We start from the raw sequence: 144,179 nt of genomic DNA, 5'->3' as shown, positions 1-144,179 counted from the left end.
TTGTCAACGTGTGGTACCATGTGTGTTGTAGTGGAGGGTTGTTAGCGCGGTGCAGGCTGATCATTATGATGGGCAGGTCGGTGTGGGGGTTCTTGAGATACAGTACTTGTTGATTACTAGTTTGGTTACCTAACTTTGCCCGGGTAGAGGGACAACAGATAGTACACAAGCAATTCCTTACCCACCCGCACCTCCCTACCAAATTTCAGCTCTTTAAAAACTCTACACTGACATTAAACATGGCTGCTCACTTAGTACCTGTCAAAACCTCCAAAGTGTGATCGAGCCTCTGTGTTCTGTCGTTACTGTGCCCCATCCATCCACGAGTGACCATTGGTTAGTAAAGTGCTCGTCTTTAGTCACACGATATATAGTTGGGTAAAGGCTTATATTATGTCATGGGTACTGTACTGTACTGTATGTGATTCAAAGGTTTGGGAGATGTTGGTTATGGATGTGATTTAACTTCATACTTTTATTAGTTGTATCGTTTTGTCTTATATTTTCCCCTTCTTTATTATTAGTTTTATTATTTACACCCAAGGCACGTATAAGGATTTCAAAATAAATCTCCATTATATCTTATCATCTTATCTTCGTAGAGTACTAAAGATATATTAAAGTGTCTCATTTTAGGCTGAAGATAGATGCCCACTGAGGTAAGGTGTTACATCTGTGGTATGACATGAATTTCTCTCTCTCTCTGTTGTTTACGTTACCAGCGGCCCGCACTCATTCATTACCTGTACATCACACAATACATCTTGGGATAGGTCCGGGTTTTCCTCAACACTCGCTGGTATACTCAGTAGTGTTCCCCGTAACTCACAGCTTCGTACTTCTAATATTACTCTGAAATATGCCGTGGAAATTACTACGGGAGTACGTGGATTATATGCAATCTCCTGTACTCGGGTTGGTGGGTGTGAGGGGAAAATTGAGGTGCGGGGTTTCTGAGAATCTTAGCCCGCTGGTCCAGGCGCCCGCCCGTCCACTACGCAACACCGCGGTGGGAAGTATCACATGAGGCCTTCAAGGACAAGCTTCCCGCTGGTATAAACGCTGCCAGTGTTCGGGATGGATAGAGGAGGAAGCAGTCATCATGTATAATGACACTGGTAATGACGCTGCGTGTCATCTTCACACACTAACAACATCCGGACAGTACCCAAAACACCTCCAGTCTGGCCAGTGTCCCCTATCTGGCCAGTGTCCCCTATCTGGCCAGTGTCCCCTATCTGGCCAGTGTCCCCTATCTGGCCAGTGTCCCCTATCTGGAAAGTGTCCTTTACCTGACCACTGTCCCCTACTTTTTGATATTGAAACAGTTTATTTAACCAGAAAAATACAGAGACAGAGTGGACAATAAGAGCACTATTGACATGACTGAGCCAAGTGGGAGCCTGAGCCCTCTTAGTGACACCTGGCCAGTGTCCCCTACCTGGCCAATGGGTGCTATACTAGTGTGAGGGAAGGGAGGGAGACAAGGGGTGCTCTACTAGTGTGAGGGAAGGGAGGGAGACAAGGGGTGCTATACTAGTGTGAGGGAAGGGAGGGAGACAAGGGGTGCTCTACTAGTGTGAGGGAAGGGAGGGAGACAAGGGTGCTATACTAGTGTGAGGGAAGGGAGGGAGACAAGGGGTGCTATACTACTAGTGTGAGGAAGGAGGGGAGATGAAAGGTGCACTGGTGTGAGAGGGAGGAACAGGGGTGCTATACTAGTGTGAGGAAGGAGGAGACAAGGGTGCTCTACTAGGGTGAGGAAGGAGGGAGACAAGGGTGCTCTACTGGGTGAGGAAGGAGAGAGACAAGGGGTGCTCTACTAGTGTGAGGAGGGGGAGGGAGACAAGGGGTGCTCTACTAGTGTGAGGAAGGGAGGAGGGAGGAGACAAGGGGTGTCTGCTGGTGTGAGGGAAGGGAGGGAGACAAGGGGTGCTCTCTGGTGTGGGGAAGGAGAGGCAAGGTGCTCTACTAGTGTGAGGGAAGGGAGAGACAAGGGGTGCTCTGGTGTGAGGAAGGGAGGGAGACAAGGGGTGCTCTACTAGTGTGAGGGAAGGGAGGGAGACAAGGGGTGCTATACTAGTGTGAGGAAGGGAGGGAGACAAGGGGTGCTCTACTAGGGTGAGAAAGGGAGGAGGGAGGGAGCGGACAAGGGGATATCACTCGTCTTCGTTCCGGCCACAACATACGGCACGGAAAATTGTCTCCCTGAGTATCCTCGTCTCGTAATAATTAAACTGGTCCACATCTCATCGTCCTCAATGGCGAAAATTTAACCAACCACTCTCATCTCTCCTCTCCTTTAGTTTATTCTGCTCACTCATTTGTTTATTCGTATTCACTAGAGTTACGTTATTGGTGTGTGTGTCTGTGTGTTCGTGCGTAAGATGTCGGCGGGGAAGACGATGGTTGTGGAAATGCCGCGACACGAAAGGAATTGAAATATGATGAATGTTTCTGAGACGCTGGGGGAAGCTCAAGACGTTCTGTGCCTTAGGCGGTTCCGGACCTGCTAGTCACGTTGTTCTTGTTCTTGTTCTTCTCTTCCTCTCCCCTGCACGCCGCTGTTCTTGCTCTGGGTGCACACCACGCTGTTCATCCTCAGTTCATTCACTTGTTCTGAGTGTATCATTTTGTTCTTGTTATTCTTGTTATGTGGTTCCTCGCTTTATTCTTGTTTAACTTCATTTACTTGTTTTGTGTTTGAGGATATTTACTAATTACTTTAAGGGCATTTGATACCAGTCATATGTGATTCAAGGAGTATCGCCTCGCTTGCTGTCTTAGAGATATGGGTTCGAATCCTGCTGGGTATACGAGTGTTGGTGCATTCATGTCATTGTTGGTTTTCAGCGTTATTATTATTATTATTATTATTATTATTAATATTATTATTATTATTATTATTATTATTATTATTATTGTTGTTGTTATTATTATTATTATTATTATTATTATTATTATTATTATTATTATTATTATTATTATTATTATTATTATTATTATTATTATTATTATTATTATACTACACCTTTGATTCAGTCCTCTAAGTTGGCTTCTTATATTCCAATGTCCTTGAGACTATAATCATCTCAGTTTACCAACGTCCTGCACCATTGTTTTACACACACACACACACACACACACACACACACACAATGCTCTCAGTACCGGACTTAATCGGACTTTCTTACCCCGTGAGTGTCCAAGGTGAGGCCAGGTTGATTAAGATAGTTATTTGTGGGGGCACACCTTCTAATTACGTCATTAGTGTGATACCTGTGTGCTCTATCACCAGCATTGGGGGTGAGGACCTCGCTGGCTCATTCAGGAAAAATTTTTGACGTTTGCTACACACACGCTCACACACACACACACACACACACACACACACACACACACACACACACACACACACACACACACACACCTTCCTCCTCCCTTCTATCTTTTTCTGTTCTTTATTATGCTCATTATATCTTCTTCCTTCGTTTGTCGCCTTCTACTCCTCTTCCTCAAACTCCTCTTTTTTTCTCATCATATTTTGTAAGTTCTTTTGTTCTTAATTTCTTTCTTTTTCGTGAATTTTTACTTTTGTTTCTTTCTTTTCTTCCCCTCCTTCTTCCTCTTCTTCCCATATCCATCATGACTGTGTGTTTTGTGCCCCCCCCTCCCTCCCCCCTCCTCCTTCCTCCCCCTCCCTCCCTCCCCCTCCCCCTCCCCTCCCTCCCTCTCCCTCCTCCTCCTCCTCCTCCTCCCCCCTCCCCCTCCTCCCTCCCTCCCCCTCCCTCCCTCCCTCCCTCCCCCCTCCTCCTCTCTCCCTCTCCCTCCTCCCATGCTGTCCCCGTTATCATTCATAATTGCTTTACGCTTTGTTCCTCTTTTTTCTCCTATCATCTTTTTTTCATATTTTCTCTTTCTCATCCTTTATCCCTCTCTTTTTTATCCCTCTTTGTTCCCCTTGGTTACGTTGCTTATCGTGATTATCGTCTAATTCCTCCTTTTGTTATTGTATTTTGTCTGTTGTTCTTTTATTCCTTGTCTTTCTTCCCTTTATTCGTGTTCGTGGCTGTTGTTTATCTTTTATTTTTATTTTGTTTTCTTATTATCTTTTATTTTCTTCGACGTAAAAAAGAAAGTTTAAGATCTGATCAATGTTCTTCAGTTGTTGTTATTGTTGTCGTTGCTTTTTATTGTTTTTGTTCTTGTTTATGTTTTTTGTTCTTGTTTTTGTTCTTGTTTTTGTTCTTGTTTTTTGTTATTGTTGTTTTTGTTATTATTGTTGTTGTTGGGGTTCCATCTCTTCCACATTTCTTCTAACTTTCTCTCTCTCTTGTCTCGTCTGTATCTCACCATTATTCTCTTCCTCTTCCTCTCCCACATTAAGTTGTCCCTTTTATTATCGTCTTGTCTCTCCTCCTCCTCCTCCTCCTTCCCGCTGCGTTTCCGTTCTTAATATCCGTTCAATTACTTCTTCTTGTTCTTCTTCTTCTCGTTTTAATATTCCTCTTTTCTCCTCCTCCTCCTCCTCCTCCTCCTCCTCCTCCTCCTTCTCCTTCTCCTCTCCACTTCCTCCCCTTTCCTGTTTCCTCCTTTCTTCTCCCACATTCTTGTTCCTCTCTTCCCTCTCTTTTTCTCTCTCTCCTCTCCTTGCCCTCTCTCACCACCACCACCAGCCTCTCACCACCACCACCAGCAGGAGGGACAGGTGCTCCAAGACGTTCAGTGCCTGGGGCTGCGCTAACACTCACCTGTGCTTCTTATTACATACCTGTTCTCTCCTACTACTTCCTAAAGAGTGTATTGTGTATGTTTACCTGTGTGTGTATGTGTGTGTGTGTGTGTGTGTGTGTGTGTGTGTGTGTGTGTTTACTTCTTTACATCATTAATATTAACGCCGAAGACAGATGTAAGCTGTCACACAACGACTGAATTTACTCCACCTGACAGCAGTTTCTTCTTTACCACCGCTGTTTATCTGCACCTGTCCCTCCGTCCGTCTGTCCGTCTGATGGTTGGTACGCCTCTCCGTCCATCCGTCTGTCCGTCTGTACGTTCTTCCCTCCCCTCATCTTTTTATTAACAAGATTAAGCAGCAAAATGTATCCAACGAAGAACAATGAAATTTTTTGGTGTTCTTCAGCTGAATCGTCATATTACCTGAGGATATTTTTCAAGGTGTTTCGTCGATTTTTAAAGCCACCGCGTGTGAACTAAGGGAACACGAGCCAAGTCTGATCACTCCTTTCTGAAACACGATCTTATTAGTAATTATTAGATAAATTGAGGTTATTTTTTGATGATTTTTTATCGAGACTAAAATTGTTTCTGAAATTTGCGACTTTGTTATGAGAAATTATTATTATTATCAGTGTGAGTTTCCTCTTGAGTTTTAGGGATATTTCCGACAGCTATAATTTTAACGCGTTTTTTTTTCTCCAAAGTTGTGAAATGTATTTTGATATAGAGGCGATCATGTAAGAAAATATATTAAAAATTAACAAAACCTAACCTAAGCTAACCTAATCTAACGTAATTGAAGTAAATTTTGGTTATGTGTAGAATCCGAAGAATAGACGGACAGACGGACGAAAAGGACAGGACTGACAGGCCAAAGATACAATGTCCTGGAAACACTGACGAGGACATAAATATTCTACAGGAACAACTGAGAGAGAGAGAGAGAGAGAGAGAGAGAGGACGTGACACTGCACCTCTCACATTAGTTTAACTTACCCATAATTCCTGCTTGTTACTCAAATGTACATTAATAAGACGTAATGACCGGAGGAACTATATTGACCTTCTGGTTAATATATCGAGTCCATTATATTGTTCCACTAAGATATACTGTATGGTTCCTATAATGATTATTTTATACTGTCCCATTTTATATATGTTGGTGTTCAGGTCTGGCCCGGTATAGCACAGTGTGGTGTGGTGAGGCCCCGGGGGCGTCTTACTACCGCCGGAGGACACTGGGACTGACACACCCCAAGACGTTCTTACCCTGAGGCAGTTCCGCGCCTCCGGGAGGTGGCCGCCTGGGATCCCACACTATCTCACTGCTCTGTAGGGGGTGAAGGAGGGGACGGGACGGAGAGAACTCGTGAGTTTGTATGGAAGGAGCCCATGAGTTTCTTGGGGGTGAGGGAAGGAGTCCATGGGTTTCTAGGGGGTGAGGGACGGAGCCTGTGGGGTTCTATGGGGGAGAAGTCTGGGGGTGGTGGAGGGAACACATGTATCCTCAGGAGCGACGAAGGTGCCTATAATTCTCTGGGGTTGACGGAATATAACGTTGGTTTCTGGGGGTGAGGAGTGAGACGCTAGGGGAGGTTCCATAAGCGTGTGTCACTTCTCTGGGGGATATGGGGAGATGTTCACAGTATCCTTTGCTGCTATAAAGGAACTGGCGGAGGCGGGCAGGGGGTGACGGAAGGGGTCCCACAGTATCCTTCGATTATCTAGGGCCTAGGATAGGGTCCCACAGTAAGCCAGCGTTCCCTTAGGGGTTTGGGGGGAGGGGGGACTCAAGGCATTCCTCTGTTCTCTAGGAGTGAAGGCGGGAATCCTTCAATATCTCTTCGTTATCAGGAGGCAAGAGAGGTATCCTATAACGAGCCTTCATTATCCAAGTCTGCTTATTCCTTCACACACACACATTATTTTCTCTCTCTCTCTCTCTCTCTCTCTCTCTCTCTCTCTCTCTCTCTCTCTCTCCCTCTCTACTCGCCTCCCTCTCTACTCGCCTCCCTCTCTACTCGCCTCCCTCTCTACTCGCCTCCCTCTCTACTCGCCTCCCTCTCTACTCGCCTCCCTCGCCCATTTCCTCCCCTCGCCGCCTTTCTCAGCGGGCCGTTGTAGGGTACACCCGAGCTCGGCGTAATCAGAGGCGTCTTAATCACAGGTTGGGTGGGTAATGGCCCTCGCCCGGCTAATTACGTATGTCACCTGCCCGCTGGACCAGATGCATCACTTCCCCTCTCCTCCACCTCCTTCTCCTTCTTCTTCTTCTTCTTCTTCTCCCCTTCTTCCTCCCCCTCCTCTTCTTTCTTCTCCATTTCTCTTAGTCCTCCTCCACCCTCTTCCTCTCACTAGTGGTGGTGAGTGTGTGTGTGTGTGTGTGTGTGTGTGTGTGTGTGTGTGTGTGTGTGTGTGTGTGTGTGTGTGTGTGTGTGTGTGTGTGTGTGTGTGTGTGTGTTGCTGGGTACGGATGGAAGTGGGAGAGTAAGGACACGCTATACTATGATTAACACACACACACACACACACACACACACACACACACACACACAACCTTAATAATACTCTTTTTCCCACAGCTAGTCTTTTCCTCCCTCTTAGCTGTGTTTACAGGTGAATAATGTGAGTAGCAACATATACAACTACTGTATGTATAAGCGGAAGAGGGAGTTGCTTCTCACATGACGTAATGTGAATAATGTACTGCGTTTTGCGGGAGTCTCATGCCTAGGTAGATGAGGTGTAGTGATATTTTGTGGTTAATTACCGCCGCCACGCTCACGCTAATCACAGCTCCCTCAGGGCAGAGCCAAGGTCATTACTCATCATCTTGGAGGAACAGTTATGAGTTAATTACTACCTTCAGGGGTCCTTAAGATGGTGGTTTAGGAGTATAATGTACTGTGTTGGACCCCCCTGGACCCCCTCTCTCTCTCTCTCTCTCTCTCTCTCTCTCTCTCTCTCTCTCTCTCAATATAAACTTCAAGACATTATTCGTAACTATGTGAAGCTTCGTCTCGTCTCGGGTGCTGTAGAGTGATTCACTTGTTCCTATAATACATTGTGTACTAAACCTTCCGTAGACCGGCACTGTACTAGACTGTCTTCAGTATCTCAACTGTAAGGTCAGGCACTCATTTACATCTTTGTGGATTAGTAGTGCCCCGGGATCGAACCAACAACTCTTAGGACAGTAGGAGAGCGTTGTGACCACTCGGCTTCCCCACTTCCTAGGTTGTAAATAGATTTTTTTTCTACGGATGGCATGGATTATGGTGGTGCTGTATATGTCTGTCATCTATGGTAAAAAAAGGGTAGTATTTTGTTTTGTTTTGGTTTAGGTTTAATGTTAGGTTAGGTTTACCTTGTTAGATGATCTGTATACACTTGTGGTTGATCCGAGACACAGGTTATGCCACGAATGAATCATTAGGTGGCACGAATGATTGTGTTGATTCACGGTTCCTCGGTTACAGTGAGAGGTCTCATCACTCAACTAATGAAGTGAGCTGTCCCGACTAATAGTTGGGATGATAGAGTGAGTTGTGTCACCTCATAAGTCATGTTACGAAATTTGCTTTACCGACTCCGGGTAGGTAGCACCCCGGGTAGGTAGCACTCCGGGTAGGTAGCACCCCGGGTAGGTAGCACCCCGGGTAGGTAGCACTCCGGGTAGGTAGCATTCCGGGTAGGTAGCACCCCGGGTAGGTAGCACTCCGCAGGTAGCACCTGCAGGTAGCATTCTGGTAGGTAGCACTCGGGCAGGTAGCACCCGGTAGCACTCGCAGGTAGCACTCCGCAGGCACTCCGGGTAGGGTAGCACTGGCAGGTAGCACTCCCGGTAGGTAGCACTCCGGGCAGTAGCACCCGGTAGGTAGCACTCCGGGTAGGTAGCACCCGGCAGGTAGCACCTGCAGGAGTAGCACCTCCGGCATGGGTAGCATTCTGAGGTAGTACCCTGCAGCACTCGGGTAGGTAGCACTCCGTAGGTAGCACTCCGGCAGGTAGCACTCCGGGTAGGTAGCACCTGGCAGGTAGCACTCCGGCAGGTAGCACTCCGGGTAGCACCCGGGTGCAGTAAGTAGCACTGCAGGCAGCAACCCCGGGCAGGCAGCACCCGGCAGGGTAGCACCTCGGGCAGCACCTCGTGGTAGCACTCCGGCAGGTAGCACTGGGTAGGTAGCACCTTGGCAGGTAGCATTCTGCAGCACCCGGGTGGCAGCACTCCCGGTAGGTAGCACTCCGCAGGCAGCACCCGGTAGGTAGCACCCGCAGGTAGCACTCGGGTGCAGCACTCCGGGCAGGTAGCACCCCGTAGGTAGCACCTGCAGGGGTAGCACCCCGGCAGGTAGCACCTGGGTAGGTAGTACTCTGTAGTAGCACTCTGCAGGTAGCACCGGGTAGGTAGCACTCCGCAGGTAGCACCTGCAGGTAGCACCTGCAGGTAGCACCTGTGGTAGCACCTGCAGGTAGCACCTGCAGGTAGCACCCCGGTAGGTAGCATTCCGCAGGTAGCACCCCGCAGGTAGCACTCCGGTAGCACCTCGGGTAGTAGCACTCCGGCAGGTAGCATTCCGGTAGGTAGCACTCCGGGTAGGTAGCACCCCGGGTAGGTAGCATCCCGGGTAAGTCGCTCATTATTAGCAGCAGAACCACACGACGGATGGTCAGCAGTGGGTTGACGAAGGAGGAGTGCCGACACGAGAGCCCTCGAGATTAATGTGGTGTAAATGATCGTCCTCCTCCCCCTGACATGTTGAAGCAGCTCCCTATATCCTCTGAGTCTTATTCTAACTCCATAAGAGAAGGAGTTGGTTGTGTAGGGACAGATATTAGTGCTTATAGAGCTCGTTGAACCATTTCTTGCTCGAGCAGGTGTTTCAGGTCACATCCTCCCGGTGTGTGGCTGGCCTCTGCTGCAGTGTAAGGACCAGGTGACCGGCCAGTCTTAAAGCTGCGCCTTCTTTCTCTGGGGTGAGGAAGACTGTAGCTATATTGTACTGATGAAACACAGTCAAGTGGCAATATATACTGATGTTTATTATCTTATTTCCTGAGTATGTATAATGTACCTAACTGTTTGACTTGAGATAAAACACAAATGTAACGTTGAGAAATAACATCAGAATTATACTGAGACTGTCGTAACGCCAAGCTCATTTACCAGCTGTTAGGAGACAACATGAAGGTAGAAAATCATTTGAAAATAATCTCTTTACTTTTCCTCCAAATATATACTAAGTGAAATTATGTTGTTGGTTTTGACCATCATTTTGGGTATTTTAAGCCAACAGTTGCCTTGTGGTTTATTAAATGAACTGCCATCGCAAGAACTCTAGTGTTTGTATGTCTGTTAAATCTAGGTCAAATATTTGTGTTTGTTTAGTGTCAGAGATTACAGCATATGTTGGACCCTTCAGCAGTGTTCTTGCTTTGTTTTTGTTTTTATATGTGTATTAGTGTGGTGATTTGTGGTGACCGTGAACACTCCCGCCCCCTGTAGACTGGCTGGCCCTTACGTCAGGAGGATCATGAGGTGACTTATAGGTAAAGTTTAGTATATTTGTAAGTCGGATTGTTATTGTGTATAATTATCGGCGTTGAAACATCCTCAACTGAATGAGGAATGATCGAAACATCAACAGTTATAACGGAAAGCCTCGATACATCTTCAACTAACACAAGAACCGAAATATCCTAAAAGCGCAGGTGACCCACGCGCCCTACATTGGTGTCAGGACACGAACGGCGTTTCTCCTGCCGTTGGCGGGGGACTGCTCCAGAAACCATGCACCCGCGATGCCCCTCAGGACTACTCCTTGACCGGAGAGAAAGCCGTTCAAGGGCCCTCACGCCACTGCAGGACACATCAACTAGTCGTCTGCGTTATCATGTGTGGTGACGTGATGGTTGATAGACGATAAGCGGTGACGTAAGTGGTCGCGTCACCTGTGTCAGAATCTTGAGGTGTGCAAGAGTGACTGGGAAAATGTAAAGACAAATCTTGTATTGTCTTTTCTGGGCTGTCATCGACTGTATGCACAGACTGGTTCCCATTGCATGTATACCTGCATATTGTTCAGTACAAACATAACTAATGTGAACTTGTTTGGTGATTAAACTGAATATTATTTATTTATATATCTGCGTTGAATGATGAAAGCAGCGAACATCATGTAAGTCAGCTCTTTCAATCCGATTATAATATAGTGATTAAACACACAAACACACACACACAAACACACACGCTGCCAGTTAATTATTATTTATTATTACATATACTACACGCACACGCACGCGGTACAGATAGTCCTTCTCCTCACTCACTTTTCACGCTGATTGCATTATGTATTTATTGGTCCCATGGTGTAATGGTTAGCACTTTGGACTCTGAATCCAACAATCCGAGTTCGAGTCTCGGTGGGACCTTGTAACAGTTTTGGATCCAGAGTCCATCATGTTTTTAAAGCACACAACAGCTCGGCCCAACAGATCGATAATGGACTTCATCGACTTGTGAAGTGTAGTGAGAGAAAGTAGGAAGGGAGTGAGTAGAGGACCGCGTGTTGTGAGGGAGTGAAACATAAGGCGTGCCAACCCTGCCAAATTTTGCTTCTGCTGTGTCTCGCCCCCACCTCAGCAACACACACACACACACACACACACACTCCGTACCCTACTCCTTCGCCCGGGGTTGTGAAGCTTGGTTATAGGGAGGTTGTTGATAGTGGGAAGGTCCGGGGTGTGTGCGTATGTGTGTGTGCGAGTGTATGTATGTATGTTTGTCATCTACACTCCAGTATACTGTGGCTATGTATGCTGCCACTGATGATACTGTGTCGTCCGGAATTAACCTTAAGCATCTCGGCGACCCTCTGTCTGGTTCCTCGCCACCCGCAGCTTCATGCACGGTCACCCATACAAGTCATCCCCTCGTCGGCGTTACTTCCTACAGCTGTGTTTTAGTGGCCATCCAGCCGTCCATTACGTCGGTGTGTATGATGCATGAGACGGATGGTGGTCCCTGGTCGAGCTAGTGGTCCAGGGACAGATTAGGCGATGGTGTTCTTCTTCGTCTGGGTGAAGGTCCTCCACTAGTCTGGCTGGCGGTCCAATGGTTGACGGGCCATGGCTATAGGCGGGTTGATGGTCCGTGGCCAGGTTGATGGTCCGTGGCCAGATTGATGGTCCATGGCCCAGGTTAATGTTCCGTGCTACCCACTTTCCATCATCCCCGCCTGCCACACACACACTCGCCAGGATAAGACACATGACAGTGATCGTCAAGGGAGGAATATTTCTCGCGTTTCAGTTGAGTGATTCCTCGTTATGCGTATGTAATGCCACTGGGTGTGTAATTACCAGTTGATACTGCTATTAAGGGGGTAATGAAACGCACTGGAGACAAGAGAAAATCCAACTTTGACTGAAGAGAGACAGTGGAGAGTAATGTCGAATCTAACTAGTTAAGAATACGATGGATTGTATATGTCTACTGTGTTGCTAGGTTAGGTGAGGTTAGGTTATGTTTAGGTTAGGTTAGGTTAGGTAGAAGTCTTGAGGAATGTGATGGAAGAGGAGGAAACTGTAAATAACACAGGTGGTCATGGCCTGCTCTCACACCCCATAATCCTGTCAGCCAACCACACACACACACACACACACACACACACACACACACATACACACACACACACACACACATATATACACACACACACATATACACACACACACACACACACACACCGTTCCCTCAGTTGACTTCATCTATGTTTGATTAATTTCCATAAAGGTTTGAGATTTCTAGCCCCCTCAAATTTCTACACTACTAAGAGTATTATGATTTCGTACTCAAGGGCTTAAGATATCGTACTCAAGGTGTTATTTTTATCGTATTCACGGGGTTTCGATATTGTACTCGAGGGGTTAAGACATCGTACTCAAGGGGTTAATGGAGAGTACGATGGGGAGAAACCAGGCAAGCGAGACGTAACCACACCTCTCAACTCCTACATGATCCACCCGGGTCTTTGGGGAACAGCAGCTGCCGCCTATACCTCGAGGGGCGGCTGTGAGGCCAGGTAGAGTCAGGTGGAGGGCCAGGTAAAGTCCTTAAGGGCCAGGTAGGGAAAGTAGGGAAATAATTAAGGAGGAAATAGACAGGAATGTGAGGATTTGTAGGGCAGTGACCGAGGGTATGTGGGCAGGTGCTGTGCTGGTCAGGATGAAACAGACATCAGAGGAGGTTATTATCCCTTAGTGTTAGTTTGTGATGGATTAAGTGGAGGTGTGCACTGTGACGTCTTATGCTAGACCTTTGCCTCATATATAGTGGATATCACAAGTTAGTCCAGGGGCTTGTGTGATGTGGGTCTGACATTACATATTACAGACAGATTAAGTTAGGTTAGGTTAGGGTTGGTTTGGTTAAATTAGGTTTGGTTTGGTTAGGTTTGGTAAAGGTAGGTTAGGTTAGGTTAGGTTAAGTTTGGTATATGCCCACCCCCCCCCTCCTATGGTTTGGCTATCGGTAAGCCACTTGGTTTTGACATGCCGGTGGCGTAAACTTACACCTAACCTAACCTAACCTAACCTCATCCCACCCAAATAACATCGAGACGGTATCTGAAAATGAACGGAGGACGCGGCGCCTTTCTGCTACACCATTAATTAATGAAGGCCATATATACAGGTTGTGTTGGTACAATAAACAAGGCAATTATCAGATTAGTAGAGAGGGAGTGGAAGACCAGGAGGGGGAGAGGGGGAAGGGGAAACAGTACGTGGGGGGAGGAGAACCACTTTATTATGGGTGGGTCTCATGATGGTAGTGTTTAGGGGGGAGGGGAGGAGCAGAGTGACCATTCCTATTGGAGTTAGAAAACGTTTAGAATATAAGAGTCTCTCTCTCTCTCTCTCTCTCTCTCTCTCTCTCTCTCTCTCTCTCTCTCTACCTCTCTCTCTCTCTCTCTCTCTCTCTCTCTCTCTCTCTCTCTCTCTCTCTCTCTCTGCTGTTTACTTACCATGACGTCTGATAGCTGTTGTTGTTGTTGTTGTCTTAGTGTTATTTACAGGTGTAATTATGAATCACCTTAAGATTAACCTAACCTAATCTAACCTAACCTAACCTAACCACCTAAGCTCTTTTATCCCTGCTCCACTTCACCCCCTACTCCTATCCCAGGCCCCTCTTCCCTCACTAGTCCCCTCCCAATCTCCTCCCCTCACCTTCCTTCACCTCCCAGGTCTTGTTTCCTTATCATTACCCTCACCTTCCTCCCTCCCCCTTCTCTCCCCTAAGCTACATCCCCCTTCTTCCTCTTCTTCCCCTCTTCCTCTTCTCCCCCTCTTCCTCTTCTCCCCCCTCTTCCCTCTTCTCCCCCTCTCTTCCCTCTTCTCCCCCCCCTCTTCCTCCTTCTCCCCCTCTTCCTCTTCCTCACCTCTCCTTCCTCTTCTCCCCCTCTCTTCCTCTTCTCCCCCCCTCTTCCTCTTCTCCCCTCTTCCTCTTCTCCCCTCTCTTCCTCTTCTCCCCCCCTCTTCCTCTTCTCCCCCTCTCTTCCTCTTCTCCCCCTCTCTTCCCTCTTCTCCCCCTCTTCCCCTCTTCTCTCCCCCTCTTCTCTTCTCCCCTCTCTTCCTCTTTTCCCCCTCTTCCTCTTTCTCCCCCCTCTTCCTCTTCTCCCCTCTCTTCCCTCTTCTCCCCCCTCTTCCCTCTTCTCCCCTCTTCCTCTTCTCCCCCTCTCTTCCTCTTCTCCCCCTCTTCCTCTTCTCCCCTCTCTTCTCTTCCCCTCTCCTCTTCTCCCCCCTCTTCCCTCTTCTCCCCCCTCTTCCTCTTCTCCCCCTCTCTTCCCTCTTCTCCCCTCTTCCTCCTTCCTCCCCCCTCTTCCTCTTCTCCCCCCTCTTCCTCTTCTCCCTCTCTTCCTCTTCTCCCCCCTTCTTCCTCTTCACCCAGTCCTTCCTTCCCACCTCCCTTCACTCCTCCTCCCCCCCCTCACGAGCCCCTGCCTCCCTCCCAAATCACACACACACAACGGAACAATATTACATACAAAATAAAAGAAATTGTATTGTATCTTCCCTCTGTGTGTGTGTGTGTGTATGTGTGTGTGTGTATGTATGTGTGTGTGTGTGATGTGTGTGTGTGTGTGTCTGTGTAATTTTTCTCTATTTTCCTTGTTACTCATAGTGGGTAAAATCTCACAGATGCCTGTTTACATTGTGTTATTATTATTATTATTATTATTATTATTATTATTATTATTATTATTATTATTATTATCATTATCATTATTATTATTATTATTATTATTATTATTATTATTATTATTATTATTATTATTATTATTATAGACGAAGAGAGGGGGAGAGAAAATCAGTGAACGGAGGAGAAAATATGTAGTAACTAATGAGATTGAAGATATGGGAGAGGGAGGAAGTCGATAACGAATTGACTACCTTGCTACTGATAAGCTAAAGGCTGAGCATGTACCTAACCTAACCCGTGGACTGATTATGTTTAAGGGTTAGTTGTGTTAATTTTTTCTCCTTATGCTTAGATTAACTGGTCAGCTTTATGGTTCTGCCCTCCTCGCTGGCTGGCTGGGTCGCTACTTAGTCTACTTCCTTGTTTGAGTCAGTCTGAGGCCTTAGTGTTGTATTAGTATGCGCGCCTCTTACCACTGTGCCCTTGGGATCGATTTCCGGTTGGTGATGGGTGTGACCTGAATGCACCTACAGTAGTTCTTGGGAATGATGATGATGATGATGATGATGACCATTACAAGTACGGTATTACTCTTAACTTCATAATTATCCTAAAATTGTGTTGATAAAAATTACGTCAGGAATATTTGTCAAGAAAGTCATATTAACTTTCAAGTGGTTAAAATGTCGCTTAAGAATGTGAATGCGAGATAAGGTTAGGTTAGGTTAGGTTAGGTTAGGTTAGGTTAGGTTAGGTTAGGTTAGGTTAGGTTAGGCTAGGTTAGGTTAGGTAAGAAATGATTCATAAGTGGTTGACAGAGGCAGCTACTGTGTGACGTGCCGGGGGGGGGGTTGTAGGGCCGTGGTAGGTGAGATTTCTATAACAATTATATGGGCGAGTAAAAGTGTGGTATGTCGGGGTGGTCCTGTTGACGGTGGCTGTTCCCAGGCGCCGCCCTCACTCACACACACCTGGCCATGGGGGGGAGGGCCACCGCACGTTCAGGGACAATAGTGACTCCCCCCCCTTATAATCTCTCTCTCTCTCTCTCTCTCTCTCTCTCTCTCTCTCTCTCTCTCTCTCTCTCTCTCTCTCTCTCTCTCTCTCTCTCTCTCTCTCTCTCTCTCTCTCTCTCTCTCTCTCTCTCTCTCTCTCTCGGGGTCTGTCTCTCTGTTGATCTCTTTTCCTTATGTATATTTTACTTAGTGTGATTTTGAATGAGTGAAAGAAGTAGTAGGAAAGAAGTGGGAAGGAAGGGGATAAATGAGGACTGAAGGAATGGGGAGTGAGGAGTGAAAGAAGATGGAAGATAAATGAAGGAAGAGGGAAAATAAAATATAAAGGAAGTAATAAGATAAACAGTGAAGGAAGATGAAAGAAAACTGGAGAAAGAAACTGAAAGAATAATCGGATTACTTCAATTGAGATACTGTACATTGTGTGAGGTTTTTAGCGAGTCGAACCGCAGACCGAGTGAGTGAAACTTGACAATACATCGACCAATTTTTCTTAAAGGATCAGCTGAACGAAACGTGTGACTTTATCTGCGAAAATCTTTAGAGAATTGTTGAACGAAATATGTGACTTTGAGTTTTTGATAAGAACATTTTTCCCTTTATAAAGTACATAATTTATACCATGTAATTACTGCCAAGTGTATAATTAAGTTGAGGTGGATTTACGCATAGTTGTTCAGTCCTTCAGTTGGTAGTAGAAGGGATTAGTTAAGTTAGTTTATTTGTTATGTATCCTAATGTAAACTAATCTGGCCTGACAGAACCGTAACTTAACCTAACAGTAACCAAACTTAATCTGACCTGACATAACCTAACTTAACTTAACCTAACTTGGCTGTAACTTAAATTAACCAGATGTATCCTAACCTCACCTTATAAAGACTGAGCATGACATTAAGTAAACCTGGCCTCCTCCCCCTCATCACAATCTCCATCCCCCCCCCTCTTCCCTCCCCAACAGGGACAAGAACCTGTTCCTCCTCAGAATAATAAGGTGTGTGGAGGATGAGGGGGAAACAAAACTATAGGAGGACAGAAGAAAGGTGATAAGAGGAGAGTGGAAGGAAAGTGAAGGGAGAGGGAAGGCCTATTGGGGAGGGGGGTGAAGAAGTTGGGAAAGGGAGGGTGTGGGAAAGGTTTGAGAGAGAGAGAGAGAGATGCAATAATTGTGTGAGAGGAGACGAGGGAATGGGAAAAGAAAAAGGAGTGGGGAAGAAGCTGGCAATAGGAGAGTAAGAGGGTATAATAAAACAGTCGTGGGAGAAGTAAGAGGGAGGGAGGGAGAAAGAGGAAGGAGGAAGATAAGGGGAGAGGGGAGAAAAAGAGGGAGGGAGGTAGATGAGGGAGGGAGTGGGGTGGGTAGAAAAGAGGGAGGGAGAGAGAGAATGAAGGAGGACACACGTCTACTCTCCCCCAGGTGAACCCCAGCAGTACAATGGGGTGGTCGGTGGGGGAGGTGTTACCACGCTGGGGGATTATATACATCACCCCCAGGGCCTCTACCCACCAGCCTCCAGGGTGAAGCTGAGCGAGCACCGGCGACTGTCATGATGGCTGATATAGATGGTAACTGAAATAGAGGGTGAGAGTGAAGAAGACTGAACGAAAGCGGAGAGTAAAGACGGCTGACAGTAAGGAAGACTGACAATAAGAAAGTCTGAAAGTAGGTAAAGACTAGAGTCGGTGCAGCGAAGAATGACAAAAATGACTCCGGGACTTAGAAACCTTCCATATCAGGATAGGTTAAAGAAACTTAACTTGCATTCCCGAGAAAGACGAAGAGTGCGGGGAGATATGATAGAAGTATTCAAGTGGGTGAAAGGAATCAATAAAGGGGATATCGATAAAGTTCTTATAATATCCGAGCAGGATAGGACTCGGAGCAACTGATTCAAGTTGGATAAGTTTAGGTTTAGGAGGGAGATAGGAAGAAACTGGTTCACAAATAGGGTGGTGGACGAGTGGAACAAGCTTAGCAACTTTGTAGTTAGTGTGGGAACTATGGAAAGTTTCAAAAGGAGGCTAGATAGATTCATGTGTGATAGAGAGTGGTAGTAACTCTCGACAGGAGCTGCCATGCACAGGCCAACCGGCCTATTACAGACTCCTTATTTTCTTATGTTCTTATGTATTTGGGGGTTCTGTTTTCGGGCTGCAACTGAAGTCAATTATTCAGATGCAGTCTTAAATATCTAGGTCTTAGTGTAGTTGGATTAGAATTCTCCATAAAATGTTCTTAAAATATGTTGAGTTAACTTAAGCCGGAATATCAGAAGCTCAAACGTCCAGACTGTAAATATCTCTTAGGTCGACACGTCCCCAGCTGAAAATGTTTGTGGTCTAAACCTGCCACAACCCTGGAGGTGGTGGTCAGGTTGGCGTCCCTCCTCCTCCTCCCACGGTAAGTAAGTCAGTGTGACGCCCGCGCATCTGCCTCTGCTATTCACCACCACCTGATTTGCATATCAACACCTGAACACCTCCATGGACTCCTTCACACCACCTAACCTGGAGGTGGTCCCGCTGTATGGTGTGGAAACAGAACACTGAAGTCTAAACCTTTCATAGTATACATATGTACTGTACACTGTAGAGGTCGCTACACCAGATCGCCTTCACTTCCCCAGTCTTCCTTAGTCTTATCTATACTCTGATCTAACCTTAGCTAGTTACTGTCAACTGCCCTTACTGTCAGCCGGTTTTGCTATTGGTCAAACTCTCTCCACTCCTCCTGTGTCGAGGCTTCATTTCAACATTATAGTTTTTTTATTTAAATACAAGATAATATAATTTTTAACACTATTAAATTAAACATAAATTTGCCTAAAACTCTTCTAAGAAACATTGCTGTATAATGTCTCAAACAATACTATAGTTATAGGAACAAATGCACTAATGTATAAGAGAAATACTATTATACAACTTATATATAGGAAAAAATTATCCACTTTACATAAGAACATAAGATCATAAGAAAATAAGGAGTCTGCAATAAGCCGGTTGGCCTGTGCATGGCAGCTCCTGTCGAGAGTTACTACCACTCTCTATCATCCATGAATCTATCCAGCCTCCTTTTAAAACTTTCCAGCGTTCCAGCACTTACTACAAAGTTGCTAAGCTTGTTCCACTCGTCCACCACCCTATTTGTGAGCCAGTTTCTTCCTATCTCCCTCCTAAACCTAAACTTATCCAACTTAAATCCGTTGCTACGAGTCCTAGCCTGCTCGGATATTATAAGAACTTTATCTATATCCCCTTTATTGATTCCTTTTACCTTTAAATAATGTATGAAAGAAGGAAAGGAACACTAAATATAATAATATATAATAATAATTAACGGTTTATTGAAAAAAAATACTATGATTATACAACTAATATATAGGAAAAATTTATCCACTTTACATATATTAAATAATGTATGAAAGAAGAAAGAAAAAAAGCTGCACTTTGGTAGACCGGAAACGCCCGAGACTCACACGGGTGATAAGGAGCCTCGACGTGATGGTGGGAGGGTGTCGGGTTCCCTTCGTGTCGTCTCGTGGTGTGAAGCTTCTGGTGTTCACTTACTGACTCATACTAACGATGAGGTCACAGGGAGAACAAACAGCAGCGGGGTCAAGTTTATTGGGATTCAGGTTTCAGTTTATTTTTTAGCACCAGAAAGTTTTATTTTGGTTTCAGAAAGTTTATTTTAGGTCCAGGATTGTTTTTTGTTTTAGAAAGTTTAGTTATGTTCAGATTCAGAAAGTTCAGGTAGGTTCAGGTTCAGAAGATTCAGACAGAGAAAGTTTACTCAGGTCAGGTATTTTATAGTTCGCTCTTAATTTAATAGAGTTTATGATCATCTAAAAACATTACAGCACCTTATGGCAGGAGTGACCTGACCTAACCTAACCCAAATTTCTGTCGGTCTGATGATGGCGCTACCCCCTTTCTTCTTTTGACCTCATTTGACACGCGTAGACTTGACTTGACCTGACCTGACCCCCTCCCCTCCTAGTGATCGCTTAGTGAGACGGTCGACCAGAACTGACCATGACTGTCTTGAGCAAAATGGCAGCCACCACCACTACCACCACCAACACCACTACCAACAACACCACCACCACCACCATCACCACCACCACTACCAACAACAACAACACCACCACCAACAACATCACCACCACCACCACCACCACTAACAACACCACCACCACCACCAACAACAACAACAACAACAACACCACCACCACCAACCACCACCACCACACTACCACCACCAACAACAACACCACCACCACCACCAACAACACCACCAACAACACCACCACCACCACCACTACCACCACCAACACCACTACCAACAACACCACCACCACCACCATCACCACCACCACTACCAACAACAACAACACCACCACCAACAACATCACCACCACCACCACCACCACTAACAACACCACCACCACCACCAACAACAACAACAACAACAATACTTCGGTCAACTGCATAGACTGTATACTATTTTGAGAAGTGAACTGTGTGTGCGTGTGCGTGTGCGTGAAGGGACACTCACACGACAGTCATTACCCTATCCGTCACTCTAGCTCCCAGGGTGTATCGTGTGACCAGGGCGAGTCAGCTGACGGAACAGCTGATTTTAGCCAGTGAGACATACAATCCAGGACATGTTTATCTCTCTCTCTCTCTCTCTCTCTCTCTCTTCATTATCTCCTCCATGTTATCTTTATCTCAACTCTGTCAATCTCTAATTAACTTCATGTTTTTATCAATATCCATTATATCCAATTCTCTGGTTATCCTTCGTTCTCTGATTCTTATATTTTTATCTTTTATTCTATTTATTTTCCTCTTTTTCAGGTACCCGATCCCTTCTCTGCCTTTCACTTTATGTTGTATCATTCATTCTCTCTCTCTCTCTCTCTCTCTCTCTCTCTCTCTCTCTCTCTCTCTCTCTCTCTCTCTCTCTCTCTCTCTCTCTCTCTCTCTCCTCACCCGTGACCTCCAGACAGTAGCCGCGTGTGTCACTTTCCACCTCTTGTCCCTGTCTATTTCGTTACTTCCTTCCTGATGTTTACGTCAGAGTTGTCATGTTATGATTTGTGAATACGTAAAAGTTGTCGTTCGCTGATTGGTGGGCATGTGGCAGAGACATCACTTGATGATTGGTGGATATGTTATTGTTGACACTTGCTGATTGGTAGGTGTGTTAGAGATATCACTTGCTGATTGGTGGATACGTCAGAGTTGTCATTCTTGGTCGGTGAATAAACACGTGTATATCTCTTCCTTATTGCTCGTCCGTCCGTCAGTCCGCCCGTCCGTCAGTCCGCCCGTCCGTCAGTCTGTCTGTTCGCTCGGTAGTTGTGATGACGATGACTTGAACAAATGGCCAGGTATTGTGATCAAAGTCCGGGTGTAAATATATCATAACAAGATCTCGGACCGGTTCAATAATGATCATTTTGTGTCATCACCAACCAGAGTTATGGCTTCTTGAGTCTTAGTTGTGGCGCTACGGGAGACTTGACCATTATCGGCACCTAGAGTACGATGATTACACCCAGAGTACGATGATAACACCCAAAGTACGATAATAACACTCTGAGTACGATGATAACACTCTGAGTAAGATAATAACACCCAGAGTACGATTATAACACCCTGAGTACGATGATAACACTCTGTGTACGATAATAACACCCTGAGTACGTTAATAACACCCTGATTACGATGATAGCACCTTGAGTACGATGACGTAAGCTCGAGACTGTCTTAATCCTTAATCGTACTCAAGGGGATAAGTTATTCTCAGGGCTAAGTCATAGTTCTCAGGGGGTAAGTCATCGTACTCTGGATGTTATCATCGTACTTTGGGTGTTATCATCGTACTCTAGGTGTTATCATCGTACTCAGGGTGTTATCAAAGTACTCAGGGTGTTATCATCGTACTTGGGGTGTTATCAACGTACTCAGGGTGTTATCGTACTCTGGGTGTTATCATCGTACTCTGGGAGTAATCATCGTACTCAAGAGGTTAAAAGTAAAAGTTATATTAGTAAGCCGATGGTCGTCGATAAGGATGTGTAACGAAGGGTCATACATAACACTACTGGGTGGGGGAACACGTGCACTGCCCTGCCCTGCCTGACACTGAGGGACACCTTGACCTACTGACCCACCGCTTCAACCTTCAACCCTCTCCCTAACATTCATGGATGACTAGGCACCTTGGCCCCCCCCTCCCCCTTCCTTCTCCACTCTTACCTCGTGGACTACCCATTCTCCTAAGTCTTTATAGAGATGTTTTGGTTCCAGATTTTTTAAGTTTGTATAGTTTGACTCGTTTTTTTATATATCTAAGATTCCTTGCCCCGGGAAATGTTTATCAAAGAGTTAAGATTTTAGAGGAGGACCTATCGCCATGCTACATATTTAACGTGTCGTCTCTATGGATGTTTTAGAATTATGGTTTATTGGGTTCGTAGTGTTTATTAAATTCCCAGCGGCCTGAGAGTTAAACCCTCCTCCCACCACCCCCCCCACACCCAAGAGGTAAAAAGAAGGAAGTAATCAAGAATTCCTTACCTCGTGAATCGCTGTCTCATGTCCTCATATCCAAGACTTTAAGGTGTTCAGAAATCTTAGTGTGGAGTGTTCAAGGTCAAGACGTCCAAACATTTCTGTGTGTACCTTCCTCCCTCACGGACTGTAAACTGACTCAAGGTTACTTTCACAATTACTGGCTGAAGCAGGAATCATTCATTTATTTACTCAACTACAAACAACACTATGACCTAACCTTGTTCTGTCATATACTAACCTAACCAAACCTAACCTAACCTAACCTAACCTAATCTAAACCTAACTAGCATCTTCTCTAACGAAACTATATTTTAACAACCCTACTCTTATTAACAAGTAAATTATTCCAACACACTAATTGAACGAGCAAACTTAACGAGCCTACTCAACTGTCTTAACAAGCAGCCCGTTAATCTTACTTGCCACAGCTGCCAGTTAGTTGACTCTAGTAATCCTTCCGTCCATCATTCCAACACGTCACCTGTTATTAAGGCAACATTACACTGCACGATTGGAAAACAGAGAAGCAATCCTCGTTAATTAGAGTGGCAGTGATTATGGTCTACTGGAACTGAGTTGTGGTTGTCTGTACACTTGGGTTAAGTAGGTTACAGGGTTAGTAGGACTTAATCTAACCTAACCTAACCTAACATAAGCTAACTTTACCTAACCTAACTTCGATTAAGATATGGTAGACTAACCTAACCTAACCTATGTAAAGCTCGGTACAGATAGCAACATCCCTCACGTAAAAGATCATCCAACAGACAGGTCAGGAAACATTGAGCCAACACAACACCACCTCACTTGATCGTATCCACCCGTGTCTCGTCTTTTGGTCAGTGAGATAAACTTTTTTTGGGTTCAGTTAAAGGAAAGTTATTAGCGGATTGGTAGTGATGATGTTTGAGTTCATTGTGGGAACGAGTGATGTTGTAGAGGAGAAAGCTGAGGAAAATTAAGTAGTCGGTGGAGAAAGATTTTTCTGGCTTTTTGGTAACTGAGAGACGTGTGGTGTGGTGGTGTGGTCAGCAGGGAGACACTGATTGAAGACTGTGGTAGATATGTGGTATGGTCAACAGTCACTGAACACTGTGGTAGAGGTGAAGTGTGGTGTGGTGTAGTCAACAAATTGTCGAAAGGAATCAACCACAAATCAGTGACGGGAATGTCTGTTTACACTATCGTAGAGTAAATGTTTACAAATGTTCACAGCCACGAGAATCCTGTGAAACATTTCTCACACACACTCGCCCGGTGGTGTTAACAAGTGACTCATTTGTTGTTATAAGATGCTCTCTGGTCTTGTCCGCTCAGTGCCTACACATAACACTGATAAGGGGGACTTAATTTTAATCGAATTTAAAGGGACTATCTGAAGTAACGCTGAAGGATTGTCTCAGTTCTCGGCCCACTCTTATAATGGTTTATATCTCTGGTCATGGTGTCATTGTCTTTCATTGTATCATATCTCTCGTGCCATGACACTTCATGATCGACCACCCAGTTTCCTGTGCCATATCTACCTTATACAAATCTCAATATGTACACAAGACTCTTATGAAATATTGTATTTTCCCCCGACTGTGAGAATGTGATTGAAAAATATATTGGATGTGTGTGAGAGAGAGAGAGAGAGCGTGTCTTTCGTGCCACCGTGAACACCGTACCAGGCAGCACTTGGCCATATGATGAGTGGACCCCAACTCATGTGAAAGTTATTTGTTGTTTTGGTCTTAATTCACCATCAACCGGTCCCAAGATCTGAAGTTTGACATATTGTGTTGTCATATTGCCCCCCCCCCTTGTGTATATGTCAGTGTTTGTGTTAAGGAACTTATAGGAGTTAATGATTTTGATGGTTTTTGTCAAATTATTGAAATAAGATGAAGTTTATGCCAAGGTTATTTAAGCTAGCCTAACCTAACCCATCCCCCAAGGTAGAGTTAGGTTGCTTAATCATCAGGTGAAATAATCTTGGGGAGGTGGTGGTTAATTTTCATGTGATCCATTTATTTTTTCATTTAGTATAGTGGTAAAGGTTTTAAATTAACTACTGTATGGTGAAGAGATTTGGGAGTTATAGACGTAAGAGTGAGTTAAGAGATCCAGACCTTGTGTGAGATGCGTGGTCACATGTAGTGTTGAGATGTGCTTCGTGAAAATACTAATATCTGTGAAGGATGTGAGCCCTCGTGTGTGTGCTGTAGTAGTAGTAGTAGTGTGGATTGACGTAGCTATTAATGATTATGCAAGGTTTACCGTTAAAGAGCTCTCACCGTTCTATATCCTGCTCAGCTTAGGGCAATACTTGACACGCCGACGACCGGATGTACTCACACACACACACACCCTCAAGATACACCAGGGAAATTACTGAAAGGAATCCACGAGAAGCATTTTTTTTTTAATCTTCAAAATATATTCATGTGTAGATAGTGTGTGTATAAGCGATTTAACTCATCTTGATTATGAGGTTCCTTGAAAAAAATATATGCTGTGACGTTATATGATGTGACGTCAGTACATTATTATGGTCTGTAAATAATATTCTTTTAAGCAGCTCATTGGCCAAGCGTAACGAAGTACTTCCCATGAAGAAAAAAAAACTCTTATATAACGAACTTGTTGGCTATAACGAGACATTCGGATTTCTCTTTAATGAATGAAACTATAAAATAATAATAAGTGGAATACCGAGCTTTACGACTGTTAGAGCTAAGGTTATTACCGGATACTTGTGACGTTTAGACATCCTCTGAAGTTAACGCGTAACCGCTGATTGACTCCTTTTTTTCGTCCGGTTTTTGGCAGGTGTGATCAGGTTCGGTTGTGGAGTCAGTATCCGCTTAATCATACAAGATGAATTCCTGAAAACCTGTGCGTTAAGCGGATGTACAGTAACCGGATGTGTGTGTGTGTGTGTGTGTGTGTGAGTGTGTGCGTGTACGTTAAGCGAACACTATGTTGTATATTCTTCTTTTGCACTGAACATAAGAATATAAGGAGTCTACAATAGGCCGGTTGGCCTGTGCATGGCAGCTCCTGTCGAGAGTTACTACCACTCTCCATCATCTATGAATCTATCCAGCCTCCTTTTAAAACTTTCCAGCGTCCCAGCACTTACTACAAAGTTGCTAAGCTTGTTCCACTCGTCCACCATCCTATTTGTGAACCAGTTCCTTCCTATCTCCCTCCTAAACCTAAACTTATCCAACTTAAATCCGTTGCTAGAGTCCTATCCTGCTCGGATATTATAAGAACTTTATCTATATCTCCTTTATTGATTCCTTTCACCCACTTAAATACTTCTATCTTATCTCCCCGCACTCTTCGTCTTTCCAGGGAATGCAATTTTAGTTTCTTTAATCTATCCTGATATGGAAGGTTTCTAAGTCCCGGAATCATTTTCGTCATTCTTCGCTGCACCGACTCCAGTGAATTGATATCCATTCTATAATAAGGGCACCGGAACTGAACAGCATGATCTAGGTGCGGCCTGCCTAGCGCAAGAAACAATTGCAATATGACCTCTGCACTCTTATTACTTACACTTCTAGACATAAAACCTAATACTTTGTTTGCTTTATTTCGGACATGAACGCACTATTTTCTAGGCCGATGGTCCGGGCTTAAAAGTACCCCTGATAAGCACACGAGGATGTATCAAGTGTTCTCCATTCATTCAGGTTGGTTGGGTTAGGTTAGGTTGGGTTGAACAGGATCAATATCACGTGATCCTCATGAAACAATATTGACAGGTTGGTTATTGAGTACAAAGTGTGTTATAAGGCAGAGACAAAGACCCAGCCGGAAGATTATGACATTCGTTGTCGTTCACATGTCTGTCCAGCAGCTCAGGTCCTCTTTGTTATCATGATTCTGAATCTCTCAAGCTTTTTTTATCATGACTATATCACTCAAGCTGACTCATGACTATCACTCAAGCTTACTTATGATTCTATATATCACTCAAGCTGACTCATGACTATATCACTCAAGCTGACATGTTTCTACAGTTTATCTATCATATTAACTTATGACACTATTTCTCAGGCTGATTGTTAATCCTGATTATTTCATACTTGTGTGTGTGTGTGTGTCATTGACTTTCTCTGGGGGCTAACTGCCGGCCCGCATCAATAACAATCTCGGAACCGGATGTGGCTCAGTGTTTGATTAGTTAATTGCTGGTTAAGGTGTAATTTGAATTAAGCGAACGTAAGCCGAGATGATGAAACAACCACAAGAGCGTCTGTTTTCCCCCTTGTGTTATCTGGAGGCCCCATACCGCTTGATGGACGGCGAGCAGCGTGTTGTGACCCCCCCCCCCTCCAGGTGGTGAGAACGGTGGTCTCTCTCTTTATCTCTCTCTCTCTGTCTTTCTTTATCTCTATTTTTCTTGTTCTTTGTTTCTCTCTCTGTCTGTCTCTATCTCTCTCTCTCTCTCTCTCTTAACCACCCCGGCCACAGTAAAGAAAATTGACGTATCTGAACCCTGCATCTTAAACACACACACTACTAGAAGGAACATGTTAAGGCGACATTCTATTGGTTGGTAAATACAATAAGTCTATCATGATTCAACTCATATCTTCCACGGTAGAGAAACAAAGCTGATATTTCTCGTGTTAACCTCAAGCTTATGTACTCGGGAGTGCTTGAGGCTTAAACTTGTTACATTAACTTGCACTCTGTCATCTGAACTCCAGTAATTAAGGTTTTAACTGTTCCGAGTAAGTGGTGTTTGGAACGGATCAATTTGAATGTAATTACCGACTCGAGTAAACCTGGAGTGGAGGGAATGAAGGTGTTGGTGGTTCTCTCTGTAATGGAAGGTGGGGGGTAGGTGGTGAAACTGGTGGGAGGAGCAGCAGATTGGTGAGAAACGATTGGGGAGCAGCAGCAGGTTGGTGAAACTATTGGGAGGAGCAGCAGATTGGCGAACTATTGGGGAGCAGCAGCAGATTGGTGACTGGTGGGGAGGAGCAGCAGATTGGTGAAACTGGTGGGGAGGAGCAGCAGATTAAGCTATTGGGGGAGCAGCAGCAGGTGGTGAAACTGGTGGGGAGGAGCAGCAGATTGGCAAACATTGGGAGAGCAGAGATTGGTGAAACTGGTGGGAGGAGCAGCAGCAGATTGAAACTATTGGGAGCAACAGATTGGTAGAAACTATTGGAAACTATTGGGGAGCAGCAGCAGGTTGGTAAAACTGGAGCAGCAGCAGATCTAAGTGCAGGTTGGTGAAACTGGTGGGGAGGAGCAGCAGCAGGCTGGTGAAACTGGTGGAGGGAGCAGCAGCAGGTTGGTGAAACTGTTGGGGGGGAGCAGCAGCAGGTCGGTGAAACTGTTGGGGAGGAACAGCAAGTTTGGTGAATAAAAAACACTTCAGTTTATGCTCTAAGTTATTCGTTTTCTCTGGAGGGTTGTCTTACTGTAGTTTATGGCTGACTATCTTATTCCAAAACACACACCACCTCTACAATGTCACTGGCGTAGATAGAGATTCATTATGGAACAAGTGTATGCCAACAGTGCGTAACAGACGTGATTGACTGCCCAAGTGACGAAGAGGATAATTATAAAGCATACCCATCATGAGACTGATAAACTTTTGTAGCTCCTACGTCAATAGTGAACCCCTCCGTCACCTTACAATATACCATCATAATTCTGTTCTCTTCTGTATAGTGTTGGATTACTATATCTACTTTTTATTGCCATGTGACTCCCCCCCCCCTTATTATCCACAAACAACACTTACTTGATAGGGATATAATTAAACTGCACAAACACCAGAAATTATTTTTTGGTTTATTTTTATTTTACACGAGACATGCACATTACTTGTTAGTTTATTCTTATGCTTAAATGACATAATGAACTATATTATAAAGCAAAATGCAAAGAAAAATATAACAATAAAGAGATAAATTATCTCTCTCCTTATATAATAATTCACATCAGGTAACAATGAATTCAACATTGTTGACGAGTCCGTGTATAGTTATGGGTAAAACTTAAATTATTAATATTGACGATGCTTCTGGACGGTCTCTCTGAACAGTGTCGGGAAATGAGGAGCACGGAGGCTGCACCACGATGGGCCTTTAATACCAGTATAAAATGCAATTAAAAATTTAGAATTTAAATACTACAGAGACCTGAAGAAAAATGACTGTGGCCTGACCAACCGCCTCACTGGCCAGTTAAATGACAGACAAATGGTGGTGAAAAGAAATAGCTGATAGTGGTTGGATCTCGACCTGTCCTAATAAGTTATATTCACTGAATCACCTACAGATTTATCCTCCACCCCAGCTTATTTCACCTCAAGATAACCTTCATAGCACTGACCTAGCCCCCCCCCCCCCGATCTCATGTAGCGATATGGGGGTTAATCGTCAGGCGAAATTAGTTTGGGAGACAATCTTCAGGTGATCTGATTACTAACTGGATTTCTAGATTTTGGGTCATCTTGATTCTGTTGTTCAGTTTTCGAAGACTTGAACTGGCATGATGCTGTTGGGAGGAGTTCAGTAAAAGTCTCTGAAGTGAAGTAGGAGGTAGTGTCGAGACCTGGCCACCACGCTGCCGTCGGAAGGCACGTGGGCTCTGGCGTGCTCCAGCAGGGACGACACCTCCTCCTGGTTTCTACGCTCCTGCCGCCGTTGCCACCTGTTAATTAAGGCAGATAAAGATATGAACATCAGTTGCTTTACAGGAATGAATAACAAAAAGACTGGGAGTTTAGACGTGGAGATAGCGAGGGAGAGAAAACATTTGTAAGGACATAATAACGGTGAAGGAAGAGAGGAGTACTGTACAGGGATGGTGAAAAGAACGAGAGACGTACCAGCAGCAGCAACAGGAAATTATGATAAGACAGCAGACAAAGCCGAGTATGGGGAACACAGTCTCTGCCACAAGGTTAAACTCCCGTGAGCTGTTGTCGTCTGCCTGCGTCTGGTTGTCCTTATCCCTGGTCACTCGTGGCGTTGTGGGTATCATCTCCCATGTGCGTTTGCCATCATTTGCATCGTTCTCGGCACTAATATCAAACACTATAATCACCACATGGTCTTTTATCACTCAAAATTACAGCCAGTTCACTTAATAACACACACTTTACTATGTATTTTTTTCTTCACTCGTTAACGAGAGGGTGGTCGACTATCTACGGGCAATGGCTGGTGTTGTCATACTGGGGTACAGGGACCTCACTCAACCCATGTACTGTCCTTAATATTTACAGATTTCCTCCAGCTTTCAATTGTATCATTATTCACCACCTTCATGAATACCTATTGCTAGTAATAAGGCAGGTGATGTATTGTAACTAGTCTGTGAACATTGTGTAGGCGAGTGTGGTCAGCGTCGCCACCCTCTTCATTGTCTGAACGAGTTAATAACAGCTTGTTGCCTCCTACGGGACATCTCTTTTTTTTGGGGTTAAGTTTTACTCATTCTTACGAGTAAAAAAAATATATTACTTGAGGTTTTGATGGCTGTGAGATTATTGTTAGGAATGGGTTTAATTAACATACAGAGTACAACATATTCAGATTAATGTAAACAGTGATGTCTGTGTATCTGAGCGTTCAGTCTTGCTACTCCGTTAATGTTAGCCGACTTTTGGAACAGCTTAACTTAATTACCCTTCATAATTCAAGGCATATCCTGCTGCCGAAGAGCCAATTGTTATTATGGATTTGGTGTGAAAAATGTTTTTGTGGTGACGAGTATTGGCTGTGCAGATATAATGGACGTATTTTTAACAAACTAACATAAAACTAACCATACCGTAGCCGGCAATGTAAAGATCCTTACCTTGTGTCACATACTATATTCTGAGCCGAGCCAAATCTTCCCTCTGTTAACCTTACCGTAATATATCGCTATTAACTTAACCTTGGCACATTAATCTCTACAATATTTAATCAAGACATTTTTATACTAAGCATCAGCACCAAAGACATACATGCGTTCTTACTCGCACGAATGACAAGGAGTAAAGTTGGTGAGGAGGGAAGGTCGAATTAAAGTGGAGTGACAAATATTCATTTATTGTGAATATGCAAAATCAATATGATTTATTAAGATTTAAACAAGAGGAATAATTAAAATTTTCGACTTGAAAACTCACTAATGTCAACATGCCAACTGGCCTAAATACTACAGTACACTATACCAAAACGACATGACAAACAAATACACAGGGCCGCATCACTGTCGGCACTGAGCCAAAGTTACTTGGCGAGTGTGTACAAACATTTTTTCCCTCTTTACTACCCCTCAGACGGTTGCTTCCCCGTGAACATATTACAGCTAGGTACTGTACATTTACTCTTGCGCGCACGCGCACACGCCGACATATTTCATCTTTCAGAATCACACTTTCCCCCCAAGCGATAAAATCAGTCTTACTCTTAGGCGAGTCAATTTTAGTGCATTATTTGCCTACCCAACCTCATAAAATGTAGAGGAAGGTGACGCAGATATCCTTTGGCTTGAGTGTTGGTCGAGTTAGAGAGCCGCCATTACCAGAGTGACTTGAGTAAATTAATAAAAGTCTTTGAAGTCGTGGACGAAGAAATGTGTCTCGCTTTCAGTAAGAGGCTCGTAGGGCTGGACACGTCGGGGACGTCCACGGATCTCCTCCAGCAGCTGAGATATGGCTACCATTTGTCGCCGCGTTCCCTCCAGATTCTGGTACCTGAAAGAAAGGGGTCCAGTTACGAGGCTTTATTTTTAGTTTAACCGTTCAACTACAGGTACCTGTAGGATGCCAAACCATACCATACTTGTACAGTATAAGGGGAACTCCCTTCAATGGGAGATCCCGTATGCCAACAAACGTTCCCCGTCTTCGTTTGTTTTAAAATCAACGTAATAACATAGGAATGAAGGAAACTGCAGCGGGCCTATTGGCCCATATTGGACAGTTCCATTTACACCCAACCCCTATCGCTCATATATCCATCCAACCTATGTTTGAAGCTATCCAGCGTATTTGAGTTAATGGTGATGTTTGGTAACTTGTTCTAATCATCGCTACTCTTGTTGCCAAACCAATGTTTACCTATCCCGCTCCTAATCATTAAATACTAATTATTCAATACCCGATTCCTAATACTTAGGACGTAATACAAAATCTTCTAAAATTCCCAATACATTACTTACAGCGTAATTTTCAAGACAGAACTTTCCACAGATAATATGTCTTGTGTAATCTGTATGTTGTTGTTACATGCAACTCAACCACGGCAAATATCTAAGTGAAGGTCTGGCACTTCATTCCTTAATATTATTTTCATTACAGTTTCTTCGCGGATACGTTTACTTTAATGTGTGGATTGTAAATGTGGCGAGGAAAAACGTGTCCAGAAACTACTGATGACGCACGCACGAGAATCAACAACACCCAACCAGAACTGCCTTAGGGTCGTTTGTTATGTTTGATTTGGGTGGACTTTCTTGTTCCTTTACCCAATTTACGTTTCTTAAGTTAACTATACCAGAGAAGACATTTATCCTAGCCTTAGCTCGCTATAATATCAAACAGGGTTATCACAGCGTGTACTCACCCTGATCGAGGTCGCCGTATCCTTTTCACCACGTAAACGAGGAGGAGGAAGAGGAGGAGGACAGAGAGGGCCACCGCTCCCCACGTTACCCAGGAGTTGTTGGCAGGTGGTCCTCCGCCCCCCGGCAGTTGGTCTTCACTGTAACTTGCACTGTCACCAAATGATTGAATGTTCGCTTCACCGATGAAGGAAACATTAACGTACCTGCTGACCATCGCGAGCACACTGAGGTACACTTGAGGTCAGGAGTCCACCGTCAAGTGCGGAGAAACTTTATTGTTGCTAGATACTTTAATCTTGTTTGAATTTACCAATACCCACTATCACCTCCTGACTTCAGTGAAATGTTTTGGCATTACTTCAAGGATTTATCTCGAGAGTTATGAAAAAAAGGAAAGCACAGCATAGTTAAAACCCCGGAGAGCTTGACTTGTCGTGCCGCATGCGGTGGGCAGACTGAATTGTCAAACTTGACGCGTCGACCCTAGTCCAAGGAAACATAAGAAACAAACCAGTTTCGAATCTTTAGAATGCCAGTTTATTGAAGCTTAGAATACTATAGTACTAGGATGAAGCTTCAAGAAGAAAGTTACCGTCATTTATTTCGGACAATTGATGTTTGAACTTATCAACACAGTAAAGATTATTTAAGAAGCAGTTTCACATTATATGTAAAATAGAACCGGTTATCGTGCTTCAACACTCTTGCCAATATGACCAGGTAACCGGTATAATGGAATAGGAATTTTAAGGTAGATGGTTTATGATGATTCTATAACGATTAAAGAGTCCGAGAAAATATCAATGTAATGAGAGGAACCGAGGTTGGTCTGAGTGATGATCTTCAACAAGGTTTCGTTCAAATATGGCTGACGGTGAAGTTTTAGTGTCTTGTTGTATCATGAAAACTGCAGTACATACTCGGACGATGATTAGAGAACGGTGTGTCTGTGTGTGTCGCTTTATTTCCATGATGATTCATTTTAGGTGTTCCCTAGATGACGTTTTGACGAGTCATTATTGGCCAAACTTGTTCTGTCCACTATAGTTTGTAGTCACACTTGATAAGACTTAAAAACTTTGCTGACTACGTGAGGAACTTCTTGTATACATGAACGATAAGGTAACTCCTCCCAGAGCTCCAGGAGTAAGTCACACGCTGCCTCCCACCAAGGTCACCCGCTTTATTACGAAGCAGATTCAGTCAGGTCACGTAGTACATCTCTCAACTACCTTCCACGTGAGTAGAGAAGCTTGTTCCGAGTGCAGATGAAAATCAAATCGTATGACAAAAAAACATTATAAATATAAACAAAGGTGAGAAACACATGAGAAGTTTGGCAGTTTTCATCGACAAAATATGTAAACATGAAGACCAGCACGCACCGTACTGTTAGTCGCCTGCATCCAGAACCTGCTTGACAACTTCCCAGTATTTGCCCAAACAATTCCAGAGGACCTTGGGTATATGGCTCACATGACATTCTAAACTGAGCTAGGCGTTGCTTCTTAAAGTGGTTCTTAACTTTCTTGTTAGGCTTGACTCATGATGTGTATCTAATTTATACGATAATATTACGCTTTATCCCACAAGTTGAACGGAGGAAGTGGTAGGAGCAGCAACAACTGGAGTACAGCCAGTTTCGAATATGAATTTCACTTCAATATAAATAAAGACGACATATAATCGCTTACAAGCTGCGTTAGTGCGGGCCAAGGTTGCAGAAAGGAGCAGCAGCCATTGAAGAAAGTAGATGGTCAGCGAGTACATCCATTGAGTTGCCCGATGCGAATAAAAAAATAAAGCTTTACACAATGGGGCTTTCCATCCTCGCTTGTGTTAGTGCAAATGCACAGTTTTTCCCACGTGTCCAGCATCATGCGCAAATTTCAGTGGGAAAGGGCGAATCCATTTATCATACTCCTGTAAATTCGATCGAGAGATGAATACTGCATTCCCTGACTTACAGGCGTCTCATCCGCGGCCAACAACATTTGACGAGTCTTACCAGAGAGCCTTGCACGAGTAGACACCTAGAACGAAAGTCTTCCACCTCCAAAATACGAATAACAACGTGGAACCTTTGACACAGGATATTCGAGTCAATATGGGCAGATTTTAAGCTGTTAAAACCAAGACATCGTAAACCTCTACAGTACAGATGCTATCTTTAGTATTCAGTAAATGGTAATGAAGAATGAAATCCTCCGATTGTATAAGTAGAGGTTTTTCATTATGCATCAATAGAAAAACCTTACATTTACGCGAGCCAAGTTTCGAGGCACCTGCGGACTTTGTCTACCTGTGCAGTACTGCCGGTTTACGGTTCGCCTTCTCGTTTTCAGCTCTTTGCTCTAGAGTCTTAGTATTACAGAAGGCTTTACTCGAATTTGTAGTCGAGTACTCTAAAAATTCATTCCAAAGGGTTTTAATTAAAGTAGTTAATTCTTGATAACGGGTACTTACTTCCCTATATCCCGGGAGGTATAAGAGGTTTGTTCTTCGGTGGTATTCGTCAATCTAATTTGCCTACCAAAGTTTAAGGTTAGGAGTTTCGCTTTACTAACTGTTCAGGGAATACTGTACGTCTAGCAGCCTTTGTAGCAGACCGTGTTGTACGAGCGTGTTCTAGGAAATGGGGTCAGTGTTGTGTCAGGTGTGCTTATAGACATGGACGAAGGTTACCCAGTCCCGTATATGTGAAGACCCATCAGCTTGTGCAGGTCTTGAGGAAGAATATCACGGAAGGAAAATAATCACTTTATTTCTCGCGTTACTACATAGTGTATACTTTCAAACAAATTAAGTAAATTTAAAACTTTCTTACACCAAAACTGATATAATTTTTAAAAACTTCTGTAGGAATATACTATCTAAAAGACCACATTTAATTGCCTTGTTAGTAGTTTGTTAGGGCATTTCGTCTGTCGTCAGCAGGACCATTAGTGCTGGACAAGATCACCAGATTCCTTCTGGTTCCTGTCACCGGCGGTTCCTGCGTTACGTCACAGAAATGGTGAGCAATAGTAAGTACCAACAGTAATCTGGTATTGTGCCATCGATCAATTCTGGTATCTAGTTAACAAGTCTCACCAACGATGAGCCTATACATGTTGACTAGTACACCAACGATGAGCCTGTTGATGTAAACTAGCTCACCAACGATGAGCCTGTTGATGTAAACTAGTACATCTATGATAAGCTTACACTGGAGCCATGTCGTTGACCGTCTTCGTCGTTGAGATCGATATTATCCATTTCTTTTTCACTAATGGTCGTTAACGAAGTCTCTCTAACACCGTTCGTGAGCGGCGACTCCGTAGACACATGATCTGTCTCAGGAGTCTTCAATGGCTTCTCCGTGTGTTCAGCGGGTGCCAGAACGTCGGGTTTGTGCTGTGGGTTGTCGGGTTTCCCCATCAGCCGCTGCTCACGCCACTTCTGCCACACCACACGCATCCACAGCCAGCTTTTATCTGGAAAACACGTGTCCGTACATTACAATGGGAACATGGGCGTTAATACACACAAACCATATAGTACAGGAGAACTCTGAAGAACTTTCATATTTTTAAAATATACGAGTTAATGCGTTATACAATGAAAACAAACTAGTTTTAACTTTCAACCTTCACCCAACATTTGAAGTAACTAATACAAGTGATAATTAAAAAAAATTCTGTAGATACAAGTTTTTCTAGTGAACACTTGTGAAGAATACATTACGGAAAACACTACTTTGCCATGTTAAAATTATGAATTTATTATATTGTCCACAACATATTCAGTGTTAATTATTGCAGAGGTAAACCGTTCAAACACCAACTATCCGTTTCCCGACACAGAGATTCGTAATGGAGTGGGAACTAAAGAAATTCTTAGAAAAACTAAAACACCGTAATTTAGAAACCATGAAAATACAAACACTTTATACAGGAGAAATTCAGCAAAGGATAAGGAAGTAAATGTCTGGGTTATAGCACAAATTTTACCCCCGTCCTGAAGTACACCTTATTCTGTGAACGACGTAACGTCCTGCATAGCTTTATTTTTCCTAAAGTGGAAAACCAAGTTGAGTCTTACGTTTACGGGCTTGATAGATGTAGAAGAGGACACCAGCAACGACCAGGAACCCGCCGAGGATCATCAACGCTAATGCAGTGTCAACATGTACATCCCATTCTTGATTTTGATCGCCAGGCAGTAAGCTGGCGTCGGTGGTGGTCGGGTTTCCTTCCGTCTGGGTCAGATTGGAGGGGCAGAGAATATAGTTGCCCTCAAACCCATTAACGGTTTGGTTGTAGTTTTCGTCAAGACTGGTGATGCAGTCTATGCCTACCTCAGGGGCCCCGTTCACAGTCACGTTGTCGTCCATAGTTGTGAGATCAGTAAAGTCCTCCATAGTAGAGCCCTCCATAGTAGAGCCCTCCATAGTAGAGTCCTCCATAGTAAAGTCCTCCAGGAGGAGACCCTCGCCAAGATACACTTCTTCCTCAAAAACACCAGGGATCATGTCGTTGGAGAGGCTTTGATAAGTCAGGGTAAAGAGTCACAAAAGTCTATCAGTACCAAGTTTCAAGTACAGTAGTTGTTCGAGGATACAATGTTCTATAATGAAAGACCAACGTTACTAGCTGTAGCTGCCTGACCTGCTGACGAGTGACTGGGTTTGAGTTTGGTTTCTTGGCTGTTGTCGACTTCTCCCACAATGCACCACCAAAACAACGTACGTCGTCTGCTGGTGACCATTGTTTGCCACGTCACTGCTTCATCAATCGAGTATTTATTTTTGCGTGTTTAATTCCAGTAAGCAGTGTAAAACCGTATAGAAAACGTGAATAAAAATTTGACAATGTAAGTTAAATGTGACTGCAGACTGGGGAATTCGTTTAAACAATACGAAGGAAAAGTTTTGTGAGGAACTGCCGTCCAAACTAGACCCCAAACCTTTGTTGTGTCTCGACTTGACCTAACTTTGAACTGCTCTTTTTGTTTCATATAACGATAACCCAATGTGCTGTTGGCCTATATGTAAATAAAATCCATTATTTGTTATGTTGTGTTGTACAGTTCGTGGTTACATTTCGCAAAACGCAACATCATATTCATTACGTTTCTTATAGTAGTTAGTGGTGGTGCTAAGTAACTGTAAAGGACGTTACTGTCTACGCTTGGTACAGGACATCTGAATTTGGACTTGTTTTTACAGCAACATCAATATGACAATTTTGTTTTTTTCTGAATAAATAAAATGAGCTTCGCATGACCTTTACGCCTATCTCGATGAGCCCATTAGACAGCAGCTCCTCACATTGGTATTTTGTTCAGGTGAGAGAAACCCCTGCCTTAAAGGGTTAATGAAGGTCAATTATCTTAAGACTTATGGCATTGTGAGGAACTTACTGCTCCAATATTTTGTCTACAAACGCTCTTAATCTCTGGTAAAAAAAAAATCCTGCGTTCTTGTAACTGGTTATATAGGGGCTCAATATTTTGGTTAGGTAGTTATGTAATATCCTCTACAGTATATGTGTATCATTTGTTATATGCTGTAGTGTTTCTCGTCTCTACGTAATTACTTGATGAAAATAACAAGCTTAGATTTCTTCTCCAGTTAATTACGAATCCACACAACGGGCTACAGGCACCTTCAGGTGACCGGGTTAACAAGTGAAGATAACGTATATATAAAAAACTGTCACTCACTTGTTACTTCAGCAGCTGCATAAGTTTTGATTTTAATCTTGAATTTATATTTAATTTTTTATTCCAACATTAATTATATAATCAAATGTGGACTAATGGACAGGGAGACACCGGCGAGTTCTTAACCTAACCTAACCTGTGACCCTGCTGCCATATGGCATCACGAAAATTGTGACCAAGTCCCAGGTTGCTGATCTGAGTTTCTGCCTCATCTACACACAATTGCAGGGTCTCAATTATTTCTCTTACTTTGACAACACAACATACATATATTGTTTCTCTCTATTGATCTTTTTCTTTCTTTATTATTAGTGTTATTATTATTATTATCATTTTATTGTTATTTTTAGTTGTGTATTTTCCATTAAAATTTTTATTTGCTATGAATTATTAATATTATTACATTTTCGCCCCCCAGGCCCCGAAGTGGGTCAGTGACCTGTGCCCGGGTGGGCTAATGCCCCCCCCAAAAAAAATCAATAAAACCGTAACACGAGTAGATAGCTAAGGTGTCTTACCCACTGTTATGGGAGAGTAAAAAAAAAACAGACTCCAATGGTTAAGACATTTCGACCAGGGAGTTTTTGTTTACTAGCAAAAGCGTGAACGAGACTCGTGGGAGCCACAGTGCTCTCTTCAATATTTAGTGTGGCTCAGTTTAATTTAGTACAGTATTCTTCATTTAGCGAATAGTGTAAAAAGACGTGGTTTAGGACTAGAAAACCTGCCCCATTGCCCCGAGCTCACCTCAAGTGTCTGTACCACGTGTCATAGTGTATCCTGCGAGACGAGTGCCAGTGGACTTGGTCGATATTCAATATAAAAATTACCAAGTACTTTTGGAATTTATTTTTTCAATTATTGACCGAGTTATAATGGCCACAGACAGGACGATGAAACAGTGTTCACCTTCCAGTAACGATGATATACAAGAGGCTTATATTCCAGCTGCTTATGCAGGTAGCAGGTAGCTACCAAACAGGGAGGTACTACCGCCTGGGAAGATATTGGAAGCATAATGTGTTGTCTAATGGTAGACGCTGCTGCCATATGGCATCACGGAAAGTGTGACCAAATCCCAGGTTGCCGATCTGTCTTTCTGCCTCATTTACACACAATTGCAGGGTCTCAATTGTTTCTCTTACTATTGACAAGACAACATACTGTACATATATTGTTTCTCACTTTTTCTGGTCCTTTATCATTATTATAATTATTATTATTAGTGTTATTATTATTATTATTGTTATTATTTTGTTTTTAATTTTGTATTACAAATTTTATTTACTATAAATTATTGTTTAATTTGTTTTTATTTTTATTTTTAATTTTATTTAATATGAATAATTATTATTATTACATTTTCGCCTCCCAGGCCCTGACGTGGGTCAGTGACCTGTGCCCGGGTGGGCTAATCCCCGTAAAAAAAAAAAAAAAAAAATTCCTTACAGTTGACGCTGCAATACTGACAATTTGAGAAACTTACTTTGTTTAAGAGGTCAAGCAGCCTTCTTTATCCAGTCCTTTTCGTATACACGAAGAGTTACGGTGTCCAAGAATCTAGATTTAAAGTAAAAAGAGCTGCAGGTATAACAAAAATGTTTGTTTACTTTGCATAGGGTCTCCGTCATCACTTAATACTCTTGGGAATTGCTGCAATTTCCTGTCATTAGTAGATTTAATTTTCTACCACCGCCTCGTTTCCACTAATTACCATAATTTCAAAATCATGTTATGGAGGGTATGGAGAGGGGAGGGGGCTCTGTTCTATTGAAACTTTTTCACCTCCTTAAACTGTTGGTCAAGTGAGAAACATGCTCTTCAAATATAAAATTAGTCTTGTGACGTCGAATTGGGTCTAATTCGACGTATGTTTGGCACCTGGTCAAGATATATTACGGCCTTTATTAAAGAAGTAAATGGAAGCATAATACACTTCAGGTGGGCGACAAGACACGTTAAAGGAAATTAAAATTTTAAAGTGTACCTTCTTTTTATTTCGCATTCCGAAGTACTCAATCAACACTTTAAAACAATTAAAACTTCAGGTTATCAATGAACAATCATCCATTAATGTGGAGTTCACAGAAGGAACTCCACTATTATCTCTGTCCAAGGTAGACAGAACTTTAAAACAAACCACGTAGTGAAAATTTAAAATCAATGTAAAAATATAATATCCTTGTATATGGAGAACACTTACCAAAGTCACTTTTTTCAATTACGTTAACATCAAAACAATGTACTAGACTATTGTATATAAACCACCATAAACCGTGTTAGTCAAGATGATCTGGGAGCTGATGAACCCAAGGGGACGGAGTATGTGGTCCAGGTTCTGTTGAAACACGTCTTAGGGGAGCTTATCTTCCGAGTTTTGGAGCAGGTTTTCATCATCTTCTGGAGTAGCACCTCCGGGTTCTAGAGTATTGCTTCCGGGTTCTGGAGTAGTTTCAAGTGGTTCTCTTCCGGGTCCTGGAGACTATGACGGTGGTTCTCCTCAGGTCCTGTTGACTAGGACGGTGGTTTTCCCCCGGGTCTTGAAGACTGTGACGTCGGTTGTCCTCCCGGCCCTGAAGGCCAAGACGGTGACTCTCCTCGGGTCCTGGACACTAAAGCGGCGGTTCTCCTCCGGGTCCTGGGGAGGTTCACGGTCATTATCTTGTGGGTTTTTCTCATGGCCGTGAAGGTTCTCCACCTCGAGATCTTCCAGACCGTATTGTGGGTTGAACACCGGGTTATCGTGGGGGTTATTAACGTGGATAAATTCCACCACGGGTTCTGGCGCCTCGACAAACCAACTGGGAAACCAACGCCTCAGACGCCGCCTCAACGGGCTGTACGGCCACGTCCTTCGGCATTCTGGAAAAGAATCACCTAGTTACCAAGACTGATCATCTGAAGACTAAGACGCCTTGGAGCAAGATTCACCGAAGGAAAGACCGATTACCTTAAGATCACAGGTTATTTTTCATCTGATTAACCACCGTTTTCCCACCCATGGAGCATTAGGGTTTGTTTAATTCGGGTGAAAAACTCGAATCAAGAACTCCCGTAAATGATCGCTGACAATGATCTTTTGTCCCTTGCTCTCAAGTTGTATATTGAGCACTACACAAGAGGTAAAGATTAGATAAATAATCGGTTTAGAAAGAGGGGATTAGTCTATATACATAAGACAACTCTAGAAATGTTTTAAATCTCCTTTATTTACAACGATATATGAATAGGCATTACACTTTCGAGGTAAAGCTGTTTTTAATAGATGAACTATATTTGCCATGATATGTATATTTTTATCCCTTTCTCCACAAAAAGTTGGAAAATATTGCTAAGTATTCTCAACAAGGTTCAAGGAAATTTCTTATGGATGAGGTGGAGCGAGTTCATTACAATTATGTCCTCTATATAGTAATGATCACTGCAGGACTTTAATGGGCGCCAAGTCACAATTTAACTTTATTTAATACATGATCTTCCAATTTATTGTCTACAGCTAGTTGGATTTCTGAAAAGTCAACAGTAGTGCGAATAAAGTAAAGTTTTAACTAATAATTCATGTGTAGTGAGGCAAAATGCTGCCAATTTGTACCAGGAGTACTTTAAAGACTAACTTTGCGTACTTTGTTACGAGGTGTGAAGAAGTTAATCCAGATGTTCTATGGGTCAATTTAGCCATCTTCCAACACTATGGTTTGGCTTACCTTTGTAGAGGCTTCGGGCAGAACACAAGGTGAAGACCGTGGCCACCATGATCAGGATACACACACCGATCCAGTTCCTGATCTGGTCATTCACTGGCTCAAAATACACAGGAGTTAGTGTGGGGAACGGCGCCACCGGGTGCGGTTTTACATCGGGTATCCAGTCATCAAAAACGAATTGTGTGGTAATATTGACGCTAGTGGCCTCTACACTTAGGGTTTCCACATGTAAGCTCTTGGTATTCCAGTTACTGTTAGGAGGGACTGTAGAAATTGGGAGAGGCGCGTCTTCATCAAACTGTAGGGACGTTGAAGACATTAGGGAAATCATCACACGTTCAGTGGATATCTCGCTGTACTTAAAATGGCTCATGGTGGAGGACTTGACGCCGTGCAACAGTGAAACCAGGATTAAGGCCACAGATTTTTTTCAGGTTTCAACAAGTAGAAGTTTTGTTCTATGACATTGGGTCCACTAATTCACAGTCGTTAATAGATCGAACCTTCCTTGGATAATTAAAATTTGGTCAAGTAATAGAACATTGTATCAGTTTTGTACCTGCTTATGAAAACCGAAGTTTCCGAAAACTATTTATAAAAAGTCAGCTTGCGAGCGATCAACCAACTGTGAGGGTGGACGTGTTGTTAATGAGCCATGTCCCACCTCGTCGGTCGCTGAAGAAACCTCGGGTCTGTAACAGTGTGAAACAACCCATAGTGGTAATTCAACCAATCAGAAAGGCAGGTCAGTGGTCGGGGAAAGGGCGGATGGTTCATAAGAATTTGAAACTTTCCTTATTGATATACTGTATTATATATTTTATAATTTCCTACTTCAGTAGTGTTGTTTCAAGTAGAATATTGTATCACTAACAACAGCAAGTTGTTATCATTGCTAGTTGGTTCACTAGATAACACCGCAAAGGAAGATTAATCTACAGCAAAAAAGAGAAAAAAAAAACTAATTTAATTTTATACCATTTTTAAGCAGCCAGCATTCTCACTTTTCCAGAACTGACATGCACTGCTTAGGTTCCTTCACTAATTTCCATACATGCAGGACATCACTAAGAAACAAGATCACAGGGGTACCACCAGGTTCCCAGTACTTGTGTGTATCCAGCTGGTCTAAATGATCAACTCGAGGCCATATCATTGGCCCCCCCAACATCGTCGTCATTAGCATTAACCTCTTCTGTCCCTGTAGTCCTAGTCAGGGAATCTCTTGTATACAATCCATTTTATATATGAAATAGCGGACAGCAGGCGTGCCACGGTGTTATCACTTGGTTAATTTTACACACCCTGGCATATTTCACGCACTGCTCCCTAAAAAAAAAAAAAAATGGTCCAGCTCATGAAAAAAAAAATCACTAGAAATTTCACAACTTTTGAAAATTTTCGGTGTAACTAAAACATGAAAAGTCCAAATTGTTATATAAATTACGTTAAACATATATTTCAAGATCCGTTAATCCATATAAATTATACAAGGACAAGATACGGTAAACCCACTAATCTGATGGAAACACTGCACTGTGCACCACATGTTTATGACTCAGGAAGGAACTGCACTGTGCACCACATTTTTATGACTCAGGAAGGAACTGCACTGTGCACCACATTTTTATGACCCAATAAGGACTTGCACTGTGCACCACATGTTTATGACCCGATAAGGAACTGCACTGTGCACCACATGTTTATGACTCAGGAAGGAACTGCACTGTGCACCACATTTTTATGACCCAATAAGGACTTGCACTGTGCACCACATGTTTATGACCCAATAAGGAACTGCACTGTGCACCACATGTTTATGATTCAGGAAGGAACTGCTTTGTGCACCACATGTTTATGACCCAATAAGGAACTGCACTGTGCACCACATGTTTATGATTCAGGAAGGAACTGCACTTTGCACCACATTTTTATGACCCAATAAGGACTTGCACTGTGCACCACATGTTTATGACCCAATAAGGACTTGCACTGTGCACCACATGTTTATGATTCAGGAAGGAACTGCACTGTGCACCACATTTTTATGACCCAATAAGGACTTGCACTGTGCACCACATGTTTATGACCCAATAAGGAACTGCACTGTGCACCACATGATTATGATTCAGGAAGGAACTGCATTGTGCATCACATGTTAATCTCGTCCTGAAGCAGTATCTAACGCGGTCAAGGTTGTAAGATACTGCCTACAGAGTACCTCAACAGTACAACTCTCGCCGTAACTCCTATCACTTGCGAATCAGTTGTCCTTCGAGGTCAAGTTTATATTGCCATTAGTTTATTTTATTTTAGTTCAGTGTTTTTGAGCTTTCACGCAGAATAATCCTCTCGTCCAAGTTTCGCAGTTCTATTTTAGTTACCCTGAGGTACACAGCCAAACACGTGTGGTTAGAAAGAGGAGAGGGTATCATGTATTGCTCGTCAGCAGTCAGATTCCTAACTAGTTACCGCCGTGACCGACAAATAAATGATCTTAGGATTCGAGCTCCTGTAGTAGTTTTTACCCGTTCATAAATATTAAGGAAACTCGCCACATTTCCAGACCTTCAGGGGGTCCCATAGACCAGTAAAGAACCTATTGCACGATCAAAGACAAAAGTCGTGTCGCGATTTTGTCAGAAGATTAAATAGAACTCTTGAAACATTATGAGAGCCCCCTACCACAAGGAAGAACGCACCAACAGTATAGACCTTCGGCATATATTTTCAAAGTTCGACACGACTTTTCTTTCAATGTACTTAAGGTGCGAGGCTCTTGTTGCCAGTGTATTAAACGTCTTTTCCAAGCATTTCCATTTATAGTAAACGGTGTGGTATAGAAAACAGTTTGTGCTCGGTTTTTATTCGTTCTGCTTAAATGACAGCCGTCTAAAACTTTATGGTAACTTCTTAAAAAAGGGGTTGCAATTTGAACATTAGTTTAGTCTTGCTTGCTTTTCAGTGTGTAGCAAGTTTTTTTTTTTTGGTTAGTTGTGATTCAGATTTCAGAATTGCCCCCGAGGGGGCTAGTTTATTGGGCACCCCCTTACATCCTGTGCAAGGTGAAGCGCAGAAGCGTTTACAGCGCCCAACAGAAGTATGAAAAGTTCATACTTGCCTTTATGACTCGTACATTAAGGGCGTAAAAGCCTGAAGGGTCATAAGTTCTGTCAAGTTACATAAAGTGAGAGAATGATGAGTGTGTGGGGGGAAGTTCCCGGTACATTTTATCTGTTTATGGCAAAGAGTGGCAGGTCCCTAATAATGTCAAATGCCAGGCCTGTGACTAGGAGGGATATCTGGTCTGGGAGGGAAGAGGTGTTGGTAACGGCTGGGGACCTATAGGAGGAGGTCATAGGGCAAGTGAGGATGTAGTGAGGGGGTTAGTTGTGACGAAACGTTTCTTTCAATATTCGTCTCTACACGTGTAGACGTACAGTCTCGTTCAAGATTCTTCGAACACTACTAGAAACAGCTGGTAACTCAAGGCCGTTTTATTATAGTGCGTAGTATAATGTAGAGCGAAACAAAGCCCAACCATTAGTTAAGCACCTTGGTTGCCATTCATCGTTTACTTTTACATTCATTACTTTAACTACGTACTATAGTAAACAAACTGCCTTAAGTTGCCAGCTGTCTCCAGCAGTGTTCTTAGAATCTTGAACGAGAATACGTTTATATACCGAATAGTGATACTCTATAGTTCAGTTGTGTTCCTGAACTAAAAGTTTAGGAAATAGTTTAACTTAACCTTTATTTCGAAGACCAGTGCAGTGGAATGCCCAGCTCTTATATAGGAGTTTTAATTATTAAAAGCCATCCAAAGGACATTAATATACCAAGCAATTATTCCGTCGACAGGTTCATAAACAACGGATTTAGTTAAAGAAACTTTGTTAAAGTCATCAATATGATGCGAAGTCACTTCAGTAGAGCTACTGTAAGGGGTGACACAAGAGAAATCCGTCCGTGTATTAGATCACTCGAGAGGTATGATACAAGACATAACATTGCACTTTTATTTAGGTTACAGTACCAGCAGTTCTTCAATACAGGTTACATCGATATAATATATTCAGGTTATAATGATTTGTTCCAATATATACGAGCACTAGCAGCCTCGGGCACATTTTGAAATACAGACAATCAATGATGGAGTGCACCAGCAGTCTAAATAGTGTAAAAAAATGTTTCACGACAATGGTTTTTAATCAAGAAAACTTCGTGCACTAATAAAAAATATAACTTCATTATTATAAACCTGTAAATAGAGAGTCAAATTTCATTAAGCAACCCGTCTGGGTTTGCTAAAATGGCATTTAACATCAGAGGATTTCTGCCCAGCCTTAAAAATTCTATTAGTGCTACTTATGAGGTTATTCCGTAACAAAGGTATACAGTAAAAAATATTTAAAAACCAAGATTCATAAAACAAAGGGAAATAGTTAACACAAAATGGTAATGTGGTCTCTCGACTCTACCTGATCTAAGGCTACAAGTCATCTGTTCTATTGCGAACTACACCGCTTACACGATACAGTTGATTACGAGTTCGTTAAAGCAAAATAATGACTGGTATATTTGTGAAGTAAAATTACCAGTAATGAAGCAACAAGATTATGTAGTTTTAAATAACCATTATTTATGCAACTAAAAACAGAATAGCAAATAAACGAAGCGCAAATCTGAAATTTATCAATGGAACAGTCTAACGCAAGTGTTAAAAGTTATACTCAAGCATAGTCAAATCTTTAAATACAGCAGGTCATCTAGTAACAGTCTATTGCAAGTGTTAATTACTTTTAAGAAGTCAAGCATTAAATACAGCAGTTTAACATTTAAGAATGTCTATCCAGTCATATCCCAGGAGTCCATATTGAACCAAATTTGCACTTCATTCTGGATGCCCTTTAAAAAAAATAAAGCTAACCACTTTAAAAATTTGAATTAACAATATAGGTTTAAATTTAAAATACGATCAAGGGAACTAGTGAAGGAAGAATCTTGGCTCTTTAACAGCACAAGACCGTATTTGAAGTAACTTTAAAATTTCTAATGAAATACTACCGAAGACAAATTTTTATACTATTCAGTTTGTCAAGCGTTTAATCTTCACCAAGTGGTCAAACTATTTAAATAAGAAATTAAAGTCCACGAAATTTTCTAATTCATCAATTTTGTCAGATTGAATAAAAGACCAAACCTAAGTGTTACCCAAGATTAAAAACGAACATTAAAAAACTGAAAAATAATGTGCAATGTTTAAAACAGTCTTAGAGGTCTTCAATTTTGGTTCGTCCACAACAGGGACGACATCTGAGGGTCACAGCTCATGGCCTCCACAACATCCTCGGCTCCCGGTGGTGTTGCTGCGACCACTGCTGGCACTATGGGGCAGGCAGGAGTCTACACTACATTGCTGCCGATGCTGGTGTACCTGTAATAAAGTTATTTACGCTTCTAGAGCTTCAACGAAAAGAAAGCGATTATGTAGGCTAATCAATCAGATTCCCTTTTAAAATCAAACGTCTGTCTTCCCGAAACGAGTGCACAGAAGTATTTTGGTTATAATCTAAATTTTACCCACAATTGTCTTTTGTAAATATTTATATTACCGAGGAACAAGTTAGGCTAGAAAGCCACAATGGCAGCGAGGAAGGCTTAAAAAATTAAAATTATAGAAATAAATTATTCAGCGAACTATAATTTATATTTACAAGTGTTGGCGGGAGTTAATTTGAAAGATAAACGAGAAAACTCAATCATCTTTTAGTTAATCCAAGCGATACGTAACTGGTGATTAAGTTATATTCTTAATTTCTGCTTTAGGATACGGTTAATATTGATATTTAACCAAGTTAGTTAAGAGAAAGAATAAACTTATGACATAACACTTAAGCAAACTAAACGAGTAGCTTAAAACTCACTTCCTGCGACGGAGGAACTGGCAGAAGTAGACGAAATGCACGATGAACACAAACACAATCATCATGACCAACAGGAGAATGAGGAAAGCACAAAACATCTCCTCGTCAGCTGCAGGATCCAATGTGGTCTGGATATAGGGAACTTCCCAAATCACGGTCTGCAGCCCTTCCTCAGTTTCCACGTCTAAATTAACAACCATTGTCGTAACTTCGTCAGATACTATCTCAACAGAGAGTCGTCAGAAATTTATCCACAGTCACAAGGAGAACTGTTGGTTATGTCAGCTGGTGGTACACTGACTTACCGATGACGGGCAGGCACGAAGAAGACTTGCTCCGTGACGTAATGCAGCAGCTGAGGGTCGAACACTACTGAAACACTGAACCATTTGTTTCATGAGACACCTCGAGGATCTTCACTGAACTTTAGAACGTCATGTTGCTCTCTTGGCGGTCACTTGTGATGTACGGTATTTGGAGAATATATTACATGTGGATAACAACTGTAAGTGGTGTAACGTAACTCTCAGGAAAGCATATTTTTGAAGTTTGTCCTTATTGATAGAAAATACTGTACGTTCTTTGTGACCGGGAGGTACTTTATCCTCGTTAACAAAGCGACCACGAAAATAAAAAGGACTTACTTATGAATATGTGATGGTAATGTATCAACAGGAGAGGCGAGAGCAGCAGTAACAGGAGAAACGGAAGAAAAGCAACAGCAGCAGAACAATTGTGGCTGTATAATAGCTAGAAACTTTAACCAGGATTCTAGATAATTTGATAGAAAAATACTTATAGATAGATAGATAGATTAGGATAGTGTTTGTTCTACCCTCCCAACAAGTAGTCAGGTTAAAGCCGGACAGTTTTGTGGACATATTTACACATCCTTTACTTAGGGTCTTAATATATGCCACTGTGGGTCTGTACTTGGTAGATACAATGACATTTTTTTTTAATGAAATTGAATTGAAATATTTTAGTTTATATTAATGAAAACTTATTAATGTGGGAGAATAAAATGTTAAGAATAAAATATTAAGGTAACGCGAGAGTAAATGCTCAGAGTCGACACCATGTTTGTCACTGGCGAGTCTTAATCCACAACTCGAACTGTGACGTCACGCTTGCTAAACTACTGTTGCTGGTGGCCAACAAGCACAACACTTGGTCCAACAGCTGTTAAGGCCTTTAAATGTTAAAACTGAATCAAGAAAGATCTCACTCATGAATTCGTAATGTTAGAGTTAAATGAAAAGGTATAGATAATAATAAGCGATGCTATATCATAACCTAAGCTAACCTAACGGTATCGAGGGGAAATTTTAAATTAGATAAGACCATGGCTCACCGATAGAGGGTCAGCCTAGATGATTTTTAGATTTTTTTTTAGATAGCCCCCGAGGGGGCTAGTTTATTGGGCACCCCCTTACATCCTGTGCAAAGTGAAACGCAGTAGCGTTTACCGCGCCCATCTGGGAAGCATGCTAAGTTCATGCTTGCCATTATGAATCATGCATTAAGGGCGTAGAAGCCTGAAGGGTCATAGGGTTTGTCAGCAAGTTACATAGAGTGACAGAATGACCTGTCCTCACTGTTTGTAAACTTTGTGGCCAACCCGACTCTCTCTCTCTTTTTTTTTATTTTTTTTTTTTATTGGTCACTCCCCTACATCCTTGTGTAAGGTGAAGCGCAGAAGCGTTTACAGCGCCCAACAGGGAAGCATGCTAAGTTCATGCTTGCCTTTATGTCTCATGAGTTAAGGGCGTAGAAGCCTGAAGAGTCAAGGGCGTGGAAGCCTGAAGAGTTAGTGGTTTATGTCATCAAGTCATTGGAAGCTCCAACAACTCCCTGATTACGAATTCGCAAATTTCGACTTACAACAGGTACCTACTTTACTGCTAGGTGAACAGGGACTAATGGAGGCTAGGAACAACCCGACTCTCACACCCTCTCACTCCATCCTCACTTGTCCTATGACCTCCTCCTACAGGTCCCCAGCCGTTACCAACACCTCTTCCCTCCCTGCCCTGATATCCCTCCCCCTAGTGACAGGCCTGGCACTTGACATTATTATGGACCTGCCACACTTTGCCATAAACAGATAAATTGTACCGGGAAGTTTCCCCCCACACACTCATCATTCTGTCACTTTATGTAACCTGCTGACAAAACCTATGACCCTTCAGGCTTTTACGCCGTTAATGCATGAGTCATAAAGACAAGTATGAACTCCGCATTCTTCCCCGATGGGCACTGTAAACGCTTCTGCACTTCACCTTGCACAGGATGTAAGGGGGTGCCCAATAAACTAGCCCCCTCGTGGGCAATCTAAATCTATATGAGGAGTGTGTGGGGGGAAAGTGTGTTGGGCGGCAGGGGAGGAGGAGGAGGGTAATTTGAGCCTCGCTAGCGCAGTGCTGTCACTGATTATAAGGAGGTTCCGGCGTTCAGTGCGAGCACAGGTCGCCCCCTCATGAATGCCCGTGAGGATGGTTATGCTTTCAGTGTCAGTGGAGGAGGCCCATTCGTGGACCCTGATTTTCCTGTAGGCCTGGCGCTCAGGAATCCACACAGCTGCCCCAGCACTGCCCAGCGTGGTAACAGACCCATCACAGTAGACGAGGATAGGAGGGTGGGAGGTCTTTAGAGAGGAGGCGACATCATTAATCTGTTCAAGGCAGTTAAGTTTGAGCATATACCGCAGTTGGGTGGATTTACGACCAGGGAAGGTGTGGACGACAACATCAACACTCGGGGAGGTCCACGGCGGTAGAGGCGGATGAGTCAGCGTAGATGGTGTTAAATAATGGCGAAAATGATTCCTGGACTTAGAAACCTTCCATATTAAGATAGGTTAAAGAAACTAAAATTGCATTCCCTAGAAAGACGAAGAGTGCGGGGAGATATGATAAAAATATTTTAGTGGGTGAAAGGAATCAATAAAGGAGATATAGATAAAGTTCTTATAATATCCGAGCAGGATAGGACTCGTAGCAACGGATTTAAGTTGGATAAGTTTAGGTTTAGGAGGGAGATAGGAAGGAACTGGTTCACAAATAGGGTGGTGGACTAGTGGAACAAGCTTAGCAACTATGCAGTAAGTGCTGGAACGCTGGAAAGTTTCAGCAGGAGGCTAGATAGATTCATGGATGATAGAGAGTGGTAGTAACTCTCGACAGGAGCTGCCATGCACAGGCCAACCGGCCTATTGCAGACTCCTTATTTTCTTATGTTCTTATGTAACCACATTACCCTAACGCTACCTGGTTGGTTAGGGTACGCTAGGTTAAAGAAGGTTAGGTTAGGTTAGTTTAAGGGTGATTTATCTTCATGTGAAATAAGCTGGGGTGTATAATCATCAGGTGAAATAAGTTGGGGTGTATAATCATCAGGTGAAATAAGCTGGGGTGTATAATCATCAGGTGAAATAAGCTGGGGTGCATAATCATCAGGTGAAATAAGCTGGGTGTATAATCTTCATATGAAATAAGCTTGGGTGTATAATGTTCTGGTGACATAAGCTGGGGTGCATAATCATCAGGTGAAATAAGCTGGGGTGCATAATCATCAGGTGAAATAAGCTGGGGTGCATAATCATCAGGTGACATAAGCTGGGGTGCATAATCATCATGTGAAATAAGCTGGGGTGCATAATCATCAGATGAAATAAGCTTGGGTATCTAATTTTAAGGTGAAATAAGCTTGGGTGTCTAATCTTCAGGTGAAATAAGCTTGGGTGTCTAATCTTCAGGTGAAATAAGCTTGGGTGTCTAATCTTCAGGTAAATAAGCTTGGGTATCTAATCTTCAGGTAAATAAGCTTGGGTGTCTAATCTTCAGGTAAATAAGCTTGGGTGTCTAATCTTCAGGTAAATAAGCTTGGGTATCTAATCTTCAGGTAAATAAGCTTGGGTGTCTAATCTTCAGGTAAATAAGCTTGGGTGTCTAATCTTCAGGTAAATAAGCTTGGGTGTCTAATGTTCAGGTGATCCAAATAAATTGATATTATAAATGTATAGAGAAAAGTTAATATTGATTGTTTGTTTGTATGTCTGGTAGTCTGTTCTCTTGATGTCTTAACACAAGGAGGTAAAACTCTCTCAGGGGTTAAACACATCTTCCTGTGTTTTAACCTTTTAATAAACGTTTATCGAATCGAGATCCAGGAATATCCAATGAGACGAAGAGTTGTAGGAAAACTTTATTTTTTATCTCCAAGAAATAATGATCTTGGATTCATAAACATGACATGTAAATAAAACTTAGGAGAAAATTCACAAGATTATAAATTTTACAACTTGTGATTATTTATATTTTAATACATTGTAACTAATGAGGAAATCCACAAAATTATACACAATTTACTGTGAAAATCTGAAAATCGATATAAATGTTACAACTAATGATAAAAAACACAAATATCAACATTCATATTGCAGTTATTATCGTCTTTGTTGACATGGATGCGAGTCATGGTGAGGACCTCATGATACCAACGGACTATACACTGGTTTCCTTACACGGGTGCACCATGTAAGTGACTCCTGGATGAACTGTACTACGAGGCGTCCTTGAATACTTGTCATGAAACACAAATACACACTTTGTTCAGTACACCAGTTCATAGTAAACATCCTTTGTTCAGTTGAAAGAGCGAGTTAACACTTTGTTCAGGTGATCAGCTCATTGAATTAACACACTTTGTACAGGTGATCATCCCCAAGAGAACACACAGTTTGTTCAGATGATCAAGCCCATTGAACATACACATTGTTCAGGTGACCAGTTGACAACACACACACACACACACACTATTTTAGATAACCAGCCAGTCGTCATATTCGTAGATATTGACCCCTATTTCAGAGTCATGATCCACCACGTTCAGATCCTTGGTCGAGGTAACTGATGGTGAGTCATGTGCGTGTGCTTGGCTCATGTTGTCGTTCAGATCTACAGACGCGAACTCGGGGTAGTGTTCGGTGGTGGTAGCTGTGGTGTGGGATGGGTGTGTGGTGGTGGGGGTGTGGGATGGGTGGGTGGTGTTGATGGGCGTGGTTATCTGGTCTGAGTCAGTGGACGTGGACGGGTGAGCGGTGTTGATGGGCGTGATCATCTGGTCGGAGTAGTTGGGCGTGGTGGTACAATGGGAGGGGTATGTGGGTGTGGTAGTGATGTGGAAGGGGTTGCTGGGCGTGGTTATCCAGGCGGAGTCGGTGGACATCAAAGGGTGGGCGGTGTTGATGGGCGTGGCTATCCAGGTGGAATCTGTGGACGTGGAAGGGTGGGCGGCGTTGACAGGCATGGTTATCCTGGCGGCGTCGGTTTGCGTGGTGGCGTGAGAAGCGTTGATGGGCGTGGTTATCTGAAGGGAGTCGGTGGATGTGGTGGCGTGGGCGTTACTGATGGGCGTGGGGATCTGAGCGGCAGGGTTACTGGGTGTGGCTTTGACCTGGATGGCCGCTTGGGTGGGCGTGGCGTGGTGGGAGGAGGAGTCAGACACCCTCACCACCAGAGACACGTGTAGAGGCGGCGGAGGGTCGTCGTGGTGGCGGGTGCTGGAGAGAGAGAGACGAGGGATTAGTGACTATCACAGGGATATAAACTTATTGTACACTCGATCCTGCTGGAGGGCTATACTGTGCGGGTGATTTATAACTATGCATATAACATAAACCAAGATTTATAACTATATATACAACATAAACCAAAGACAACTGACTTAACCCCAAGATAAACCGTAGTCGTTAGGTCTGGTTGGTTCGTGTGATGTGCAGTGAAAAGTTTTAGTAATACTGGACGAGAGTGGTCCGGCCTTCGTACCGACTTGAGGAAATTTCTCGTCAAGTATTGCCAATATTATTTATTTCCTGGGTTGTCTCTTGACGATTCCGTCGATTGTTGCACACTACACGACACTACACTACACGACACTTGTTTATATCAGAATTTGTTCCTACAACTAAAGTTTATAGAAAGTGATCGTAACATTTAACTGTTTTCGAATTCAATTGTGATTTTAGAGCAATTATGACACATCTAATGGTGCTTTTTTACAGTGAGAAAATAATGCGTCATAGGACATCAAATGCCCTCCTTGACGCTTCAAACTGATAAGAATGTAAGAAAATGAAATTGCAGTAGGCCGAGTGGTCCCGTGCGAGGTAGCTCCTGTTTACACCCATCCATTATCACTTAGGCTTTTGTCCAACTTATATATAATGTATTCGAAACTTGCCAATGTAATGTACTTGCGCTATATATTTTCTGGTACTGTTAATACTGAAAAAAAGTCTTCTTACACACTTAAACATAAACAGTGCAAAAAAATAAATAAATAAACACTCACTTGGGTTCGGGAGATGTTTAAAGCCGTGTGAAACCTTTAGCTCGACACCGAGTCCTTAGTCTTCCCTTAACTTAGTGGTGTAAGTAATAATACGGTAATGTGTATGTTTATTTATGTCTTGTATATGTTTATTTTGTATCTGAATAATGAAAAGTAGTAGTTGTATAAGACAGGTCTTCTGAAGATATATATTTTTTTGTCAATAAAGCGCTGAACTGAACCGAACCCTTGAATCTTCTCAGTGAGTCTTTGTAAGGTGAAAACTTTTCTCGCCTCCCTTGTTTTAAGTTTATTTCTGTGACAATATATTCATTACTTACATTCACGATATAGCAATCAAGAGTATCAGTGTAGTGGATGGGTGACGGATGCTGTTGTTTTGACAAGTAAATAGAGTAGCGGATTGCATCATTGTATAGTTTCCACCACAAACAAAGGCCGTCACTGTTTGGCCTCCCAGACACAATGAATTTGGGGAACATACAGATGAACAACGTCACTTACTATCCCATGATCGAACAGCAAAGCTTCTGTTTCTTGATAAGGACCCACACCAAGACGAGGACAGCCAGACACAAGCCGACAATAGCCACAACGGAGAGCATGATCCACTGACTCACACGCACCCACACGGCCAACACCACGACTGATGCGACAGCGACACTCTGAACCCTTGCACGTCGTTTCAGATTCTGTGGGCAGTTTACGTAAATCTATAGGAGGATTACACACATCGTTTCAGGTGTTGTGCCACTCCATGTTCAAAGGGATTACTCACTCCCTATAGCACCAAAGTTTAGGAAAATAGCCCACGTTTTCTCCCGTGCAAGAGCGAATACCTTCTCCTTGTCGTAGTGGTGGAGGGCTAGTGAGTGAGGACACCAGTTGGAGAAGGTACGAAGCTAGACCAGCTAATATTTTGCGCGCCATCACCCTCGAGAGGTAGGTGCTGAGACACGTCCCGAGCACACACGCACCTTCAGTCAGTGGATCAACAGGGAGATTGTGATATTATTCGTGTATCTATATGGTTCCAGTGAGTGATGTATGTTGCCATAAGACTAAGCCCCACTTCTGTCATATTGTGTTACTCTTATTCCTCCGTACTTAAAAATACATTATAATAGAGGAAGAAAGATCCACAATATATATATATATATATATATATATATATATATATATATATATATATATATATATATATATATATATATATATATATATATATATATATATATATATATATATATATATATATATATATAAGTGAACTTTAATACAATCCTCAAGTTCTTATACAGTAGCTGTTATTTAGTACATACGTTTATTTTGCTCTTGGAAGAAGGACAAGTGCCGAACGAAATTGCTGATTAGAAACAATCAGACAAGTACTTGGGGATGAGACCCACTACACCAACACATCCTCAGTCTACCCCGAGAGTGACAGGTAAACGTGTGTTGTTATTGTGAAGGACATTTCTTATAAGGTATAGTGTATGTGAATATAACAGGAGCTTCACCTATCACACCATATGTTAAAAATGAATCCGTAAATAAATAAACAAATAATTGACTATGTGAGTGCACTCCACATAGTGAATGACTTCTTGCTGCCCGTCACACGGATCATTATTTTGACAAAAATTAACAACGTACAACAAAGAAAACGAATATCGGACTCTGTTATAATAGAATAACTTCTTGTTTTAACCTCACCAAACTCGTCATAAAACCCGACTAAGGTTAGCTCTGTCTTAGAAGTTTGTTGTACATCAGTGTTATGTGTCGAACGAACCAACATATTCAGGCCATAACTCGGCTCGCGGGTCAGCTGCTGTAGGAAGAGTTTTGGTCACGTCTCCTCAGATCACCTAACCTAACCTAACCTACTGTTCACCTTACACACAGTGAATGATGGAAGGTGGTGACAAGGGCGACAGTGATGTGATAATTGTCAGTACGTACTCTATTATTGTGGGCGACAGATACAAGTCAGGATTGAAGACACGAACTTGGCCCGGCACTCCACACCTCTCTTGTCGACGAGTCCCATGGTTGTGTTCTTTGGTAACTAGTAGCGTAGAAGTTAACAGTGACGAGAGACAACTGCCAGTCCTAACCTTATTCCTTTGAACTATATGTAATACTTCCTACTTGCGACATATAAACAAATTTATGGTGCTTAACATACGACTCCTGGGCCTGCTGATAATAGATTTTAGATTATAAACTTATCTGTTATTAGTCATTTGAAGAGGCTTCTGGCGTACGCTTGTGATTAACGTAAGTCAATAGTAAGGTTCTGTAACATTGACTTGAAGCTCTGATATACGTTCTCTGATAACGTGTATGATCTTGTTGAGTGAGGTGTTGGCGAGGAAGTATCCGGCAACACCGCCTTATACAACACACTGCCTCACACCACTCTGCTTCACATCATACACACAGCTTCACACCACGCACTGCCTCACACCACCTCACACCACCACACACTGCCTCACACCACACACCTGCCTCACACCACACACACACTGCCTCACACCACACACTGCCTCACACCACTCTGCTTTACATCATACACACAGCTTCACTCCACGCACTGCCTCACACCACCTCACACCACCACACACTGCCTCACACCACACACTGCTCACACACCACACACCACCACACACCACGCACTGCCTCACACCACTCTGCTTCACATCATACACACAGCTTCACACCACGCACTGCCTCACACCACACACTGCCTCACACCACACACCACCACACACCACGCACTGCTCTCACACCACTTGCTTCACATCATAATAGCTTTCACAACACCACGCACTGCTCTCACACACCACCCTCACACCCTGCCTCACACCACACACCACCCACACCACGCACTGCCTCACACCACTCTGCTTCACATCATACACACAGCTTCACTCCAGCACACTGCCTCACACCACCACACACTACCACACCACACACTGCCTCACACCGCCCTCACACCACTTGCTTCACATCATACACACAGCTTCACTCCATGCACTGCCTCACACCACCACCACACACTGCCTCACACCACACACACTGCCTCACACCACACTGGCTCTCAAACCACTCTGCTTCACACCATATACACCAAGCCACACACCACGCACTGCCTCACACCAGACTTCACCACACCACCACCACACTGCCTCACACCACACACCGCCTCACACCACACTGCCTCAAACCACTCTGCTTCACACCATATACACCGCTTCACACCACGCACCGCCCTCACACCCTCACACACACCACGCACCGCCTCACACCACACACACACCGCCTCACACCACACACACACTGCCTCACACCACAGACTGCCTCAAACCACTCTTGCTTCACATCATACACACAGCTTCACTCCACGCACTGCCCTCACACCACCACACACCGCCTCACACCACACACTGCCCTCACACCACGCACCGCCTCACACTGCCTCACACCACACACCGCCTCACACCTCACACACTGCCTCACACCACACACCGCCTCACACCACACACACCGCCTCACACCATACACACAGCTTCACTCCACGCACTGCCTCACACCACCACACACTGCCTCACACCACACACCGCCTCACACCTCACACACTGCCTCACACCACAGACTGCCTCACACCACGCACCGCCTCACACTGCCTCACACACCACACACCGCCTCACACCTCACACACACACTGCCTCACACCACAGACCGCCTCACACCACACACTGCCTCACACACCTCACACACACACCGCCTCCTCACACCTCACACACACACTGCCTCACACCACAGACTGCCTCTCACACCACAGACTGCCTCAAACCACTCTGCTTCACACCATACACACAGCTTCGCCACACCACACCTTGCCTCACACCACTCTGCTCACACCACACACAGCTTCACACCATATACAATCCGCCTCACACCACACACCGCCTCACACACCACACAACTCACCACCACACACCGCCTCACACCACACACACCGCCTCACACCAAGTTCTCACACCACACACCGCCTCACACTGCCTCACACCACACACCGCCTCACACTGCCTCACACCACACACCGCCTCACACTGCCTCACACCGCCTCACACCACCTCACACCACACTGCCTCACACCTCACACCGCCTCACACTGCCTCACACCACACACCGCCTCACACTGCCTCACACCACACACCGTCGCCGTGTAGATCATGTAACTATCACCTGTACACACAACCAAAAACGTATCTGTACACATTAAGTCCGATAATTTCCTCAATGATCACTACACCTATGGCCACCACGTAGCCACCACCATGAACCACACTACACAGTTCACAAGATTAATCTATTCTCTTACAATACTCACTATGGATAAAACAGGAAATGTTGCTTGTAAGTTTGGCCATTTTGCAATCTCTATCGTCTGTGGTGTCAGTTTGTTTCACGGGAATGTGCTCAGATATATTTATGATGGTGGGAGGAAGGCTTTAATTAATAAAAGACAGATATATAGTTTGTTTTATTACAGGGTACAATATACCTACAGTTTGTTAGTCTTGGAGCAGTTGGGAATATGTATTGATTAGTACGTAACATCTAGTGAATAAATATGAAGGTGAAATACTTTCTTTAGTGAGTGAGACTACAATCTAAAATACATCGAGGCAAAACCATATAGAGGACACGGGAGCGAAGCTGCCCTGGGCGTGTGTCTGCACATGGTCCCAGCAGCTGCCCGGGAACAAGGGCTGTGATTCTACTAGGTCGTTGCCTGGTCAGTCTAACCGCCCTTGCAGCAGTGACTCAGGGTGCAGGCGGCTATATCCCGCAGGGATAAGTTCTCCCAGTCATCATCGTCCTGCTCCTCCCGCAGGAGAGGAGTGGAGGGTGTGGCAGGCCGTGAGACACTCCTGCAACATAGCCCGTATTAACCATCTCTTGAGACTATTATACTTATTCGGTACAGATTGCAATGTACGCTGCTATCCCATAAAACTTAAGTTTTGAAGAACAACTATTGACATGCACTGAAAATAAAAATGGCAGCCAATTAACTGCAAAGGTTAATGAACCACATCTTAGATTACTTACCTTGAGATCTTATTCAGGGAAGCAACCACCAGGACCAGCAGCAGAAGGATGAGAGCTCCCGGCAGCAGGGAGGCCCACAGCGGCCATACTTGAATGTCTGAGTTATTACCGTTCACAGGCGGGGAGATGCTCGTCGTCACGTTGGACCCGGTGCTGTTAGGGAAGAGTGTCATCTCCGACATGTTTACTCATCACTGTTGGCTCTGAGGCGATGCGCGGTTTGAGGGCGGGAATTAACAAGAGAGGAGCGGGAAGTGGCTGAGGCGGGCGGTGAGTGAGGTACTGTGAGAAGTGAGGTACTGACTACTGATATATGCTCGGCCGTCCCTCACTTCCATACATCCTGGGCGTGTGGGGGCCGACACTGCCTCCCCAATGTATACATGAATAATGATAAATATCCCACATCGAGTCATAATCTTATCTTAAATCTTCAACATTATTATAAATAACGTGACGGAGGAAATGAAATAACCTTAAAATAAACTGTCCAAAACACGGAATTTCACACGAGTTTATTAGTCGTTTAAATGAACACATGGTTACTGTCCGCGTCCCATACTTAATCTTTCCCTAGGATGACCAGTATGCAGTCCTACACGTGTGATAACACTAAACCTTCATCACTATTATGACTCTCAAATGTTCGTTGATTGTTTGTTTGTTTTCCAGTAACGGTGTGAGGGAACGTGGTGTCTGGTTGGAGTAGTCGAGGCTCCTACACAAGTCCTGCCTCCCTTGTAGTGTCGTAGTTCAAATGAGTCAGGTGGTCGAGGTCTCACATTTCTCAGTCCTGAATCTTTATATTTATCTCATGACATTTATCTTTGTGTAAGATTACATTGTCTGTTCTTTAATGTATTACTGTACAGTGTTCATGTCAAAATGAACTATTTCATTGCTGTAAAATAATACTTGTATTGTTATAACATTTATAACTTTTTGTAAACCCCAGAAGGGGATGACAAAGGTGAGGGTGGGAGCAGTGCACTGCCCTGTCCTTTTGATGTAATAGTTTTATGGTTGATAAAGTATTTCAATTTATACTTATCTCCGCATCTCTTTGTTTTCGTAATTTTTTAATAAGTAACTCTTATATAATTTACATTTAGTTAAAACATGCTTTAAAATCAGCTTAACTCAAACAAGAATAAACAATAACTTTTTTCATTCTGATTCAAGCTATGTGGGGGTGTTAGGTTAGGTTAGTCTTAAGTGGAAATAAACTGGGTTGTCTAATCATCAGTTGACCCTAAATTTTCCTTCCACTAACGCAAGAGATCCCATAGTAATTCATGACTAATTAGTTGAATACAGGACACAATTCTTTGTTAAATCTCAGAATTCTGTTGTGTGAAATATTGAATTATAAAAAAAAAAAATATCCTGTCTTGCTATTTATTAAAGTTGAGATTAACAATTGTGTGGTCGCTGTCACCTGTTTATTACTCTCGTTTCCACATAACATTAAGGACAGGGCAGGTATAATAAATCTGCCACCTTGGACGCCACTGTTTGTCTGAGGTACACGAAGAATAAAGTCTGTTTACATTTTTCATAATACCAGGAAGTGTTTCTCTCTCTTATGAGTCAACTGCTTGAGAAATAAGGTAATTATGATGAGATTTAGGGCCTCTTTTCACTGTCTTGTCGTAGTTGAGCCTCGTATGGAACACATCTCAAACAATGGTAAAAAATCAGGGTCAGATCATGTGACAAATGTATTTAATTAAACTCAGTAGAGGACGCTACTTGTATAAATATATTTCAAGTCGTTAAAACTATATTAAAACTAATTAAAAAAGAATCATCGTAAAAACAGTATGTAGATAAAAACTCATTGTGTTGGTTTGGTAGTGAGGACACAGCTCGCACTACACTGGTGCTCCGTCGGGGTGTATTATGGTAAAGCTTATGGGGCCGAGCTGACACTGAGATGTTGCCAGACATTAACACCAGAGCTTCCCTTCCTCTTCCTCCTGAATCTCCTGCCAAATCGTCGGGTCACGCGGAGTCTCCTGTGGAAGAGACCACCAGCCTCTTGGGACGTCTCTTGCCATCTTCTTCCACACGTACACCAGCTGCTGTAACCAATAACCATGACTAATAACCTTGTGTATGGCACTTTCCTCTCATAATTACAACACATCACTGTATTAAAACAACTTATGTGTGGAAATTCAGTTACAAAATTAGGAACTAGAAGATGGCGGAGTTATTGTAAAGGTTAATTATACTGTACGTGAATGATATTTTGTGATACTTGTTTTTTGTTTAAATTTTTTTTTTATTGCAGAAGCAGGGACAAGGCCTAAGAAAAACTGTATTAAAATTTAACGTTAAATGTGTACCTTATGTCAATAGCAACGTCGAGTTATTGACTATATAGCAGAGATTAATTCACTAGAGATGACATGAACAGGTAATAGTTTACAACAGCGTGTGTTACTAGGGGTCACTTTAGGAAACTCTACAGAAGAAAACTTATTTCTCACCTTTCGAATATCAATATAAGTTTGGAGGAATTGTAACTTTCCTTTTTTTTCTCTTCCGAATTTTTCGTCTTGGGAGACAACCTTGCTGTACCCGTCGCCTCGGTACACCGCCATTAAGCGGGCGCTAATACACAGACGTCTCCTACACATTATAACGCTTCCGTTCAGCACACGAGAAGAACCGGCAGCAGCAACTTTTGAAATTTTTTATACAGTATTAATAAATACCAAGAAATAAATGCGCTTTTACGGCGATTTTCGTATTGTTAGTTTGGCGACTTGTTCGGGACAGCGCCTGAAGAGCGTCCTCCTACTCGGGAACTCACGCCAGCGACCACACCTTAGGTTAGGTTAGGTAAGAAGTTTAGAGACTTGCTATCCTCCAAATATAGGTAATTGTATAGAATGACTCCATAGACTTAATAAAGGGTTTGTTTTGTACGGAATTTCCACTCGAATGTTTGTTTTATTACACAGACTGCAAACCTGGCGGCGGAACAAGGAAAAAACTACTTTCATTTTACTTTGGAAACAACAGTGACCTCTCACCTTTGTCAATTGCACAAATTGACAAAAAAAAATACGACATTACTCAAGTGTTTCGTTCCTAGTGACATCAGAACGAGTCATTATGATAAATCAGTAAACTACTACTCGTAAAACGATGAATGATTCTAACTTTCCTATTGGAAGTTATATTAAACGGAATGATATCTAGAAGGGAGTACAGGAAGAACAAGAGCATTACCGTGGACCTGGCAGTGGATCAGTCCTGGCAAAGCTCCACACTAGGAGGGCTGAAACCAGTGCCAGAGTGGCTAGGGTGCTGTGGAGTACCACTGCAGGCCACCGCATCCTAGAGCTCACCGTCTGCATATCGTGTAAGGCGTCCAGCGGGTCCTTAGAATTCATGCTATGAGTCTCCAACAAAGGATTGCTGTTCAGGGAGTATTGTGGTCCCATGGTGGTTGTGGTTATGGGAGTATCCGAGTACATTTGCAACACATGTTTGGTCATGGCCCACACCAGCACCATCATGGACACCATCAGGGTCACCACACATACAGTAGGCGCCAACAAAGACCTCGGAGGTGGTTGTATATTTGTTGTAGACAAGTTGCGTGAGGTGAACTGGTCCCTGTCTTTTAGACTTCTCTCTGATGATCCTTCGTACATCATCCTACTTTTTGTTAAAGAATTTGCTCTAAGTGGGGAGGATAAACACTCAGCCGTGCATGAGCTCTGGCTCCAGGGATGACGGACTGGGGTGAACCCTGGTCTCGAAGCTTCAAATACTGCACAATATTGATTTGGACAGTTGCTCGAAGCATCTGAATCCTTTTTCCATTCTGTGTTTTCGACTGCAGAGTTCAGTACCATAATGAAGGTGACGACTTAACTGTTGTTGTTATTATGTCATAAGGGTGAAGATCGTGTGGTGCTGACTCAATTAAAGTAGAGTACAGGCGAGCTACACGGAATCTTGAAGTAATGTTCAGATAACAACAACAAGACACCAGATTACCACTACTACGAGGTTCCAGGTAGTCATTTGTGATGTATACATTACTCATCAGCGCCATCTGTCGTAAGTAAATATCCTCACCTTATCAACACCTTGGAAAAACTCCAACATTCTGACTCAAATAATCATCTTAACAGGAAAAAGAATAACTAGAATTTATATGACATTATATACTCTGTACCACACAATGTTAAGTTTCTTCTGGTTAATACGAACTTTTCTTTTCAGTAAAGCGACCAGGACGGAGGCAGTTTCCAACACCATCTACAAGTTTCAGAGTGCGGGTGAGTTTCTCTTGTACTGTCTTCTTGCCTATGACTATTACGTCCACCGAGAGGATAATAATTCTTCCTCTGTTGTATGTTTATTGGCGCAAAGAACACCCTGAGACCTGTGCTAATGTATGTATGTATGTATGTATGTACTGTATGTATGTATGTTCTCACCTGTTATATGGATGCCACTTCGTCTCTCGCGCCACAAGAGTTCTCCTGTATATTATTTTCTATCTGGGTTCACAGCACAGTACCCAGAGACGAGGTGACGTATTACAGGTAGGTTAGGTTAGGTTAGGTTAGGTGTTACAGGTTGGGTGGCAGTGTACAGTACAGTATAGTGTGAGGAAATAACCTACTGCAAATTGAAGGTCTTGGCTCCATAGTGTATAGTGATTCGTTCTTGTTATATAGTTTGATGGGTCGTAGATCAAGTCGAAATGTGAGTTGTGAGTTATGAGTTATTGTGAGTTATCTGGTTTGAATGTCTGTTTGTAGTTTATTTTTGGCTATATAAAGTTGGTGGGATTAGATCGTGGTATAAGGGAACTATTACCATCTTTTACTTCTTTCTGGATAACATACCTATCACCGTGTCCACACTCCTTGTTGTAGTAGCTCAGGTGTGTGGTTTAATTAGTAGGTCAGGTGTGTGGCTTAATTAGTAGTTCAGGTGTGTGGGTTAATTAGTAGCTCAGGTGTGTGGCTTAATTAGTAGCTCAGGTGTGTGGGTTAATTAGTAGCTCAGGTGTGTGGGTTAATTAGTAGCTCAGGTGTGTGGCTTAATTAGTAGCTCAGGTGTGTGGGTTAATTAGTAGCTCAGGTGTGTGGCTTAATTAGTAGGTCAGGTGTGTAGCTTAATTACTAGGTCAGGTACGTGGCTTAATAAAAGAACAGATCCTACAAATAATATGTTTACTAAAATATTCACATACTTTTATTTTAAACTTATCAGAGTTCCCACACTTACACCCAACCTTATCCATCCATTGCTATAATAGTTCTCTCAGTTTACCCCCACTAAGTCATCATATAGCTCAGTATAACAAGTAAGTTATCATTATATATCCGGCTTGGAGAGTAGCGGCCGGTGGTTGAGGGAGGTATAGGTAGGGGGAGTAAGTGGCAGCAGCATTAACAGATAGGGAGGCACTGGACACCAACGGGAGTACAGCGACACTCTTTACACTTGGCTGACAACTCGGGGATCCTATCCTTCACCACGTACATCCGGCCGTAGATGTTGCAGCCCGATAGTTTCAGAAGACCTGTAGAGAAGGTATAGTTTAGTTTTATTTTGGCAGATATCACGAGTTTTAAGCTGGATGATAATTCCAAAGGTATTTGTAATTGAGATTTTAAAGTATCCTTTCTGTATTTACTGCTATCTTTAGTAAACAAAAAAACGAATCACGAGAAAATTAGGTTAGGTTAGGTTAGTGTGTTTAATCGTAAAGTAAAATAGACTGAGGACATATTTTTCATGTGATCGAAAAAACTATGAATGTACTTTACTATAGCAACCTGCCATAGTGACATCAATAATATTTAAACAATAATTGAATCTATTATTGATTATATTTCTTACCTGATGCCAAGACGGGGTCAGTGGCCAGCGGTAGTTGGTCCCTGACAGCTGGTGGTATCTCGGGCAGAGTTGAGGCGACCTTCACTGGCACGATGGGCTTGGGTGTTCCTTGGCTGGATGTGAACCTGACGGGGGGAGTGTTTTGTCCTTCAGGAAGTTCAAATACATCCTGCAGTAGGAGGTTGGAGATGTCATTTGAGACTATTGGTCGCGAGGTTTGGGTAGGGTTGATAGTTGTGGACTTAGGTCGAGAAAGAAAGGCGAAGGGGTGGATAGGTGTGGTTTTGGGTCGGGGAGGAGAAGCGGTGGGGAAGATAGTTGTGATTTTGAGCCTGGGAGGAAGAGCGGGCGGGAGTCTTGCTGGTTGTTGGGTGGTGTCTGCTGGTGGTGAGGTTGTAAGTTCTGTTGTTGTTGTTGTTTTGGGTGTTGGACGATGGGGTGGGATGAAGGGCGGGCGGGTTGATGGGCGTTCGGTTTGAATAAAGGGAACATTTGTTGATACTTCGGGCTGGTTGTCAGAGTCCTCAGACGCTGTTATGGTCGTGACAGCTCCGGGTACTGACAGGAAGGTTGGACGCTTCGGTCGCTCTCCAGGACGACGGAAGGGTAAGAATGGACGCCGTAGTGGGGAATCTTCGTTGGCTGTAGGTCGATTGATTTGTCGACGAGGTGGGAGGATGGGTGGGCGGCGATCACCAATTGGGAGACCAGCGAAAGGATGACGTGTGGTGGCGGTGGGCGTGGTGGTTGTGGAAGGGTCCTCGGTAGTCTCTCCTGGGTTAAGGTTAGCAGTGCTGTCATCGTCACCGTTTGCTGGCTCATCATCTGAAACATTATGAGATCATACAGTCACTGCCACAACCACAGTCACTTGTGCGCTTATCCTGCAATACTTGGCACCATTTACAATGCCATTTGTTGAATCTCGACAGGTTTACCCGAGGCTTTGGCGGGTTACTGTACTGTATATATGAGAGAGGGAGAGGGAGGAACATAAGGACCTCCCCAGCAAGTCATGTGAAGGACTGTAGGAGAGGAAGGGACCCGGTGAACACCAGTAGAAGGAACTCTGGAGGATTGTAGACGAGGGTGTGATACACATAGGAGCCACCTTAGTACTTACCAGGGTCGGGTACGAGGATGGGCACCAGAGGGAGTGGACTTGAGCTACTGAAGCCAAGTTCTGGCTCTGTGAGGGCGTCCGCTGCCACGAAGGGGATGATTCTGTAATTACATAACGTTATTAACAACAATAATCATTATACGGTTATGATATGTCGTGAAATATTTATCTTGGAAATAAAACCAACACACCTCAGCTCAAGACAGCTGTCGTGCCAGAAGACTGTATCATTGGTTTGCTTTATTTTCATAGTTAAGTGAGTGTTGAATTAAAAAATTGTCTGTCAATGAGTGAGTGGATGACTGATTGAGTCAACTAAACAGCAACAAACATAGAGATGAATAAAAATGATTAAAACATAATGTAATATTCTTTAACCCTTCCGAGAGTAAAGTCGCCCTTAGGTAATTTATTCTGGCTAATGCTAAACGATCTTATTCAGGTGAGAGAAACACCCTCGCCTCTAAAGGGTTACTCTAGTTTGCATGACTATAATGGTAAACACCGATCCTTAATGATGGAATAATTAAATTGAAACAGTTTTTGAATTATGTAAACGAAGATGATTAGTTGGTGTCGTGAACAGTGATAAGATAAATATGTTTATACTTGAGACCCCTCAGCTGTCACGGGCTCCTGGGTACTGCACCGGGTGTTGGGCAAAATTTACTCTCGATACTTTTAGCACTCGATATATTAAAGGAAAGTTGCCACGTGTTGTAGAGTACAGGAGGAGAGCTGCCAAGGTGAGACGTGTTTGTTTAATTTTGTTATTTATCAAAAGTAAAATAACATGAGTCGGTTTATTAAGAAGTACTAAGAAATCTGTGGATGATCTGTTTCTCCTAAAATAACTGATACATTTCACGGCTCATCCAAAGATTAATTTTCCCAGTTTATTTTACATGAAGACTAACCACCTTAATGCTACCTGGTGGGATTACACTAATTAGGTTAGGTTAATGTTAGGGTGGTTAATCTTCAGGTGAAATAAGCTGTGGGGGGGCTAATCTTCAGGTGATCCCATTTCGCTGTCATTCTGATATCTTACTTTAAGTTTGGGAGTGAAGGAGGTAGGGTTGGGTCCCCGATGTTGTCGTAGTCATCAGCGAAGTCGAAGGTGGGTTGGATGCCTTCCCCTTCACCTCGGATACCCTGGAATCCACCTTCAATGATGGGGTCAGAGGGCAGGTCATGAGGGATCCCTGGTTGTTGAGGGGCTAGTGCAGGCTGGATGTTGGTGGGACCTGGCCGACGGAAAGGCGTACTGGGCCTGGTGTGTATCGGGTCGGGTAGGTTGATGAACGAGAGGGGTGGGATACGAATGGGACTGGGTTGGTCTTGTATTGGAGATGGTTGGATAAATGCTGGGATGATAGGGTGGGGAGGCGGGTTAGTTCGGCTGGGTGGAGGTGCGAATTGTAATGCGTCGACTGTAGGGATGATTAGTTCCTGTGGCTCTGGTGTGGAGGTAGTGGTGGAGGTCGTGGTGGAGGTCGTGGTCGTGGAGGCCGGGATTGTGTCCTCCTGGCTTGTTGGTGAGGGAGATGTAAAGCGGAATCGCGGAGGAATGAACTCAGGTCTGGAGTTAGGTCTTGGTCGTGGTCTGAAAGGTGCGCGAGGGGGTGGTGGTCTGAACGGTCTCTCTGGTCTGGATGGCCTTTCAGGTCTGATCGGTCTGTCTGGCCTTTCTGGTATGAGTGTCTCCGGTGTTTTGGGTGTAGGTCTCTCTGGTAGTTCTGGTCTGGGTCTGTCTGGTCTGGGTCTCTCTGGTCCTTCTGTGGTGGGCCGGTCTGGTCGTGTGAACATGTTAAAGAGAGCGCCAAGTATAGCTGGTCCGGATAGTACAGTTCCTTCGTCAGTCTCCGGCGTCTTGTGCTCTGGCTCCAGCTGCACGGGGATCACCTCGCCGACGCCCACAGCAGCGGGTTGAGCCTGGCTAGAGGTCAGTACCGAGGTGCCCACAGTGATGTCATAAGTAGTAAAGTCAGTTTCAGGGTCAGTAACCTCAGTGTCGACAGCATCCTCAACTAGTGACGTGTCCTCTACAGAAGGCGCCGTAGGTGAAGGTTCTTCCTCGTCAGGCGTTGCTGAGGTAGTGATGGGTGTCTGAGTTGTGGTGGACGCCTGGGTTGTGGTGGACGCCTGGGTTGTGGTGGACGCCTGGGTTGTGGTGGACGCCTGGGTTGTGGTGGACGCCTGGGTTGTGGTGGACGCCTGGGCTGTGGTGGACGCCTGGGTTGTGGTGGACGCCTGGGTTGTGGTGGACGCCTGGGTTGTGGTGGAAGGGCTTTCCTCTGGTTTAATGGTAGTGTCTGGCAAAACAATTGAAGAAAGTAATGTTGTTATTTCCTCCAGTGTTAGTTCCGACTCGTTGAGGGCGTCGTTGCTTGTTAAAGCCTCGTCGTTGACTTCCTCTCTCTCAGGTGGGAGATCCTTCACCAAGATCGTTGTCTCCTCTTGAGGGATCTCCGTTACAGCAGTGCCCTCCTCCTCCACCTCTGCTGTAGTCTCAACAATATTTTCTGTCACGTTGTTATCCTTGTGTTTACGATCAGTTCTAACGCTGTTGCCGAAGATTAGTATTGGACCAAAGGCCACAGCGTCGTCCAGGTTGCCCTTCACGTTAACTCCAGCACCGACCTCCACCGGTTTCTGCCAGTTGAGGATTGGAGGATTGCGTCGGGAGGGCAGAGTAGTGAGTCTCCTCCTGTCCTGTATCAGGAAAGCTTCGCCAACGTGACCCACTCCAGTCACCTGGAATTAAATTGTGACGTGAGAAAATATTATGTGCATGATGCCTGACACTTGAATCACTGCAGTTATCGTTGAACATAATGAATATCCGAAGAAATTTTTTACCCAAATCCTGATTTCGTTATGATATATGAGTTTTTATTTTTACTCCTAAGAGTTTTTTTAATGAAGCTGATACACAAATAGTGTCTGTGATGATACTTTAGACAAACAAATATTGTAATGTATAAAAAATATAGTGGGTCCCATAGGCCTAATGATCCTTAGGGGCAGTGTGGATATAGCACACTGAAGATTGTACCATCGGTACACAAGCAGGCTGGCACTGATCTCTACCGCCTCTCACATCTCCAGCTGTAAAGTTGGGTGCCCATTCTGCAGCTGAGTCGACTGGGGACGCCTCACTGACCGGTGTCAGGAGGTGAGTGCTATATCCACTCTACCCCGCGCCCTTGTATACATCGTTGACATGAGGTATTCCATGCATTAGTGTAAGCAAACTGACAAGAGCGAAAAAGCGGTTTTTTTTATTCATGTATGTTAGGAAGCTCGGAGTAATGACAGAAAAACAGTTTTGGGTGAATAATAATAAATACTGTTTAAGGAATTACTTTATAATAGCAACTTAAGTCTTGTCTCGTTGTTGTACAAACTTGTGTTACTCATTTCCATTGTTGAACACTTCTGTAGAGCGTGTTGTGCTGTAGTAACACATGTCCGTCACTGTTTAAGAGTCAGAGTAAAGCTGTTGTCTTAGATGGCGTCTTGTATACTTTGTAGTCATTCAGTTAGATGTTGTAGATGCAGATGGTCACTTAGCTGCCACCACATGACCCGTCACTTAGTCCAAGCTTTGTTACTGAAGCTCCTGAGGGAAGTGACCTTGTCTTTCTGTGAGTCCAGTATCCCCAGAGTCACTATAAGTTCCTTTTGTCAGGCCTCAGTATGTAGATAATAACTGGAACACTTGTGGACATGATCTGTGGTCCTGGGCGTAATTAGAACCCGTGTCACGAAGCTTCAGAACCTACTGTCTTGACCTCTGCACCATCATCAGCTTCACGTCATCCTCAGTTATTGGTGAGATACTTGGTGATGTGTACCAGGTTCTTACTCTTTGAAAGTCTTATGTAAATTTGTAGTCTTTTTGTCTTTATTTAGGTTTAATATGAGTGATAGAGAAACCGACCTTCTATAATCTATGACTAATGCTTAGGACACACAAGGGATTAGTAGGACTGTATCTATACAATAAATTAGAAACATAGATTTATAAAACGTCTTCATAAAGTCATATCATCAGTGGAGTGTTATGTTACCTTGTGCAGCGTGGTGGTGAAATGTTCCTAGTTATCATCAGAAGTTGGGTTATTTACAATTGTGTTTTTGTTTACCAGAGGTTGTTGAGTATGTTTGGAACACACAGACAGACAGACACTCACAACAAACCATTAGGAACAACATTAAGAAAAATAACTATTTGTCTTTTAATAATGATAAGTTAACACAGGTTCACTCTATAAGGACGTAAGTGATCTACTCCATAGCTCTCTTACATATTATTTGATGTTTGGTTAAGAGTTTTATTGTATATAGTGTTATGTTTGTTAAGGCACTGGGCACCGTGGGCAGAAACACACACACAATAATAATAATAATTTGTAATATAAAAATTTCGGTCCACACCATCAGCTGCACCGGCCGTATTGTTATATACATTTAACATCTGCATTACTGTCATAGTCATGATGTTTGTCCGTCCTTAAGTATTGGTAAATAAGAAATCTGAGACATGTGTTTAACTTGAGAAATAAGAAAAGCTTAATATTCATGCTAAGAACCAGTAGATCATCACGAGGGGTCCTCCCGACATGCGGTGGTGTACTGAAGAGGTACTGGCAGAACCATGGACTAAACATTCCGCCTGGCTTATTGGCTATCTGTTAGTTTGAAAACTCTACCCACTGGTGCCACAGCTCTCCACGACAGTGTCTAAAGCCAGCTGTCTTTGCTTAGGTATAGATTAGTAAGCTTTATTGACTGTCGCCAATCGAGTACAAGTTTCCAATCCAACTGTGTTAGCTAATCCATGGTTGAACCGTCGGCAATCAGATGTAACCTTCTATCTTAGCCGAAACTGTTTGATGTGGAAGGTAATTTTTTTTAGAATGATCTCTTATCGTTAAGTCTTAAGTGAGTGAAACTTCATTGTATTATTACAAAGTGGATGTTCATTTGGATATGGTTTGTTACGTCTGACTGTCGCCTTGTTATCTAATTTAGCTATTTAGAACTATTTTTTGTTTATTTATATATTTAAAGACTACCTCAAAGAGTGATTCAAGTTGCGGTCCCAAGGTGGTAATAACAGGGTCAGCACTCGATGTTGTGGTGGTCGATGGTCTAGGTGGTGTTGCAGTGGTGGTGATAGTGGTGGTAGGCTTGGTGGCTCTGGATTGGGTGGCGTACCTATATCTTGAAAATTTGGATGGAACGACAGCAGAGACTGTTCGGGACTGGATGGTGTCCGAGAGCACCAAGTCATCCAGAGTAGTGGTGATGGGTTCCTGTGTCGTGGTGACTGGAGGTGTGATGGGTCGGCTGGGTTGTGGGGCTTCATCGTCTACAATCTGAAGCGTGTCCGTGAGCTCGGAAGTTGTGGGTGTTGCTGAGGTGGTTGTAGTAGGTGTAGGTATTGTGGTAGGTGTGGGTGTTGTGGTAGGTGTGGGTGTTGTAGAAGGTGTAGGGGTTGTGGTTGCTGTGGTCGTTGTGGATGAGGTTGTAGTAGGTGTTGTTGGTGGGGTTGTGGTGGACGGTATCTTACTCTTGGATGCGTATTTGCTGCTCTGTCTATTCCTGAGGCGGAAACTGAGACTCTGTGCCTCAGGTCGGGGTCGGGGCCTGTCTGGTCGGGCAGGCCTCTCAGGTCGAGTAGGCCTCTCAACTTCAGGTCTTTCAGGTCGAGTAGGCCTCTCAACTTCAGATCTTTCAGGTTGAGTAGGCCTCTCAACTTCAGGTCTTTCAGGTTGAGTAGGCCTCTCAACTTCAGGTCTTTCAGGTTGAGTAGGCCTCTCAACTTCAGGTCTTTCAGGTCTCTCTGGTGAGGTAGGCATCTCTATTTCAGATCTCTCCGGTCGGGGAGGCCTCTCAACTTCAGGTCTCTCCGGTCTGGTAAACCTCCTAACTTCAGGTCTTTCAGGTCTCTCCGGTCGGGGAGGCCTCTCAACTTCAGGACTTTCAGGTCTCTCTGGTGGGGTAGGCCTTTCTACTTCAGGTCTCTCCGGTCGGGGAGGCCTCTCAACTTCAGGTCTCTCCGGTCTGGTAAACCTCCTAACTTCAGGTCTTTCAGGTCTCTCCGGTCGGGGAGGCCTCTCAACTTCAGGTCTTTCAGGTCTCTCCGGTCTGGTAGGCCTCTCAACTTCAGGTCTTTCAGGTCTCTCCGGTCGGGTAGGCCTCTGGATTCGAGGTCTTTCAATTCGAGGTTTAGTTCGACTCAGGAGACTTGTCTCTCTCGGTCGAGATATTCTGGTGGAGTTTCGTCGCCGGAAACTGTAACGGGACTGTTGGCGGCGTTTGGCAATATCTGCATTAGTTGCTCGGGTCATCGGGGGTAGTCTTGGAGGGGGGTTCCTCAGGGGCGGGGGCATCTCTGGAGTCTCCGTCACCTCCTCCTCCTCTCCTGGAACTTCCTCTCCTACCTCCCACTCCGTTGTCTCTCCCTGACTGAGAGCTGCTTCCTCAGTGAGAGCTGCTTCCTCAGTGAGAGCTGCTTCATCGGTGAGAGCTGCTTCATCGGTGAGTGCTGCTTCATCGGTGAGAGCTGCTTCATGGGTGAGAGCTGCTTCATGGGCGAGAGCTGCTTCATGGGCGAGAGCTGCTTCATGGGTGAGAGCTGCTTCATGGGCGAGAGCTGCTTCATCGGTGGGAGCTGCTTCAGTTACTGGAGCTTCTGTTGTGCTTGTTTCGTTTCCGTCGGGATGTGGAAGGTCAGCGTCTAGAGAAGCTATAAGAGGCTGGACAACACCAAATGGAAACAATTACTGACTCTGTTTAATACACCGCTACACCAAGTTAAATATATGCCGTCTGAACTAAAACATGTTGAATAATATATGTAATTAGTATCCCATAAACTAAGACGACTGTCACTCTTCTCGGTAACATTATACACATACAGTAAGTCCTTGGTTGTTCCCTGCCTATGGGATGTTCTTCAAAGATCACCGTGTTCGTGTCTGATTTTATTAACTCCCTATAAAAGTTGATTTTAAGTTCTCGAGGGTTCTTTTCTTTTGTTCTCGCTCGCCTCACACTAACTTAGATACACCTCATTCTCCTCACACACACTGAGACACACCTCATCCTCCTCACACTAACTTAGATACACCTCATTCTCCTCACACACACTGAGACACACCATCCTCCCTCAAGACTAACTTAGATATTAATTCCCCATTCTCCCTCACACACACCCCATTCTCTCACACACAATTGAGACACCCCATTCTCCCCCACATCCCTAGAGACACCCCATTCTCCCTCACACACAATTGGAGACACACCCTCATTCTCTCACACACACTGAGACACACCCCATTCCTCCCCACACACTGAGACACACCCTCATTCCTCCCCACACACTGAGACACACCCCATTCTCCCCACACACACACTGAGACACACCATTCCCTCCCTCACACACACTGGAGACACACCTCATTCTCCCCAGCACACACACTGGGAGACACACCCCATTCCTCCCCACACACTTGAGACACACCTCATTCTCCCACACACACTGAGACACACCTCATTCTCCTCACACTAACTTAGATACACCTCATTCTCCTCACACACACTGAGACACACCTCATTCTCCTCACACTAACTTAGAGACACCTCATTCTCCTCACACACACTGAGACACACCTCATTCTCCTCACACACACTGAGACACACCTCATTCTCCTCACACACACTGAGACACACCTCATTCTCCTCACACACACTGAGACACACCTCATTCTCCTCACACACACTGAGACACACCTCATTCTCCTCACACACACTGAGACACACCATTCTCTATATATGGGTGAAAGATATACAATTCTCGATAGAATTAACATGAGTAGGGCCCCCAGCCATTAATATAGGTTAGCCCAATCTTACACAGAACTCACCTAGGCATTACCTAACCTAACCATATCATAGCTAATTAAACCAAATCTTAGCTAACATACCTAAACCATATCTAATAACCTATCGTTCCTAGGGTTGGTTTAGTTAGGTTTAATTTAATTTTCCTCGTGTCATATTGTTAAGAGAAACACCACAAAATTAATGGATGGTTTTAACAGTCCCGCTAACGACACTTTCCAACAGAGAGGATGGTATCATGGGCGGTATACACTAGTTTGTCCTGCTTACCTCCGCGTTTTCTGTGTCAGTGATGGTCGCTTCCCCCCCTGGACTGATTCTTGCCATACTCCACCAGTCTTGAAGTTCATCTTGATGGTTCAGTTCTTTGGCCTGTAGTAGAGACAACAGTTGGTTAATATGATAACACTATGGCTGACTTTAGTATTGTTAAAGTCTTTATTTTGTACAGAAGTGAAGAATTTAAGTCCCTGGTAGGTGATCTATTTTGCTCGAGAGAATTAAGAATGTTGTTTGAATATACTCGTATTTTCATGATAAATTTAGAATTAAGAGGTCTGGGATATAGAAATATTTATGTAGAATTATACTTGTGGGTATTGTTTGATTAACTCTATGTTTATGTTGGATTATAGAGCTGTGGTTATACTGTATGTTGTATAGCGCTATAGTCAATCATATATTTTTATTGATTTTATTGTTATTAGTTTAGTTTCTTCTTTAATGGAGGTCGAGTGTTTGGTGTTAATTGTTTATGGTGTCAGGAGCACATAGGTGATAATTAATGTTTTGTTTCTGGAGTGAGAACTTTACCTTTAAGAGTAGAGCAAGTTGGTCCCTCGTCACCTCGCCACCTGCAAGGGGAAAGTGGTATTGTATTAGTTATTGTTCCACCCAGAGTTACTGAAACACATTGACATTATCTTTGACGGATCTCAAGGACTGCCCAACCCCCCACCCCGCACCCCCCTCCACTACAGTCATACCTAATGTTGTTTCGATAGTGCCACAGATCCAATGACCGATCTATGATGACTCTAAATCTTACTGACTGGTTCATACAATACTTCCATGACTGTAAGGTAAGAAAAAGTGACTGGGGCCACATTAATCGTAAATCTCACTCACTGGACATCAAACTCATTAAGGTGATCTTATCTACACCAATCATAAGCCATACTGACTAGATAGGACCATTCTCATAACAGTTCCAGCCTTGACAGTCACTCACCACAGTCGTACATGACGGGGCAGCAGTGTCCGTCCTTCATGATGGGTTCACAGCCGTCTATGGGTTGGGCGCACGTGAGATTGGTGCAGCTGAGGGACCCGCCCAGACAGAAGCACGACTCGCAGGGCCTCCCGTCAATCTCCACCTCGGTCCCGTCTGGGTACCTTCTGCCGTTTACCACACACTCTGTCTCCCAGTGGTGATTCGTTATTTATTTGGGGTGATAAAAATCCAACCAAATCATAAAATTGAATTATTTTACCTTCACAACAACCAAAAAGTTGATTAGTTGTTAAATCTGAAGTCTATCGGAAGCTGAAATACATAGGTTGTACAGTATGTGTATTTTGTTAACGTGTAGGGGAAACAAACACTTCTCGTTGTGTATGAGAGTGTGGGGAAACAATTATAGGTGGACACGGCATGAGTCCTCGTGTGTCTGGGAAAGATTCTTCACACACACACACACACACACACACACACACACACACACACACACACACACACGGAAACCAAAACAATCCATGATAGAAAATAAATATGTGTGAATGACAGGTAAGTCGTGACCTACAGCAGGCTGGTTCACCTCCACAACCCGGAACTAATATAACAACAAGACAACATCAGGACAGAAGACAAAACGAGTGGAGAGAAGGCGTTGGTTATGGTCCCTACCACAACCCTGTATTAAGACACACTGTAAACTGAATATAATATGTGGGTGTTGATGCTACGTGACCTGGATATAGAACGTATAGACGAGCCATTATTGTGAAGGACTTGTACATTTCATTTATTTATTTATTTATTTTTAGATGTAAGATTATCACATGTTTTTGATACGATGGAAATATTACGTTTTTAATCTTTTATCTTTTCTTTATTATACTGAATTGATTCGTTGATTGAGATAGTTTAAGTACAGTAACTTAATCCCACGAGTACAATGGCATAATTCACCGAGTACAATGATTAAAATCGCTTGAGTACGATGTCTTGAGCATTTTGAATTACGATAGCCTATTTACTTGAGTACGATTATATTGTACTCAAGGGTGAATTCATCGTACTCAGAGAGGGGGTTAACTCTAAACCACATATACTGCTGTCTTGGTCACAACAACAACAGCAACTACAACAACAACAACAACAACAACAACAACAACAACAACAACGCCACCACCACCACCACCACCACCACCACCACCACCACCAACAACAACAACAAACACAACAACAACAACGCCACCACCAACACCAACAACAACAACAACATCCAAGACCGACGTCACTTAGCCAACATTTGAGGTTTCCAAGGTGAAGCTATTAGGAAATTTACGGGGTTCTGGTTGGCACACAGCTTTCAACAACTCGACACCGCTCCCACACAAGCGGCCCCTCATAGGTGGAGGTAAACCGTAGGGAATAAGCCACGGCGTACAGGGGTCACATTGGCTCCCTGGTGATGTATAGACTTCCCGTTGGTGGCACGGCGGTTACCCCCACCCTTATACCTCCTGGCCGGTGAGGTGTAGGGCGTGGTGGTCCTCCTTACTGTTTTACCTTGACACACACACACACACACACACACCATAAACGTACACACACATATACACACACACACACACACACACACACACACCATAAACATACACACACACGCACACACACACACACACACACACACACACACACACACACACACACACACATTCCATTAGACACATTCATTTATCTACGCACCCACACACAGACGTTCACATACACACACCCCCCTTAAAATACACGCATATAGACGTTCACACACACACACACACATGTATTGTTTACCATCATCAGGTGGGTGAACGGGGCAGATGGAAAGCGGAACCTGACGATGTTTAAATCAGTGGAGAACATCAGCCTCGCCTCGCTGGTTTAACTTGAGGTTTCAACCACACTGTTTTATTGATATTTTTGGTGGGTAATGTGAAGATTAGTAACCCAAGCTTATTTCATTGGAAGATTAACTACCCTAATGCTAATCTATCTTAATCTATTCCCCACGTAGCGTTAAGGTGAAATAATCTGGGGTGTCTAACCTTCAGGTGATTTTTTCTTCTGTTTTATTTCCTGTAAGTTGTCTCCTCTATCGCCGTGACGTATAACACCTTCCGTTATACAGGGTAAACTATATTGCACACTACTTTCATTCCTTTAGTTTATAATACACTGTCAGCTATTCGTTCACTCTATCACTTCCCATTCTCAACTTTTCCATATATGTCATCCACTCCAGGCGACAACTTGCTACATTTCGCCTCATTTCTCATAACTTTTCCCTATTATAACGTGACCATTTACATTCCTCCACGTTATAAGTGAGATACAGTATATTTTAGAAATCGACGCAGCTCTTTCTGTTGTTAGTCATATACGTGATAACTCGCCGCTGTGGGTAACAAAAACAAAGACACGCGAGAAAGTGTAGACGCAGTGTGATGATGATTCACATCTCGTAGTGAACTGGTCATAACAGGTCATGGTGTGTTGAGGGTAGTGCCCGGCTCACCTGCGGTAGATGGGAGGGATTCCACAGTGAAGTATGAGAAGCTGTGTGTGTTTGTTTATGTTTTGTGAGAGATGGTAATGGTATGTGTTGTGTGATGTGTGTGTGTGTGTGTTGTGTGCTGTGTGATGACGTGCATGTGTGTGTGTGTGTGCTGGGTAAAGCCCTCCGGGACACCGTACACACACGTTACCGCCGCCAGTCAAGGCTTCTTCATGGGTCACGTAGTAGACTCCACCTGCAGGGGGAGTGTGGAGGCCACTCCTTTTATGTACTAATTTTTTCCCCTTACTTAAGAATTATGGAAACGTGGCATTTCCTTCTTTTTTTCCCGCTGCAGAAGGCGAACGTCGAGGCATGTGTGTTGCCTGAGGGAGGGAGGAGCCCTGACATACAGGGTGAGATTGGTGCTTACACAGGCTAGTTTATGGCTGGGCGCCGCCGCCTGCCTCAGGGTCTGGACAGTTTCACCCGGGAGAATAAGACGACGTGGACCATATTCGCTGCTCTGACAAAAACGACGCGGTTTTTTTTTTTTTTAACTTGTCAGGAGATGGAAATAAAAAGGTTGAGAAATAAGTGTCAGTGTTAGTTCTATTTTCCCGCATATTATTAAAACTATTGATATTTTATGAGGAGTTGAAATTTTGTTGGTGTTTTTATTATACTATTTTGGTCATGATTTACGGCTAACAGAAGATAATATCACTAGCTCACTCGGGAGTCTTAACCCTTTCGCTGTGTTTCCCGCACTTGCCATTTTTATTCTGGCTACTGCCAGACGACTTTATTCAGCTTAGGGTAACCTCCCGCAGCCAAAGAGTTAAGGCACGACGGTAACCGGGAAGAAGTCAGGGCCAGCAGAGTGCACATGACCCAAGGAGAGGTGTGCCATGCAGGTACTGGTAGGGCGCCTCCCTCCTGCACTGTGACACCTGCTGAGGGAGGGTCGAGGTGAACTACACTCTACACTTTGTTTGTGACGCTGAGGTGATAACTTTTGCCTTTGGTCTAGTTTTATGTGTGTCAGTATTTGTGTGTATGTGTGACCAACTATTGCGAGGCTAAAATGAATAATATAATATTTAGCTCTGCTTACGAATCTCTCTCTCCTTTCTCAAATAATAATAGTTTTACACATTATAGAAGAGCTAAACTATATTTTATTTTACCTTTACTAACCAATTAAATCTTAAATATCACATTTTATTTACATGATCCCATTGAAATATATTAGATCTGATTTACAGTAATTGGAATGTATGGATATTTTTTTTCCCATTGTATCTGAGTTAAAAGATGATAATATGCTTCGCCTCACCTGTTGGGGCTCTGACGGTGGTGGTGGTGGTTTTGTAGGCATCGTCTGGAAAGAAAAGACAACAATTATTAATAGTGACGACAGAGTTACTATTGATCTTGGAATGGTGAGAGTAGAGACTTGTTAGATCGGCCAGTCGTGATGCTGACGTTTACCTGATCGTAAAATTTTGCTGGGTAGGTGGTAGGTAATGGGCCTATTCAACCTCACCCATCCCATCCCATCCCATCCCACACATAAACATTCATTGACAAGAAAGTGGATGTAGGATAAGATAAGACTGAGATAGGTGTGAGGGGGGCGAGGGTAGGTATGAGGGGAAGGAGGGTAGGTGGGGAGGGCGAGGTAGGTGATGGGGGAGGAGTGGGTAGGTGTGAGGGACAGGTAGGTATGGGGGGAGGAGGTGGGGAGGGGGCAGTGGGTGGGGGAGGGGGTGGGTGTGGGGGCAGGTGGGTATGAGGGGGAGGAGTGGGTGTGAGGGAGGGGGGTAGGTATGAGGGGGAGGTGGGTGTGAGAGGGACAGGAGGTGGGCTTATGGGGGAGGAGGTGGGTGGGGGGCGAGGTGGGTGTGGGGAGGAGGTAGGTGGGGGGCAGGTGGGTGTGGGGGGAGTGGGTGTGGGGGGGGGGGAGGGTGGGTGTGGGGGGGCGGGGTGGGTATGGGGGGGGGTGGGTAGGGGGAGGAGGTGGGTGTGAGGGACAGGGGTGGGTATGGGGGGGGGAGGAGTGGGGTGGGGAGGGGCGGGGTATGGGGGGAGGAGGGGGGGAGGTAGGGTAGGTATGAGGAGGTAGGTGGAAGGGGGAGGAGGTAGGTGTGGGGGGCAGGGTGGGGGAGGAGGGAGGAGGTGCAGGTGTGGGGGGGCAGGAGTGGGTATGGGGGGGGAGGAGGTGGGTGTGAGGAGGGACAGGGGTAGGTATGGGGGGAGGAGGTGGGTGTGAGGGGGGGGGGTGGGTGTGGGGGGGAGGAGGTGGGTATGAAGGGGGGGAGGGGAGGTGGGTGTGAGGGGAGGACAGGATGGGTGTATGGGGGGAGGAGGTGGGTGAGGAGGGGCCGGGTGGGTATGAGGGGGGAGGAACCAGGGGGCAGTGGGGGGGGGCGGGGGGTGGGTATGGGGGGGAGGAGTGGGGTGGGGGGCGGGGGTGTGGGTGGGGGAGGTGGGGAGTGTGGGGGGCCGAGGTGGGTGTGGGGAGGCTCAGGTAGGTGGGGTAGGTGTGAGGGGGAGGGTAGGTGTGTGGGGGGAGGAGGTGGGTGTGGGGGAGGTGGGTGTGAGGAGGGACCGGGGTGGGTATGGGGGGGAGGGTGGGTGTGAGGGGCGGAGGGTGGGTATGGGGGGAGGAGGGTGGGTGTGAGAGGGCGGGAGGTGGGTGTGGGGGGCCGGGGGTGGGTGGGGGGTAGGTGTGGGGGTGGAGTGGGTGTGGGTGAGGGAGAGGGGCAGGGGTGGGTGTGGGGGGGGCAGGTGGGGTATGAGGGGGCAGGAGGTGGGTATGAGGGGAGGAGGTGGGTGTGGGGGGCGGGGTGGGTGTGGGGGGAGGTGGGTGAGGAGAGGGGCGGGGTGGGTGTGGGGGGGAGGAGGTGGGTGAGGGGGCAGGGGTGGGTGTGGGGGAGGAGGTGGGTGTGGGGGGCGGGGTGGGTGTGGGGGGCAGGTGGGTGTGGGTATGGGGGGAGGGGGGTGGGTGTGAGGGTGAGGGGGGAGGAGGTGGGTATGAGGGGGCAGGGGGGAGGAGGTAGGTGTGAGGAGGGACGGAGTAGGTATGTGAGGAGGTGGGTGAGGAGGGGGCGAGGTATGGGGACATGATCAGGGTGGGTGTGGGGGGAGGTGGGTATGGGGGAGGAGGTGGGTATGAGGGAGGAGGTGGGTATGAGGGGGCGGGGTGGGTGTTATGGGGGTGGGAGTGGGTGTGAGGGGCATGGGGTATGTGGGGGGGGTGGGTGGGGGGGAGGAGGTGGGGGCCCAAAGTGGGTATGGGGGGCGAAGGGTGGGGTATGAGGGGGAGGAGGTAGGTATGAGGGAGGAGGTAGGTATGAGGGGGGCAGGTTGGTATGAGGGGGAGGAGGTTGGTATGAGGGACAAATATCAGAACTTATTAGCCATCCAAAAACATGATATTATTACAGGGGCGAGGTTGGTATGAGGGGGAGGAGGTTGGTATGAGGGGACAAATATCAGAACTTATTAGCCATCCCAAAAACATGATATTATTACAGGTTATTATTGGTTAACGTTAACCTGTTATGTTTGGTGCCAGTGTTCCTAAACCTAGTTACCAAGGTATAAATGGAACCATTTCCTTAAGATGCACTCACTAGGGTATACAATAGGAATGAAACATGATTTAGGGTACAGTTATCAAGGTATACATGGAAGAATATTCACAAGATAACAGTTACCAAGGTATAAATGGAAGAATATTAACAAGATAACAGTTACCAAGGTATAAATGGAAGAATATTAACAAGATAACAGTTACCAAGGTATAAATGGAAGAATATTAACAAGATAACAGTTACCAAGGTACAAATGGGAGAATATTAACACGATAACAGTTACCAAGGTATAAATGGAAGAATATTAACAAGATAACAGTTACCAAGGTATAAATGGAAGAATATTAACAAGATAACAGTTACCAAGGTATAAATGGAAGAATATTAACAAGATAACAGTTACCAAGGTATAAATGGAAGAATATTAACAAGATAACAGTTACCAAGGTACAAATGGGAGAATATTAACACGATAACAGTTACCAAGGTATAAATGGAAGAATATTAACAAGATAACAGTTACCAAGGTATAAATGGAAGAATATTAACAAGATAACAGTTACCAAGGTATAAATGGAAGAATATTAACAAGATAACAGTTACCAAGGTACAAATGGAAGAATATTAACAAGATAACAGTTACCAAGGTACAAATGGAAGAATATTAACACGATAACAGTTACCAAGGTATAAATGGAAGAATATTAACAAGATAACAGTTACCAAGGTATAAATGGAAGAATATTAACAAGATAACAGTTACCAAGGTATAAATGGAAGAATAAACCACAATATAACATTTATTTTAACACATACAAAGCCCCAATCACCAATACAGTCAACAAAGAACATATTGGCACACGAGCCACATAATGTTAACCAGAGGGAGAGAGAGTACAGTACTTACCACTGTACCTGAAATACAGAACGTGTTGTAATCCATCACCACTAAATTACTTGTGTGTTATAACTTACTGTATAGGCTGAGGACATAGAGAGATTATCATAAGTAATTTGAGTTTATTGTGATGAAGGTATACGGATCAGTTCTATGACCACATGAACTTTAAACACCCCCAACTGATTTCACCTGATGATTAAAGAACCTAACCTAACCTAACCTAACCTAACCTTACCTAACCTAACCTAACCTAACCAAACCTAACCTAACCTAACCTAACCAAACCAAACCTAACCTAACCTAACCTAACCTAACCTAACCTAACCGAGAATTTTTAAACAACAAAAAGATGTAAAAAAGACTTTAAAGGTTGCATGATCGTACTGAATTGCCATGGGCTGATTAGGCAGATGTAAAGACAAACTGAAATAAATAATAATGCAGTAGAACGTCTCTCGGTCTCTGGCATATATAAATACAGTATAACAAGTGAAAGTGTAGAAATAATGTTTTTTCTCCGTCAGTGAATGAGTGAGTCAGTCAGTGAACGATATAATCTGATGTGAAGCTGCCAGGTCATCCAATTATACCAGCCATTGAAACATCATTTAATTATACCAGGTATTGAAACACTACGGTTATAAGACCAACCAGTGAGACAGTCTTATTATTTATATTCCCAGTCAACAACAGAGTTTTGTTAATAAGAAAAACTGGAGAATATTGCCACGAATTGTTTCAGTACTAGCTGGATTAATTAACTAACATCTGGATTAGTTAGCTCTCACCTGAATATATTATATATCACCTGGAGTAATTAGCTATTATCTGGAATGATTATGTATCACCTGGAGTAATTAGCTATTATCTGGAATGAATTGCTTCCGTCTGGATTAATTAGCTATGACCTGGATTAAATACGCTCGTATAACACCTGGAGTAATTAGCTAACACCTGGAGTAATTAGCTATGACCTGGATTAAATATGCTCGTATATCACCTGGTGTAATTAGCTATCACCTGGAGTAATTAGCTAACACCTGAAGTAAATAGCTATCACTTAGGTTAATTACCTCCCACCTGGATTAATTACCTCCCACCTGGACTAATTACCTCCCACCTGCATTAATTATCTCCCACCTGTATCAGTCAGAAAGTCAACACATCAAGGTATGGTTCTCCTCTATAGCCCATCAACCACTGTGTCCTCCAGCCAACACAATGAACCAGTCATCTCCTTCTCTCTCACTACACAAACTCGAGTGAAAGTTTCCCGTCCAATACGTTAGGTAATGGACTCATGATCGTCAACACTGCTGGCCTGTCTCGTGTGTGTGTGTGTGTGTGTGTGTGAGCTTCGCCTTAAACACAGGAGCTTGGGACGTAAACATGACAAGCGCTTGGCAACTCCTGCTATTGTCTCGTTCTGTCTACGTGATTTACCAACGTGTCTCCAGAAATGTTTTAATCAATTTCAGTGAAACTTAACATTCGGATGAAAAACCTTGGATAATATTGGACAATTTATTAATGCATCTCCAGATTTAATAGTCAATTTCAGTGGATAATTTGGATAATTTATTGAATATCAGACTAGAGGGAATCTAATTAATTTTGGGTACAATTATAGAGTATTTAAAGTCTTAATTATGTCATTGGTGTTGTTGTTGTTTACTTTGTATCTGTAAAATTCTGTCTAAATAAACTGTTTCATAATTTCTTCACAGGGGAAATTATGGCAAAGTATTATTTGTAGTTAACTGAAGGTGTGTGTGTGTGTGTACTTGTGTATATATTTTAGTGCATTTATGTGTGCGTTTTTACATGCTTGCATGTATCTGCGTACGCCTGTGTATGTATGTATGTATGTATGTATGTATGTATGTATGTATGTATGTATGAGGGAAAAAAAGGAAAAGCCCCGGTGTCTTTGCCCACAACACCCACACTACAAGAGGTAAAGGACCCCCACACGTCCCACACACACTCGGACACGGCTATGTTACGGTACACCTCGCCCACACCATCGCCGCTCCCCCTCCCCTCCCGCCACGCCCGCATCAACCAGGTTCCGGTATTTGGCCACAAGAACGTCATCCTGAGCCGTTATCTGCACTATCTTCCTCTCTGATTATTACACTTTGGGTGACTTAGCGGTTCCTTGTATCAGTGTGGGGGAGGGGGGGGGGACCCTTGGCTAGACCGGGAGTTTGATAGGAAATTCCGGTCACGATTAGATAAGGGATGGAGTGAACAACAACAACAACAATAATAATAATAATAATAATAATAATAATGATAATAATAATAATAATAATAATTCAAGTGCACACAGTGGTGACTCGGTAATAGTAATGTTAATACTATGGATGTGAATAAAATAATAAGACGCAATAGGAGTAAGAGAGAGAGAGAGAGAGAGAGAGAGAGAGAGAGAGAGAGAGAGAGAGAGAGCACACCGTCACATCTCCCCGCTGCTGGTTGGCTCGATACAAGGAACCCAGGTTAATTGGTTTTCACGGGGCGTTTCCAGTGGTCGACCAACCTTACACCATGACCTCTGGGGTGATGACCGTGACCCTGGGGTGATGCCGTGACCCCAGGGTGACAACCGTGACCCTGGGGTGATGACCGTGACCCTAGAGTGATAACCGTGAGCCCAGGGTGATAACCGTGACCTCGGGTGATGACCGTGACCCCTGGTTAATGACCGTGACCCCAAGGAGGTAACCCTGACCCAAAGGTCTACTTTTTTACCTCTGTTACTCTCCACATTTTTACCTGTCTACTTTGGTATCTGTCCATCATTCTACCTATCCACCTCGGTATCTGTCCACAATTCTACCTATCCACCTCGGTATCTGTCCACCATTCTACCTATCCACCTCGGTATCTGTCCACCATTCTACCTATCCACCTCGGTATGTGTCTACCTGTGGGCCAGTTTCTCAATCACTCACATCCTGTCGCTATATTGATCATAAGAAACACATACCGGATATATTCTGAATCAAAGAACTTGTTGACTTTGAAGTATATAGAGCTTAAGGGAAAGTTAATATAGTGTCAGGGAGTGGTAGCCGCAACATTATAAATATACTTTAAATGTATTGTTTTATTGGTATATTGGATTTGTTTATTTCCTGAAGTCCTGTCTCCTTCCGTCCTTCCTCTTTCCTTTCCTTTCCTTTCCTTTCCTTTCCTTTCCTTTCCTTTCCTTCCTCTTTCCTTTCCTTTCCTTTCCTTTCCTTTCCTTCCTCTTTCCTTTCCTTTCCTTTCCTTTCCTTTCCTTTCCTTTCCTTTCCTTTCCTTTCCTTTCATTTCCTTGCCTTTCCTTTCATTTCCTTGCCTTTCCTTTCTCCTCTTTTAGCAGTTTTAGTTGTGCCATAAATATGCTGAAGTTATATTTTGGCACACACACATACACACACACACACACACACACACACACACACACACACACACACACACACACACCCACACACACTAACGGAAGGCTATCATCGATGTGCACATACTTAAACACACAAACACAGTGACCACAAACAGAGTAAAAGTGGAGTGGTACAAATGTCAGTTTAAAGCATTAGGTCGGTCGACTATTGTGACACTGACTGATTATTACGCTATTGACCAACCCTTGACCACTGGACGGGGAGAGAGAGAGAGAGAGAGAGAGAGAGAGAGAGAGAGAGAGAGAGAGAGAGAGAGAGAGAGAGAGAGAGAGAGAGAGAGCAGTGGTGTATCGTATCCTGGGCTGAGAGGACTGGCACACTACCTGCACCTTCCATTATAAAGAGGTCCTCCACACACCATCACATACCAGGTCCTCCCACACACCATCACACATACCAGGTCCTCCACACACACCATCACATACCAGGTCCTCCACACACCCATCACATACCAGGTCCTCCACACACCATCACATACCAGGTCCTCCACACACCATCACATACCAGGTCCTCCACACACCATCACATACCAGGTCCTCCACACACCATCACATACCAGGTCTGATTAATACGGAGAGTATCAGAGCACGTCGACCATACGTGTCTGGGAGCGTTATAAAGGTTGAGGGGGCCGTTTGTGTGTGACATTCTCTTATCGAAAGACATGAACAGACGCACACTCGCCGCGGCTCGCCATCACTCGCCACGCCTCGCCCTTCGTGCCAGGATGAATGTGAGGCTTTTGACCCAAGATGAAAATTTATTATATTTTCCTCAACTTAGAAAGAGAGAGAGAGAGAGAGAGAGAGAGAGAGACTGCTCCATGATAAGTAAATTGTGTGTGTGTGTGTAGGGGCGAGCGAGGCTGTGACATCGCTGACAGTTGTTTAAGAGCGCTCACCCTTGGCACACCACACCTTCACTACTGATACAGTATACACGTGTGCGGTATAAAGTGTTTGTGTTTCGTTCTGGGTGTTAAGAGACAAAGGGGTACTGGAGAATGTGTGGCTGTTAGTCTCTGAACCTCGGGGAATGGTCCATGATATTATTATTATTATTATTATTATTGTTATTATTATTATTATTATTATTATTATTATTATTATTATTATTATTATTATTATTATTATTATTGTTGTTGTTGTTGTTGTTATTATTATTATTATTATTATTATTATTATTATTATTATTATTATTATTATTATTGTTATTATTATTATTATTATTATTATTATTATTATTATTATTATTATTATTGTTGTTGTTGTTGTTGTTGCTGTTGGTAATAGTAATAGTAATAGTATTAGTATTTTAAACATATGGAAGGAATCAGACAATAATAATTTGTAACTGCTTTCAGAAAACACATTGATTGACACCCACTTTTCCTTTATTCTTGCTTGGTTTTCTCCGTAAGGTTTTGGCCAGAATGTAGAGGAAATGGAAAGCAGAATGCGTCTACTATGGGAATAAGAGTGAGTGAAGGGAGAGAACCTGTGTTTGATCTTGAAGTCGGACACTATGTTATAAACGTATATAGTGTGAGATAATGGAGGAATATTTCGTGACAGTGAGACATTATCTTGGTATCTTCTGACGCCTGGGTGAGAGAGGAGGCGAGGACGTGTTTTGTGGGCATCAGATACAATATCCCTGGAGGGCTGAGCTCTTGTAGTAGGTGTGTCGTGTAGGTGAGTGTTGGATGTAGTGAGGTGCGACCATACTTACCGCAGGTGTGTCGTGTAGGTGGGTGTTGGATGTTGTGAGGTGCGACCATACTTACCGCAGGTGTGTCGTGTTGGTGGGTAGGTAGACCATCATACTCACGACAATCGTAGAAAGTCGGGGAGGTAGATAGTCATACTCACGACAGTCGTAGAATGTGGGGCAGCAGGAGAAGGTGCGGTAGCGGGGCCGGCAGCCCTCTACGGGCAGGAGGCACTTGGGCGCCACACACTGCCTCTTTCCCCGGATACAGAAGCAGTAGGAACACTCGTCCGGCGACGCCATGGCCGAACCCTCGGCGAACACGGCGCCCTCAGCCACACACCCTGACGGAGCCGCCAGGGGAGGAGGAAGCCGCTTAGTAGGGCGTGATAATGCTGTCATGCAGATCACTGTTTACGTGCTGGTGAGGTCATGCAATACCGTGTTGGGAGGTACGGGTGATGTGAAGCAGAATGACAGAGGATGTGTGGCGGTGAGGTCATCCCAGGTCATATAAGTGACACATGATGGTAGGGTCATGCAACATCAGTGTGAACATGCAGGAGGAAGTCATTGTTCGGTCACTGTAGGCGTCTGGTCGAGTCATGCAGGGTCAGTGGTAGGTTCATGCAGGTTCACTGAGGGGGAGGGTGGTCATGCACGGCCACGATGCAAGGAACAAGTCGTTAGGTCTCCCGAGGTAATTTCTGGACGTGTTGGTGAGCCACAGTCAGACGTGCTGCTCGGTAATGGTCTTATGAATGGTCCGGTGAGTCATGGGGCTCATGTAAAGGTTGTTTACTACAGGCTGTTTGGTACGTGACCCACGCATTTACACTCCTGGTTAAATATAACGTACTCAAGGCTAAAACATTCTTAATTAACCTTACCAAGAAGATCTCGCGTAGAACAAAGTTTCTTGGATCGGCGGATTAACCCGTTAGAGAGCGTTAACCAGACTAAAATACCTACGTGTAGGGCCGCCCTCAAAACGGATAAGGAATTAACTTTTTACATTATGATGTCGAGGTCGAGATTACGAGTTTACTTACAAAAAGAAACAATAACGCGGGAATAAGTAAAGAACAAATATTATATAAATGTGAAATATATTGATAAAAAAGACCGACTTGTGTAACCACCAGCTGAGTTTATTATCTGTTAGGCCCATCGTAGGTTAACGCTGACGATCAGAAAAAAAATTTATGATGAAAAGAAATACAAAGGTGAAAGTTACAGTAAGGTGTTTACAAATAACCGAGCGGCCTCTCTTAACTTTAGTTTGGTTATGTCGAAATTGCTGAAACTTGAGGAAGTATTTGTAGTGAAAGTATAGTGACATTTTCACACGATAAAGGTGTAAGGGACTCTGAGGTATCCATTTTCCCGAGTTTACTGGGATCTATTGACACGGAATTAGGTGATAATATGACACATGCCGGAAATAGTGAAATAATATTAATACTCTTACTACTACTAATAAAAATAAACTTTAAAATTGCCAAAACGGATCCATAATTAATAGGTGATGAATTTATTCCTTAAAACTGGGATTAAAAGTTCTCTAAAAGGTTCAATTTGCACTAAGAAGTTTTTACTCTAACAATATATCCGGGTTAAGATTATTTTAAATGATGGAGTGATGGTTTACACACCTCACAGCTCCACAAGGTCAAGCTGGGTGAACACGTCTCTCTCATTATAACTTAGTTTAAAAAAATGTTCTTTATGTGATGGCATGGCGGGTGTTGACGTCGTGAAGGCCAACACGAGACAAGAATTGTAACACATTATTTGGTATTTCCTGATGATAACAGTAGACGACGTGAGGTGGAGTGTTGTACTTCGTTGTGTGAGCTTGAAGGTAACCAAACACACTGACAGTCATCACTAGAAATACCCAAGTTGTTTTGAGTGCCTTGATGATGATGATGATGATGATGATGATGATGATGATGATGATTAAGTCTGTGTAGTTATGGAGTTGCGTTAAAATTCCTGGATAGTTTGCGTCGTGTTTCGTCTTCCAAGTGGTGTTTGTTGTCACGCGTCTGTCACTAAACTGTTTTTATCTGTTTGGTCTCAGAGTCTTATGGAGTTGTCAGTTTTGTTCATAGCGTCAATAAGGTTCTTATTCCTTTACGCTGGTCAATAGTTTGTGTGAGGTGTCGTGTTACAGCAGCAGTCGTGGCGTGGTGTTCGTCGTTGTGACCTGAAGCAGGGCTGGTGTGACATGCTCGTCAAACGGACACAATCCTTACCCGTGAAATTATTATTAATGTGGTCCTGGCAGGTTAGATACGCTGGTGTGTTAAGTTAGGGTAGGTTTAAGAAGGTTGGGTTACCTCAGGTTTAGCACGGTTGACCTTTCTTATTAAGGGATTGGTTAGGTTAAAAGCCCAGAGGATTTATTTTCTTTGTTAGTTTTTTTTTGTCATTGTGTCCGTCGACGTGAGGGGTGGCAGGCCAAGGTGGTGGCGGGGAGCAGCTTGGTTATGGGGGAGTATTACCAGTATTGCCAGTATTACCAGTATTACCAGTATTGCCAGTATTACCAGTATTACTAGTATTACCAGTATTACTAGTATTGCTAGTATTACCAGTATTACCAGTATTGCCAGTAGTATTACCAGTATTACCAGTATTGCTAGTATTACCAGTATTACTAGTATTACGTTATTATTATCAGTATCACCAGTATTACTAGTATTACTAGTATTGCCAGTATTACCAGTATTACCTTATTATTATCAGTATTAAGTTATTATTACCAGTATCACCAGTATTACCTTATTATTACCAGTATTACGTTATTATTACCAGTATTACCAGTATTACGTTGTTATTATTACCAGTATTGCCAGTATTACGTTATAACACGTATTACGTTATTATTACCAGTATTACCAGTATTACGTTATTATTACCAGTATTACCAGTATTACGTTATAACAAGTATTACGTTATTATTACCAGTATTACTTGTTATTATTACCAGTATTACCAGTATTACGTTATTATTACCAGTATTACTTGTTATTATTACCAGTATTACCAGTATTACGTTATTATTACCGTGCTTTTTTATTTGCAACATTTTTCTGCTATATATCAATTCATGTATTATAAGGTGGCGTTATTCTGTATCTATAATGTATACTATTACAGAACCAAACATGGGCATGGCGCTGTGCATCACATGAGCGGAAACTGTGGTTGGATAAGACCCATAACAAGATAAGAATAAGCTGCCTGGCGGGAGATATAGATGTGCGATGTTGAATATGTGAATAACTACTTTCTTATACTAAACTCAGGTATATTAGATTTTAACTAATTGTACAGGTGAGAATAGAAGGTCGGCAGATGACATCACTTAGTCTGACTCTCATATATTTCTATTATCACCTGAACAGTTATCACACTGAGGACATTATTTCCGGTTTATCTTTTAGTATGACACAGTTGGAACAGTAGCTTGTGTTAGTGATGGAGTGGTTGACGGGTGATTATTGGATTTAGAATTTATTATGTAAAAAGACCGACAAATTATTTATGGTTTTATAGAGACGAGAATTTAAGAAGTTTATTACATGTTAGTGATGTAGGTTATGAACAGGTGTAAGAGAGGTAAACAGGTGACTCTTGAATTAATGAATCACAGTAGTTATGTGACGCCCGTGTTAGTTCAGGTATAGATGTGAGGGTCTTGTGACTCGAGAAGGGTGAGGTCATGGGTGTGTGGGTGTGGGCGGCTCACCCCTCATGGTAGTGTCGCGGACTCCTGAACCTCCTCTCCGGCGAGTGCCCGCCACCGCCGCCTCCGCTGCCGCCGCTGTCGCATCCTTCTGCCTCACCTCTGTTAACTCGTGCTGTTGCTGTTCCTCATGAGGCACAGCTTCCGTCTCTGTTCTATATAGACGGTTGGTCTCTAACTCACCGTCTGTAATATAGATAAAAAAATCTTATTATTAACACGATTAAATGAGATACGAGATTATTACTGGACTTAAAATATTAAATAATCCTGAATCATTTATAAACAAACTTAACAAAACGTTTTGATGTTACTTGACAAAACAAAAATACATGATTGAACACATTTACACTGATGATGGTGACAAGTGTACAGTGTACAGTACAGCTGGAACGCTGGAAAGTTTCAAAAGGAGGCTAGATAGATTCATGGATGATAGAGAGTGGTAGTAACTCTCGACAGGAGCTGCCATGCACAGGCCAACCGGCCTACTGCAGACTCTTTATTTTCTTATGTTCTTGTCTCACACAGCTGACGTGAGCTTCACCACCAGAGGATGACAGTCGTGGTCATAGAGGGACGGACCCAAGTAAAATAAAACACATTTAATATAAACAGAGACGATGATTATACATGATACTATAATGGATGAGGAACTCGTTTACCACCAGCCATCAGGTCAGTGGTTCTCTACCTTTATAACTCCACGGAGCAGCGGAGAGTAAAAAAAATCGACAGACGTGTAAATGTTAGGCCAGGCCACCCGCACCTCCCTACCAAACTTAAGATGTCTTCAAAAAAAATTATATTTATGTATATATATATATATATATATATATATATATATATATATATATATATATATATATATATATATATATATATATATATATACTGTATATAAGCATCATTATCATTATTATTTATTGTTATTTCTACTACTAATAATTAGTAGTAATAATATCCACTTACACCAAGACCTTGAACCCTTCCCTCCCCGGGCCAACCCTACGGAAAGGTTGACCTTGAAAGATTCTTCATGCCATTGTTGTAAAGAAAGGGAGAGTTGCCTCAGTCTGACCCAGGGATTTATTGTACTCCGTCCCACCACAAGACCCCGTGGAATGTGCACCCCCGCCCACTCATCCACCCACTCATCCACCCATTCACCCACCCACTCATCCACCCACCCGCCCACACGAACTTTATTCATGATATGATAACCAACTCATTTCTTATTTTCATTTAGTAATTCTTTAAGACACCTCAGCGTAAATAATATCTTAAAAGGTGTTAAGTAACCATGTCAGGTTAATTGGAGTTGTGGCTTTCAGGTGTTGGTTACCTGCAGTGTCATACTAACCTTTCCACTCTGTTTACCTCAAAACTCATTGTGTTAACGCTGACAACACTCGTACCTTTATTAGTCTGTGTCTATGACTTTCTAACCAGGAGTAACGTGAACTGTAAGTGATGGTCTCAAGCCACATTAAAGGTTAAATATATTTCTTCCTGTTATTGGCAACGTTTAGGTTAGGTTAGGTTAGGTTGGGTTAGGTTAGGTTAGGTTAGGTTAGAATGGAATGTGAAGCCGAATTAAATCAGTTATTTTGAGCCTCAGGTGTGTAGTGGTTTTGATACCATCGTCTGTTGTAGCTCCGTCAGGTAGGATCTGTCTGGGTCCTCTCCCCACCACAGCAGCCCCTCATTTATGCATACCACAGTCTGGCATCTGCCGCCTCACCCAGCCATGGTGACCGCCTGACCCACCAGACCTTCCCTCCACAACCTCTAACCTTTCCACTGCCCATCCCATTCAACCATTACTGTCTCACTCTCTGCGTATATAAAAGATCGGAATATTATTTTTTGTCCAGAGTTTTTGACCGCGAATATTTCCAGCCAAGAATATTTCTGGCTTGACTTTCCTAACCTAACCCAATCAGGTAACATCGGGGCGAAAATATTTGAGGCCAGAAAGTTCAGGTAACGTTTCGTCCCAGTAGTGTGATTACGTTAAGGTGAGGTTCAATGTATGTTTTGTATGGGTGAACTACAGCTTGTTCCCTATAAACTACTTGACTGTGTTGTGATATATACGAACTTGTGTGAGATTGGTCGTTATATCCAGGTGTTAGTACGGATAAGTCTGGTCTGTCCCCTGCGGTCACCTTAACTCTGATGATATAAAGGGATAGGGGAGACCCTTTTCTCCTGGAGGCTGTGAGGCGACGAGATATTAGTCGATGCATATTTCTGTTGTTTTTCTTGACGTTGTGTGTTGAGGTGGAGGAACAAAGACAGGTCTGGATGTCGATATTTAGGGTCGTGAAGAGACAATGGCTGGGAGGTGGTGGAGGGTGGGGGACGACTCAGGAGACCCGAGGTCAAGTCCAATACAAGTGGGACTCAAGGTTACTCTCCAATAGGGGTGTAATTTCACACCCATTTGGGACATAGTTGTTAAGAAATTCAAGACCTTCCACTAGACAGCTGTTAGGTTCGGCTGGTAAATGCTGCGGGAGACTGAAGTTCTAATATTTATCTCATCACTAAACATTTTCTCAAACACTGAAGTAAACATCACAAGATTATGGGATGAATCTTAAATATTTTGGGTTGAATTGTAAACATCACTATAGTTCAAGTGTGACCTTAAGTGTGATCTTTTGAGAAACAGAAGATGATATGTTTGAGGTTTAGTTGTCAGCAAAGTGAAGCTCAGGAAGAGGGAGAAGCTGCGGTGCGGTGAGTTACCCTGCAGGCGGCTACTGACGGTGGCACCACAGTGATGAGCCAGCAGATATTCCCGAAGGCAATGACTCCAAGCATCTGCCGTTATCAGCACAGTCCCAAAACCCTCGTCCCCCCCCCCCACCCCACCTCCTCCTCTTCTTCCTCCTCCTCCTCCTCCTCCTCCTCCTCCTCCTCCTCCCCTCCCTCCCCTCCTCCTCCTCCTCCTCCTCCTCCTCCTCCTCCTCATCATCATCATCATCATCATCATCTTTCGGTATATTATGGTTCCTCTTCTCCCTTTCAGAGTCACTGAACGCGGACTCAAACACACACACACACACAGAAGGTAATTCACATCACGATTCTTTGGGGTACAGTAATCTATTGTATACACGAGGCTGTATTACCCAGTACCCTCAAGACCTGCCTGCTGGTGGTGACGTCTCCTTCACCCCTACCATCCACCCTCTTCCCCCACCCCTGCACCTACTTCACCTCTTCTTACACTCCCACCCGCCCACCACCTCCCCACCCTGCACCTACTTCACCTCTTCTTGCCCACCACCACCCACCTGCCCACCTACTTCACCCCCCTCCTCCCTTCATGCGCCCTTCTAACCTCCAGGGAATTATGATGACCCTGTTCTTCTGGGGCGCCCCTCAGGCCGTTCTCCCGTTACTCTCACATTAGTTTCGTGACATGTGATTTTAACCTTGTGACATGAACCGTTACTCCCGCTGCGTTAAACCCGTGTTGTGTACCTCACTCCCACGCCCACGTTAACCCCGTGTTGTGTACCTCACTCCCACGCCCACGTTAACCCCGTGTTGTGTACCTCACTCCCACGCTCACGTTAACCCCGTGAAATATAGCGTTACTGCCATGTTAAGTCCGATTCCTCTACCGTCTCTCCACGATAACTCTTTAACATGTTCTTTAACCCCGGTGACATGTACTGTTGCTCCCGTGTTAACTGTGTTATCTTTATACCCACATTAACGTTACTTGTTGAGGGAGACTGGTACGTCCAGATCCGTCAACGATGTGTCTTGGTGTGCAATTTCGACGCCATTTAGTGGGCCTTCATAATGTGGGAAGGTTGGGGCACAGGGCTGACGCTGGTTGACAAGGTACAGAGATTCGGTCCTGCAATCGTGTCCTTTTAACTGTAGATGTGAGGAAGTATCGTCCTCTCTCACGCCAGCTGAGTCACTGAGGTGAATGGGAGAGAAATTGCCCCAAGACTCTACCGTTGCAGGATGACAATTCTTATCCTTAACACGGGAACAAAAAAATAACATGGGAATCTTTAAAACTCTAGAGCCAGGAACGTGACCCCTTCCTCCGCCTCCTCAGCATCATACCAACTCTATCCTGGCATTATCCTGAGTGATCCTCCTAACCCACTGGCACCCCGGATGTTCCTCACAATACCTGACCTTCTCCCGTGTCATTATTAACTTGTGATAACTACTTACTACGGTGTTGAGGTCATCATGCTTTGCCCCCTGCTGTCACCTCTGTCCTGATGCAGCCAGATGTGTGGGGAAAAAACAGTCACTAAAAAGGACACAGTTTGTAATATCCTCTTCCTGTGTTCGTCTTCTGTTTACATGAATTAATTAATGAAAATATAGATGCGTATAGTTACATGTGTGTGGTTATTGAGTCCTTACAACTTGAGTCCTTTTAACACCTTGAGTACGATCCCAACCATCTGAGTACATTACACTTCATCATCTATACACCTTATACACCTTATACACCTTATACACCTTATTCACCTGACTTAATACCCTCCTTACACCCCATCTCCTACACATCATCTACACACCCAACTGTACATCTACCTCGAGAACCTTGCATCAGGAGACACACCCACCACCTACTGTACACTTCCCTATCTACTGTACACCCATTACCCACCATGGACACGGAGTACAAAGAAGTCGTCCTTATCACCTATATACAGCTTTCCACGTACGCTGAACCTTCTCTACCTCTCCACGTACATCTCCACCCCACGTACAGTATTATTTACGTTCATTTAGCCCCACTACACCTCCCCCACGTACACATCTCCCACTGTACCTCCCCCACGTACACATCCCCCATTGCACCTCCCCCACGTACACGACCCCACGTACACCACCCCACGTACAGCCAGCACAAGGAAGAACACCCTCACCACAGACCACCTCAGGACAGCACTGGCCGGCCTTCTTGAGCTTGTAGCAACCCTCGGGCACGGAGTTAGGCACGGCGGGACAGACCCTCAGATGGCAGACGAGGGAGGCGTCCTTGCAGGAACAGATGAGGCACGGCTCTTGGGTGGGTACGGCCTCCCCTGCCCCGTACCACTTACCGCCGTACTCACACTCTGGTTGACTCTGGTTACTAGCTGTTGTCGAGGGATGCAGAATGGGTTAACTCGGTGGTGTGAGGGAGAGACAACAGGCAGGTAGACTATGTGGTTTATTTACATTTTTTTAATTATCAAGATATTCTACTGGGAGTATTTACAGTTTTATTTACAAGTTTATTTATCTATTTCTACTGGTTTATTTACACGTTTATTTATTCTATTTACGGTTTATTGTCATTATATACAACAGATTTATTTACAGTTCTTAATTATTACTGTATCTATAATTCTACTGGTTTTATTTACAAGATTTATCAATTAATTTATGATTGTTAGGGATTAATTTACAATGACTACTTAGTTGTTAATATTTTTAAAGGTTTTAGAAATTATTAGGATATAGTTTTAGTAAATATAAAGTATATATAGCTTGCATTCTACTTATAGTTATGTAAATCTAGATAATATTAGTTATTATTTATCCTTTATGAGAGAGAGAGAGAGAGAGAGAGAGAGAGAGAGAGAGAGAGAGAGAGAGATCTTTCATATATTTGTTTGTCTCATTATTGTCAGGTGTAAAGACTAATTAACACCTGAGTATCATGTGTCCTGGGTTACGCATGAGGAGTTGTTGTCTCGAGATGTTACAAGATGGGGTTAGGTTAGGTTAGGTGAGTCCTGACGTCTTGGGAGGAAATAATGACAGGTTGTAATTCCCCACACAAGTATATACCTATCTACTACAGCCCGCCTGAAGCATTGTGATCAGTCCAGCATCAGTAAGTGGTCAACTGAGGGTTTCCCCATCGTTCACTCGGCCTTGAAGATCCACTACATGAAAGTTGTAACGTGTTTCTGCTTTCCTTTTCTAACCTAACCTAACCTAACCTAACCTAACCTAACCTAACCTAACCATTAAGAGAAGCCATAGAATCAAAGGGAAAAATTTATCAGGTGAGTTGATTGGGTAATTGTATGGAGTTTTCAATGTTAGTTTAGTTAGTGATTAAAAATGGATTCTATGTCACTTCTATGTTATTATCGTCAGGGTTTAGTGCGTTGCTTTTTTAGTATTATTTTTTTAAGGTCTCGTTGTGGTGGCTATAAGGATATTGAGTTAATTTGTACTTTGTTTTTAATATATTTTTTTTTATGTGTTTAGTATCTTGCTTATATGATACTTATTTTGAGAGAGGTTTGTGTACGTCATTTTAACGTTATTAGAATGGGAGGTAATGACGTGAGGACGGTATAGGAGTAGGAGGAAGGGGCAGTTTGTGAACAATGGAGACTGAAGAGGAAGAGGAGGCAGTGTGTGGGCGAGGAAGACTACAGGATGAGGCAGTGTGTGGGCGAGGAAGACAGTGTGTGGGCGAGGAAGACTACAGGATGAGGCAGTGTGTGGGCGAGGAAGACTACAGGATGAGGAGGAGGATGAGACAGTGTGTGGGCGAGGAAGACTACAGGATGAGGAGGAGGATGAGACAGTGTGTGGGCGAGGAAGACTACAGGATGAGGCAGTGTGTGGGCGAGGAAGACCTGGGACAAGGAGGAGACGGTGTGTGGGCGAGACTACAGGACAGGGGAGGGAGGATGAGGCGGTGTGTGGGCGAGGAAAGCTTCAAAAGGGTACAGTTTCCTGGAAGTCCAGATCTGAGGCGCGTCCATCTGAGGTGTGTCTGGTTGCAGTTACCCAGCAGGAAATGCCCAGAGAGAGAGAGAGAGAGAGAGAGAGAGAGAGAGAGAGAGAGAGAGAGAGAGAGAGAGAGAGAGAGAGAGAGAGAGAGAGAGAGAGAGAGAGTCCTGTCTGTCTTTTAATGTGTATGTGTATTTTTATCTGTGTGTGTGATTATGTATGTCTCTGTATATGTTCGTAGTATAACTCAAGGACGAGAAGCAGCTGTAGTGTTCATACTTGGCATAAATACACGTACACGTCCAATAGATGAGTGTTTGCTTTTGAGTTAGGGCGAGCTGAAGAGTGTACACAGTGAGTTGGATATTAACACAGACCAAACGGACAGGACTAAACGAATACTCTGGTCCTGGTTATCGGCCATCACCTAACAAGTGGTGGTTAATGTGAAGTTATCGCCCCAACCTGTACTTTTATGTTAGCTGTTGTCCAGTAACCAGTGCCCGAGTCTACTAATGGACGGAAAGCTGTTCAGTGTATTTCATTGTATTAGTTTCTCCTGTTGCTGTTCCTCTTATCGGTACAGTTGTGAGAACGAATCCATTTACGTCTTTTTTCGTCTCTATGTCTCACTTAACCTATTTCGTCCCAGCTCCCCTTATCAGTACCCCCCTGAGGAACACGCCCAGGTACACTTCCCAAGGGACAATCCCAAGTGTCAGAGACAGTGTGCTCGAGGTCATAGGAGACGGCAGTCGGTTCCTCGTGGCTCTGCCTTTGATAGCGTGTTAAAAAAAAATGCAGCGTTGAAGGTGTCGTCACAGAGCTAATTCTCGAGGCGTTGGAACCAGTTGTGTGTGAGTAATGCTCGTGAAGACAGCGTGGAGGTGTGGAGGTGTTGGGACTCATTAGGACTGAACGTAAGGCCACAGTTTGGTGATTTCGAGTACTCAGAGTTTGGTGATTTTACAGTTTATGTCAATAATCGAATAAAAAAATGATGATTTCACAGGTAAATAACGAAGGTCAAAGTTTCGTTCGTGATTTCATGGGTACAAAACAACCAGTCAATATCTGGTGATTACATAAGACCTTCAGAACAGACCGAGACTAGTTAGTACACAGGGAACCTAACTGCTCTACTCTAGTTATAACTAATTCATGGATCGTCTCGTTGTTAATTCCTTCTTCGTAGTTTGACCCTTGACCTTTTTCCTCATTAGCTGGGAACCTCAAGGATCTTCCCCCACCTGTCGTTATGAGGGGAGGGGAGGATAACGGTAACAGAGAATGGTGTTATGAGGGGAGGGGAGGATAACGGTAACAGAGAATGGTGTTATGAGGGGAGGGGAGGATAACGGTAACAGAGAATGGTGTTATGAGGGAGGGGAGGATAACGGTAACAGAGAATGGGAAGAGGGAGGGGAGGACACCAAAATAGAGAATTTTGGGTGTTAAGGAGGGGAGGAGCAGATAACGGTAACAGAGAATGGTGTTAAGTGGGGGGGAGGAGGAGTAACGGTAACAGAGAATGTAGGAAGTGGAGGAGGAGGATAACGGTAACAGGAGAATGGTGTTAAGTGAGGGGAGGAGATAACGGTAACAGAGAGAATGGTGTTATGAGGGGGAGGGGGAGGATAACGGTAACAGAGAATGGTGTTATGAGGGGAGGGAGGATACCCAGGTAACAGAGAATGGTGTTATGAGGGGAGGGGAGGGTGATAACGGTAACAGACGAAAGTGGGGGGAGGGGGAGGATAACGGTAACAGAGAATGGCGAGGGGAGGAGACATCTAAATAGGAGAATGGTGTTATGAGGGGGAGGAGGATAATTTAACAGAGAATGGTGTTATGAGGGGAGGGGAGGATAATGGTAAAACAGAGAATGGTGTTAGTGAGGGGGAGGGAGGAACGGTAACAGAGAATGGTGTTATGAGGGAGGGGAGGGGAGGATAACGGTAACAGAGAATGGTGTTATGAGGGGAGGGGAGGATAACGGTAACAGAGAATGGTGTTATGAGGGGAGGGGAGGATAACGGTAACAGAGAATGGTGTTATGAGGGGAGGGGAGCAGGTCGGTGGTGTTACACTTCTTGGCTGGTCGCCAGAGAGAGACCAAGTGTCTACCACCCCACCAGCCAACTGACCTCCTGATATACAGTACTTTATCTGATATAGTAGTTCTAGTTTCCATTGATATATTTCTGCCCTTTTATTTGTTTATTGGTATACATATATGAGTTCTTAGTGATCCTCGGAGTCTAGTTGAAATAGTTTGGTTTTCGCTACCTTTTGGTTTTTAAGGAAGATAAATATATCTCATAGCGTGGAAGCAAACACGGATTACCTGAAGATTCTCCCCCCTCCCCCCAGTTTATTTCACCTGAATAATTATCCTAACACTAATCTAACCTAACCTCCCTCCCCTCCTCCCAGGTAGCGTTAGGTTGGTTAATCTTTATGTGAAATGATTAAGGGGGGGGGGGGTGAAATCTAAAGGTGTTTTCAGAAGAGTTTGGTGAAAGAATGTTGTATTGATAATCATTATTCATAAGTGAAAATCTCAGTCACCAACTCCAGCTTCAGACGTAAAGTGAGGGGGCAATATGATAGAGGTTTATAGATGGAAGGCAGGGCTAAACAAGGGTGATATAACAAAGGTACTCAAACTATCCAACCAGGAACGAACGCGTAGCAATGGCTTTAAATTAGACAAATTTAGATTTAGGCGCAAGTTAGGTAAACATTTGTTTGGAAATAGAGTAGTGGACGACTGGAACAAGTTACCAAACATCATTATTAATTAACTCGAATACGCTGGATAGCCTCAAACATAGGTTGGATGGATATATGAGCGATAGGGGTTGGGTGTAAATGGGACTGCCCAGTATGGGCCAATAGGCCCGCTGCAGTTTCCTCCATTCTTATGTTCTTATTAACGTGTGTGTGTGTGTGTGTGTGTCCTCTTTCAACACCCGTCTTTCATTATTTAAAAATATTTCACGCTGTAACAAGGTGTAACAATGAGAGCGAGTATTACCAATAATTGGGGTTGCCGGAGGGAGGAAAAACGAATAAAAACAGTAAAGATAAAATAATGTTCTCAGACAGTCGTCCAAGACAAAGGCGAAACTAGGATTTCAATAAATCACCATAAGGCATTTTAACACAGGATCAAACCTTTCTTAACTCCCCTTTAGGTTACAGAAGTGAGGAATGTAATATAATGTAAAAAAGGTTCTGTAACGTAAGACATGGTGATGAGTTTTGATTTAGTTGAATTGGTTTAAATTTGTTTTTGTTCACAATCTTCTCTATCAATCTTACTAAGTCCTCACATAACTCAGGTGTCGTATGTTTATGTCTCCTGATACCTGGTGAAGCAAGTTTTTAAGATAATGAGTTGAATGTATCCAGGTGTATCCTCGTTCGACCTGGGCAGAGGTATGCGTTACTCCGTGACCCGAAGCGGACCGAATAGGAAGTGGAGGCGGCTCGGCGTACCGTAAGTACGGGGACCCGGTCGCCAGCGGTCACTGGGTGAGGGGGTAAACACTCTTGTTCCCTACTGCCAGAGACGCTGAAGGTAATGGTCAGGGGCAGGGAGGGGGGATTCCGCCAACCCGTCCAGCAGGATTCTGACAAAGCATTGAGAGAGTTGAGGGGAGGTGGTGGGTGAGTGGGAGGAGACAGGATACTGCGTGAGGCAAATGCTTCATTTTAATGTGTTAATAAATAACTTTTACTACATGTTAGGCGCTTCAATGTTTTGTAACCATCCAGGTGATTAATTTCCAAGACCTATTTATTTATTTATAATAAGTGGGGTTGGAGAGCAGGTGTTGAGTGTTGATCGAGGATGTCACGTGATGTTGTTTACATTTGTGATCCCCGGAGGGCGTTGACCTGGCTGAGCGCCCCCATGGCGATGACCCAGTAGTGCTGGGGAGGTGTGGTGCGGAGACGTGTACCCTGACACCACCTACCGTCCCCACCACCCCCTGCATCTCCCCACCTCACCTCACTACCCCTGCACCTCCCCACCTCACCACCCTGCATCTCCCCACCTCCTTCCCCCGTTCCTCCCACCTCCAACACCTGCTCCACCACTTGCCGGGCAGCCACACCATCTCTCCACCACCACGAGAGGTGAAAACACACTTCCATCTTTGTCCCCGGACGCATGATGGTACACAAACTCTGGTTCCTTAGTCATACACTCACCTTTCTACTCTACGACTTAAGTCACACGTCTTCGTACCTGCCAACACTACCTTATGACCCGCCTGATACACTTTACACCATTATCACTCAATACTCCTGTTCCACACACTGTCTCTACTGTTGTCACATCGCCAGCCAGATAAATATTACCAATTATTGTATAACTTTTTAACACGGTGGCACCAACACCACGGGAAGCGACACACAGCCGGTGGTGGTGATGTATGGGAACGGTGACACATGTTTAATACCTCACATGAGTGACGCATGACTAGTGATGAACATTGCGAGAATAACATTAATGGATGACAATAATTGATGATAACGCATGCAGCGAGCAACGTATACACTCCGTCACAAAAACTCTTTGACACATGCAGATGGTGATACATGCCCTTAGAAACAATAATATTTGGTGACACATGCATATGGTATTAACGACACCGCCTGGTAACACATGCTTATGATACACACACATGCTGCTGGTAACAAGAACAGGTAGTGCAGAGAACAGCGTCGTGACCTGTACATGACTTTCATCGACCTAACCAAGGCCTTCGACTCAGTCAACAGGGAAGCCCTCAGCCGTTTTGGCTGCCCACTAAAATTCATCGCCATTGTGAGGCAACTCCACGATGACATGAACGGCAGTGTCCTGAACAATGGCACCCGATCTGAGTTTTTCCCAATTCAAACGGGGGTTAAACAAGGGTGTGTACTGGCACCAACTCTCTTTTCCATTTTCTTGGCTGCCTTCTTTACTCGTGCCAGTGCCAATTTAGCCGGCGGGGTGGACATCCGGTACCGGATGAAGGGTCTTTTCAACATAAGACGACTCCAGGCAAGAACAAAGGTGTCGGCAGCTTCCATTACTGAACTTCAGTATGCAAACGACCTCATCCCTGTCGCTTACACTGAACACGACCTCCAGGAGATCCTGAACACCAACGCAGATGCGTATACACACTTCGGTCTTGAGGTGAATGTATGTAAGACTCAGATTCTCTTTCAACCTGCCCCTGGTTCAGCCACACCTCCACCATCCATCCAGCTTAACGTTACTACCCTCTCTAATGTTACCCACTTTCGGTATCTCGGCTTCCACCTGTCCACCACTGCGGACATCGATGAAGAGATTCAGCACCGAATCAGATGAGCGTCTCAAGCCTTTTGCAGACTCCGAAACCGTGCCTTCAGCTGTAGGGAGTTGAAATTATCTACAAAGTTACACATATATCGAGCAGTGGTCCTCCCCACCCTGCTATATGGCAGTGAGACATGGGTCACATACAGGAGGCACCTTAAGGCACTTGAAAACTTTCACCAACGTAGTCTACGTTCCATCCTCTGAGTTCGCTGGGAAGACAAGAAGACAAATGTCAGTATTCTTGCTAACACCAACTGTAGAAGCATCGAGGCTACCATTATCCATGAACAACTACGCTGGACTGGCCATTTTAACCCGCATGGACGACAGTAGACTGCCAAAGCAGCTACTTTACAATCACCTGACGAATAATAAACGTAATGCTGGCGGGCAACTGAAGAGGTATAAGGATAGTCTTAAGACAAACCTAAAAAAGTGCCAAATCGACCGTAACGCTTGGAGGAGCACCATATGGTGTCAATACTTTCGAGTTAGCCCGACTGCATAACCAGGCAGACAAGCGCCAACGAAGGAAAGACGCTGCTGCCGACCTCCCCGCACTAGATGTAGCCTCCCACATATGCAACTTCTGTGATCGACCCTGCCAGTCCCGTATCGGCCTCTCTAGTCACCTCAGAACTCACCAACCTAGGTGACACCCTTAATAACTCATATCATTATATCATAGCTGGATGATCGTCATACTCGATTCCAACTGACAGCAAAGTAGTAGTAGTAGTAGTGTGTGTGTGTGTACTAGTACTTGAAGGGTGTGGCGACCTGTGATGTAATGGCCAGCATCCTCGCTTCGCAAGCGAGCGGACCCGGGTTCGATCCCGGACAGGGTGAAACTGTGGGCAAGTTCTTTACGCCATTTGCCTCTGTCTACCCAGCAGTAATTGGGAACCTGGATGTTAATCGATTTACGGATCGTATTTCGGGGTAATGGTTAGCCAGTGCAGTTGGCGTGTTGTCCGGTCTTCTCGAACTATTCCTTGACACTACAGCTCGTGAACTTAGGGTGTGGTTGTTGTGTTGGCGACAGCTTCTGCACCTTAAGCAAATTCACGCCTAGGTGGCCCTAGAGCCGGCCATACTCGTTACACGGGGGTAACCATTATTATTTATTATTACTTGTAGGATATATTACCGTTTGGACTTATTTTATTATTCCTTATTTAAAAATACAATTGTTTGCAGTAAAATATAATACTAAATATAAACTGTTTTTGGTTAGCAAAGTCCACAAAGCTTCCCAGGGCTTCAGCTTCACTATTTACTCGTATAAATAAGACTGAGGCGTCAATAACATTTCAGCTTTTTTTCTTTACTAACTCTAGTAAACTTACAAACATCTTTAAACCCTATTTTCATTTAATCTTAAAATATGTTTCTTTCAATATAGAGACTTGGTACAGGATGGTGAATAAGAGAATACATTAATTCAAACATTTATTATATAAAATATCGTAACATTATTGTCCAGGGCTGGCGCTCCACGCCCCTCATCAATCAGCAATGGTTAGAAAAGAGTACAGAGTGGGAATAACCTCTTCTAGTGAGTCGCGAAAAGTGGGGTCCTCGACTTGGGTCATTTCGACAACCATGTATAAACAGTCCCTAAGTGGAGAGTCGGGGATTGTCTTACCTACTTCATAAACAAGGCTTCCAAAAGAGTAGATGTCCGAGAAGGACGAGGCAGCTTCTCCATACTCAAAATCCGGCGCCATCCAGTAACATCCATCACCACGGCGCACGGCAGTTCCAGGTGCTGTTGCCATCCCGAAGTCTATTAAGTGCAGCTCGGGTTCTTCTCCTTGGAAGGTGATAGTGATATTATTCACCTTTAAATCGTTATGAATAATATGTTTCTCGTGTATCTCACACAGGGACTCTGCTATTTTAATCAGGGATTTTAATTTCTCTTTTGGTGTGGCAATCTTCAGGTACTTATCATAAGTTACCCCAGTGTAGTCCATTAACACGGCGTAACTCTGGAGACAAACGGCATGGATGCGAGGCGCTCCCCCAGCACCGTCCAGGTGAAGGTAGTAATTGACCTCTTTTGCGAGGTCCTTGGCTATTATGCCCTTATGAGTTTTCATGGCTAAGATTTGGCCTTTATACAGTACCAAGTCCACACACCCAAAAGTGCCGTCCCCGAGCCTGTAGAGGCGAGGGATTTTTCTATATTCCTTAATATCTAGTACATCGAAAGGGGGTGTGGGGCGTGCTGGGGGCTCGGGAGAGGAGTGGGGAGAAGAATGAGAAGAGGAGTGGGGAGAGGAGTGGGTGGAAAATGGAGCGGGGGGACTCGGATAGGACACCATAGGGACTGGTTGAGGAGAGAAGGACTTTTGTGAAGGATTATGTCGAGTTGTACAGGTCAATAATCGGCGGAGCCGCCGCCACCCGGAAACCAGCTTCTTTCTAATGGAAACCATTTTATGAACTCGTTAATCAACAACTTCTACACACAACGGGGAATTTTGTTCATGGGAAGAGAATTTGTAGTAAGCGGTACAGAATATTGTGCCATATAATGTAGGTACATTATAATGTACTTGTGTACTTGATATAGTGTAGATGATAGTGTAGATGATAGTGTAGATGATAGTGTATATGATAGTGTAGATGATAGTGTAGATGATAGTGTAGATGATAGTGTATATGATAGTGTAGATGATAGTGTAGATGATAGTGTAGATGATGTAGTGTAGATGATAGTGTTGATGATAGTGTAGATGATAGTGTAGATGATATAGTGTAGATGATAGTGTAGATGATAGTGTAGATGGTAGTGTAGATGATAGTGTAGATGATGTAGTGTAGATGATATAGTGTAGATGATAGTGTAGATATAGTGTAGGTGATAGTGTAGATGATGTATTTGTAGATGATAGTGTAGATGATGTATTTGTAGATGATAGTGTAGATGATATAGTGTAGGTGATAGTGAAGATGATAGTGTATATATAGTGTAGGTGATAGTGTAGATGATGTATTTGTAGATGATAGTGTAGATGATGTATTTGTAGATGATAGTGTAGATGATATAGTGTAGATGATATAGTGTAGATGATAGTGTAGATGATGTATTTGTAGATGATAGTGTAGATGATGTATTTGTAGATGATAGTGTAGATGACAGTGTAGATGATAGTGTAGATGATATAGTGTAGATGATATAGTGTAGATGATAGTGTAGATGATATAGTGTAGATGATAGTGTAGATGATAGTGTAAATAATATAGTGTAGATGATAGTGTAGATGATATAGTGTAGATGTTAGCATAGATGATAGTGTAGATGATAGTGAAGATGATAGTGTAGATGATAGTGTAAATAATATAGTGTAGATGATAGTGAAGATGATAGTGTAGATGATAGTGTAAATAATATAGTGTAGATGATAGTGTAGATGATATAGTGTAGATGATAGTGTAGATGATATAGTGTAGATGATAGTGTAGATGATAGTGTAGATGATAGTGTAGAGATGATATAGTGTAGATGATAGTGTAGATGATATAGTGTAGATGATAGTGTAGATGATATAGTGTAGATGTTAGCATAGATGATAGTGTAGATGATAGTGTACCCTCCCTTTATCTCTCATTTCCTTCCTCATTTCCCCCTCCCTCCGTCCCACTTCTCCTCCCTTCCACCTCTGCTTCTCTTCCTCCCTTCCACCTCTCCTTCTCTTCCTCCCACCTCTCCTCTTCCTCCTCCCACCTCTCCTTCTCTTCCTCCCACCTCTCCTTCTCCCCCACCTCTCCTTCTCTTCCTCCCACCTCTCCTTCTCTTCCTCCCACATCTCCTTATCTTCCCCCCACCTCTCCTTCTCTTCCTCCTCCCACCTCCCCTTCTCTTCCCTCCACCTCCCTTCTCTTCCTCCCCTCTCCTTCTCTTCCTCCCACCTCTCCTTCTCTTCCTCCTCCACCTCTCCCCTTCTCTTCCTCCCACCTCTCCTTCTCTTCCTCCCACCTCTCCTTCTCTTCCTCCCACCTCTCCTTATCTTCCTCCCACCTCTCCTTCTCTTCCTCCACCTCTCCTTCTCTTCCTCCCACCTCTCCTTCTCTTCCTCCCACCTCTCCTTCTCTCCCTCCCTCACACCCATAAGTATAACCCCTCAGTCTGCTTTACCTTAGCCCGGGGAACACTGCATCTCACCTGACGACACAAACAACTGTGTGAGACAATGTTGGAGCGACAGTATGGTGACAGTACCGGGTATAGTGACAGTACCGGTTATAGTGACAGTACCGGGTATAGTGACAGTACCGGGTATAGTGACAGTACCGGTTATTGCGACAGTATAGTGACAGCAGAGCGTATAGTTATGGGTCGTGAGTCATTTCTTCAATACGACCAGGAAACACCATTATAATGTGGTCTACTGAAGTCATGGGGTCGTTCCTCTCTAGTAGTACAACCCGGAAATACCATTAACCTGACCCGACCCGACCGACCCGAACCGAACCGACCCGACCCGAACCGAACCGAACGCTACATATAAACACACCAACACCTGAGAGTTATGGCGGGAGTGTATCGGTGACTCGTGTAAATAAATACAAAGTCTCTTCTTGGTTCTAGTGGTGTGTTATAGGGGGTGAAGGCCATTTTGTGTGTACTGTAAGTCGCCTGTCGTAGGTTGTGTCAGCTGGCTCTACACACGCTCCATCTTGTCTATTGATCTGTGCAATCATAGAGTACATACATACACATATATGCCACGTATATACAGTACACACACACATATACATATACCACATACAATCATACATACAGTACATGTAAACACACACACATACTAATACAGTACACACACACACGCACACACATACACACACACACACACACACACACACATACTAATACAGTACACACACACACACACACACATACTAATACAGTACACACACACACACACATACTAATACAGACACACACACACACACACACACACACACATACTAACAGTACACACACACACACACATACTAATACAGTACACACACACACACATACACATACACACTAATACAGTACATAACACACACACACACTAATACAGTACACACACACACACTAATACAGTACACACACACACACACACACACCAATACAGTACACACACACACACACACACACACACACACACACACACACACACACACACACAACATCAACATCATCCTCAACGTCTTTGTTTACCTTCACCAGATTTCATTAGTTCTCATTGGTTAAAACTTTGTAATAAATATCCTGACATAATCACCCCTTGTGCTCCCTGTTCGTCCTGATACTGGTTTAATACACGTCAGAGGGTCAATATCCTTGGTTGTTTATTGGCCAACATTCCAGTCTATGACCCAGGCTGACCTTATGCAGTTCCTATTAAGTATTACTGACATCCTTTACCAAATGTTGTTTCACCATACAAAAATTTATCATATATTTCAAAACATCTCTAGAAACAATGTCTATTTTTACCAACCACTCAACTAACATACAGATAGAGGGGGATGTATCTCTTGTCATTGCTATTTATTAATGACTCGGTGTATGTATAATCTAGAATTCACCCTTAAAGACCTACAGTCGTAAAAGAGTAGTAATGACACACCAGTATCATTTATCCGTAACTAAAGAACTAATCATCAGTTACCCATTGACACACCAACCTCAAAACACTAACTTCCCTCCCCCTCAATACAAACATCGTCTCTGGTGACCTTAAAGCACAGAGGTTAAAGACGCGGACACAAAGGGTGACCTTAGCCCTGTTGGCCGCCTCCCCTGCTAGTTTCTTTTCTCTCCCCAACATCGTTATCGTTCCCTGTGTTCTTGTTCGCTTACTCGACTCCTTTAGCGTTTGTTTTATGTTAACTTACAGATTCTTTAATGTTGCGGTTTGTCGTTTCTTTCTCGTATGATATTATTCACTTGTTATATCCTGTGTGTATCTTCGTCTGTCTCTTTCGCTCTTACTCACAGCAGCACTTGGCACTTCGAGACACTTCACTTTCTAACTACTTTCACATTAATGCCGGATTGCCCTCAAGGCTTTCTTTTCTCTCTCTCTCTCTCATGATGCTGCTGATCTTCTCTCCTTGTCTCCTTCCCTCACACACACACACGTGCTAGCAGTATCTGGGACACATGACACACTCACATATTAACAACTGCACCACCAACCTGTTCTCAGTAGCGACATTCACACTTCTTTATGACCCAACACACTCACTCTCATCTTTGGTCTCGTAAGAAAAAAAATTACCTTTTTTTTTTTTGGGGGATTATGAAACGCAAACCAACGTACTGTAAGCGAGGCAGTGTTCATCTTTCTACAATAGCACTAGGAACAGCCATATCCTACAACAACACTAGGAACAGCCATATCCTACAAGAACACTCCAAAAAGTAGACATATCCTATAATAACGCCAAACCAGCCATACCCTACTACAAAAAACAGCGATATCCACCACTAACAGCCATGCCCACAATAACAGCCATGGCCCCACAATACACAACCATGGCCCACAATAACAACCGCAGCCCACAATAGCTGGCTCATGTAACACAATAACAGCCATGGCTAATATAACCATAGCCCACAATAGCAACCATGGCCCTAATAACAGCCATGGCCCACAATAACAGCCATGGCCCACAATAACATCCATGGCCCACAATAACAGCCATGGCCCACAATAACATACATGGCCCACAATAACAGCCATGGCCCCACAATAACAACCATAGCCCCAATAACAGCCATGGCCCACAACTCTTTAACCATGGCCTAATAACAGCCATGGCCCACAATAACAGCCATAGCCCACAATAACAGCCATGGCCCACAATAACAGCCATGGCCCACAATAACAGCCATGGCCCTGTCTTTAGCCATGGTCACAATAACAGCCATGTGCTTACAATAACAACCATGGCCTAATAAAAAGCCGCAGCCCTGATAACAGCCATGGTCACAATAACAGCCATGTGCCCACAATAACCTATATGACCCTAATAACAGCCATGGCCCACAATAACAGCCATGGCCCACAATAACAGCCATGGCCCACAATAACACTCCAGGATGCACCACAACAAGGTTCCCCATCTGATCGACGCTTCCCAGAATTTACCACAAATGCTTGACAAAAAACAACAACACACACACACCCTGACTTTCTCTTCTGTGCTCGTTCCTCTCTTTCTGCCTCTACAAAAAGTATAATTCTCTCTCAAGGGGGAAAACTCTGCTTGCTTTCACATTTAAGGGAGGGAGGGATGTGGAGGGAGGGATGTGGAGGGAGGGGTGTGGAAGGTGGTGGTTGCATCCCTGCCTCCCGTGTGCCGCTGCGAGCGTTCGTAACATCACCCACCTGGAGGAAAACTTGGCGGTATTTCAGGTGATTTGCTCTTTTGCCAGCATTCTTTCCATCCTCTTCCCCCCACTCTTCTTCCTTCTCCTCCTCGTTTTCTTCATCTTGTTCCTCTTCCTCCTCTTCCTTCTAGTTCTAGTTGCTATTTTATTTATTTTATTCTCATTATTATTATCGGTGTTGAAGTGCCACACAAACTGGTGACCTGTTTTTCCTTTGTGTTTATTTCCTGTACTGTACCTTGCGATAGTGGAATCTCTCTCTCTCTCTCTCTCTCTCTCTCTCTCTCTCTCTCTCTCTCTCTCTCTCTCTCTCTCTCTCTCTCTCTCATGCAATTTAAGTGTTTCAGTCGTCAGCTGTGTTAACACCACGGCATAGCGACAAACATTCTTACATTAAAATTCCTTCGTCATAAAAAACAAGGAAAGTTCTTATTATAGGTTTTACTGTACTACCGGCTGAGTCACTGGGCAGTAATGCGTCTTCGTTCTCGCGTCGGTTTCTCTCCTCTTGTCACCTACGCCTACAGGTCACCTACAGGTCACCCACACTCACAGGTCACCTACAGGTCACCCACTCTTACATTTCACCTACAGATTAACTACACCAACAGGTCGCAACATCTTAGCTTGGGTCCTCCGGCATTCTCCATCATAACTCGTATCCGCCATTGTATATGTGGGCATCCTAGCCCTCAGGACTTAACGGGTTCCATATAGCCTCCAGTGTGTGTGTGCGTGTGCGTGTGTGTGTGTGTGTGTGTGTGTGTGTGTGTGTCATTGGGGTGTCATTGGCGTTGTCTATCAGCCTCGACTTGTTGACTGACCGCTCCCTTACCTGGGCTGCCCGGAGACCTTGGCCCCGTCTGTTTACCTGACGATACAACCCCTCGCCTCACCTTCCCTGTCTCTCTCCCTCCTGGCCTGTGTCTCTCTCCCTCCTGGCCTGTGTCTCTCTCCCTCCTGGCCTGTCTCTCCTCCTGGCCTGTGTCTCTCTCCCTCCTGGCCTGTGTCTCTCTCCCTCCTGGCCTGTGTCTCTCTCCCTCCTGGCCTGTGTCTCTCTCCCTCCTGGCCTGTGTCTCTCTCCCTCCTGGCCTGTGTCTCTCCTCCTGGCCTGTACTACCTCCTTCGTGTCTTGAACTGTTCCTCCTGGTATTTCCCTCCCTTCTGGCGTATTCTTCCCTCCTGACCTGCCCCTCCCCCCTGGCCTTCCCCTCCCTCCTGGCCTGCCCCTCCCTCCTCACCTGCCCCTCCTCCTCCACCTGCCCCTCCCTCCTCACCTGCCCTCCCTCCTGGCCTGCCCCTCCCTCTCCTCCTGCCCCTACCTCCTGGCCTGTCCCGCCCTCCTGGTCTGTGCTCCTCCTGAACATATCGCTCCTGCCTGACCAGCTCAAAGCAAGTTTAATTTAAGACATCAGTTGGTGTTGTAGGTGGGGGAAGGGGAGGGAGGGTGTCAGGTGAGGTGGAGGTTCTCAGGGCCGGTGTATAAATGGAAGTCAGGGCTAAACAAAGGTGATATAACAAAGGTACTTAAACTATCCAACCAGGAACGAACTCGTAACAATGGTTTCAATTTAGATAAATTTAGATTTAGGCGCGAGACAGGTAAACATTGATCTGGAAATAGAGTAGTGGATGAGTGGAACAAGTTACCAAACATCATCATTCACTCGAATACGCTGGATAGCTTCAAACATAGGTTGGATGGATGTATGAGCGATAGGGGTTGGGTGTAAACGGGACTGCCCAGTATGGGCCAATAGGCCCGCTGCAGTTTCCTCCATTCTTATGTTCTTATGTTTGTGTGTTAAAAGTAATTTTGAGTCCTTTGTGGTGACCGTATGTATGTGAGATAAATTTTAGAAAATGATGTAAATATTTGTATAAGACATCGGGAATAAGTCTCTATTAAATACGATTCTAAGTGAGTCGTAACAGATGAGACAAAGAGGTAAGATAGTTGAGGTGGTCGAGTACACGGGGAAGGCATTAAAGACTTTTATATATCCGTAGGTTAAGACGTTTATTTGGTGTTATTCTGTTAGTTGTTTATAAGGATAATACTTGGTTAGTTATTGGTTTATGATGCTGTGTTAGTTATTTATACCAAAGGTAATTCATGTGTTTAAGATGTGTCATATGTGTTGATTTTTGTGTGTGTAAGTCATCATGCATTCACAGGTGTATATACAGTATGTGTGTATATGTATATTTTTAATTTGTCATGCGATATAAGGTTTGTATGTGTGTGTGTTAGTCATGCAGGAGGAGGTAAACAGATGCAGGTGTGCACATCAGGGTGGTACTGTACTCACATTTAAGTCCCTCCTGACGAAGCTCCAGTCTCCGTCTCCTGTCGGTGTTCACGTCGTCCGCTGAGGAAGAAAAACAAACTCATTAGAAATATAATTTGAACTATTCACCATTAACATCGTAGAAAATAATAACATTCTTGTAATATTTAATCTCCTTATTTGTTTAGTTTATAAGTAAATTCTGTTTATATTTCAACAGATTTGTCAGAATTTTTTGCGGTGGTGGTGGTGTGGGAGTGTGAGAACCCTGTACAGTTATAGTGAGACGTCCTGTGACACCCACTCATTATAGTCACTCGCTGGCAGGTGTCTCACAAGTGATTATTACAAAAGACAGATTTACCTTCGCAGTCTGATCTTACAACAACTACTTCACTCTGACTGAAAATTCACAAACAATACCAGCCTCTGTGATATCTTATTTTGATCGCAAAACGCGGAAGTGTGGTCAATCCTGTGAACTTCCGTGTGTGGCATTGCGTGAATGTCTCTTCTCTCGTGACTGCTCTCATCTCCTCTTCCTCGCCAACACGGGATGTTCAGCCTCTCTTGCGTGTCACCGTTCAAGTATTGCCAGATATAAGTGAGATGACTATGGAATATTTAAACACAGCGATACATCAGTGCACGGGGCTGAAGATGACACCTCAGAGTTGGGAACTGTTGTGCTGAATAGTCAAGAGAGAATCATATGTATATTCTTAAGTATTAGTTTACCTTTAGTCGTATTGTTATAGGTGTACACTAACGCAAATAGAATATAAATAATTTCTGAGATTAGTAAGATATTTACTGCCCCACTCTTGTGTACGTACAGTTTTTTCAGTCTTGTTTAAGCTCGTCCGTTTGTTTGTCAATAATCAATATAACGAAAAAATTCTCAACGGATTTGTTAAAAATTTGTAGACGCCTAGTCATAGGCGAAGGTTATAAACCTTTATCAGTGTACAACCAGTAGTGTAGTCATTGTGCAGTCTGGGATGGATTACGTCTGTCTGTCTGTCTGGATGGATGGATGGGTGATGTAGATGGTTTGACAGATTCATTTATTAGGGCGCTTTTCTTGTTGTGGTGGATAACAGTCGCTTCACACCTCCCGTCGTGGTATAGTGAAGCTCAGGTGAATGTGAGGGTAAGTGGGTCTTTACCTGACGGTGCTAAGAGGTGTGTCTGATGTTAATTAATGGAGTAAATATCTTCCTCAGCTCCACCATTCAACCTCTTTCCTTCCCCTACTTCCTATTTTTCATCTCCCTACTTACTGTCCTTCCTCTTCCCTCCACCTCATCCTTCTCTACCAGCCTTCCCCTGCACGACACATCCTCTTCATCTGCCCGAGGCGAGGGGACAGTAGGGGTCACCCACCCCAGCAACACTGCCAGGTCACACACACACACACACACACACACACACACACACACACACACACACACACACACACACACACGACGAGCTGTGAGGCCTAAAGGGGGACGACCTTCTGAGAGGAGATGGACAGGTAGCACTCGCTGGGAGGAGATTTAAGACTAATTAGGGGCAGGTGACCGAGGATGCACCAGTGGAAGGTAGTTAGGGGCACCTGGAGGGGAGGGAAGGTGGATGAGGGGTGCTGAGAGAAGGTGATGGTGGTGGTGCACAGACTGTGCAGGCGGCGACATACCTGTGGTGGGTCCTGGAGATTTTCCCACCACACACCTGAGGGAATGACCTGGGGTACCTGTCTAGTTACCTGTCTTTATTAAACCAATCTGTCTATCTCGCTTTCTGCCTTGTCTCACCTGTTTCCTTTTATTCATCTGTCTATATCAAATTGTTCCCTTCATTCTTATCAATGTGTTTTTATCTTATCGCAACTCTAGATATTGCTTACTGTGTTTACAAATCTTAAGGGCAAAAAATACTCTCTTCAACTACTATTTGTCTCATTCTTCCTGTTTTCTTTCCTCTTCTCCCTTTTTTCATCTTTCCTTCAATTACACTTACTGATAAGCCACTAGAGGAAATAAAGTTTTTTTTTCTTATTAGTGTTTTCTCTCTCAGTTTCATGTTAAGTCCTTTCGCAAGATCCTCTGTTGAATGTCTAAAACTTGGAGAAAAAACTTGTTCTCATCACTTCGCTTTACATTAATGGTGTTACTGCTGGGTATAAATTCTCAGCGTTATATTGTGGCTCCTAACCTTATTTGTCTTGTACTGTACCCTCCTGCTGTTTTAATAGACCTTCTTTGAGTACGCCACAGCTATATATGGCCTCAAGTTCAACGACTCGAGAGTACCGCAGGGTCTTGTCTTGGGTCTTCACTTGTTTGTTAATCTGTATCAATAAACTACACGCGATTTATACTACCACAGGCTCAGTGATGACATTATTTATACAGGAGTCAAGGCCACAGCATTTATCGGGGGCTATTAACCTCGTCGACGCTTGACTCTGAGGTTCACATTTAATGACCTTCAGGAAGACGCTCATTGACGGGGTGATGAAGTTCATTCTCTTAACCGCGAGAAGGAATCTTGACTTGACTCCCACTCTCATTGTTTACGTGTCACGAATAGACTTCTGTTGTTTTTGTGTTTTAATTAACTCTACATACAGCGTTATGAGGTATAGTATTGATGTTTATTTACGTGTTATAATTAGCTAATACACCTATATATCCGTCCCTAATATGGCAAAAAATATGGTACTTCTCTTATGTATGGAGGCGATATTCTTTAATAGGGATGGTTGGGTTAACTAACTACGACGGGGAGATAATGTTGCCCACCACAGCCACACACTCAGCTCAAAGTAAACAACATATGTAGTTTATTATGAACTGTTAAAATCACAAAGTTTGTCTCCCGTGATCTTCTTTGTCTCATTCGTCCTCTATGTCTTCTTTTCTCCACTCAGCTTGTTCCTCCACCAGTCGACATCACACAGTTTGACTGTGGGTAACATCAGCTGACAGTCACATGATCCAGAGGCCTTAGATGACCCCTGCAGGACCCGAGCGTCACTCCTCTCAGTCTCTCTCTCTCTCTAATAGTGTGTTTAAGTTTTTATGTCGTCAGAGTATTGGGTCATAAATCGTGGGGTTTCGTTGGACCACGCGAGAGCATTGCCTAAGTGTCGCCCTGGATGTTGACGGCCCTGGGGAAGAAAGCTGTCAGCACCTGTGGGTGGAGGATGGTCAGAACTCGCTGTAGGACACGTGCAGCGATGGTTTCCCACGGTCACTCATCGCTGGAGAGAGAGAGAGAGAGAGAGAGAGAGAGAGAGAGAGAGAGAGAGAGAGAGAGAGAGAGAGAGTCATGCCCCGACCTGTGACTTACGTTGTAATTTATTTATAATAAACATCCATTAATGAGAAACACGCGCTGTCTTCACACCATAATTTCCTCAGTGAATATCAATGGAGCCAACAATGTGTATGATTCAGTTTATTGCAAAAGAAGTGAATTAGTTACTTGTTTTTATGTAATTGTATATGAGTGAATGTTTCTCTTGACTGGCAGCGACCCGTGGAAAGTTAATTAGGTCTTGGTTACAGGTGTTGAAGGTGAGAGTGGAGGTGTTAGGTATAGTGGTGATGGTGACAGGTGTTGAAGGTGAGAGTGGAGTGTAGGTGGTGGTGATGGTGACAGGTGTTGAAGGTGAGAGGAGGTGTTAGTAATGGTGATGGTGACAGGTGTTGAAGGTAAGGGTGGAGGTTTAGGGTGTAATGGTGATGGTAACAGGTGCTGAAGGTGAGAGGGAGGTGTTAGGTATGAGAGGTGAGTGAGAGTGGAGGTGTTAGGTAGTGGTGATGGTGACAGGTGTTGAAGGTAAGGGTGTCTAATCTTCAGGTGATCTTTAAAGTTGTAGTTTTATGGTTGTAATTCATGACGATTGTGTGTGTGTGTGTGTGTGTGTGTGTGTGTGTGTGTCTCCATATTCAGGCTCAGTCCCCCACTACCCTATAACACGCTAGGTGACTCTTGGAGGTTCTACGGTTAAATCTTATTGCCCCAACATACCGTATTCTCTTACCTCCGTCACCTACTCCACACACCTCCCTCCATCGCCTACTCCACACCTCCCTCCATCACCTACTCCATCACCTACTCCACACCTCCCTCCACCACCTGCTCCATCACCTACTCCAGCCTACTCCACACCTCCCCCATCACTTACTCCACACCCCCTCCATCACCACTCCACCCTCCATCACCCACTCCATCACCTACCCACACCTCCTCCATCGACAACTCCACACCTCCCTCCACCTACCCATCACCTACTCCACACCTCCATCACCCACCCATAGCCTACTCCACACCTCCTCCATCACCTCCACCTACTCCACACCTTCTCCATCACCTACTCCACACCTCCCTCCATCAACAACCCATAGCCTACTCCACACCTCCCTCCATCACCTACTCCACACCCTCCTCCATCACCCACTCCATCACCCACCCACACCTCCTCCATCACCCACTCCACACCTCCCTCCGTCACCCACTCCATCACCTACTCCACATCTCCCTCCGTCACCTACCCATCACCCACTCCACACCCCCTCCATCGACAACCCACACCTCCATCACCTCCTCCATCACCCACTCCACACCTCCTCCATCACCTACCCATCACCCACCCACACCTCCTCCATCACCTACTTCCACCTCCCTCCGTCACCCACTCCATCACCTACTTCCACATCTCCCTCCGTCACCTACTCCATCACCTACTCCATCACCTACTCCACACCTCCCTCCATCAACAACTCCACACCTCCCAACAAGTATATAGTATCTAATGATTCTTGAGTTAGAATTTGTCGTAGTTCCGGGGAATGAGAGACATCACTTTCCGGCAAATATTTGGGAGAGTTATGGGGAACGTATCTCCAGCAGCTTGTGAAGAAGAGGAAGAAGGAGGAGGAGGAAGGAGGAGGATAAGAAGGGGGAGGAGGAGGAGAAGGAGGGGGAGGATGAGAAGGAAGAGGAGGAAGGAGGAGGATAAGAAGGGGGAGGAGGAGGAGAAGGAGGATGAGAAGGAGGAGGAGGAAGGAGGAGGATAAGAAGGGGGAGGAGGAGGAGAAGGAGGATGAGAAGGAGGAGGAACCAGTGTCCGGGGTCATTGTTCCTCCTCCCTCCATCGCCTCTGGCTCCACCACTATTATTATTACCACACCTAAGACTGTGGGGGATTCCTTGGCTTATCTTCACAGAGTGTTTACATGAGCTCCCAGTAGCGCCGTGTCCGTCAAGTGACCAATACGGCCACACTTGTCACTGTTACTCCTCCTGTTAATATACTAATGTTGTTTGAACGTTTATTATTATTTTTATTATTATTATTATTATTATTATTATTATTATTATTATTTGTGACTGTAACTTAAGGAATCATTGAAAATTCCACTGCAGATTCTCTATCAGTTTCTGTTCTAAAGTTTCACCTCACTTATGGAGTTTCGGGTATTGCTGACCTTGACACCCAGGGAGCCAGGCTGTGGTAACATCTGTAGTGCCAGAATATATACGGTATAAAGTTTACTTATTTTAGGTGGGAATTTTCTGTAAGTCAAGATAACATTCTTATACTCCGGTGTTTCGTCTTCCAAAAGTGTGAGACTCGAAAACGCTACAAAAAGACATACAGTTAAGTGAAAAGATTACATTAAGATCTATAATCCAGTCAAAACGTTAAAATCTTTATATTCAGACGTAAAAATCAGTAAAAACGTTACATTCAGACGTAAGAACCAGTAAAATCGTTACATTCAGACGTAAGAACCAGTGAAAACGTTATATTCAGACGTAAGAACCAAAGTTAAACGAGAATGTTCTTTGAAGACTTAAAGGTCCAAGTCATGGTGGTGTGGGAGCATTTATGACATGATTCAATGTTATGATCAGGTGCAAGGAATAAAACATAAGAGAGAGAGAGAGAGAGAGAGAGAGAGAGAGAGAGAGAGAGAGAGAGAGAGAGAGATGTCTATTTACTCAGCAGTCAAGGGCAACGTGACGCAAGAGGTGGAGGAGGACATCACGTACTCCTCCATCCAGGTCAAGGAACACCTCTTTCACACAACCGGTCTTCTTTGTCCTTGATGTCAGCGGCTGGTCCATCTGTTAAGTGTGTGTGTGTGCGTGTGTGTGTGTGTGTGTGTGTCAATAATATACCTAACTAATGATCAAGATGGTTAAGTTTCATAACAATGTGATTACTGAGGTTGTGTCATCACTTATTCAGGTAATGGTATTTGACACACACACACGCACACACACACACACACACACACACTCACACACACACACACACACACACATTAAATAAGTTCGATAGTGTAAGTAACATGAAGTGTGTGTGATTTGAAGGGCACGGAGTTCTCAGGACGATTAAGGAGCGGACGTGACTACTCTCTCTCTCTCTCTCTCTCTCTCTCTCTCTCTCTCTCTCTCTCTAGACAGCCTTATCCCTCCTGAATCAACTACCACCTTTATGATCCACTGTCACTTGTCGTCTGTGGGTTGCAGACTTTCAGACGAATAAAAACTTAAAGACTAGAGACGAAAACGACTGATCTCTTGTCGGTCACTTGATTGTATTTACCACAAAGGTCAGTCATCCCCATCGAGCCATCTTCACTCGACGCTGTGTGAAAGTTGATGGTGAGACTCACTGTCGTAACGTTAGGTGTAATAGTGAGTTGTATTTGTGGCTGAGACTTCTATGTACGGCTGAGAAATAACTGTTGATTATTGGCTGTGGCTGAGAAACAACTTAAAACTACTGTGTGTGAGAAACAATTTTAGACAATTGTGTATGGCTGAGAAACAACTTTACACTACGGTGCATGACTGAGAAACAACTTTAGACTACTGTGCATGACTGAGAAACAACTTTAGACTACTGTGCATGACTGAGAAACAACTTTAAACTACTGTATATGACTGAGAAACAACTTTAGACTACTGTGCATGACTGAGAAACAACTTTAAACTACTGTATATGACTGAGAAACAACTTTAGACTACTGTATATGACTGAGAAACAACTTTAGACTACTGTGCATGACTGAGAAACAACTTTAGACTACTGTGCATGACTGAGAAACAACTTTAGACTACTGTGCATGACTGAAAAACAACTTTAAACTACTGTATATGACTGAGAAACAACTTTAAACTACTGTATATGACTGAGAAACAACTTTAGACTACTGTGCATGACTGAGAAACAACTTTAGACTACTGTGCATGACTGAGAAACAACTTTAGACTACTGTGCATGACTGAGAAACAACTTTAGACTACTGTGCATGACTGAGAAACACGTACAAACTGACAAAGAATCATCCCTAACCACACTCTGCTCCCCACCCTAAACCCATCACCAGATAATATAGTTTAAAAGTCCCCGGCAGTATGAGAGAGAGTGGAGGCTCCCCGACCTGCTATTTACCGCGTCAGGGAGGAATAATGAACAGCTCTGGGATCGATAAGATATTTTCCTTCTCACAACATTAAATAAGTCTGGCCAACAAGTGTGTGCTTATTTGTCTTGTTTTTTTAAGGGGTCTAGTTGCTTGTTGTGTCTTGTTTGGTTTGTGTTGTTTGGTTTGTGTTGTTTGGTTTGTGTTGTTTGGTTTGTGTTGTTTGGTTTGTGTTGTTTGGTTTGTGTTGTTTGGTTTGTGTTGTTTGGTTTGTGTTGTATTGAAGTGTTATGTATTGCTATAACTTTTGTTGCGGTGAATTGTAATGGAACTATTCACTCAAGATTTAACCCTAAGTTGCTATGGGTTTATCCTTCTGTAGTGACACACACACACACACACACACACACACACACACAACACACACACACACACACACACACACACACACCTCTGACGTAAGTATTCCGGGTGAACTTTAAAATGGAAGAAAAAAAACTTGCTCATATAGGAAGTAAACACAAAGAGAACAAGTACATAACACGAAGGGCTTCCGGTCACACTTTGAAACTATTAACTAATGTTTATTGACTCGAGTTAACTACCGGAAACAATAAGGTTTGGTATTGTTTCTCGTCTTAAACAGGATATATATATATTTAGCGCTCTATTTGTTAACTCTCTCTCTCTCTGGTCATCGTGGTCAGTGTGATAGTGTTTTCCTCTCTGCATGAACCTTTTGTTATATTGGGGTGAAACGCGGTCATGGTAGGTCATCAGTGGCCCGGGGGTCATGGTAGGTCATCAGTGGCCCGGGGTCATGGTAGGTCATCAGTGGCTCCGGGGGTCATGGTCATCGCGGCCCGGGGTCATGGTAGGTCATCAGTGGCCTGGGGTCATGGTAGGTCATCAGTGGCCCGGGGCCGGTAGGTCACCAGTGGCCCGGGGGCCAGTGGTAGGTCATCAGTGGCCCGGGGGCCAGTGGTAGGTCATCAGTGGCCCGGCGGCGGCCAGCGAACAGCGGCCCGGGGTCACGGTAGGTCATCAGTGGCCCGGGCGTCATGGTAGGTCATCAGTGGTCCCGAATCATGGAAGGTCATTAGTGGCCCGAATCATGGAAGGTCATTAGTGGTCCCGGGTCATGGTAGGTCATTAGTGGCCCTGGGTCATGGTAGGCCATCAGCGGCCCTGGGTTATGGTGTTGAAAGCTGTCTAGTCCACATAGCCAAAGGCTTGTGTGTCAGTGATGGTGGTGCTGAGGTACCCCGGCCCCTGTGTGTGTGTGTGTGTGTGTGTGTGTGTGAGTGGCGCAGGTGACAAAAAGTTACTAAATTAAAGAATTATTCCTCTAGATATGATTATTTTTTGTGGTTGTGTTACGAGTCTGTTACTTTATGCAGTACTGTACGACCTTCTTGTGGTGTGATATGTCAGTGTGTGTGTTGGACAGAAGGCCACTTTTTTGCTGGATGGTTTCTGTAAATGTGTTAGTTATGCCACAGTACCAGGTACTTGGTATCGAACCCTGGTCCTTGAAGTTCTTGATAGCGTTGTCTCTCCCGCCAGCCACCTCACACATACCTTCATGTTTCACACGTTAGGCTGCGTGACGTATCAAAAGTATGATTGCACTAACGGCAAGGCTGAACACTCACATGATCCAATTATTTATTATATAACGTTAACTAACAGGTGTACCGCCGCTGTAATTAAGTATCAGAAAGGTCACGGTAGCATAAGATAGTCGATACCAGGAATTATTATTATTATTATTATTATTATTATTATGGGTCAAAGAAACCTACTCAGAAATTGTCAAGTGGTCGCCCGCTAACTTATTTGAACCACCCAAGTGTGCGGCCACCAAAGAAATGATTCGGGAGATGACTCACTTCATGACTGATTACACTCAGGACCGCTTCCTCGCCCCCCTAGCTCTTCAAATACTGGCAATAATACCACATCTATTTTGTCAGAGGACACACACAAAGGCTAAGCACAAAGAAAATGTGGCAGCAATGAAGAGAAGGTTGACAATGTGGCAGACTGGGGCCCTAGATGATCTCCTATGTGAAGCAAGAACACTGCAGGAGAGACTAAAATCTACGGGTGACGGAAAGCAAAACACCGATGACGTGGCAAGACAATTTGGAAACAAAATGCGTGTGGGAAAAGTGTCTCTCGCGGTAAGATCTCTCACACATGAATCCTCCGGTGGAGTGATGCCAATAAACAGAGCGACATTAAAACTATTGAAAGAGAAACATCCCCCTGCAAGCGAAGATGAAGGCATCAGGCTCCAGGGTGCTTATATCCCACCAAACGCTGTCCTGTTCGAGAAAATAACAGGAGAGATGGTGTGGAAAAAGGCACTGAAGACTCGAGGCGGAGCCGGCCCTTCAGGTCTGGATGCAAACGGTTGGAGAGTCATCCTCAGCACAAACAAGTTTGGCCCTGTAGCAAGCGATCTCTGCACTGCCATTGCCACCCTTGCAAGAAAGCTTGCATCCTCTTGCTGCCATCACCTCCAGGCTCTGACGGCCTGCCGCCTTATTCCTCTGGAAAAGAAACCAGGATGTAGACCTATAGGGGTGGGGGAAGTGCTGAGGCGGATCATCGGAAAGTGTATAATGGAGGTGGTAAAGGATGATGTCAGGGCAGCAGCAGGGAACCTACAAGTGTGTGCTGGCCACCAGGCTGGTGGGGAGGCGGCCATTCACGCCATGAGATTGATATTTGAGCAGCGTGATTGTGAGGCCGTTCTCCTGGTGGATGCTTCAAACGCATTCAACATACTTAACCGCAAGGCGGCACTGCACAACATCAAGATCAAGTGTCCTAGCTTTGCGATGTATGTTGAAAATTCGTATAGGAATCCTTCAGACCTCTACGTAGTAAACAACAAGGCTCTACGAGGTGATACCATCCTACAGTCGACCGAGGGAACAACACAGGGAGACCCCGTTGCAATGGCAATGTATGCAATAGGCCTATCAGTGCTCCAACAAGAAATAAAGTATGAAACAACTGGGGTCAAACAAGTGGCATATGCTGATGACCTCACAGGAGCAGGAAAAGTGGAGGACATCAAAAAGTGGTGGGACCTGGTAACATCGCGAGGTCCACAAATAGGGTACCACCCAAACGCCAGCAAATCCTTCCTCATCGTGAAGCCAGATCATTATGATCGGGCTGTGGAGGTTTTCGGCGAAAGTGAGGTCAAAATAACTAAGGACGGCCAAAGACATCTAGGCGCAGTAATTGGCACTACGGACTTCAAGACCCAGTACGTAGGGGGAAAGGTGAACGAGTGGGTTAGCGAAATCCATGCTCTATCGGAGATTGCTAACACAGAGCCACATGCGGCCTTTGCAGCATTCACACATGGAGTCAAGCATCGTTGGAACTACCTGATGCGTACCATCCCTGAGATCCGACCCCTCCTCCACCCTTTGGAAGAAGCAATCAGTGTCAAGTTCATTCCCAAACTAGTGAAACACCACGACTTAACCCCAGTAGAAAGAACACTTCTTGCACTTCCACCAAGACTGGGAGGGATGGGACTAACTAATCCAGAGGAGATTGCTGACTCTGAACATCAAAATTCACTTAAGCTCACGGCAGCCCTCACTGACCACATAATAGCCCAGAATGCAACAGGGGAAGTGGACACCAGCGAAGTTAATAAGATCCGTAGATCCATTACAACAGATCGGCAGCACTGCCAAAATGACATGTTGCAGCAATTATTGCTGCAGGTTCCAGAAAATCTGACAAAAAAAGTAGCTATAGCGCAGGAGGTGGGCGCCTCGAACTGGTTAACTACGTTACCGATAAGGGCAAATGGTTTCAGCCTTAACAAACAAGAATTTACAGATGCCATTGCTCTAAGGTACGGTTGGCCAGTAGATGGTTTGCCCTCCCAATGCGTGTGTGGCTATTCCTATGATGGCGATCACGCCATGGTTTGCAAGAAGGGGGGCTTCATATGCATGAGGCATGACGAGGTAAGGGATCTCACAGCAAATATGTTGAAGGAAACCTGCCGGGACGTCATGGTAGAACCGACCCTCCTTCCACTGGATGGCGAGATCCTCCAACACAGGACTTCAAACACATCTAACGAAGCCCGTGTGGACGTCAGTGCTCGAGGATTCTGGACGCGGGGACAGCGAGCCTTCTTCGACATCAGGATTTTTGATCCCATGGCCGTTTGTCACCGTAACCTAGCTCTCGATGCTGCACATAGGAGGAACGAGAACGACAAGAGAAGGGCATATGGGGAGAGAATTCAAAATGTCGATCAAGGCAGCTTCACTCCGCTAGTGTTCACAACCTCTGGTGGGATGGGCCCAAGCGCAAGATGTTTCTACGCCAGACTCGCGGAGCTGATCTCCGAACAGAAGCAGCAGCCCAGAAGTTATGTCACAGCCTGGATGAGATGTCGACTGTCCTTCTCTCTCCTTCGGTCGGCTTTGCTCTGCCTCAGGGGAACGAGAGCTTCTGCCCCTACTCCGTCAACTGCTGCAGATATCGACTATGAGGCTACAGTCACCGAATGCCGCATCGATCTGCGGCTCAACTAATTTAACACAGATAGGATAGTTGCTTATGTATTAGGATAGTTAATATTAAGGTAAATAAATGGTGGCGAAGGTGTGGCTATTGGGGGAGGCTGGAGGCCACGTTTAAAAAAAAAAAGTAGTAGTAGTAGTAGTAGTAGTAGTAGTAGTTGAGCAACTTCCTATTACAGAAACAGGCCTTGTGAACAACGCTCATACATAACACTGCCAGCTGAGACGCCTAAAACAGTAGAAAAGTCTCACTTGGTTCTGTAGAAACTTGTAATTCAAGTTAAGTGTACAGGTTTTGTGCGTGGACCGGCGGACTGACTGAGGGCTTTTCTGCTGTATATCCCAGCTCCGGGCGGTGGCGGGGGGTAAAAAATGAGACTCAGAACTCACTCTTGTCTATGTGGTGGGGGGACAGACATGATATGAGAACTTTTATCTTGTTATATTACAATTCTGTTTCTAGCTGCTTCAGTAAGCACTATGATTACTAATCTTGACTTACTCACCCACTCACAATAAATTATTACCCTTGTCTTCCATCTATCGTCATTTATATTTAGTTAACGGCAGCAGTGGAAGTTCTTACGCTACGTTGTGTATGGTGTAGCGGGATCTCATTTGCATATACTTCAGGACAACAACGATGAAAGTAAACACATAGGTGATGCATCAATCGCTTCCTGCTTTGTATCGTGACCACCTGATCAATAACACACCTGGATGTGATCAATACTCGTTAATGTAGACCTTCATTATGTTTGTTTTTCATCCTTGGGCTGTAGGTCTTAATCTGTGCTGGTAACACTGCTGGCGACTTAAGGTTATTGTATTATGTTTAAGCCTTTGAATACGATAACTTTAACCGCTGATCATAGTATCATTGTACACAAAGGAATTGGTCATCGTGTTGAAAGGGTTTAGATAACGTGTTCAAGATGTTATGTCACTGTACTCAAGTGGTTTAAGTCATCGTCGTCATGCTACTAATTGGGTTAAATAATTGACCTTCGAGGGTTAAGTCAACTTGTAATGCAGGTGTTGTTAATATCGTCTAGTAAACATCCTGCCTGGCTCCTCAAGTGCCTTCATCGACCATTACTCTCAGCGCCTTGTTATTAGCGAGTGTCAGGGTCTAATGCCAACACGGTCGTCGCGTCAAGTAACATCATTAATGCCAGTGATAAAATAATCTAACTGTTGCTGCAGAGTAATCCGGTATGTAATGAATTACAACACAGGAAATGACTTGAACTTCTCTGATAATTTATGGTGCATAAATAACGTCAGCCTCAAGAGCGTTGTGTAACACGGAGAATGGAGTCGCCAATCACAGGATGTGCACAGAGAAAGGGGTAGCCAATCACAGGTCACGATATGCACAGAGGATGGTGTTACCAATCACAAGTCAAGATGTACATAGAGTACTGAACAGTCAATCAGAGGCCAGGATGCACACATAAAACTGAATAACCAATCAGAGGTCTCGATGTATTCACAGAACTAAGTAGCCAATGAGAGATCAGGAAATACACAGAAGATAAAATAGCTACTCTAAGGTGAGGCAGTTACCCAATCAGCCACCAGGACACACACGGTGGTAGGCCAAGACACTCTCGGTGAGGGCGGTGGATGTGACCCGTCAGTTGGTGCTGTGGGTCACCCTCAGGCGGACACCAGAGACCAATGTGATTTGATTTTGATTTTGCCGCTTACAGCGGCTACTTTATTGTGCACCCCACACTCATCCTGTGAGCGGTAGCGCAAAAGGATTACAGAGTAGAGTTTACAACGGGTCATAATAATTAACCCCCGTTGTCAGGATATTATGGCACTGAATGTTACACAGTATTACCATTACATTTTTGTTTAGTTCTATACATAAAGGGTAACTTATTCACAAATGCGTGAGTACAGGCGTGTGAGGCAGTATGTCTGGCCTCACACTTTGTTATTCACATTTACGTGAGAGGTATTCAAGCACATTGTGTATTTGGTTCTGTACATGAGAACTGATTTAGTTACTAAGTGCAAAAAAGTGGATACAATCTTAATATGTCGGCTGTCTTGCCATTAGAGATGATGTGTTGTGCCATTTCACACACAGTGTGCTTGGACCTGTCCCTAAAAGGTTCTATCTTCACACAGTCGAGGACGTAGTGTTCAAGTGTGTGGCCATATGTCTGGCCACACACTTAACATGTTTACATCTGCTTGAGGAACATACTGCCAGAGGTACTTATATCCTAACCTTAATCTAGCGGTTACAACATCTTGTAATCCAGTGATCTTGTTTCTTGCTCCATATACATGTTTCACTTGATACCAGTGTGAGGCGGTAGACTAGGGTGACGTATATGGCTGTCTTAGGGTGATAAGCCACTGGGTCGACTTGTACTAAACATGTTACTTGTGATAACCTGAACAAGTATTATCTTAACCTGACCTATGTACGCCTAACTTAAACTAACTTGACCTAAGTAAGATTAACCTAACCTAACCTTCGTAAATATAACCAAACCTGACCTGAGTAAACTTAACGTAACTTGACTACTTAACCAAACCTAACCTAACCTAACCTAACCTAACCAAACCTAACCTAACCTAACCAAACTCAACGAAATAAAACCTGCCAATATCTCTGTACCTCAGGTCACCAGTGGAGGGTTGCAACACAGACTCCTCACTGTTTTTATCTCCCTCATACAACATTAATTAATTACTAACAACTCTTTAAAGCGATTGGTGGGGGTGTTTACAGGTGAAGGCGCATTACGTCACACCCTTTCCCTTCCCCTGGGCGACTTGCTGATGAAATTTGACTTGGTAATAAACGGGACTTGATGTTATTATTATTATTGTTATTTGCTATTGTTATAACGTTTTTGTAATTATTGAACAAAGAAGATTATTTTTTATGTATATTTTGTTACTTTACTTAACTGGGTAGTGATTTTAATTAGGGATTTTCTCACTAAATTTTGTTTATTTACGATTAGGTTAGTTTGTTTATTTTATTTGTTGTATTTTGGTGTTGTAGACTGTAGCGATTTTTAGGTGATTTTAATGCACTGTGATATAGTGATCTGATGTATTATGGTGCTGTAGTGATCATCCAGGTCAGTGTGTAGGTGTATTGTAACACATACACACACACACACACACACACACACACACACACATCTCATCTTTGGGTTAAACAATTAGTAGTAAATCACAGTCGCAAGAAACGAGTGACTTAAGCTCTGACAGAGGCTCACTAAGTCATGCCATCAGTGCGTGGGTAAATATGCACTGAGAGGTGACTGGATGGTTGTGTACCTGAGGTGTGTGGCCTGAGGGGTTGACCAGGATGTTGGGCGAATACCACAACCCGCCACTTGAGCTTTACTTGGAAATCTATTCGCGTATTTACACACACACACACACACACACACACACACACACACACACACACACACAGACACACACACACACACACACACACACAGACACACACACACACACACACACACACAGACACACACACACACACACACACAGACACACACACACACACACACACACACACACACACACACACACACACACACACACACAGACACACACACACACACAGACACACACACACAGACACACAGACACACACACACACACACACACACACACACACACACACACACACACACACACACACACACAGACACACACACACAGACACACACACACACACACACACACACAGACACACACAGACACACACACACACACACACACACACACACACACACACACACACACACACACACACACACACAGACACACACACACACACACACACACACAGACTCACACACACACACACACACACACACAGACACAAACACACACACACACACACTCAAAATCACTAACACACACATTCGTCACCGTGTTGAAAGTGAGCTGAATACGTTATAGCAGAGACGATAAAGAACTATTCCCTATTGTGTGTGTGTAAGTGATTCTCGGTATAAAACATTTACCTTAATCGTAATTTGTTTGCTGCGTTACTTAGTCCAACGCTCGTCATTGTTGATCCATCTGAAAGTGTTATAAGGCTTTGCCCGCCCGAGGGAGATTTTTTTTTCCTTTAGGTGCGGCTTAACCCAACTAGTGATCAATTTATGGTAAAAAAAATTCAGCGTTAACTATTCCACAAGACCTTAACGTTAACCTTAAAAAATGAATGGTCTCTGTCCGGGTTGTCTTACGTCAGGCTAAAGAAATTTCCTGCCCCCACACCCGACCAGGCGGTGAGGTAAACCTTCAAGAATACCCGATGAAGGAACGACTCGACCCTCCAACCTCACCTTTGTTCCTTACGGGTTGTGAGAGCAGCCATCGTGACCGCACTGAAACATCCAGCCTGGGTCAAGGCTTTGTGTGTGTCAATACATTCCTTTGCAGGACAAACTGAAGGTGTTGCAAGTGGGTGGGGGGGCAATGGTGCGAGGAGGGGGGTGGAGGACGCGAGTCAATACCGGCTAATAACATTACGTCAGGTCCAAGAAATTCCTGCGTCCACCCAGGAGCGGCGCGGCATGATAGGCCAGGGAATGTTCTTCACCCTAAGGTCGTCCCCACAAATCCCTCTTGTCCTCCACAGTTGAAGTATTTTGCTTAATTTTAAACCCTCACACAAAGTCAACCTCAGATCAAGTCTCCACTCTTTTATGCAAAGGCTTTTCTGCCTGAGGACCAGTTATGCTTAGCCTCTTCCCGAGGGCTGGAGAGGGGTGAGGATGCGGGAGGAGGATGGGGAGGTGAGGTGAGGGCCGGGGAGGTGAAGGTACGAGATACATGGCTCAACATTTTTTCTTAACACCACAACCTTTCCGCCCCGCACCCCACCTGCCTCCCTGCGGTCCTTCCGCCTCTCCCTCTCTTATGTTGAGGGAACTCAGATTGTTGCACGAACGGAGGCAGAACATGATGGGTGAGTTCACTGGTGGTCGCTCGTCTAACAGGTCTTGTGGGTGACACTCTTGAGTATTACGTGTATTGACTGATGTCTTGTATAGAAGGGCACACTATTGTCGAGTTATTCCAGACGTAAATATAACGTGTGTGTGTGTGTAAAAACATTCACGTAGACTTTGGTTGTTAACGACTACATATATTGGGTTTATCTTCAGTGTGTGTACAAAACCTTGAAGCAGTATTTAAGAAATAATTAGACGGCACTCGGCCAAGTGCATCATGAAGTCACCAGTCATGCAGGTAACGAAGGTTTTACGCTCCAGTCATGCAGCAAGTTGACTGGCAAACCTTCAGGTGAATATTGTGTGACACGGACAATCTAGTTGTGGGTATTGGTCCTCGATAACCTAACCTGACTTAACCTAACATGACCCACTGACTTTGATTTTACGACACCATTTCGTAAAGTGAGTTTGTTGACATCATTGCATTGTGGAGTTGGAGGACAAACAGACGTAACTAACTTTCCTAACTTGAGGCGTGGGGTCGGTGACGAGCAGACTGGTGGTGCGTGTCGCGGCGGTCAGTGACGCCTGACCTGCGTAGTTCCCAGTGGTGGACTAACATACGCACAGAGCCTCACCTCCCTTATATGGGATCATTGATCAGTATGCAACAACCATCATGTCCACAATAATACTCTGAACTTAGCTGACTACACCACGAGGTTGAGTTGACGGTATTATAAAGTATAATTTCTTAGGCATTGTTACAAGAAAAGTGGTGGTGGTAGTAGTGGTGGTTGTGGTGGTGGTAGTGGTAGTGGTAGTAGTGGTGGTGGTGGTATTGGTGGTGGTGGTATTGGTGGTGGTGGCTGTGGTGGTGGTGGCTGTGGTGGTGGTAGTGGTGGCTGTGGTGAAGGTAGTGGTGGTAGTAGTGGTGGTGGTGGCTGTGGTGGTTGTGGTAGTGGTGGTGGTGGTGGGAAGGTGTCCTGAAGGTGAGCACTGATCGGGTTGTCCTCAAGTTCTGGAACATTGTAAGGTGACGCGACCTTGAACCAACAAGACGCCGGTGTTCCTCTGGCCGGGACGTGAGGGTGATGACCAGCTGCCTGGACATTTATTCACTGTCTTTAAAACTTTCCCTAATTAATGTAAGTGTGTGTGTGTGTGTGTGTGTGTGTGTGTGTGTGTGTGTGTGTGTGTGTGTGTGTGCGCTAGACATATTCTTCGTCAGTAAGAAAGAATGAATTTAGATTTACCAATATTATGAGTTTGTTTTACGCATTGACTATTTTACTATTATAAGCATTACCTTATTTTGGGGACTCAGATCTTAGCTTAAAACCCGCCTGGAGTAACATAAATAAAAGATAATGATGGATATAGATAAAGAAGAACAGTATGACAGGCAGTATACAGGATGTGGTGTTGTATGGTGTTACAGTGATGGGTGAGAGAGGAGAGGGTCAGGTAGCCCAGGTGTCCTCCATGGTGACCTTAGCCGCTGTGGAATGTATCGAGTGTCTTGAGTGAGCGACACACACACTTGTAGGACCAGTTCCCCATCACGACCCTCGCCTTAGCTGAGTGTTGATTATACTCACTCATTCGTCAGGGTAAACCTTTTGATAATTATAATGCGTGGTTTAGCATGTATAGATGCAACGCAGGTATACAGTGTACATAGACCGTACTGGTATACATACAGTGGTAAACAGGAAGGCAATTAAACCAAGAATAGCCGACCTAACCATCAGATGCTTATGGCCGGTGTAGAGTCCTTTATTAGGTGGTATTGTGTGGTATTGTGTGGTATTGTCGTGAAAGGTCTGGTCCCTCTCGTTATAACGTGTTGTGGGGCTGACTGACTGACTAACTGGTTAAATAAATGAATGACTGACTGAATGAATGACTGACTGAATGAATAACTAACTGACTGATTGACTAACTGACTGACTAATTGACTGGGAGTTCTTGCTAATCGTTATGGTGATCAGTGGGACTTGGTAAAGGTGAATTAAAAGGTGAGCACTAATGAGTCATGGCTGTGATAAGAATTACTTCATTAAAGGTGATAAAATTTTCCACTTGTTCCATAATGGTGAATGAGCTTTAACAAGACTCATAGTTAAGATGATGAGTAATACGTATTCATTATGAGTTTATTTAATGCATTACTGATTATAATTATACACTAAGGGGCTTAACTTGGCTATAATGAGGAACCTGTGTGTTTTGTGATACACAGCTCAGCAGCGACACTCTCTGGTAAATGCTAACAGCCACTGACGTCTCTCTGTGTTGACCTAACTGGTTTTATCATCGTGTTCTTGCTATAAATGGTCCTCTGTTATTATGTACTGGTTTAATGACACTCTTACCTGGGTATGAGTTGAGTTTATTGATAAGTCAGAGTAGTATGAGAGAGAGAAAGAGAGAGAGCGCGAGAGACAGAAAGAGACCTACAAACTTGAAATCCCAGTACAGTAATATCATTCAAAAAATTCACTCCCAATTAAGGTAAAAAGTGTGGTGGTGGTGGTGGTGGTGTGTGTGTGTGTGTGTGTGTGTGTGTGTGTGTGTGTGTGTGTGTGTGTGTGTGTGTAAGACAGAGGCTCCTGGCTTTACTGCGTGTCTCGGGTGGTGAGTAGGTTCTAAAGAGGTTGCATGGTGGGTCGGCTTTTCTCGCTCCAGGAAAGATGTAGCATTTGTACAAGTTAATCTCCTCCTCCATCCTTGTTCTTCCTCCCCCTTCTCTTCCTATTCTTCCTTCTCCTTCTCTTCCTATCATTGTTCTTCCTTTATCCCAAGTTCGTCCATTAATCGACTCCATTGGATAGGTTCCTTGTGTGACTTCCTCTCATTGCCTACTGTATAATCTTTCGTCCATAAATTTGTTTTTATAATTCGATTTTGTTTCATTGATTTGTGTATGTCTGTTTGTCTGTTTATTACAATTTTTACTATTATTATTATTATTATTTATTATATTATTATTATTGCTTATTAATTTTTAGTACGGTAGAACAGTGTTAAGGAATGAAAGCAAGAGAAGAAACAGAAAGGGGAGGAGGAAAGTCATGAATGAAGGAGTGTAAAGAAAAATAATTGTGATGTACGGAGGAATAGGAGTAGCAGTGGAGAAGAGACAGGTTAATTGATATGAAGATGGATAAAGGAAGGAGATGAATATAAAGAGATGATTAAGAAAGGACGATGAGAGAGAGAGAGAAAGACTGAATGAAGAGTAGTAGGTGAAGGATTTGGATAATGGGGAAGAGGAGAGGAGGAGGAGGGTTGGGTGGCGGGCGTGGGGTACAGAGGGCATTCACTCCTGCCCGGCTAACCTCTGTTGCCCCCCCGGCCCTGGCCTACCCCCCCCCTCCCCTACCCCCTCTGTGTCTCTCTCTCTCTCTCACCCTGAATGGTATCACAAGAGACATAAAGAAAGTCAGCGTTGGTGAGTCAGTTATTGTTGGTGAGTCAGTTATTGTTGTTGAGTCAGTGATTGTTGTTGAGTCAGTTATTGTTGGTGAGTCAGTTATTGTTGGCGAGTCAGGTATTGGTGAGTCAGTTATTGTTGGTGAGTCAGTTATTGTTGGCGAGTCAGTTATTGTTGATAAGTCAGTTATTGTTGGCGAGTCAGTTATTGTTGATTCAGATTGTCAGTTATTGTTGATGAGTCAGTTATTGTTGGTGAGTCAGTTATTGTTGGTGAGTCAGTTATTGTTGGTGAGTCAGCTATTGTTGGTGAGTCAGTTATTGTTGATAAGTCAGTTATTGTTGAAGAGTCAGCTATTGTTGGTGAGTCAGTTATTGTTGGCGAGTCAGTTATTGTTGGCGAGTCAGTTATTGTTGATGAGTCAGTTATTGTTGATGAATCAGTTATTGTTGATAAGTCAGTTATTGTTGGCGAGTCAGTTATTGTTGATGAGTCAGTTATTGTTGGTGAGTCAGGTATTGTTGGTGAGTCAGTTATTGTTGATGAGTCAGTTATTGTTGATGAGTCAGTTATTGTTGATGAGTCAGTTATTGTTGGTGAGTCAGGTATTGTTGGTGAGTCAGGTATTGGTGAGTCAGTTTGATTGAGTCTGACTAAGAGTAACCCCCAACTCCCTCCTTCCCCTGATTACAATTTTTAAAACCAATTAAAATCTCATTATCAGGGAGAAGTTTATCCCTTGGTAACACACCTCTGAGACAATGTACTGTGATCTGCATAAAACAATGGAAAACTTTAACATTTGAAAGTGGTTTTTGGTCATTTGAGAATTACAGTAATTTATTTATTTTTTTGTAGTAGTTTGATTCGATTTAAGTTTGATACGCACGTGTGTGTGTGTCTGAGTGGTGACTAACACGGCCACTAGGTTTTGTTTAACGAAGAACTATTGCTGTTGTTATTGTTTGTGAAAGAGTGTTGCGTATTTGGGGGAACTTTTTGTAGTGAGATAGATATCGTCTTTTTTGTAATGTGATAGTTATTCTTTTTGTAACGAGATATATCGTGTTTTTGTAGTGAGATAGATATCGTCTTTTTTGTAATGTGATAGTTATTCTTTTTGTAGTGAGATATATCGTCTTTTTGTAGTGTGAGATGTCGTCTTTTTGTAGTGAGAGAGATATCGTCTTTTTGTAGTGAGAGAGATATCGTCTTTTTGTAGTGAGAGAGATATCGTCTTTTTGTAGTGAGAGAGATATCGTCTTTTTTGTAGTGAGAGAGATATCGTCTTTGTAGTGAGAAATATCGTCTTTTGTAGTGAGAGAGATATCGTCTTTTGTAGTGAGAGAGATACGTCTTTTGTAGTGAGATATCGTCTTTTGTAGTGAGAGATATCGTCTTTTTGTAGTGAGAGAGATATCGTCTTTTGTGTGAGAGATATCACCTTTTGTAGTGAGAGATATCGCCCTTTTTTGTAGGAGAGATGTCGTCTTTTTGTAGTGAGAGAAATATCGTCTTTTGTAGTGAGAGATATCGTCTTTTGTAGTGAGAGAAATATCGTCTTTTGTAGTGAGAGAGATATCGTCTTTTGTAGTGAGAGAGATATCGTCTTTTGTAGTGAGAGAGATATCGTCTTTTTGTAGTGAGAGAAATATCGTCTTTTTGTAGTGAGAGAGATATCGTCTTTTTGTAGTGAGAGAGATATCGTCTTTTTTGTAGTGAGAGAGATATCGTCTTTTTGTAGTGAGAGAGATATCGTCTTTTTTGTAGTGAGAGAGATATCGTCTTTTTGTAGTGTATGTAGTGAGATGGATTTTTGCGATTTATGACTAAGGATAGATAGTACGAGAGACGAACGAAGAATAAAGTGACGATTTAATTCCTTTATTTCGTAACTCTGGAAGACACAAGATAAGTTTTCGTTCAATACTGTATAAGTTTCTCTGTACAGTAGTGGGGTTTTATTTTTTACTGTAGATGTCGGCTGCCGGAGGAACTGAATTATTACTGTGTCGTGTGATTGACGGATGGTGTGTGTGTGTGTGTGGCAAGAGGTCAAGGTAGGTGGTGAGGAGATTACTGTTATAACTCGTGTGTATATCAAATGCTCAAACAGCCTTACGTGTCACTCTAGTAATGATGAGAAACTTTTTGGTGCCTAAAGAAGTAAAAAAAAAAATCTAGCGGTTTCTCAATTGAGTATCAGAAAGTTTTACACAATACATTTCCAAACAAGACCTAACAAAGCTACAGTAAATGATGTGGTGTTGTAACGTGTGCCTCTAGCTTGACAAACACGCCTCGGGTTTATTACTCTGACGAATGAACGAGGTATTGGACCGTGGCTCTGTAAAATCACGATTAATGGGACTGAAATTTGGGTATCTACAACTAATTTGGGATTTACCTGTGTGTGTGTCGGTAAGGTAGTTCAGGCAGACTGAAACAACTATGTGTGCCTGTTTAACGCGGAAGTGAGTTCTTTGGGGCCAGGTAATGCTTTACGTAACTAGCTCTCACTTTTTTTTTTCGGAAACTAATTAGTATGTCATAACTGCTGAGTAAATCAAGTGAAAGTTATACATAATTTTGTTTTGTTTATGTTTTTGTTTTGGTCAGTTCATTATTTCAGTGTTAACCTTTATAACAAATAAGTTACACAGGAATCAAAAGTTAACTGGCCCTAGCGTGTGGTGTCTCTATACAGTGGGGTGAAGAATCTGGTGTTTACAGTCTTCACTCCTCCACCTTACACACCTTCCTTGACATGATAACAAGCTTGATACCTGTTAATGAAGAAGAGATTACAGGTGAGTGACTTACCTGATGTGGCGAGTGTGAGGGCGGCCGCCAAGAGGGCTAGGCCGAGTACCGTTCTCTGCCTCAGTGTCATGGTCACCTCCAACTCCACGCACTCATCAACACACTCCCTCCACGCACTCACCGATACACTCTACCCTTCACGCACTCACTGACACACACACATATACTCCTTTCCTCCACGATAATGTTCTCTCTCTCTCTCTCTTCCCCCTCTTTAGTCTCTCACTTTTGCACCATTATTTGTCTCATTGGAGGAAACATTTGTCTCACTGGATAATAACTTGGGTCTATATTCCCACTGGTGGCTCTTGGTGTTGTTGGTTTCGGTGCGAGAATGAACGAGTGGCGCAGTGCGAGTGTGGACGTCCCTCTACAGTGAGTGTGATAGTACAGGTAAGAGGTCGCCGGCCACGTCCTGCGTCCACAAGACTCCGGGAACAACTGAAGCCCCAGCCCCAGAGGACACCGACACGCCGCCCACCGCTGCCTGCTGGGACGAGTAGCGGGCGAGGGTGGTGGTAGTGGTAGTGGTGGTGGTGGTGGTGGTGGTGGTGATTTTGCTGTTTTTAGTGGTGATGGTGGTGACGATGGCAGTAATGGTGGCGATGACAGTTATGGTGACGATGACAGTGATGGTGACGATGACAGTGATGGTGACGATGACTAGTGATGGTAACGATGACAGTTATGGTGACGATGACAGTTATGGTGACGATGACGGTGATGGTGGCGACTGACGGTTATGGTGACGATGACAGTGATGGTGACGATGACGGTGGTGGTGACGATGACGGTGATGGTGACGATGACTGGTGATGGTGACGATGACGGTTATGGTGACGTTGACGGTGATGGTGACGATGACTGGTGATGGTGACGATAACGGTTATGGTGACGATGACGGTGATGAAGTGGTGACGATGGCGGTGGTGGTGACGATGTCGGTGATGGTGACGATGACAGTGGTGACGATGACGGTGATGGTGACGATGATGACGGTGATGGTGACGATGACGGTGATGGTGACGTGTAACGGTGATGGTGACCGATGAATGGTGATGGTGACAATGACGGTGATTAATTTGGCGATGACGGTGATGGTGACGGTGAAGCAGTGATGGTGACGATGGCAATGATGGGTGACGATGACGGTGGTGGTGACGATGGCGGTGATGGTGACGATAACGGTTATGGTGACGGTGACGGTGATGGTGACGGTGATAATTGATGGTGACAATGACAGTGGTGGTGGCGATGACGGTGTTGGCGATGACAGCGGTGGTGACGATGACGGTGACGATGACTGATGATGGTGACGATGACAGTGGGCGATAGCAGTTGGTGACGATGACGGTGATGGTGACGATGGCGGTGATGGTGACGATGGCGGTGATGGGTGACATTGACGGTGATGACGATGACAGTGATGGTGACGATGGAATCAGTGGTGACAATGACGGTGATGGTGGCGATGACGGTGATGGTGACATTGACGACTGGTGGTGACGGTGACGGTGACGATGACGGTGAAGGTGGTGACGATGACGGTGGTGACGGTGTTGGTTATGGTGGTTATGGTGATGGTATTGACAATGATGGTGACGATGACGGTGATGGTGACGATGACAGTGATGGTGACGATGACAGTGATGGTGACGATGACAGTGATGGTGACGATGACTAGTAATGGTGACGATGACTAGTGATGGTGACAGTGATGGTGACGATGACAGTGATGGTGACGATGACTAGTGATGGTGACGATGACTAGTGATGGTGACGATGACAGTGATGGTGACGATGACAGTGATGAAGGGAAGGAGTAGCCTGTTTAGAAATATAATCCACCATATCTCTATCCGATCTACTCTAAAAAAAAAAGTGAATTATGATAGGAAGAAAACTTTAACACTCAGACAAATATCTTATCATTTTTCGAGGCTGACGAATATGTGTAGTAGATTACTTCACAAGAGAGTCACATTAAGGAGGTGGATTCACGCCTCTAATCTTGCAGACGGTGGAATAAGGAGAAAGATCGTATCCAAGATTCTCTTACCCGTATATGGTCGGGTACATGGTGACAGTGGGTCGTTTAGTAGGTTGGGTTTACGTCACAGGATCAAAGGGGAGAGGGGAAGTAAGCTCTCAGGGTCTTCAAGTGTAATAGTGTGGTGGTCCTTCAAGATGTGTAGGGGGAGGAAGTTTACAGCCAAGGGTAACAGTTATGTGTGAGGTGAGAGTGTTGAGGAGGGCGCCAGGAGGTATGATCGAGTGTGAGTGTCTGTCAGTAAATGTTGTGAAGGAAGTTTGTATTGTAATGCACCACGTGAGGGATGGTTTAGGATGCAGGAAATATTCACACTAGCTGCAGGAAATTGATGGCTTACTCAAGATAGGATGTGTGTGTGTGTGTGTGTGTGTGTGTGTGTGTGTGTTGAAGAGTGTAAACGATGGTTGTGTCTCGAGGCTGTTACTGTCATATTTGTTTTAAGAACCAATATTTCCTTTGGCTTATTAGCTATATTTAACTTGAATATATAAAATAAATCTACGACAGTCAGTCACTCACAATCTCGGTTATGAGGTGACTTGGATAAAACAATTAGGGTAAACATCGAGGGATTTTCAACTCCTGATGAACCTTGACATTGATGGTACAGTACAGTGCATGTTTGTCGGGGGAGTGTTTTGCCTCGATGGTCGCTACTACAATGTTTACATGAGTTAGATTTTTTTGAGAGAGTTCGTCAGGTTACCGAGCACACTGTTGTTCTCTCTACACACTGATATTCATAGAACATTATTTATTTATTTTGTAAACTGGCACAAGAAGAAATTACCCCTTAAGTACTGGGTAGTAAAGTGCAGCGTGACCCAGCTCTTGTACACCGTGTCAGATTTCGCCAGGTTGAGTAATTAAATCAGTGTAATCCAGTGATCTAGTATAGTTAGTGGTGGTTTTATCAATTTTCTCTCATCATTAGAAGTAGTATTGATATTTTTCCTAACTCATGAGTGTTGTTGACGCTTCTGGACTCCCTCCCTCACCCTGCTGACCTTCAGGATGGTAAACTGCCAAGTAATGTAACTCGAAACACGAATACTTCAATGGTCTGATGTTGACGCCTGTGTATAAAACATTTTTATTGGTAGAGCAGCTTGATGAGGTTGATGTGTGTGTTTGTAAGGGTTTTCAGGCGTGAAATCCATGTCATCGAGGTTCATGGTGGCTGTTGTGCTGTAGTCTACCGCTTCATGAACTCACCTGAGCATCCTACGTTAATGAGGGCGATGCTCAAGGTGTTCATCATGCATGAGTGGACGGGAGGGTTAAGGTGAACGGTCAGCTGGTCTTGTTGAGCTGGAAACAACTACTTTGATGCTGCCTCCTGGCCTCTGTGTCATAGTTAACTCTCTCATCAAAGACTTGTTATTTCTCTGATAATTTCGTGTTGTAACTTCAAAGGTTCATTTGTGCTATTTCACGTAATGTACTGGGTAATACATCATGATTATAGCCGTACTGTTAACACTCATAATTATTCAACACAAGTAAGTCTTTTGTATGAGGAGCATAGTTGGTCATTATAACTCTGACCTTAATGATATAGACCTCTACTAGAGTTCAGGAGGACGTATGACGGTAATAACAGAGCTTCATGTAGTCAGTATGAAGGTGTTTGTAGCTTTACCCAGCCATCTTATTCTGGTGAAGGTATGTAAGTAGATCCCGTACACCTGGCGGGACTTAAGGGCAGTGAGGATATAGTACACTGCCAACTAAACCTTATTTTACTGTATTCATGGAGGCAGCGTTAGGGTCGGCACTATCCTCCACCACTGTTAAATTACCATAGGTTAATTTAGTACCCATTTACAGCTGAGTAGGGGGCTAGAGTTGTATCTTTTCATCTGCTGCCTCCTCGGTGACCGGCAGTAACCACACCTGTAATGGTTGTGTACTGTTGCCAGGTAAAGGAGGACTGTGGTGGTGTAGTGATCATTTATAGTATTATAGTAACAGCCGCCATAAGAAGGTACTCCGGCCAACAGTCACGCCTCAGGTATGTGTCCGAGTGAAGGTATGTGGACAGTGTTGCTCCCAGGGACATTGGCTTGTACTTTTTACACTGAGGTGAACAAGGAAGGTGGACAATGCACTTCCGTTCCAGTGGTTAGTTATCGTGTGAGTATAGGCGCCGTCTGTCGTGTGTGTGTGTGTGTGTGTGTGTGTGTGTGTGTGGTGTGTGTGTGTGTGTGTGTGTGTGTGTCACCCCTTGCTCCCCTGCACACACACACCAGCTACTGTCTCCCATAATCATTCACTCCATTTTTTCCTGGAATGCCACCTGTCTAATGAAGCAACATTAAGTGTACTTCCTTGTCCTGCTCGTCCTCTCCTTGTCGTTGCCTTCCTCTCTCCCTCCTCTCACTGTTCCTCCTCCTCCTCCTCTCCCTTGTCGTTGCCTTCCTCCTCCTCCTCCTCTCCATGGTACCCTCCTCCTCCTCCCCTCCTCCTCCTCCTCTCCTTGTCATTTGCCTCCTCCTCCTCCTCCTCTCCCTTCTCGTTGCCCTCCTTCTGCTCCTCCTCCTGCTGGTGGTGGGAGAGGAAGGGAAGGAGAGAGAGAGGCAGGTTCAGTGTCGAGGCCACCCACCTGTTGGTCAAGCCTCCACCATCACGTTAAGTCACAGTGGCTGATTCTCACCCACACTTTCTTCTTCCTATCTCTCTCTCCTTACTTTCTTTTTTCCCCACTCTGGAAGGTCACGTTTGTTTGTTTATCTCCAACACCGTTACTTACATGAATTCCTGGCTTGGCGTTCAGGTTCGCCCGGTACACACATACGAGCGAAATAAATGCCAAGGCGGTAGTGTATTGATTATCAGAAATTTTGTCAGAGTTGATGAAATATTTTAGGTGGGAGTTGTTGGGTGGTGGTGGTGGTGGTGGTGGTGGTGGTGAGCGTGGCGGTGGTGGTAGTAGTGATGGTGGTGGTAGTTAGTGCGGTGATGGAAGTGAGAGTGTTAATTAATGGTGGTGATGGTGGGGGTGAAGTTGGTGGTAGGGGCGTTGATGGTAGTGGTGGTAGTGGTGATGGTGATAGTAGTGGTGGTAATGGTAGTAGTGGTGGTAGTCTTAGTTATGGTAGAAGGCCTCGTATGATTCAACTACTTTGTTCCGTCATTCTTCATTCATCTCCTGCGGGTTTTTCCCTTCCGTGTGATGGTGATGGTAGTGATGATGGTGGTAGTGGTGATGGTGGTAGTGGTGATGGTGGTAGTGATGATGGTGGTAGTGATAGTGGTACATGATAACTTGTTTTACAGGTATTCAAGCCTCAGTCACTTATGGTTGGTGGAGAGAGAGAGAGAGAGAGAGAGAACACATTCCTCTTCGTGTGTTGGATCTTGACCTTTAACAAAACCTCCTAACATGACTCATGGGGCGTTAATATTAATGTAATAAAGTTTAAACACAGTATTAATCTCTCTTGGTTACTACTACTACTACTACTACTACCTTCACTATTTTATTACCTAACTATCCAAATATTTACCCAAGCTGAATTCGTTCGATTCCGTGACTGTTGGCTGATAGTCTATGTCTGTCACTGTTGTTGGTTTAGGGATCCAATGATCTTGTTCCTCCGAGACAGACCTGAGGAGAGGGAAGGATAGGTGACACCTCAAGCAGGCCACGACGTAATAGTAATAGAAGTGGTAAATGGCTGGTGGTGGTGGTGGGGGTAGTGGTACTAAAAGGTGGTAAGTGGCAAAGGTGGTTGTGGTAGTAGTGGTGGTAGGTGGTGGTAGTAATGCTGGTGGTGATGACAAGAGCGACTACGCCCGCCGGAGGTGATCGCCGTCAAGCCCCAGGGCACTCCTCCTCCTTCACTCCAGATAACTGTACCTCCTGAGGCCACCTGCACTAATAATCTCCGTAATGCATTATATAACGGCGCTCATTGGGTATAGTGACTTAACACCTTGTTATTTTGGCCTCAGAGGTTGTTGGTCATCATCTCTCTCTCTCTCTCTCTCTCTCTCTCTCTCCGTTTAGTCCCACCTCTGAGTGTTCCATATACACTCTGCTAAAGGTGTAGTGTTGTGTGTGTTTAATGTTTTGTGTATGGTGTGGGTGTAGTACAGTGTGTTTATTTTGTGTTGCAGGCAGAACTTAAATGGTGCGTATGTTGCATCCACAGTGGTGCAGTCTATGACGTTTATTGCATCTGTAGTGTATGTTGCAGACCGAAAATGTTGCGTATATGATGAATGTTGCAAGCTTAGAATGTTGCGTAAACGGCGGAGGTTATGTTGCACCTGCAGTATATGTTGATGTACTGGGTCACCTCCACGCAATTAGCACCCCGCCTACCTACCTACCTGCCGTGGGAAAGTCCCCTGGCGACCTAGCTGCACCTGAAGCGACTACGCCGAGCTAATTAACTTTCACGCTGGGTCAATCACCGTGTTGAGAGCCTTGCTGACGACGGTAGTTACACACGTAATTGGCCAACTGGTCGGTTTCCGGTCACTGATTGGATAGTGGTGAATGATATGAGACGGGACGGTGTTGTTGTGTTGAAGTGTGGGAGTTGTGGTCGTGATGGTGGTTGTGATGATGGTCGTTGTTGTGGTTGTGGTGTTGTGTGGTGGTGGTGGTTGTTGATAGTGATGTATTGGTGATGCTCTGGTTGGTTTTGTTGTTGAATGGTGATGTTGATGATAGAGGTGATGATGGTGATGTTATTAGTGATGGTGGTAGTGGTTGTGGTGGTGATATTGTTATTGGTAGGGGTGGCAGTGGTGGTAAACCTGCTGTGGTAGTAGTGATGCTGCTGTTGAGGGGTGGGTGGGTGGGGGCAGTGTAAATAAGGAGTGGTAACTGTGGGTCATTTACCGGTGAGGGGCGTCAAGTAGCAGCACTCACCTGTACCTGGAGTCGTGCAGGAGTGGGGTGATGCGTGCAGGTGATGGAGGACTTGGCATTTATTTACTATAGCTCTCTCTCTCTCTCTCTCTCTCTCTCTCTCTCTCTCTCTCTCTCTCTCTCTCCTCTCTCTCTCTCACCATGATGGGCGACGTGAGATCCTGCTTGGAGTCCTCTCTCACTGTCTTCAGGGGACGAAAGTCAAAGTGTTATCAGGTGTGTGTTCGTCACGCCTTACTCATATGACACACACACACACACACACACACACACACACACACACACACACACACACACACACACACACACACACACACACACACACACACACACACACACACAAGTGATGAAGTAAAACCAGAGGTCCCGTTCACCAGGTGATCCCTGACACACAAAAGACGCCGGAGATAATTAGTGATCTTACCAGGTGTTTGTATACCTGTCTGGCCGCGTCCTGATTGGCTAGTCCATGAAGTGATTAATGATCATGATATATGATTTCCTCAACCAATGAGGAACTCTGACGAACTTCCGTTGTGTGTGAGAGAGAGAGAGAGAGAGAGAGAGAGAGGTGACAGCCCAGGTAGCTGTATAGTGGGACCTCCTGTAGTGAGTGACTCTGGCTATATCGCCTTCCAGTCACTTTCCCGGAGGCCGCTGAGCATGACAGAGGCGCTGAGGGAGGGGCACACACCGTCTGGACATGCCTGCTGGAGACACAGACCAAACATTCGTCAATGACATACAGGACGGACATACGTGAGGGCCACACAGTCAGATTAAACCTACAGGAAGTTGGATGTTTGCTCACGTCTACACGGGCTGCTTACATATATATATATACATACATACATACATACATACATACATACATACATACATACATACATACTATACATACATACTGTACATACATACCTACATACATACATACATACTGTACATACATACATACATACATACATACATACATACATACATACTGTACATACATACATACATACTGTACATACATACATACATACATACATACATACATACATACATACATACATACTGTACATATATACATACATACATACATACACATACACATACATACATACATACATACATACATACTGTACATACATACAT

At 44.0% G+C, this 144,179-nt stretch overlaps 6 protein-coding genes, 1 long non-coding RNA gene and 1 other non-coding gene across 10 annotated transcripts; 1 reads left to right on the top strand and 7 right to left on the bottom strand.

The window, feature by feature from the left end:
- Window positions 1-8,322: 8,322 nt before the first annotated feature.
- On the bottom strand, window positions 8,323-9,363 carry LOC121873123 (keratin-associated protein 9-1-like). The gene has a single exon (XM_042376437.1). The coding sequence runs from the start codon at window positions 9,361-9,363 to the stop codon at window positions 8,323-8,325; it is 1,041 nt and encodes a 346-aa protein (XP_042232371.1).
- A 1,737-nt stretch (window positions 9,364-11,100) lies between these two features.
- On the top strand, window positions 11,101-11,172 carry Trnaq-cug. The gene has a single exon. It is a non-coding gene; the product is annotated as a tRNA-Gln (tRNA).
- Window positions 11,173-30,601: 19,429 nt separating this feature from the next.
- Window positions 30,602-32,586, bottom strand: LOC121873245. Its single transcript, XM_042376651.1, has 2 exons — window positions 32,139-32,586; window positions 30,602-31,267 (listed from the first exon to the last, which is right to left on the bottom strand). The coding sequence occupies exons 1-2, from the start codon at window positions 32,351-32,353 to the stop codon at window positions 31,114-31,116; spliced, it is 369 nt and encodes a 122-aa protein (XP_042232585.1). The 5' UTR covers window positions 32,354-32,586; the 3' UTR covers window positions 30,602-31,113.
- A 2,303-nt stretch (window positions 32,587-34,889) lies between these two features.
- Window positions 34,890-36,791, bottom strand: LOC121873101. The gene is made up of 2 exons (XM_042376411.1): window positions 36,223-36,791; window positions 34,890-35,615 (listed from the first exon to the last, which is right to left on the bottom strand). The coding sequence occupies exons 1-2, from the start codon at window positions 36,650-36,652 to the stop codon at window positions 35,332-35,334; spliced, it is 714 nt and encodes a 237-aa protein (XP_042232345.1). The 5' UTR covers window positions 36,653-36,791; the 3' UTR covers window positions 34,890-35,331.
- A 3,047-nt stretch (window positions 36,792-39,838) lies between these two features.
- LOC121873100 lies at window positions 39,839-42,185 on the bottom strand. Its single transcript, XM_042376410.1, has 2 exons — window positions 41,550-42,185; window positions 39,839-40,707 (listed from the first exon to the last, which is right to left on the bottom strand). Exons 1-2 carry the CDS (start codon window positions 41,920-41,922, stop codon window positions 40,346-40,348), a joined length of 735 nt encoding a protein of 244 aa, XP_042232344.1. The 5' UTR covers window positions 41,923-42,185; the 3' UTR covers window positions 39,839-40,345.
- A 3,376-nt stretch (window positions 42,186-45,561) lies between these two features.
- On the bottom strand, window positions 45,562-47,764 carry LOC121873099. Its single transcript, XR_006090196.1, has 2 exons — window positions 47,480-47,764; window positions 45,562-46,989 (listed from the first exon to the last, which is right to left on the bottom strand). It is a non-coding gene; the product is annotated as an uncharacterized LOC121873099 (long non-coding RNA).
- A 10,660-nt stretch (window positions 47,765-58,424) lies between these two features.
- LOC121873098 lies at window positions 58,425-59,869 on the bottom strand. The gene is made up of 2 exons (XM_042376409.1): window positions 58,961-59,869; window positions 58,425-58,779 (listed from the first exon to the last, which is right to left on the bottom strand). Exons 1-2 carry the CDS (start codon window positions 59,140-59,142, stop codon window positions 58,650-58,652), a joined length of 312 nt encoding a protein of 103 aa, XP_042232343.1. The 5' UTR covers window positions 59,143-59,869; the 3' UTR covers window positions 58,425-58,649.
- A 4,284-nt stretch (window positions 59,870-64,153) lies between these two features.
- LOC121873243 (mucin-2-like) lies at window positions 64,154-136,557 on the bottom strand. Of its 3 annotated transcripts, XM_042376649.1 has the most exons (15): window positions 136,105-136,557; window positions 112,893-112,952; window positions 95,995-96,207; window positions 91,073-91,255; window positions 87,474-87,656; window positions 78,984-79,028; window positions 75,115-75,300; window positions 74,697-74,737; window positions 74,154-74,255; window positions 71,800-72,736; window positions 71,051-71,766; window positions 67,018-68,723; window positions 65,967-66,067; window positions 64,844-65,668; window positions 64,154-64,523 (listed from the first exon to the last, which is right to left on the bottom strand). In XM_042376649.1, exons 1-15 carry the CDS (start codon window positions 136,172-136,174, stop codon window positions 64,390-64,392), a joined length of 5,502 nt encoding a protein of 1,833 aa, XP_042232583.1. In that variant the 5' UTR covers window positions 136,175-136,557; the 3' UTR covers window positions 64,154-64,389. The 3 variants fall into 3 exon arrangements, with proteins under 3 accessions (XP_042232583.1, XP_042232582.1, XP_042232584.1); XM_042376648.1 differs by having other exon boundaries at window positions 71,051-72,736; XM_042376650.1 differs by lacking the exon at window positions 95,995-96,207 and having other exon boundaries at window positions 71,051-72,736.
- Between the last annotated feature and the right edge of the window lie 7,622 nt (window positions 136,558-144,179).

The sequence above is a fragment of the Homarus americanus genome, unplaced genomic scaffold (genome assembly GCF_018991925.1).
Source record: "Homarus americanus isolate GMGI-L3 unplaced genomic scaffold, GMGI_Hamer_2.0 scaffold32929, whole genome shotgun sequence".
Taxonomy (NCBI): domain Eukaryota; kingdom Metazoa; phylum Arthropoda; class Malacostraca; order Decapoda; family Nephropidae; genus Homarus; species Homarus americanus.
The sequence above is the reverse complement of the archived record's forward strand: the minus strand, read 5'-3'. Positions and strand labels throughout refer to the sequence as shown.

Bases quoted from the DNA above. Each gene is read 5' to 3' on its own strand.
- LOC121873245 (XM_042376651.1), bottom strand. From the start codon at position 32,353: ATGGTCAGCAGGTACGTTAATGTTTCCTTCATCGGTGAAGCGAACATT. The intron at 31,268-32,138 runs GTGAGTACACGC...CCTTTCTTTCAG, and splicing joins ATACGGCGACCTCGATCAGG to GTACCAGAATCTGGAGGGAA.
- LOC121873123 (XM_042376437.1), bottom strand. From the start codon at position 9,363: ATGCTACCTACCCGGGGTGCTACCTACCCGGAGTGCTACCTACCGGAA.
- LOC121873098 (XM_042376409.1), bottom strand. From the start codon at position 59,142: ATGTCGGAGATGACACTCTTCCCTAACAGCACCGGGTCCAACGTGACG. The intron at 58,780-58,960 runs GTAAGTAATCTA...GCTATGTTGCAG, and splicing joins TCCCTGAATAAGATCTCAAG to GAGTGTCTCACGGCCTGCCA.
- LOC121873100 (XM_042376410.1), bottom strand. From the start codon at position 41,922: ATGAGCCATTTTAAGTACAGCGAGATATCCACTGAACGTGTGATGATT. The intron at 40,708-41,549 runs GTAAGCCAAACC...ATTCTTTTCCAG, and splicing joins TGCCCGAAGCCTCTACAAAG to AATGCCGAAGGACGTGGCCG.
- LOC121873243 (XM_042376648.1), bottom strand. From the start codon at position 136,174: ATGACACTGAGGCAGAGAACGGTACTCGGCCTAGCCCTCTTGGCGGCC. The intron at 74,738-75,114 runs GTGAGTGACTGT...TTCCCCTTGCAG, and splicing joins CCCCGTCATGTACGACTGTG to GTGGCGAGGTGACGAGGGAC. The intron at 66,068-67,017 runs GTAAGATATCAG...ATGTAATTACAG, and splicing joins CCTTCACTCCCAAACTTAAA to AATCATCCCCTTCGTGGCAG.
- LOC121873101 (XM_042376411.1), bottom strand. From the start codon at position 36,652: ATGATCCCTGGTGTTTTTGAGGAAGAAGTGTATCTTGGCGAGGGTCTC. The intron at 35,616-36,222 runs GTAAGACTCAAC...CGTGTTTTCCAG, and splicing joins CATCTATCAAGCCCGTAAAC to ATAAAAGCTGGCTGTGGATG.